This window comes from Elephas maximus, chromosome 2 (assembly GCF_024166365.1).
Source record: "Elephas maximus indicus isolate mEleMax1 chromosome 2, mEleMax1 primary haplotype, whole genome shotgun sequence".
Taxonomy (NCBI): Eukaryota; Metazoa; Chordata; class Mammalia; order Proboscidea; family Elephantidae; genus Elephas; species Elephas maximus.
The window spans coordinates 146,738,725-146,882,903 of record NC_064820.1 but is presented as its reverse complement, the minus strand read 5'-3'; the positions used below and the strand labels follow the sequence as shown (position 1 = coordinate 146,882,903).

The window sequence follows — 144,179 nt, the reverse complement described above, 5'->3', positions numbered from 1 at the left end:
GGGCTGTCTCACTGGGGGGGAGAGCAACTGGGAGTGTGTAGCAACGTGTATGTAAGTTTTTGTGTGAGAGACCGACTTGATTTGTAAACTTTCACTTAAAGCACTCAAAACAACAACAACAACAACAACAAAAAACCTTCCGGCCAGCTGACGGCTCATCTTCTGCTTGGCCAGGCCTCCACTGCCCAATCCCCACCCCCACCCCACCCAGCTTGAGTCAGCACCCAGCTGACTGCTCAAGCTCTATCTCTAAGAGGTCTCTGGGCAAATTTGCAGCTCAGTTTTAAACACTTCTGCATTTGGTCTCTTTGATTCATTGATCAGGAATCATGATTTTTTTAAAAACACAGCTGGTAGAGATGTCCATCTGTGCTTCTGCATAGGGATCAGTAAATCAGGCTGCCTGAAATTTATGTAAACCTGCAGGTCTGGGTGCAGAATGAGGCTGCCCTCACATTGCCTCCTGGGATGATATTCTCATTTTCCGGACCATCTTAATTCTTGGGACCACCCTTGGCTAGGCTTCTAGGGCTGGGTCTGTTTTTTATGCTCATTTGTCTCCTGAACTCCTCTAAGGACTACTTTCTCTTTAAACTGAGATTCACTAATTACAGGGCAAAGCTCTAATCTGCACTCCCCCCTGCCCACACACACAATCATTTTCCAGACAAGATGGGTCATAAGTACTTAGCCAGGTCAGTAACCCAAGGTAGTGATGCTCTCTATGCCTCCTTCCCCCTACCCCTCGCCCAGTGTAACATTCACAAGAACACTGCTGATGTGGCAGAGACTGCCAACTGCCCTCCAGGATCTGGTCTAGTTGAGCATATGGCCCTTAGAATAAATACTAAATTTTCTAGTCTCCCTTGAAGCTATGTGGCCAAGTTCTGACCAATGAGAGATAAGTAAAATGATATGTCTGACTTCTGGAAAGCATCCTTAAAGGAAAAAGGCATGCCCTAATTCCTTTCTTCCTTCTTCTTGCTAGCTGGAATGCATCCTCAGTGATGTGATAGCTGGAGTTGGAGCAGCTATTTTGGAACATGAGGATGAAGTCACGCTTTGAGGATGGCAGATGTGGTAGCCAGTTTCCAAGATGGCCCCCAGTGATTCTCACCTTCTGGTATTATGTCTTTGTGTAGTTCTCTTCCACACTAGATAGAGCTGACCTATGTAACCAATAGGATATTGCAGAAATGAGTGTGACTTCTGAGGCTAGGTTATAAAAGATGTTGTAGCCTCCACTTTACTCTGTCTTGGATCACTTGCTCTAGGCTAAGGGAAGCCAGCTGCCATGTTGTCAGCATACTCAAGTAGCCCTATGGAAAATTATAGGTGGTGAGGAATTGAGGTGTGCTGCCAGTAGCCAGAATCAACTTGCCAACACTGCTGCAGTCCCAGTGAAGCCTTTAGATGACCACAGATGCATATGACATCCTGACTGCAACCTCATGAGAGAGCTTAAGGCAGAACCAGTTAGCTAAGCCACTCAAATTCTTGACCTACAAAAACTATTTATTGTTGTTTTAAGCCACTGAGTTTTTAAGTAACTTGTTATGCAGCAATAGAGCAGAGCAACAAAATTGAAGGAGCTTTGGCCCTCTGAAACTGTGGAGGGTCAGAGCAACCCTTGACTCACTCTTCCCTTCCTTCCTTTTTCCCTCCCTCCTTCCTTTTCTTCCTTCCTTTCTTTCGTTTGTAAAAAAGAAATAAACTTCTCTTATTTTCACAACTATTATTTTGAGTTTTCTGTCACTCACAGCCAAACCTATTCCTGTTTTGGCACCACTTATTCAGGCAGGACCTCTTCTATGAATTGTTAGCTGGAAGTGCCTTTTGGAGACCATCTTAGTCATCCCTAATGCCAATGGCACATTGAAGCCCAAAACCTCCTAAGGTGATGGACAGCTTATGTCTAAAAATGTCTGCAAAAAAAATTTTTTTTTTTTATAAATGAGACTAAATGGGCACACCAGCCCAGAGGCAAGGAAGAGAAGTAGGAGGGGACAGGAAAGCTGGTAATGGGGAACCCAAGGTCAAGAAGGGGAGACTGTTGACATGTCATGGGGTTGGAAACCAATGTTACAAAACAATGTGTATATTAATTGTTTAATGAGAAACTTGTTTGCTGTGTAAACCTTAATCTAAAGAACAATAATTTTTTTTTTTTATAATGAGAACCACAAGCCAAAGATCAGGAGACCCTGACTCCACACCCTCCTATGGGATCACACTCCATTTTTGTGACCTGACTTGTCACAGGAAGATACTACCTGCTTATGGGGCTTTCTGGGATGTCCACGAGGCCCAAACAGATTTGTAATTATGTGCTTTGGAAAGTGCCAAGTCCTTCTACTAACCAAAATATGACTCCTAGTATGAGTCTGGCTATTTCTGGGTGGAGCTGGTTTACCTCAGCATTTGCAAGTGTCCCTTTCATGGACCAGCTTTCAGGTGTGCATCTCATATGGCCTACTGAGCAAATCCTTAGCAATGATGAGATGGCCGGCTCCGATTCATTCAGCCATGGCAGCTGACAGGACTCTGTGATGGCAGTCTTGTTAGTCTATTCTTTTTACTAAAATGCTCCTTCAGGATACTCTGGTTGTAGGAAAATGGCCAGCCTCTCTGAGGTTTTCTGTCTTCTTCCTCCCATGCCGAGTCCTGCTTTCTCAGAGACTACAACATCCCTGTGACCTGACAAACACAATTCCTGGATCTGCTTATGTCCCTCACTGTCTTCCACCTGGTTCTTGTCACATCCTGGAATAGCTTCTCTCTGAAATCGTAGCCTCCTGAAAGCCTCTTAGACCGTCTATCTCTCTAGATTTTTCCAGTACCTCCTCTCCTCCTGGACTTGAACCTTAATAAAATCTTCAGTCCTTAGAGACCTCAACTGTTTCCCCATCCTAGCCCAACTGAATCATCTGAACAACCATTAGTCCTCTCTAACTCTGTATTAGTTAGGATAATGCTAACTGCTGTAACAAATAAATCTCAAAATATATACTGACTCTGACAATATAGTTTATTTCTTGCTCGCATAAAACCCCAACTGGCCCTAGTTTCATGAGCAGCATCTGGGGTCTTAAAAACTTGAGAGTGGCCATCTAAGATACAATTATTGGTCTCTACTTGTACGGAGCAAAAGAGAATGAAGGAAACCAAAGACTCAAAAAACAAAAATAAAAAAAAAAAACTAGTCCTTAGGGCTAATAGCCCACATGAACCACAGTCTCTTCTAACCTGAGACCAGAAGAACTAAATGGTGCCCAGCTATCACTACTGACCACTCTGATCTGGGACACAATAGAAGGCCCCGGATAGAATGAGAGAAAAATATAGAACAAAACTCAAATTCCTAAAAAAAGGCCAGATCTGTTGGACCGATAGAGACTAGAGGAACCCCTGAGATTGTCATCCTAAGTTACCCTTGGAACTTGGCACTGAAGTTATTCCTGGAGATCACCTTTCAGCCAAATAATAGATTGGCTTATAAAATAAAAAATATCACCCTTGAGTTATGTGTTCCCTTAAACAATTAACTATATGAGACTAAAGTGTCAACATTTACCCAAAAGCAAAGATGAGAAGGCAAGAATGGGAAGGAAAGCTAGATCCATGGAACAGAACAAACAGAATGGAAATAATGAGAATGCTGATACATTGTGAAAATTATAACCAATGTCACAGAACAATTTGTATAAAAATTATTAAATGGGAACCTTACTTGCTGTGTAAGCTTTTACCTAAAACACAATAAAATATTTAAAAACAAAGAAACAAAATCCAAATGAGTGTTACTTATCAGTGGGTATCTCTCATCCAAGTGACAATTAAGGGACCTAGGCTCCTTCTATCCAGTGGTTCTATAATCTCCATCATGTTTCCAAGGAGCATCAAAATAGAAGAAGGGGAAATGAAAGGTGAAGAAGATGCATCTGCTTCTTAACCATCTTAGGCTAGAAATGACAACATTCCATTGGCAATAATGTGTCACTTCGCTCCTCTCAGATGTAAAACATAGGACACTGGGAAACGTAGTCTCTGATGGGGAAGCCCTTTTGTAGCTTCAATTCTATTCTGTGAAAGTGGGGGGCTCTCTGAGCTCCATACCCTTCACTTCCTTCTGCCACACCCTCCTAGCTGACCCCAAGCCTGGCACTACAGGCCAACCTGCCATCCTGGCTTCTATATCCTAGAGAAAATCCAAGGTGGGGGAGGGGGCAGACTAGTTCCAATGCAGATTCACGACCTCCAAAGCTACTAGGCCCCTATATTACTAGGCCTGTGTCAGCTCCTCTCTTATTTCCCATTACAAATGTTCCAAACGTTCCCTCCTTGTCCCTAGGCTTCCCTCATCCTCATTCTCAGCAAGTGAGAACTGTAGGGCCAAAACTCATGATGCCCCTCCACTTCTTCCCCTGCTCCTCCCTCCCACCACACTCATAGAAAATTGTCCTTGCCCACATTCACTCTTAGTTTTTTTTTTTTTTTTTTTACATTCACTCCAGCCTCCTCTCTGCAGCCTCATAGCCCAAATTTCTCATTAAGTTTCAGACCTGTGCATCCACCTGCCCCCTGAAGGCTTCCACCTGGACGCCCACAGGCCCTTCATACTCACCGTGTCTCAAACTAAACTCATCACCAATCAGCCCATCCCTCCAAACCTGCTTCTTCTGTGGTTTCTTTCTCATATGTTGGTGACAACTTTACCACACCTTTGTCTCAACTAGAAGCTGAGGGTCATCATTTTCTTGTTTCTCAGGTTAAATTCTGGCCAAAACATTTCTTAAATCAGTTCCTTCTATGCCCTTCTCCAGTTCAGGTCATTACTTCTTGCTTGAATGACAAAAATAAAAAAAACCCAAAACAAACCCGTTGCCACTGAGTCGATTTCAACTCATAACCACCCTAAAAGATAGAGTAGAACTGCCCCATAGGGTTTCCAAGGAACAGCTGGTGGATTCGAACTACCAACCTTTTGGTTAAGAGCCGAGCTCTTAACTACTGCACCACCATGCTCCTGAACGACTATAGCTGCCTCCTAATGGGTCTTTATGCCTCCAGTCTGTTGTCCTTTCAACCTGTTCTTTACAGGCAACTGGAGTGATTGTTCTGAACTACAAATCTGACTACAGCACTCACTTTCTTGAACTCCATAATCTGTAAACGAAGCACAAGACTCTCTCGAGCCCCCAAGGGCCCATGTGATTTGGCCCCATTGACCCCTTCAGTCTGTTCCTCACCATGCTCTTCTTCCCTCGACAACTCCAGCAACACCAGACTTTCCTCTATACTTGCCCTGTTGGTCCTTGATGCCCATTGGGGTGGGAACTAGGGTGGGTACTCCTAGAATATCCTTTGGTTTTCTCTGTCTCTGCTTATCATAGTACTTAATAAAGCTCTTTTTGTATGTCTGCCTCCTAACTCCTCAAAGGCAGGAGCTGAAAGTCTTCATCTCAGTATCTCAGTACTTGGTACAGTACTTATCACACAGTAGGTGCTCAATAAATGCTCATTGAATGACTGAAGATGTTGAGACGGTACCAGTTTAAGAGATGGAAAACCTTGATTTAGATAGAGCTCTTTTTATTTTGTCTTACGCTGAATGAACATCTCTTTTTTTTAGGAGAACTGAGTGATATATATATGTGTGTGTGTGTGTGTGTGTGTGTGTGTGTATACACATATATGGAAACTCTGGTGACATAGTGCTTAAGAGCTATGGCTACTAACCAAAAGGTCAGCAGTTCAAATCCATCAGATGCTCCTCGGAAACCCTGCGAGGCAGTTCTACTGTCCTATAGAGTAGCTATGAGTCAGAATCGACTCAATGGCAATGGGATATATATATATATATCTGAAATTGGATTCTTTGCTTGAGAGCCTCCCCATCAATTAATCATGACTGGCCATTTGCACAAAACCTCTTCTCCCAAGCATTTTGCATAGAAGGGCTATTTTGCACAGCTTTCCTGCCCATGCCTCTCACTGGATCCCTATAGAGGCCCTTGGAGACAAGCCAGAAAGGAGCACTGCTCCCATTCTTAAGATAAGATTTCAGTTCACAGGAGATGAGATGATTGTCCAAGGGTATAGAGAGAGTCAAGTATTTATTATTTTCCATTTTATCATAGACCACCTTACCCCCTGTCCTCTGAGGCTGACACAAGGCCCCATCATGCCAACACACTGGCCATGGGCTCTGTGGGAAACTGCCTCATTACTGGTGAGGACTGATGGGCATCCCAGCCCCTTAGGTCCTAATACATCTTGCATGTCAGCTGTTCTCTTAGGTAGGGAATTATTGGAAGAGACACCTGCCCAAGCTGACCCACGCATAAAGGGAGATTCTCACAGAATCCAAATGCAGGAAGTCATCCCAGGGTCCAGAAGATCATTAGACAGGTAGTTTGTCTTTCTCCCAGAGCAACAGGCCTTTTCTCTCTGAGTCTCTCTTCTCTTCCCCTTTTCTCATCTCTTACAAAGTCCAACATAATCTCCAGCCCTGAGTCTGCCTGATGTACCATGCCAGTGCCCACCCCCCACCATAGAAGCAGAGTGTCAAAGCCTTGGGAGCACTTGGTTGACTCAGCCAAGGGAATAGGTTGGTTCTCTCAGGTTAGGCTTTCGTCCCTAGCCCATCATCCACAGTATGGGAGGGGAGGGTTGGGTCAGATGGTATGAACAGGGCAGCAGGGGTTGTGGGGAGGAAGAATTCTAGGAGGGATGTATGTAGGGTAGCCAATGACAAGTGTAAGGAAAAATTGTGAAAGACTTTGAAATTCAGTGAGTGTCCTGAGTAACTTACCCATCCAGGTTATCTCTGCTTTTCATTGTCTTTGACAAGGCTATTTCTCAACTTCCTAAAGATCGAAGTTCAGCTGCAAAAATTTGATAGTAATGCAAATAATTCTTGCCCACAGAAATGAATATTGTGTCTGGTGGAATGCAACTAATTTTTTATTGACTGGTAGATATTGACCAGTTTTGCATCCTTTTCTAAAATTATTTCAGCATGCCTTATCTGACTCAAAGTGTGATACTTTGAGTTATCCTTTGAGCTCCTTATAATATTTTACTAGTTCCCTCATTAATTAATGAGCTAAATTAAATATATGACACATGTTAATTTTTTTAAATAATATTTTGTTTTAGGTAAAAGTTTACACAGCAAGTTAGGTTCTCATTTAACAATTTTTATACAAATTGTTCTGTGACATTGGTTATAATTTTCACAATGTGTCAGCATTCTCACTATTTCCATTCTGTTTGTTCTGTTTCCATGGATCTAGCTTCCCTTTCCCTCCTTGCCTTCTCACCTTTGCTTTTGGGTAAATGTTGACACTTTGGTCTCATATAGTTAATTGTTTAAGGGAACACATAACTCATGGGTGATTTTTTTATTTTATAAGCCAATCTATTATTTGGCTGAAAGGTGATCTCCAGGAATAACTTCAGTGCCAAGTTCAAAGGATAACTTAGGGTGATAGTCTCAAGGGTTCCTCTAGTCTCAGTCCAGTAGGTCTGGCCTTTTTTTAGGAATTTGAGTTTTGTTCTATATTTTTCTCCCATTCTATCTGGGGCCTTCTATTGTGTCCCAGATCAGAATGGTTGGTAGTGATAGCTGGGCACCATCTAGTTCTTCTGGTCTCAGGTTGGAAGAGGCTGTGGTTCATGTGGGCTATTAATCTGGTGGACTAGTTTCTTCTTTGAGTCTTTGGTTTCCTTCATTCTCTTTTGCTTCATGAAGTAGAGACCAACAATCGTATCTTAGATGGCTGCTCTCAAGCTTTTAAGACTCTAGACGCAACTCACCAAACTAGGATGTAGAACATTAACTTTGTGAAACATATTCTGCCTATTGATTAAATTGTCCCCCTCGAGACTATGGTCAAGCCTTTTAACCCAGTAAACCAGTCCCTTGAGTTGTTTGTTTTATGTCTAGGAAGGCTCCTCAACTGTGCCCCCATGTGGTTTGTTATATATGTAGACATATATGCAGCACACACAAACGTGTATAAACATATGCCTACAGATGCATGCATGTACGCTTACTCACATATGCTTTCTTATATGCTTATACGCATCTATATCTACCTATGTAACCACACACATACTTTTTGGTTGTTTTTACTGTTACAAAATCATATATGTTATAGCATTTACCAAAATTGTCCCTTTTTCTTGTGTACTTCTTAGTGTCTTTATTTACCTTGGTCAAGTTGTGCTGACTTCATCCATATTTGGGATTGCCTTTCCCATCACCAAAAGTAACAAGTGTCTACTATTTAGAAAGTGATTCCCCCTGCCTCTCTCCCCCATCCCTGGTAACTATCAAAGAACTTTGCTTTCCGTGTAAATATCTATTCTTGACTTTTTATAATAGTGGGACCATACAATAGTAGTCTTTGTGATTGACTTATTTCACTCAGTACAGTGTCCTCCAGATTCATCCATGTTGTAAGACGTCTCATGGATTCCTCATTATTCTTTATAGTTACATAGTATTCCATTGTGTGCATGTACCACAACTTGTTTATCCATTCTTCCATTGATGGGCACTTAGGTTGTTTCCGTCTTTTTGCTATTGTGAATAATGCTGCAATGAACATAGGTGTGCATATGTCTATTTGTGACACATGTTAATTTTATGTCCTAGGAGAGTCATGATTACATCTTCTTTTAAAATTTATTGTTTAATTTAGACAAAACCTGTATAATCATATAATTCATTTAAGAAACATTACTGATGCAGAGAAAAAAAACTTGAAGGATACACGAGAAACTGTTAGTGGTTACCTCTGGGAAAGAATGAGGGAGTATGTATTTACTTTTCATTTTATATATTTTTGTATTATTTTAATTTTTAATTATGTGCAGGTTTATTTATTTTAAAAGAATTTCAGTGGAGTTGTCTAGGCAAAGTGTTTATGTGTCATTTTGTTTTCTTTTTAAAATACTTTGCTATATAAAAATAACAGCATTCACTTTCTAATTGGTTATTAAGCTGTATGTATTATTATTATTATTTTTAATGTATGGTTGTTTGGACTTTTTTGACTCTACGTTATATTTTACAGTGAAAGTTTTTTTTAAAGCCTGACACGTATTATTGTTAAATTTTGTAAATTTTAAAGGAAAAAGCAAACCAAATAGACAAAACTACACCTTGGTATATTGCCCCAAGCCAGCTATGAGCAGCCAGAGGTGGTCACAACCAGCTGCCTGCCCTCAGGGGAGAGAATAAGGTTTGGGCTCCACCCGTAGGCCAAAGGGTTGCAAGTACTCACTACACTCACCTTGTGTCAGGAGCTGCTCAAGTGAGGATACTCTTTCTCATTCTTCGACCCCTTCCCGCTTCCCAGGCCCTGGCAGTTCAGCTCAGAGAACACTTGATGGAGGAACTGGCTTGAGTGGGAACATTGTTCCACCTGTCCCTCCTCCCCGGACAACTTGAGAGGCATCCTGCCCTCCCTGGCTTGAAGCTTGCAGCTGAAAGGGGAGAATCACTGCCAAACCACTTCTTGCACAATAATGCATTTCTGAGAAAGGCACACAAAAATTTTGTCAATGGAATTCTGTCTTCCTCCTGACTTACATGATGGTCTAGATATGCTCTGGCTTCTGTGTTCATGGGTGGATCATCCACATAATGGTTCCATTAACCAACATATATCGTTATTAATTGCAGTTGAGTTGATTCCAACTCATGGTGACCCCATGTGCGCAGAGTAGAACTTCTTCATAGGGTTTTCAAGACTATGACCTTTTGGAAGCAGATTGCCAGGCCTCTCTCCTGAGGAGCCTTTGGGTGGGTTTGAACCCACCCAGGGACTCCAACCAACCTATAAACCAGTACACCCATTCCTCATTTATTAACAAGGTTAGGTTCCAAAGACCAGGTTGTTATACAAAAATTTGTAATGTGCAAAAAGGGAGGATGATCACATCAGATCACAAAATGGAGAGTGACTACATCATAACTACCAAATTACATCATAACGTAACTGACAAATTACATCATTACATAACTGCCAAACTACTGAGAATCATGGCCGAGCCAAGTTGACACATAACCTTAACCATCACAGCCAGCATTACTCTCACCTTGTACCTCGGCGTTAGTTCCTGCCAAACATATGTCGTTAATGTGCAAAATAGTTGGGTAGTAGATTTTTCACTATTGTTGTAAATGTGAAATGTCAAATAACGAGACAGTTGATATGTGAGGAGTAGGTGTATTTTTTTAAGTACATGAGGATAGACCCTTTCCTCTAGAGAGCCCTCCATCAACAAACCTTGGATATTTGTCTTTGCTGTTTTCTTAATTAGGAGGGAACCACTTACAAGCAATAGATCCACCTCTCAGCCCCAGGGCTTTCCCCCACCCCCTGCCCCTGCCTCCTACTTTTGGCACAAGTATGTACAGTCCCTTGCATTTGGCACATCTGCACACAGGTGCTTCATTAATGAACCCATGGCCAAGGTATACTGAAGAAGAAGGAAGGCATGAGACTCATGCCTCCCCTAATTCCTTGTACGCTCTCAACTGGCCTGCCCAAGGCTAGCTCTTCCCATACTTAACACTCATAGCACAGAGCCATGTTTGCCCTCTGGGGCTGGTGCTCCACAGGGGCAAGAGGACCTTCCCAAGCATCAAGCCACTTTTCATTGACTGCTGTGGGGAGCAAGAGCCTTACCCTTAGGGTCATTTCCTGGGACTATCTGAGCCCAGTGCCCATCCCGCCCCCATGTCATCTGACCACATCACTCTCTCCCTTAAATCCTTCAGTGGCTCTCCATTGCCTGCAGGATTAAGTCCAAGCTCCATAGCCCAGTCTTCAAGTCCCTTGCTTCCTAATCTGGACCCAGCTATATCTCTGGCACCATCTCCCTACACTGTAACCCACTGCCTAATCACTCATTCACTCATGCACACTGGAGTCTGACTTGTTCATAAATCTAAAGGCTGTTTTCCAAGCCTGTATAGCTGCCAAAGATGCCTCATTTCAATGGCAGCCCCTCTCTTATTAATTGATGTCATCCAAATCGCACTGCTCTAGATTCAGAGGCAGGTATTGCCAGTGCACACTCTTTGGAGAGCCTTACTTGGTGCTCCAAACACTTTGGGGTCTGCACCTGGGTGAACATCAGGCAGATCACTTTCCAGAGTGGCTCTCTCCAAGGGAGCAGCTGCAGATCCCTCCCGCCTCCCAAAAGCTCTCTGCTATGGAGCAGAGACAGTTGTATTAGGACACATCACAGCACCTTGCTGCCAAAGTGACAGCTACCATTACGTTTTGGCCGACAGCTTGAGATGAGAGAATGTGCAAATAGCTAAGGCCTCAGAAGTCTCTGTGAATCAGCAGTTTGTGCTGCATGTCCAGCTGGTGGGTGGGGTGGCCCATCCTGCCAGTGGCTCAGGTCCCCTCTTAGTGGGCAGCCTGTTGGTTACAGACCTCAAGTTAGCACCAGGGACCCTTAGGTGAAGACTTCCACTGAATGGTGATCGTTAATGCCCCCAAGGACCACCCCAGGGCCCAAAGGAGCAGACCAGTCAGGGTGACCAAGCCCAGGAAAGGCCCAACCCCAATGTCTGATTGTTAGGCAAAAGTTAGGGCAGCCTAGTGCAAGGTGTGCTCTTGATGGGCAGAGGGTCTTTATCAAGGGCCTAGGGCACCACCTCCACAAGGAGTGTCACTACCATAGGATGTGTGCAAAGGAGTGGTGTCAGTTATGGATGCCAAAGTGCAATAATAAAAACAACCCCCACAGCAGCAGAAGCTGCCGTTTATTGAGCCCTTCCTTCCCTGTGCCAGGCACTGTGCAGACTGCTCTACAACCATTCCATCTTTTAATCTTCACCACAACCCAGTAATGTGGGCCCTGTTACTGTCCCCATTTTACCAACGAGGAAACTGAGTCTCAGAGAGTAATGTGACTTAGGCCACACATGGCTGGTAAGTGTGGAGAGAGAATTTGAGCTAAGACAATCTGGTTGCAGAGCTTGATTGGTTCGTGTCTGGTTTTCCTGGTTTGGCCCTTTAAGTCCAGGAAACTAAGAGGCCTCCAGTGTATTGCTCAAATACAGTGAGTGGAATTGGGGCCTCCGAGTAGACTTTAGCCTGGAAACCAAGATTTTACCAAGGAAAATAAACAACAGCTATTTCAGGTGACAGGTGCTGGCCCGTGGAATTAAAAAGCCAAAAGGAATTCTTCATTGTACGTTTTTGCATGTTCAGCAGAATGAGTGTCATCAGGAAGCTGCTCCGTGGTCAGCATCTCCTCCGGAGACAGAGGGCAGGAGCAGGAACTGTCCCTTTCCCTCTGACTCGCAGGCCCTTTCAGGGTCCTAGCACCCCAAGATAGCCTCTCATGCGTGGGGCTTGCCCAGGTGCCAGGCAAGGCCTCTGGGAGGGGTGGGCTGCTGTTCTCAGGGCTCTCCGAGGAATGCTGCAGCCCTCCTGAGGTCCCTTGTAGGAGCAGAACCTGCCTGTCCTCACCTCCTGCCCAAATGCATACAGACGAGGAGGCAGCAGACTAGCAACTCTGCTCGACATGCTTCCAAAGTGGAAGGCCGGTGGGGCTGCGGGTGTGGGAGCATTTGTATTTCAAGTGGCTGCTGCCCATGAATCACCAATTTCATTTTGTGCTCACAGCTCTGCGAAGGCATCATTTCCACCCAGCCTCACACGGAGCTGGCGGCCAGAGCCTCTGAGCGGGCTATAAATAGCAGATCATCAACTCACCTCTTCTGAGCTCATCACAGGCTCCTTGGCTTACCGTGTGTCTTCCCGCTGCCTGCACATCACTGTCACTCAGATTTCCCAGGTGGGGCCTGGCTGAGAGGCCCAGTGCACACGCTGGGGGGCTGCAGGATTTCCGTTCCTGGAGCTGCTCAGGGTGACAGCAAGGGCAATAGCAGACATTTGAAGATCTTGACATTTAAGGCGTCATAATTATAATCTCGGGTCTCTGTGCTCCTCTCCAATTAAATGCAGCAGCAAGGGACTGTCATTTCTCTACAAGTCCTAGAAAAAGAAGGCAAAGGAGTCACCAAACACACTCAGAGAAAGCCACACGGAGGATTACGTGGGTAGCAACAAATGAAAGGTTTCATGCTTTCTTGTGGACTTGTCTCCTATCTGAATGAAGCATTTTAGGCCTTTCTGGCTCTGAAAGTGAGATTGCATTTTTTAGTATTATTACTCTTATAAAAAACTCTACCATTTATGGCACGCTCCCTGTGTGCCAGGCCCTGTGCCCAGCCTTCACACACACTGTCTTAAGGCATTGCAACAGCCATAATGAGTTTATTGTTGTTATCATTCATTTTCTATAGGTGAGGAGGCTGCAGCTTGTACAGGACAGGGGACTCCTCCAGAGTCACACAGACAGGATTGCAGTCTGGGGCTGCTAGGTTCCAGAGCCCCATCTCTGAGCCACCAGACTTTCTGCCTCCTCCAGAGGATGACTCTAGGTGTGTGTCTCCATGTGTGTATGTCCATGTGTGATCTGCAGGGTCTAAATTGTTGTCTCACTTCCCCATCTCCATGTACTCCATGACTGTATGTAGAAAGAAGCTAGATGCCCACAGATTCATGGTCTCCCAAGTCCCATGACTCTCTGGAACCTTGACTATCCCATTTCACCATCTTCTAGGTTTTTCTGCAGAGAGGACACAAGCCTCCATGAAACTCCCCAGGTCCAACTCGATGGTCTTCCTCATACCTCCCTACCCTTGAGCCCCAGAAACAGGCAGAGACCAGTTGGGGCTCCCTCCCAAGGAGGCATTCCTCCAATTTGTTTCCATCTCTATCTCCCCAGAGTCACAGCCCCATGTTGGGGTCTAGTCCCATTTAGCCTGCCTGCCACAACAGCCTTCCAGTTCACAGCTGCACCTGGAGAATGTTTTGAGAACACAGATTCCTCATTCCCTTTCCAGACCACCTGAAACAAAATCTCAAAGGGTAAAGGCCAGGGTCTGGATTCTAAAAAAGCTTCCCCAGTGACCTATCTAGCCAGGGTTAAGAATTACTTGTCCAACTGGCCTCCTAGACTCCAGCCCCTGCCTGCCCTGAACCCTCCGGCCCACAGCTATCAGTTTAATTTTCTTAAAGCACCCTTTATCTCATGTCACACTCCTGGTCAAAATCTTTGGATTGCTCTCTATTGCCTGTAGACCAAAAACCAAACCTGTTGCCATTGAATCAATTCCAACTCATAGTGACCCTGTGAGACAGAGTTGAACTGCCCCCATAGAGTTTCCAAGGCTGTAATCTTTATGGAAGCAGACTGCCACATCTTTTTTTCTCATGGAGCAGCTGATGAGTTCAAACTGTCAACCTTTTGGTTAGCAGCTGAGCACTTAACCACTGTGCCACCAGAGTTCCTTCCATTGCCTGCAGTAAAGTCCAAAGTCATGTGTGAGACATTCCAGGCCTATACGTCCTGGTCCATTCACTCTCCTGCTCCCCCCTTGTGCCCCATCCCAAAGAGCCACCTTTCCCTCTAACAGGCTCCTGCCCCTGCTTTCCCTCCTTAGTCTGTTTAGACCTTAAATGTCAGCTTGGCACAGCTGGGTACTTCAAACAGCAGTGTTCCCTTCCCTAAGACTTTGAGCCCTTCTTTAAGAGGAATGATAGGAGCCCTGCTAACATAGTGGTTAAGTGTTCCACTGCTAACAGAAAGGTTGGTGCTTCGAACCCATCAGCTGCTCTGAGGGAGAAAGGTGTGGCAGTCTGCTTTCGTGAAGACGACAAACTTGGAAACCTTATGGGGCAGCTCTACTCTGTCCTACAGGGTTGCTGCGAGTCAGAACTGACTTGACAGCAATGTGTTTGGTTTTGGTTTATAAGAGGAACGACAAATTTTTGCTAAAATGCCCCTCAAAGCTCAAGAGCCACATGCAGCTCTTTAAATGAAGGGGGTTTTTTGTGGCCTGCGATGAAAGGCAATCCGTCAGCAGATACAAAGATACAACACAATAGCAGTAATGTGTAAACACAGGATAGCAGGAGAGGTGGGGCTCATGATTAATTCAAAGGAGGTATTTCGGCATTCTCCTTGCTTTTATTCATTCAAGCACAGAAGACAGAGAGGGTCCTGTAAGCATTGGCGCAAGAGCCATATTTCAAAGTGCTGCTCATGCTTTTCTATCCTCTGTTCCCAGGCAAAAAAGCAGAGAAACACGCTGGTGTCTTGTTGTTGTTGTTCAAAAGGTGAAGAGTGTTTTACTGATATTATTAAACAGTGTGTGTTTGGACTTTGCTCCATTTCCCAAAAGAAACACCTACCCCACAATGAAATAAAAAGTGTGTTAACTGAAAGCAAGAGTTATTTCAGAATTGGGCCTGGAAATTGTTACCATCAAGTGCTCCCATGTGAAAACTGACACCAGAGAACTTCTGGCTAAACATGGTAGAAGAGTCTCTCATAAATCTCTCTCTGTTCCCTCCCAAAACCCTACAGAAAACAACTATAAAAAAGTTAAAAATATATATATATAAACCCACAATGTCTATGAGAATAGGAGAGGAGATGGCAGTAGACGAAAGATGTCAACACGTTTTGGAAGATGGGAAGCTGAGGAAGGAGTGGTGAGTCATACAGCAGTGTGGAGGAAGCTGAAGCCCTGATACCTTCTGGGGGGGTTCTGGGTAAGAAACAGCAAGTTTGCTGTGGAAAAAGAAGGCATAGCTGTAAATGGGAGCAGAGTCCTAGGTGGGCAATGGGGTCACTACACCTTGTCTGCTCCTGCAGGAAACCTGAGGTTTACACCCTGGGTTACTTGGATGGACAGTTTAGATTCTATGGAAGGTGGGTATGAAGTACAGAGCTGAAAACATGGGCAATAAACAGAAGTCTAGTTACTGAAAAATAAACATTTCCCTAGCCCCTTTTCCTCACCTAGCTTCTAGAAACTCTAGCAGCCAGGCATACCTCCCACCACCAGGCAGGAGACTAAAGAATCCTTTTCTGTAGAAACTGAGCAGATCTAAGGAAAAGACCTACAGATACAGCATTTGGGGACCCCAACAGAAAGGCCAGCTTACCACCATTCAGCCTGTCCAGGATAGTTCACCATTAGACAAGCTCCACCCAAGCACAAAGAACACCCAATCATCTCTTTAGCACATAATTCTTAAATACGGTTGAAGAGCCAAAGATCACGCAGACATTTAAGGAAAGTCTCAGAAATAAGAGACACGTTGGGGGCAGTGGAGGAAGAAAGCAGAAGTTCAGCAAGGAGAAGAAAAATGCTATAAATAATATCCCTGAGGTAGGAAAATAAGGTTTGCAACTCAAGGGCCATTATCATGAAATGTCAGAACACCAGGAACAAAGAAAGGACCCTAAAAGGATTCAGAAGGAAAAAAACAGGCCAATTCAAAGGATCAGGAATCAGAATGACATGGGATTTCTTCTCTACAACACTGGAAGCTGGAAGATAATGGAGCAACACCTTCAGAATTCTGAGTGAGGATCATATACAGCTGAGAATCTAAACCCAAATCATCAATCTGGAGAAATGGTAGACTAAACGATATTTTTAGGCATGGAAGATCTCAAATAATTTACATCTAATGCTCCCTTTCTAAGGAAGCACTCTACTCAAACAATGGGTGAAAAAGACATGCTCAGAACTGGGTAGAGGAAGGGACGCCCAGGCTGATAGTAAAGGAGACCTAGGATGACAGCACCAAGCGTAGGGATGAGCGCCCTTTCTGAGCCAGAGAAAAGAGGACTTCAGGAATAAGATGGGCTGGATGAATTACCCGATAGGCGTGACTAGATAGAAAAATACGTTAAGAAGCTATGGAGGGCTGTGGACATTAGTATCATTAAGTTTATTTAAAAAAAAAAAAAAAGTAAATAAGAAATATGAGGCAGTTACTAACTACAAAAAGAAACCCATTGTAAAAACGGCTTGGGGGCGGTGTCTGACCTTCTCCAACCCCACAAGGGGGAAAGAGAACCAGGATCAACAACCCAAGGCTGATTCCTATGAGGCGGGGCCAGGCAAGCCTCCTTTCTCCAACATCTTTACTAAGTCTGACACGAACTGCCCCTCCCACAGCACTCTCTACTGGGTTCAATATTTCGTTGCATGGCCACACAGAACTCACAGACAATTCTCACAATTATGAGGTTTATTAGGGAAGTAACAGTTACAATTCAGGCTCGAGAACACTAAGGATACAGTTCTTCCATCAGGACAGTCCCTTCCCAGTTGTGCTCACAGGCATGCCTTTCTCTGCCCAAAGGCATTCGGTTTTCTCTGTCAGGGGGCTGGGAAGCCCACTGTGCTATCTCCTGCCTCTGGGTCTCTGCTCCCGGGTCTCTCCTGCCACTGCTTCGCACCATCTTCAGGGTTCTCTCCCTCTCTCCATTCCTGGCTGTTCTTCCTTCGTTGTAGTACGATCCTCCTCTCTGCTCTGGAATTGGCTCTCTTTTAAGGCAAAACTGACAAATCCCCTTTGTAGGCCACAATTACCTATCGCACAGTCCCACTCAATCACCTGGGTGGGAGTTACAAGACCATGGCTAGAAAGGCCACACACTAATCAATCTATTGCACCAACACACACAAATTATAAAAGAAAACAAATATAACAGCAAAAAAGTATTTACCTAGACATAATAATGTAAACACAGAACATCGATTTAACCAAAGACTTAATAAACGATGTTGGTAGATGAGGGAGGGAAAGAAGGATGCAGGTGGTGGTAGGAAAAAGAAACAAATCCTTATCTCCCATACTTGCAAGCAAATGGATAACCTTTAAAACTGACAAATCAACGAAATAGCAGCATAAGTGTATTATTTAGAAATACTCGGGAGGGGGTTAAAACTGGGAGAAACAGCTTCAAGAGTTTAAGTGGGAACCTCTGGAGATCAGACTAGGGGGTGGTGTTCAGTGGGACCGGGGACAGCTATATCTCAGCATATGCCTTTGAGTACTACTTGATTTTTTTTAATTTTTCTGCATGTATACATTATTTTCACAAAGATTAAGAGGAATTTTTGAAAGAATAATAAATAGAAAATATTTAAATTAAGAAATACAAAATTACAGATCGTTAGAAATTCATTAACTACATGTCTGTGAGTTGTTTCTGTCCTGCTTACCTCCCACCTCCTTTTTTTTTTTTTTCCAGAGGCTTAAATCTTAACTGGAAGATGTGGCAGGGTTGTCAAATAAAATACAGGTGGGATATACTCACACTGAAAAATTATTTGTTGTTTATCTGAAATTCAATTTTAACTGGGCATCCTGTATTTTTATTTGGTAAATCTGGCAATCCTTAATATAGGCTCTCCTTTTACTAGCCCGTTAGGCCTGTGGCTAAAGAGATAATGGAACCAGAAAGTTCTTCCTCAGTTAATGGTCACAGTGTGGGAGATGTGTATAGAAACTGACAAATGTACTGGTCAGTTACTGAGCTGTAATTTGGTATCTAGGCAAGGTGTGTGTGGCACAGTGCCAACCATTCCCTGGCCAGTCTATGTGAGCCCAGAATTGTATTTGAGAGATTGCAGGACCCACTTGAGGGCCCAAAGCCTGGCCCTCTTCCCTCCATCTGTCCCTCAGGGCTCAAGACCTGTTCCCCAGTCTTCTGTGGGGTCTCATATCCCTGGGTAGCACTCCTTCTCCCAAGAGCGGGGAAGGCAGGATGTGAAGTGACCTCTATTTAGCTAAATTAAGGAGTAGGGTGTCAGCATCACCACCTCTTGCTTTTTTATTCAAAAACTATCTCTTTAAGCAAATATCTTACACCGATACCTAATCTTGTCTGCAAGGTGGGCACTTAAGAGTTTTGCTCTCAGAGGGGCTTTTATTCTTGAATTGTAGGGAGATCCTCCATCACCACTGACTAAAGGCAGGAATGTAATCACTTTCTCCCTTTTGTGATTGGGAAACTGTTCTTTGGAATTAATAGAATTAAGGCTAATGAGACAAGTACTCTTGAAAGTGAAAACCATCTCTGGAAAATATACATATATATTCTGGAAATACATAAATATGAATTTATATGGAGAAAGAGAAACAGCTAAAATCTGGATAATTGAAAATGTGAAAGGACAAGAATATAAAGCATTTTTGTTGTTTTGCTATTATTATTCCATATGCGAATAGATGTCAACAGCAGCTCAAGTCCATTGTTGGGGTCACTGTGTATTTTGAGTGCCTTCTAACATAGGGGACTCATCTTCTAGCACTATATTGGACAATATCCTGTTGCGATCTATAGGATTTTTTTCCTAGACTGTTTCAGTCTGGAAGCTCTGACGAAACTTGCCTATCATGGGTGAGCCTGCTGGTATTTGAAATACTGGTGGCATAGCTTATAGCATCATATTGCTATTGTTGGGTGCTGTTGAGTTGATTCTGACTCATGACAACCCATGTGACAGAGAAGAACTATCCCATAAAGTTTTCTTGGCTATAATCTTTACGGCAGTGGATCACCAGGTCTTTCTCCCACAGAGCCTTTGGGTGGGTTAAAACTTCCTTTCTGTTAGCAGTTAAGTACTTAACTGTTTGTGCCACCTTCCAGCATTATGGCAACACACAAGCCATCATAGTATGGCAAACTGATAGATGGGTAGTGGTCTACAACACCAGTGGCTGGAACAACAAAAGGTTTTTGCTCTGCTTAAATATCCCTTCAAATTTTCTAAGAACAAATGGCTTATCAATGGATGAATGGATAAACTAATTGTGGTATATACATATAATGAAGTATTATGCAACAATAAAGAATAATGATGAGTCTGAGAAAAATAACATGGATGAATCTGGAGGACATTATGCAGAGTTAAATAAATCAAACACAAAAGAATAAATATTGTATGATACCACTTTTATAAAAAGTCAAGAATAGGTATACATGCAGAAAGCAAAGTTCTTTGGTGATTACCAGGGACTGGAAGGGGAGTGAAGGGAAATCACTTACTAGATAGTAGACATGTGATAATTCTGGTGATGGGAAAGGCAATACACAATATGGGGGAGGTCAGCACAAATTGACCAAGGTAAATGAAGACACTGAGAGGTACAAGAATAAAGGATAACTATGGTAAATGTTATAGCATATACAATCTTGCAACAACAGTAATTACAAGCAAAAAATATGTGAGTGGTTATATAGGTACATATGTATGCTACATGGGTATGGGAAGGCATATGGGAGTACATGCATGTGCATATATAGGTATATTTGTGGGCATATGCGTATATATATGTTTGTATGTGCTGTGTATATATTCATATATGCAATAAAGCACATAGTGGGCAAAGTTAGGGATACTTCCTAGACATATCCAAATACCTAGTGGGATTGATTTACTGGGTCTGAATGCTCAGGACTATAGTCTCGTGGGACAACTAGGTCAATTGGCATAACTTGGTTCATAAAGATAATATTCTGCATCCTAGTTTGGTGAGTAGCATCTGGGGTCTTAAAAGCTTGTGAGTGGCCATCTAAGATACAACTATTGGTCTCTTCCTGTCTGGAGCAAAGAAGAGTGAAGGAAACCAAAAGCTCAAGGAAGAAATTAGTCCACAGGACTAATGGCCCATGTGAACCACAGTCTCTTCTAGCCTGAGACCAGAAGAACCAGATGGTGCCTGGCTATCATTACAGACAGTTCTGACCAGGGACATAATAGAAGGTCCCAGTTAGAACTGAAGAAAAATGTAGAACAAAACTCAAATTCCTCAAAAAGACTGGACTTAGAGACTAGAGGAACTCCCAAGACTATTGCCCTAAGATACCCTTTTAACCTGGAACTGAAGCCACTCCCGGAGGTCACCTTTCAGCCAAATAACAGACTGGCTTATAAAATGAACAATGACATCCTTAACGAACGTGCTCCTTTAAACAATCAACTATATGAGACTTATATGAGACCAAGTGGTTAACAGTTACCCAAAAGCGAAGATGAGAAGGCAAAGAGGGTGTCTTAGTCATCTAGTGCTGCTATAACAGAGATACCACAAGTGGATGGCTTTAACAAAGAAAAGCTTATTTTCTCACAGTCCAGTAGGCTAGAAGTCTGAATTCAGGGTGCTGGCTCCAGGGGAAGGCTTTTTCTCTCCATCGGCTCTAGAGGAAGGTCCTTGTCATCAGTCTTCTCTTGGTCTTGGAGCATCTCAGCACAGGAATCTCGGGTCCAAAGTACGCGCTTTGCTCCCAGCACTGCTTTCTTGGTAGTATGAGGTCCCCATGTCTCTCTGCTTATTTCTCTCTTTTATATCTCAAAAGAGGCTGGCTTAAGACACTCCCTAATCTTGTGGACCTCATCAATATAACTGCTGCTAATCCATCTTATTACATCATAGTGATAGAATCTACAACATATAGAGAATTCACATAAAATGGTGGACAATCACACAATAATGAGAATCAGGGCCCAGCTAAGTTGACAGATATTTTGGGGGGACACAATTCAATCCACAACATTCTACCCTTTAAAACCAAACCCATTGTCGTAGAGTCGACTCCGACTCATAGTGACCCTATAGGACAGAGTAGAACTGCCTCATACGGTTTCCAAGGAGCACCTGGTGGATTCGAACTGCTGACCTTTTTTGGTTAGCAGCCGTAGCTCTCAACCACTATGCTACCAGGCTTTCCACTTGGCCCCCAAGAATTCATGTACTTGCCACATGTAAAACATATTCACCCCATTGTATAGCAAAAGTCTTAAATCAACTCCAAGTCCAAAGTCCAGAAATTCTTCCTCATCTGTGAAATCTAGAATACAAGTTATCTGCTTCCAAAGGTACATTGGCAGAACAGGCACAAGCTAGACATATCCATTACAAATGGGAGAAACTGGAGGGAAAGAAGGAATAATAGGCACCAAGCAAGTCAGCAGAACACCGTTACATTTACCCTCAAGGCTTTGAAAATAATCCTCTGTTCTCTGAGACCATTTACACAATAGCCCCGCTCTTCAGACTCTAGGTATTGGCCACATTCTCCAGATTCTGAGTGGAGGCCTCTTGCCCCGGGCTTCAGCTCCGCCTTCCAGGCCCACTGGAACAGCAACTCTGCTCCATCGGCTTTAGGCGCACAATTCTCCTACTCCATCTGAGCAGCAACTCCACCCTTAGAAACACCAGAGGCCATGGCTCCACCTTTTGAAACCCCAGACATCCTGCCATACCTTTTGAGACTGAGGCAGCTTGGCTTCTTGTGTTCCTTGTCTCTTCAACTTCTGCTTCCTGGTTTCTTGGCCTCTCAGCTCCTTGGGCCTTACGCCTGCATCTGCCCTGCTGGGGCAAGTGTTCCAAAACTCAGTAGCTTTACCAAATAAGTGCCTGGAGGCACCCCACTCCGCCAGGAAGCCTCCTGAGCTCAGGCACTCAGCTCTCTCACTCCATGAGTTGGCTCCAGCGCTGTCTCACTCTGGTCTCCTGGTTCTGCTGCTGCTTGTTCTCTGCCACTGCTCGTTCTCTTCCACTTCTCTGTCATTCATGGTTTCAAAACTGCTTCCACATTTTAGGTGTCTGTTAGAGCAGCATCCCAGTACCAAATTCTGTCTTAGTCATCTAGTGTTGCTATAGTAGAGATACCACAAGTGGATGGCTTTAACAAAGAGAAGTTTATTGTCTCACAGTCCGAATTCAGGGCACTGGCTCCAGGGGAAAGCTTTCTCGACAGCTCTGGAGGAAGGTCCTTGTCATCAGTCTTCCCTTGGTCTGGGAGCATCTCAGCACAGGAACCGCAGGTCCAAAGGACGCACTCTGCTCCCAGCACTGCTTTCTTGGTCGTATGAGGTCTCCATGTCTCTCTGCTCATTTCTCTCTTTTATATCTCAAAAGAGGCTGGCTTAAGACACTACCTAATCTTATAGACCTCACCAATACAACTGTTGCTAATCCATCTTATTACATCATAGTGATAGGATTTACAACATACAGGAAAATCACATAAAATGGTGGACAATCACACAATAATGAGAATCATGGCCCAGCAAAGTTGACAGATATTTTTGGCAGACACAGTTCAATCCATGACAGAGGGGTAGGGAAACTGGATGCATAGAAACAGGGCTGGCGGGGTGGAAATGGTGAAACTGCTGACACATTGCGGGGATTGTAACCAATGTCACTGAACGATTTGTGTATGAATTGTTGAATGGAAATCTAATTTGCCGTGTAAGCTTTCACCTAAAACACAATATTTTTTTAAATGTCTGTGGTCCTATATTTAAAAAATAATTGTGAAAGATTTCATTATATATCTAGTTCAATCATGAGTTTATTGTAGACTGGTGAGATGACCAATTGAATTCTCCCAACGATGGGGAACTCATTTCTACCCAAGAAAGTCTTTTGGAACCTTGATTGTGCAGTGGTTAAAGCACTCATCTGCTAACCGAAAGGTCTGCGGTTTTAAACTACAAGCTGCTCTGCAGGAGAAAGATGTGGCAGTCTGCTTCTGTAAAGATCACAGCCTCGGGAAACCCTGTGGGGCAGTTCTGCTCTGCCCTATAGGGTTGCTGAGTCATGATGTTGTCTTTTTCAGACAGGTCTAATTGTTTAAACTTCTATCATTTAAATATGAAATCTGCATTTATATAGCTCTCACTCTTTGGTCCCATGCCTATCTTGAAAGCAATGAAGAATGAGCTGTCTCCTACAAACAGCCCTTCAAAGATCTGAAGACAAGTACAGGGCCTCTCCAACAGTGTCCTTTGCTTCTCATATAACCTGGTTTCTGTTTCTCCTTCTTCTTGCCCTTCCCTGGGCGCACTTTAGTTCATCAGTGCTATGCTTAAAATAAGGCACACAGACTGAAGAGTTAGTTCTCCTGGTATGGCCCGAGGCATGCAGAAGAGCAGAGAACTATAACTTTCTGTGATCTGAACACTGAACATCCATTCAGTAAAGTAAAAGCAGCCACTAGACTGGTCTTATAAATAAGAGCACCAATTTTAAGGGTTCTGGCAGAGAGAAGGCTCATTTAATTCAATAGGAAAAAAAAAAGTAAGCTTACATTTACAACAGGTTAAAACATTCATGCATTTTGATATAGAAATGGCATTTTATATGAATATAAATAATGGATTAACAGAGACTTCTGTAAGATAGATGCTAACCTGATTTTAATCTTTACTACCTTTGCAGTAAATAGCAGGGTAACTTCCTGCAGTAGGAAGCCTTTGGGGAACTTAATTTCTATCGCCTTGTGATGTTAACTGAGCAATTATCATAAGTAAGACCAAAAAAGTTTTGCATATTATTTGTCCTTGTGGGAGCTGTATGCTGTTGGAGAGTCAGGATGCCCCGAGAAGCCCTGGGAGGGGAATATTCAGCATTCAGAAATACTTCGTTTAATAGCGGCGGATTCCAAGGTTTCAAAGCTTTTAATGGCTAACACATCCCCTTTGGTTGGCAAAACCTTCCTTTGCAGAAGCTGGGAAGCAAGGTTGAAGAGCTCCAACGCTGAAACCTAAGAGCCCACTTCACTTAATATTTTCAATGCACCTGCATTTTCTGCTTTCCCAAGTCAGATTGACCAAGGATAAAACTGCTTCTGCAGTTCACTTGGCTATTTTAGATCAGTTTTATCATGTATGGAGGAAAAGTAGGTGTTTTTTTTTTCTTGGGTACTTCTAAGACCTCCATGAATTTAGGTTACTTGCTGAGCTTTCCATGGTGGGAAGGAAAAAAAAAAGAACAACCCTAGGTTCCGTGTTTCAGCACTCTCATATGACTGTCTACTAGAAGGCCTCTTCTAAGGCATTTCCAGAAGGTTTCCACCTGTTGGACTGACATTCCTTTTTAGGGCTCAAAATCTGAACGGAAGAGCTGGAGGTGCTGAAGGGTAAATAAGGACTAACGGAGTTCACAGCCCCATGGTGCCAGGGCCAGGGACTTCTACAGATTCAGCAGCCACAAAGTGGTGGCTGCACAAATAGAAGTGCTCAAGAGAGTCTGGAAATCCAAGAATACAGGAGAGTAGTGATTGCAGTAACTATCCACAGGCTTTAAAGCGTAATCCTTCAGCTGGTAGGAATGGAAACTTAAATACAAATTTTCTGGAGGGTAATTTGGCAAGACGTAGTAAAAGCTTTAAAAGTAGGCATGCTCTTCTGAATCTGGAATTCCACTTCTAGGAAATTATAAGATGGTAAAAACCATGGCTATCAACAGAAATTTAGTTGAAAGATGTCAGAGAGGCATTGATTATATTTTTTTATAATTTAAAAATAGGGCCATGTTCCATTTCTGAAGGAACACCGCAACAGTTTAGTTCTGAATCTTTCCACACTCCAACAATGACAATAACAACAATAAACCTGCAAACTACTTACTACATGAAACCAGCAGAAAACTGCAACCTTTGAATTGTTAAGAGCTGTTAAAGGTGGAGCAGAATGGGCAACCTTGTGAAGAACCATGAGTGAGAATGGGGATGTAGTGCCTCGCAAAGTTCAAAAGCTCCAGCAATTATTCCCTTCCAGAAGGGGTGGACACCATTCTGAGAGGGAAATGCTGAGAGCAGGGCTTAAATTTAACGAAGCAGGTTTGCTGGGGACAATGAAGTCTTGGAAAGCGCTGGAAAAAGTAAAACTCTTATTAGCCGGTACATCCTCTTAGAAAACAAGAGCTGGGAAGAAACCCAGAAAACACACAGCTGGACAGAGAAGCTCTCCTCAACCAGGCTGGGTTCTGAAATCCAGAGAAGTACCTCCTCACAGGGGCCATGTTTGAGGCCCTTCACTGTGGCAACCAAGAGAGTTACCCTAGCCCCACCTCTCTACCATTTCTCCAGGGCAACAAATACTACCATAAACAGTTGGGCAACAACCACAAGACACTCAAAGGAAGAAACAGATGGGCTAAGGATTCTATCCAGCCAAAGTGATCTTCAAGTATAAAGTCTATTGTTAAAAATAAAAATTTCACAATATTAAATTTGTATATGAACTCATTAGCTTTATTTTTCAGTTCATGAACCGGGAAACATTTGGTCTGAAAGTCAGACAAGAGTTCTGAAGCGCATACAGGCAGAAAGGCTTTTGTAAAAGCAGACAAACAGAAAACAAGGAAGATATACTGGGTAATTTTTGGATTGGTTGGGAGGCATTTTCTCTCCTTATCTGAGGATCAAGGAGAAATTTTGAACCAGGTTAAACTGATCAATCAAGTCCTGATTAGCTAGCTTAGGTTTCCATTTCTGGGAGAATCAACTGATTGACTTGGATTTCAACTCCTTGGAAAGTTAGGTATTTACATGAAATAGAAACTTAGGTTTCAGTTTGCTGACTTGAGGCTCAGCATCAGTGACTCCATTTTGGACCTAGTTAGTTTATCACTATAGACTAAGATTTTAATATCTGTAAAAAAAATGAGGGTATATTATCCTCCTAAGCCCTTTCAAAGAACCTACTAGAACCATGGACCAGCAGCATCCGTATCACCTGGAAGCTTGCTGGAAATGCAGATTCTCATGCGTCATCTCAGACCTACTGAATCAAAAATCTGCATTTTAACAAGATCCTCAGGTGATCTGTATACACATTAAAGTTTAAGAAGCACTGTACAGGGGACAAGCTTTAGCCAACCAAGAGATGACTGAGGAAATCAGGGTAAAGTCACTTTTCTTGAGCAGTGAATACATTTAACTGTAGAACTAAGATTAAAACAAATGTAGAGCTTTTTTTTTTTTTTTAAAAAAAAAGAGATTAGGGTGACAGATCAGAATGCAAATACTATATGCTCCAATATTGTAGAAATGACTTGGAGCCAATAAAAGTGGAAGAAAGGAAAGAAAAGGTAGCAATAAGAATGAGCTCACTCTCAAGTGGATACTTGAGTCTATGTGGGCAACTCCTGTCTGATGGCAAGATGAGAAAGAAGAGGGGGACAGGAGTCGGTTGAATGGACACGGGGAATACAGGTTTGAGAGGAGGAATGCGCTGTCTCATTAGGAGGAGAGCAGGTAGGAGTACATGGCAAGGTGTGCATAACTTTTTGTATGAGAGACTGACTTGATTTATAAACTTTCACCTAAAGCACATTTAGAAAAAAAAAAAAAAAGAATGAGCTCACCGATTGCCACAAATTGATTGACTCAAAGGATAGTATTTAAGGCTTCCACATAAAGTAGAAGTTTAAACATATCTAACATAAACACTAAGACTGATAATTCTAGAGGGAACAATAATTCTGGAGGAAGGAGAGAGGATAAGACTACAAGCTAATTTTATTGTTGTTTATAGTAGGGAATCAAAAGATACTGTCCCAAAAGAGTATTTTACAAAGGTAACTCTTGGAATAAAAATGCAAACCTTCCTAAATATCAAAACTGCATTAAAAAAAAAAAAGAGCAAATATATAACAAAATTACAAAAAACATAACATGAAATAATATGACAGAATTAAGACCAAGCATATCTCTCATATCAATAAATAAAAATGAGTTTAATTCATCTATTTTAAAAAAGGTTTTCAAAATCGATCACAAAGTAGGCTGTATGCATTTAAGACAAAATGATTCAGAAAGGTTAATAATGATCGGATGGATAAAGAAAGGCATACCAGGAAAATACAAACATTAAAAATTTTAATATTCGACAACAAAGAATTCAGGACGAAAAACTTTGGACATGATAAAGGCTATAATTCACCATAAGAAATGAACAGTTAAGAATATCTATCCATGAAATAACACAGCAGCAATACACTAATGAAAGATGACTTTGATTCACCTTTCAAGTCCCCTGGAATACACACACACACACACACACACGCACATGCCCGCACACACACATACACAATGGACTACAAACCAAACCTCAATAAATTCCCTAAGTAAAAATAACATAGGTAGTGTTATAGATTGAATTGTGTCTCCCAAAAATATGTGTTGTAAATTCTAATCCCTATACCTGTGGTGGAAACCCTGGTGATGTAGTGGCTAAGAGCTACAGCTGCTAACCAAAAGGTCAGCAGTTCGAATCTACCAGGCGCTCCTTGGAAACCATGGGTGGCAGTTCTACTCTGTCCTATAGGATCACTATGAGTTGGCAAAGGGTTTAGGCTTTTTGGTTATACCTGTGGTTATAATCCCATTTGGGAATGGGTTTTCTTTGTTAAGAGGTCATATCAGTGTAGGTGCGTTTTAAGCCAATCGCCTTTGAGATATTAAAAAAACAGATTAGACACAGAGAAGCACGCAGAGATGGGGGAAAGGAGATGCCACGTGAAGATCATCAAAGAGCTAAGGAACAGAAGCTGAAAAGAGACAAGGACCTTCCCTGAGAGCCAACAGAGAGAGAAAGCCTTCCCCTAGAGCTGGCACCGCGAATTTGGACTTCTAGCCTCCTAAACCGTGAGAAAATAAAAATGTTTATTAAAGCCACCCGCTTGTGTCATTTCTGTTACAGTAACACTAGATAACTGAGACAGGCAATATTCTCTAATAATACAATAAGCATTGAAATGCATAGCACATTCAGAAAACATGCTCCTCCATTTTGACAGTAATGGGTTTGGTTTGGTATTGGTACGTGCAGGGTGTGTGTGTGTGTGTGTGGTCTATATTAAATAATTCCAAGACCAAAGAAAAAATACAAATTGAAAGTGCAGGATTTCTAGAAAACAGTAATAATGAAAACTCCATATAGAAGAATCTATGTTATAGAGCTAAAGCAGTGGTCAAAGGAAATTTACAGCCTTAAATAACTATATCAACATGAATAATAAAAAAAAGAAGAGCTAACTTAAAAAGCTAGAAAAAGAATTAAATAAACCTACAGAAATTAATCAGTTTAAAAAATATATAGTACAACCTATAAATAAGCTTGTTTTTAGGATTTACTGAATAAGGTAAGCCACAAGCTAAGTTAAACATAAAAAAAAAAAAAAAGACAGGAAATGCACAAATAACCTTAAAGTAGAAATTATAAAGGGGAAATAATCACACAAAGGAAAGTTCAAACAAAACAAAGCAAAACCAAGAACTCATAAAGAATACTTTACACAATTCATGCAAATAAATTTGAAAACTTATATGAAATATACAATTTTTCTAGACAACTTAAGTTACCAAAACTGACCCAGGAAAGACAGAAAACCAAAACAGACCAATTTATACAAAAGAAATAGATTTGAAAAATACCAAACCTCTCAAAAAAAAAAAAAAAAAAAGCCAACAAACACCATGCCCATGGTTTCACAGGGGAATTCTACAATTCTACTAACCTTTAAAGAACAGATGATCCCAATGACTTTTAAAATATCTAATAATATAGAAAAGATGAAAACCTTTTATTGATACCAAAATATGATAAGGATTGCAAGAAAACAGAAAAAAAAAAACCAATCTTATTTATAACCATAAATGAAAAAATCCTAAATAAAATTTTAGCAAACAGAATTCAAAAGCACACTGAAAAAATATATCATGACCAAATAGTTTATTTAGAAATGGAAATAAGGTAACTAGAGCAGAGATTGTGGGGGAGAGTAGTAGGAGTTGAGGTATTAGGTAGGGTGGGGGTCCCAGATTGTGCAGGGCCCTGTGAGCCACTGTAAGTACTTTGGCTTTTACTCTGAATTAGATGGGAATATTTTAGAGGTTGTGATATGATCTGACACTTTTAACAGGATCACTCTGACTGTTGTATTGAGAATAGACAGGGGACTATGACGTTCCTATTAACTTTACCCAAAGACTTTGGTGTTTGTCCTCTGTTCCTGAGAGATAAAAAAAAAAAAAAGAAAATCCTTGGAATTTTAGAATCTTTGATAAAGACTCTAGACCACACCTAACAAGTTAGGTGAGGTGATAAAGCACTCCAGTGGGGCTGGCCGGGTCAGAAAGACCCACCTCACGATCACCTTGTGATATCCACTGACCTCAGCAAAGAGGGGCTGGAGTTTGAATTACATAATGAGGCCCCAATAAAACCTCTGAACACTGAAGTTCTATGGGCTTCCTGGTTGGTGAAAGATATCCATACACATAGGATAGCAAAAAAAAAAAAGGAATAATATGTTCCTTTTTGGGACATGGAAACTTCACATTGAGAATCTTGCCAGGTCTTGCCCTATGCATCTCTTCATTTTTATTACAATAAAACTGTAATTCCTAAGTACAGTGCTTCTGTGAGTTCTAGTGAATTATCAAACCCAAGGGAGAAGTGGGAGTCAGCAGGTCAGAAGTGAGAGGGGCTTAGGGACTCCCAAGTTTGCAGCTGGTATCCTAAGGGGGTAGAGGGAACCCCTGAATTTATAGCCAGCAGGTCAGAAATGAGGGGAGCTCCTGGGGGCCCTCAAGCTTGTGGCTGGCATCCTGAAAGGTAGTGGGAAAACCAGCAGGTCAGAAGCATGAGTGTCATGGGGACACCCAAATTTGTGGCTAGCATCTGAAACTGTGGACCTACTTGGAGTCTACAGGGCTGTGTCCTTTAACTTGTGGGCTCTGACCTAGCTATGGGTGGTTAGAGTCAAAGGATGAACTGCTGCATGGGCAGTTGGTGTCAGAATTGAACAGAGAAGTGAAAAAGTGAGGATTTGATTGTTATTCTTATAGGGGTCAAAGAGAAAAGGGAGACCTCTTCGAAAGCAATGGAGTAATCCAGAAAAGAAATGACAGTAGCTTGGACCAGGGTAGTAAAGATGGTAACAACATCAGATGTTGGATGTATTTGTAAAATGGAACTGATAGGACTTAACTGCCGTGGGGCATGGCAAGTTAAGGGTGAAGCTTTAAGGTTTTGGGCCTTTATAAATGGAAGCACAGAGTTGCCATTAATGAGAAGGAGAAGACTGGGGGAGGATGTGCTTGGGAAATGCCAACCAGGAGTGCAGTTGTGGACGAATTAATTTGTGAAGCCTATAGGGTCACTGTGAGTAGGAATTGACTCAAAGGTAACAGGTTGTTTTGGTTTAGAAACCCTGATGCAGTAGTGGTTAAGAGCTACAGCTGCTAACCACAAGGTCAGCAGTTCAAATCCACCAGGTGCTCTTTGGAAACTCTATAGGGCAGTTCTACTCTGTCCTATAGGGTCACTATGAGTTGGAATAGACTCAATGGCAGCTGTTTTTTTTTTTAAGACATCTAAGTGAAGATGCCAAGTAGGCAGTCAGATATACACCTCTGTAGTTCACATAAGTGCCATGGGTTGGACATGCAAATTTAGGAGTTAGCAGTTTACAGATGGCAAATCCAAAGAACTATATTTAAACTTCTGTTTATGTGCTACGATGTCCACTATTATTGCTGTTAGGTTCTGTGATCATTAAGGTTGTGTGTCAACTTGGCTGGGCCATGATTCTCAATGGTTTGGCAGTTATGATGTAGTTTGGCAGTCGTATGATGATGTGATCTCTTTTATGATGAGTTTGATATAATGCGATCACCTCCATGATGGGATCTGCTATGAGTAGCCAATCAGTTGAAAGAAAGTTTCCTTGGGGGCAGGTGTGTGTGTACGTGTGGTCTGCATCAAATATAAGTGGTTTTTTTTCTGGCAAGGCTCACGTGCTTTTGCTCACTCTGGATCCTGCAGTTGGCTCCTGTTCATCTGACTTACGGTTCCTGGGACTTGAGCTAGTAGCTTACCTGCTGTCTTGCCTGTTGATCTTGGGATTCGCTGATCTTCGCAGCCTGCGAGCCAAGAGCCCAGTTGTCTGACCTGCTGATCTTGGGTTCACCAGCCCTTGCAGCAATGTGAATCAGAACCCTCTATCCTGCCCCACAGACTTAGGACATTCCAGCCTCTACAATCTCACAAGCCATTTCCCTGATATAAATTTCTCTGTATATATTTATACACTTTACGGGTTTTGGTTCTCTAGAGAACCCAGCCTAAGACAGGTGCCATCGAGTCAATTCCAACACATAGCAACCCTATATACAACAGAACGAAATGCTGTCCAGTTCTGTGCCATCCTCACAACAGTTGCTATGTTTGAGCCCATTGTCGCACCCACTGTGTCAATCCATCTTGTTGACAGTCTTCCTCTTTTTTGCTGATTCTCTACTTTACCAAGTATGATGTTCTTTTCCAGGCACTGGTTCCTACTGATAACATGCCCAAAGTAAGTGAGACAAAGTCCCACTATCCTCACTTCTAAGGAGTATTTGACTGTACTTCTTCCAAGACAGATTAGTTCATTCTTCTAGCATGGTGTCAAAATCTCTTACTCCTCTTCATCTCCACTGGTGGTGGGATGAAATGTTAGAAGGATAAGGGCAAAGGGAATAATCAAAAATCAAACCAAACCCGTTGCCCCAGAGTCTATTCTGACCCATACAAGTGACCCTAAAGGATAGAGTAGAACTGCCCCATAGGATTTCCAAGGAGTAGCTGGTGGATTTGAATCACTGGTTAGCAGCCGAGCCCTTAACCATTGTCCCACCAGGGCTCCATTTAGGGTATAGTATAGAGGAAAACTGAGTCAATTCTGAGCTCCAAAACTTTACTTCACAAAGGACAATGATTCTAGCCTTCTCAAAACCCGAAAAGTCCTGCTGGACCTTTTTCCTTCCTTAAACACATAAGCCTTGGTTTATGAGCTACTGCACACAGGGGAGTTCCTGGCACTTGTTTTGAAGGACACAGCCTTGGAGAGCAATTATGAGTTATGATCCAGCCCTCTTCCTTGAGAGTTTGACTTGTATCCAGTCACTTAATTATGATGAACCATTTTCCTCACCTTAAATGAATAATAAAAGTGCCTGTGATCTGCCCATTTCACATGAGCATTTTGCCATCCATACATTAAAAAAGAAAGAGACAGAGATGAAGGTGCTTGTTTCAGCAGCACATATACAAAAACTGGAATGATAAACAAAAGATTAGCATAGCCCCTGTGCAAGGATGACAGGCAGATTCATGAAACATTCCGTGTTCTTTTAAATAGAATAAATGACAAATCCCACATGATCATCCCACAAGACACAGAAAATGCATTTGACAAAATCCAACACCCTTTCATCATAAACTCACTCAACAAACTAGGAATAGGAGGGGAACTTCCTCAATCTGCTGAAAACATCAATGAAAAATGCACAGTTAACATCATACTTCATGATGAAACATTGAATGCTTTCTCCTTAATATCAGCAACAGACAAGGATGTTTCTCTTAACACTTCCATTCATTCTTATAATGGCATCTCTAGCCAAGGCAATTAGGCGATAAAAGTAAACAAAAGGCATCCAGATTATAAAGTAAAACTATCTCTATTTGCAGATGAAATTATCTTGTATATAGAAATTTTAAGGAATCCACTAAACAAACTATTAGAACTAAGAGTTCAACAAGGTTGCAGGATAGAAGATCAGTGTATACAAATCAATTGTATTTCTACACACTAGCAATGAATAAGAAAATGAAATTAAGAAAACATCCATTTACAATAGCATCAAAAAGAATAAAATACTTAGGAATAAATTTAAAAAAAGAAGTGGAAGACTTACAAGCTGAAGACTACAAGGAATTGCTGAAAGAAATTAAAGACCTAAATAAAGCGGTTGCAGCAATACATCAACAGGGAAATGCCAGAGTTCAAGCTGGATTCAGAAGAGGATGTGGAACGAGGGATATCATTGCTGATGTCAGATGGATCTTGACTGACACCAAAGAATACCAGAAAGACGTTTACCTGCGTTTTATTGAAATAGTCAAATGCAAAGGCATTTGACTGTGTGGATCATAACAAATTATGGATAACATTGAGAAGAATGGGAATTCCAGGACACTTAACTGTGCTCCTGAGGAAGCTGCACACAGATCGAGAGGCAGTCATTCAAACAGAACAAGGGGATACCGCATGGTTTAAAGTCAGAAAAGGTGTGTGTCAGGGTTGTGTCCTTTCACCATACTTATTCAAACTGTACGCCAAGCAAATAATCTGAGAAACTGACTATGTGAAGAATGCGGCATCAGGATTGGAGGAAGATGTGTGAACAACCTGGGATATGCAGATAACACAACCTCGGTTGCTGAAAGTGAAGAGGACTTGAAGCATTTACTGATGAAGATCAAAGACCACAACCTTCAGTATAAATTACACCTCAAACATAAAGAAAACAAAAATCCTCACAACTGAACCAATAAGCAACATAATAAATGGAGGAAATAGTGAAGTTGTCAAGGTTTTCATTTTACCTGGATCCATAGTCAACGTCCATGGAAGCAGCAGTCAAGAAATCAGACGACATATTGCATTAGGTTAATCTGCTGCAACAGAACTCTTTAAAGTGTTGAAAAGCAAGGATGTCACTTTGAGGACTAAGGTGTGCCTGACCCAAGCTATGATATTTTCAATCGCCTCATATACATGCGAACGGTGGACAATGAATAAGGAAGACTGAAGAAGGATTGATGCCTTCGAATTACGGTGCTGGTGAAGAATACCGAATATACCGTGGACTGCCAGAAAAATGAACAGATCTGTCTGGGAAGAAGTACAGCCAGAATGCGCCTTAGAAGCAAGGATCAAGGGACTTCATCTCACCTACTTTGGACATGTTACCAGAAGGGACTAGTCCCTGGAGAAGGACATCATGCTTGGTAAAGTGGAGGGTCAGTGAAAAGAGGAAGACCCTCAACGAGATGGACTGACACAGTGGCTGCAACAATGGGCTTAAGCATAGCAAAGATTGTGAGGATGGCACAGGACTGGGCAGTGTTCTGTTGTACATAGGTTTGCAATGAGTCAGAACCGACACAACGGCGCCTAACGACAACAACAAATAAATGGAAAGACATCCCACGATCATGAACCAGAAGACTTAATGGTGGTGTTGAGATGGCAATACTCCCCAAACTGCAATCCCCCCTTCACAGTGCCAGCTGGTCTCCTTCCAGGAATTAGCAAGCTGATCCTAAAATTCATAAATGCAAGGAACTCAGCACAGATCAATCTTGAAAAAGAAAAAAAAGGTTTGTAGGGCTTATACTTCCCAATTTCTAACCTTACTACAAAGCAACAGTAATCAAGACTGGTACCAGCATAAGGATAGAGATATAGATCAATGGAATAGAACTGAAAGCCCAGGAATAAACCCATACATTATTGGTCAACTGATTTTCAACAAGGGTGCCAAGATCACTTAGTGGGGAAAGAACAGTCTTTTCAACAAACGATGCTACGACAACTGAACACCTAAAGAATGAAGGTAGACCCCTACCTTCACACCACTGACAAAAATTAATTCAAAATGAATCAAACACATAAATGTAAGAGTTAAAAATACAAAACTCTTAGAAGAAAACATAAGTATAAATCTTCCTGACTTTGGACTAGTCAATGGTTTCTTAGATATGATACAAAAAGCACAAGCAACCAAAGGAAACACAGATACACCAGGCTTCATCAAAATTAAAAACGTTTGTACTTCGAAGAATACTATAAAGAAAGTGAAAAGACAACCCATAGGATAAGAGAAAATATTTATAAATCACATATTTGAAAAGAGTCTAAGGTCCAGAATATGTACAGAATTCTTAGAACTCAACAATAAAAAGACAAATAACTCAATATCTGAATAGACATTTCTCCAAAGAAGACATAAAACGGCCAATAAGCATATGAAAAGACGCTCATGTCATTAGCCATTAGGAAAATACAAATCGAAGTCACAATGATACGTGACTTCAAATCCACTAGGATAGTTGTAATTGAAAAAAAAGGAAAATAACATGTGTTGGAGAGGATGTAGAGAAACTGGAAACCTTACACATTGCTGGAGGGAATTTAGAATGGTGTAGGCACTGTGGAAAACAGACTGTCAGTTCCTCAAAAGGTTAAACATGGACCATTTCCACTCCTATATATATAGCCAAGAGAATTGAAAACATATGTCTACACAAAAACTTGTACACGAATGTTCATAGTAGCATTATTCATAATAGTCAAAAAGAAAACCACTTCCTTCAACTGGTGAATCCAAACCAAAACCAAAGCCACTGCCATTGAGTTGATTCTGACTCATAGCAACCCTATAGGACAGAGTAGAACTCCCCATAAGGTTTCCAAGGAGCACGTGGTGGATTTGAACTACCGACCTTTGGGCTAGTAGCTGAGTTCTTAACCACTGCACCACCAGGGATCCAACTGGCAAATGGATAAACAAAATATGGCACATGCATACAGTGAGACATTATTCAGCCATAAAAAGAAATGAAGTACTGATTCCTGCTATGACAGAGATGAACCTTGAAAACAAGCTAAGTGAAAGAAGTCCGACAGGAACGGCCACATATGGTATGGATTCCATTTTTATGCAGTGTCCAGAATAGGAATTCCATAAAGATAGAAAGTAGGTAAGTGGTTGCCATGGCCTGAAGGAAATAAAGAGCGACTGCTAATGGTGAATGGGGTTTCTTTTTGGAACGATGAAAATGTTTTAAACTTAATTTGTGTTGATGTTTGGACAAATCTGTGCATATACTAACACCACTGAGTTATACACTTAAACGGGTGAATTTTATGGTATGTGAATTATATTTCAATAACGATACTAAAAAAATGAGTTAGAAAAACTGGTCTTTTCTATATTAGTAAGTACTCCACTCTAAGAAAATCTGAACCATTTTAAACAACAATTTAGAAATAATAAAGTGGGCAGCAACAATTGGACTTGTTGCAGGGTCCTGCCAAGTGTTGATATTAACTAAAGTTTTAGACCGCTTTCAATTTTGAAAGTACAATGTTAACAGTTTCACATCATAAAAAAGGCTACCTGTTTGCGGACTTTTGGGTTCTTATAACCTTTATGCGTGCCTGAATATTTTTAAGTATGGACATATATGCATATACCCCATCATAGCCAAAAGGGATGCTAAATAGGGTAATTGCTGGATGACCCTGAGCTTTTTCACATCCCAATGTGGACTTGGCTGTGTCACTGCAGGTGTTGTTCACAGAGCCCAGGTTCCTATTTCTGGCCCAGCCTCCGCACTGTGCAATCAGGTGATCAAAAATTTGGCTCAGAAAACCCTCAGGAACGTTGAGTGTTTTTCAAAGTTGGACTTGGAATCAGAATTACTTGGAGTCTTGACTCTGAGCATCCAGTGGTGGTGCCTGAGTATCTGCTGTTTTTTGTGCATGTGTGGTAAATACACTTGTAACAAAACATTTTTCATTTCAGCATTCTACACGTGTACAGTTCAGTGACATTAACTTACATTCATCATGTTGTTTAACCATCACCCTCACCCGTTCCCAAATTTTTCCATTACTCTTGACAGAAGCTCAGTGTCTCCTAAGCACTGAGTCCTCCTTTCTCCCTCCCTCCCTCCTGCCACTGGTAGCCACTAATAAACTTTGGTCTCTATACACTTGCCTATTCTAGATACTTTGCACAATGGGATCACATAGTTGGTCCTTTTGTGACTCACTTATTTCATTATCATAATCTTTTTAAGGTCCATCCATGTGGAATCTGCTATTTTAACAAGCACCTCAGGAGATGTGATCTGTGTTCAATTTTGGGAATCCCAGCTCTGGACCCCTATTTCTGATTGCCAGGAGAAGCTGGGTCTGTCCTTGGTTTCACAGACCCTGCTCTACGCTCTCTGGCCACTTGGGTGTGAATAGCACACCACCCTACTGTTAACCACAAAGGAGTGTCCCTGAGCCTGGGGATGGGTCTTTAGGCACAGTCTACTGCTCAGAATGCCTGGTATTTCCATGCTGTATCTGGCTTCTGTCTGTTGGGGGTCCTGATACCCTAACAGAAGCTGCAGAAGCAGTAGACAGCACATGGTCAGATCCTCCTCTGGGCCCCACTCACTACGTAGGACCTGCACTATAGTCCTAGATCCTGGATTCTAGGCCCAGCTCTGTACTCCAACCCTACATTTGATGTTGGACCATGGGGAAAGCCTATTAAGACTGACAGAGAGTCAAACGATTTCCTAGTTATGGTACTTGAATGCTTCTGGCGATGGGGAACTCACCACTTACAAGGAGGCCCTTCTGTCTCTCAGGGGGTCTACTACTTGACCCCAGAACAGGCAGCAGAGTCATGCCAGTTAAATAAACACCCTCAGGCCTATCTGCTCATCTCCTCTGGACACATCCATTCCAGCTCCTTCCAATACCTTTTGGAAACGCAGATGTCATTTGTCGTTGTTTGTTGGTTGGTGCTGTCGAGTCAGTTCTGACTCACAGCAATCCTGTGTGCAACAGAACGAAACACTGCGTGGTCCTGCACCATCCTCACAATTGTTGCTATGCTTGAGTCCATTGTTGCAGCCACCGTGTCAATCCATCTCGTTGAGGGTTTTCCTCTTTTTCAATGACCTTCTGCTTTACCAAGCATGATGTCATTCTTCTATAGGGCAGTTCTACTCTGTCCTATAGGGTTGCTATGAGTTGGAATCAACTTGACGACAATGGGTTTGGTTTTTTGGGTTTATGTCCTTCTCCAGGGACTGATCTCTCCTGATAACATGTCTAAAGTATGTGAGCTATGGTATCGCCACTCTTACTTCTAAAGAGCATTCTGGCTGTACTTCTTCCAAGACAGGTTTATTCGTTCTTTTGGCAGTTGGTGTTATGTTCAATATTCTTCACCAACACCACAATTCAAAGTCATCAACCCTTTTTCGGTCTTCCTTATTCATTCTCCAGCATTCAAATGCATAGGAGGTGACTGAAAACACCATGACTTGGGTCAGGCGCACCTTAGTCTTTAAGGTGACATCTTTGCTTTTTAACACTTTAAAGAGGTCTTTTGCATTAAAATCCTTCATTGGTTCTCCGTTTGTCTTTGGATCTGGATCACAATCCCTATTGGTGGTCTATTGACTGACTTCTGCAGTCTCATCTCTTCTACTCTTCTGGGATCTCTAGGAGCCAGTCACACAGATCTTGCTGCTCTCTTGCCAGGTCAGACTCTCTTGCTATGGCCTGCTCTCCTTTACCGAGTTAACTCCTACACATCCCTCAGTTCTCCAGCATTGCTTCCTTGGAGAAGCCTTCCCTGGCCCCAAGTCTGGATCAGGTCCTCTATTTATTCATTGTCATAGCAGTCGTATTAATACTTGTCAAGAGTTGGAATTTTCCATTTACTTGAGCAATTATTTCACTAATGTGTGCTTCCCTCACTAGACAGGAAATTTCATTAGAGCAAGACTCTGACTTTTCTCTCATTGTATATACCCAGCACCTAGCAAATTGCCTGGCAGGAATTTATTGGTTAGATGAATGGAATGGACTTGCTCCAGAAAGGCGCGCCCACAAGCTAGATGGGGTGTCGAGACCATTGAGAATCGATCAAAGATGAACCCCAGACAGTCACATGCATGACCCCAGTACTGACAGGTCTGAGTCCAGGACCCCTGACGTCGCTCAGGATGAGGCGGTGCCTGAGGATCCCCCCAGGGCATGAAGGACACAGTGTAGTTCCGGCTGTCAGGTGGCTGCCCAACTGGAAGGGGGACGCCCTGATTCTGTGCGTGGAGGCCTCAGTTACCGTCTCGTTCCTCGCTGGGTGGTCAGCAAACAGTCCTTGCAGTGTCTGGGTAGACTGGCGTTAGGCGCCGCGAGCTGCGGAGGTTTGAGGGGCCGGGCTCAGCCGGCAGGTCCTCCCCCTCAGGACCGCCAGTCCCCGCGAGGGCGCTCCAGGCCGGTCCTCCAGAGCAGTCGTGTGCCGCTGGGGCTCTTCTAGCCGCCGTGCAGTGGCGCGGTGCGCGTCGGGAAGGCGGTGGGCCGGTACGGCGCTTGGCGGCGGCGGGAGCCATGGTGGGTGGCGAGGCGGCTGCTGCGGTGGAGGAACTGGTTTCGGGGGTGAGGCAGGCGGCCGACTTCGCGGAGCAGTTCCGCTCCTATTCCGAGAGCGAGAAGCAATGGAAAGCCCGGATGGAGTTCATCCTGCGCCACCTGCCCGACTACCGCGACCCGCCCGACGGCGGCGGCCGCCTGGACCAGCTGCTGTCCCTCTCCATGGTCTGGGCTAACCACCTCTTCTTGGGCTGCAGGTGCGGTCCCCTGCCCTCCGATCCACAGCCCTCATCCATGGCTTTGTCCTGAATCGATTCTTTGCCCCAGGCTGAACCCGCCCCCGACCTTCAACCGCCTTGGTCCGGCCTGCGGCTGATTCCCACCCTGGTAGTCCCTTGGAAAGATAACTTTTCTGAGTCGCAGTTTCCTCATTTGGAAAAGGCGTTGTTGTGATGATTACTGTACTACAAGGTGAAAAGCACTTAGCACAGGGCTGTCATCCATCAAGGGCTCAATACATGGTAGGACCTGAAGTTGCCATTGTTATTTTTATTATTACAATAATTAGCTCAAACCATAACTTTTACTGAGTGCGTTTTAAGTCTGTTAGCTCCTTTAACCCCCATGATAACCGTGCGGAGACAGACACCAAGACCCCCATTTTACAGATGAAGAAGCTGAGGGAGGGGAAGGGATAGACCTAAGGGTTATGCAGCTTCTGGCAGGACGGGTGGATTTTACCACTTCTGGCAGGATGTAATCTCTGTCCATTGACTATTACTCCCCAGTCACCGGCCTGCTGGGCTGTGAGCAGGTGCCAGGGTTGCCTGCCTGCCGTCCCTCTTATGAAAAATAACAGAAGCCTTTTTGTCAGGGTCGGAAGCCCACTGCATCCTGGCTACTGCAGCAAGAGGGCAAGGGCTTGCTTTTGGAGTGCCTGTTAAGGCACCCCTTATAGGTTCGCTCTGAGTTGGAATCAACTCCACAGCAATGGGTTTGGTTTTTTGGTTTGGTATACCCACCAAGGAGCCCAGTGGTGGCACAGTGGTTAAGTACTCGGCTGCTAACGCAAAGGTCGGTGGTTAGAACCCACCAGCTGCTCTGCAGGAGAAAGACATGGCAGCTTGTTTCTGTAAAGATTTACAGCCTTGGAAGCCCTATGGAGCAGTTCTGCTCTGTCCTATAGGACTCTATGAGTCAGAATTGACTTAACAGTAGTGGATTTTTTTGCTTTTATACCCCACCACGGAGCTCTGCTGGTGCAGTGGTTAAGAGTGCAGCTGCTAACTGAAAAGTCGGCAGTTCAAACACATCAGCTGCTCTGTGGGAGAAAGATGTGGCAATCTGCTTCCATAAAGATTTCAGCCTTGGAAACCCCGTAGGGCAATTGTACTCTGTCCAATAGAGTCACTATGAGTCGGAATCAACTTGATGGCAACGAGTTCGGTTTTTGGTTTCGTAACCCACCACGAGGAAGGTGGCAAATCTGGGTACTCCCCACACTCTTTTATTTTAGAATTTCCTGAAATTGTGTTAGGATAACAGGATGACTTATGACTATACCTGGATGGCTGCCTGCCTCTGGTCACGTGGCCTCTCCAGGCCTAAGCCACTAAGTTTGGTTTTCAGACATTGAGGGTCATTAGAATAGGATTTGGGGAAGCAGTGTTAGATGCATCTATTCCTTCTCTCTGCCTTCTTTTTTAACAGGATCTATCCAAGTTTTTTTTTTTTTATCCAAGTTTAGGCAAATGGCAGAGAATTGGGCTACTGAGCAAATAATGTCATTTTTATTAGACTAACATTCCACGTGTGTTTAAAAATTTATTTATTTTTTGGCCTTCATACGATATCCAAGAATATGTACTAACAGATGTATGGTGCCTTTATTTTTATAAATATAAAAACATCTGCTCTCTTGGTATTCCTAAAGCCCACTTCTGTATCCATAAGCAGGAAGAACTGTTGCCTAACCTGCTGCTGAACATGTTAATAGGTTTCTCTTGCAATATCAAATCAGTTCTTTGAGAGTTGAGTTTAAAGCCCAGCAACCAGCAATTTCATATTAACCTACAGTGACAAATAATTTTTCCAAGGCTTTTCCCTTACTACTTTTTATTGTGCAGTTACAACAAAGACCTTTTAGACAAGGTGATGGAAATGGCGGATGGGATTGAGGTGGAAGACCTGCCACAGTTTACAACCAGAAGTGAATTAATGAAAAAGGTAAACAGGATTTCCAAGTGCATTTAATAAAATAGTGTAGTTAACAGCCCCTGCCTTTAAGATATGTGTAGAGTGTATCGCTTTTTGAATGTTCTTGTTTAGTCCAAAAGGTCTAAGCCCTTTCATTTTTTAAAAAAATTTTATTGTGGAAGTTTACCCAGGAAATTGGTTCTCATTTAAGGATTTCTGTACATATTGTTTAGTGATATATTGATTATATTCTTCACAGTATCATCAGCATTCTCATTACTTCCATTTCAGTTATTCTGTTTCCATTAATCTGTCTTCCCTGTCCCCCTTGCTTTCTCATCCTTGGCCTATGGTAAATGTTAACCATTTGGTCTCATCTAGACAGTTATTTTGAGGAGCACAGTACTCACAGCTGATATTTATTTTATGATCCAGTCTGTCATTTGGCTGAAAGGTGACCTCTGGGAGTGGTTTGAGTTCAAAGTTTAGAGAGTATCTCAGAGCAATAGTCTTGGGGTTCATTTTTCTCAGTAAGTCTGGCCTTTTTTTTAGGAGTTTGAGTTTTTTTCTACATTTTTCTCCCTTTCTATCTGAGACTGTCTAAAGAGCCGCTGGTTGGAAGGGTTGATAGTGGTAACAGGGCACCATCTAGTTCTTCTGTTTTCAAAGTAGGTGATGTCATTGTTTGTGTAGACTATTGGTTCTGTAGCCTAGTTTCTTCGAGTCTTTGGTTTCCTTCTGTTTCTTTTGCTCTGGACGAGTAGAGACCAATAGTTGTATCTTAGATTAAGCCTTCATTCTTATTTCCCCGTAATTGCTATAAACTTTTTCATAATTAGATAACAACACAGTATGATAAATTCTGCATTGTGAGTGGAGTAACACATAAACTTGACCCCTTCCATTTTCCTGGGTACATCCTGTTTTGAGCTTTTTCCTTGATTTTTTAAGTAAATGTTGGCCAGAATGCTAAAGTTTCCCACTTCTTAAAAAATCTTATTGGTAACAGTAACTCTTCCTCACCCCAGCTGATGAGAGCCAGACCAGACTTGTTTGGCCACTCCAACTTGCTAATGAGAATGTAGCAGGAGTAATGTCCAGACACCATAGCTCTTCCCTGTTCTTCAAGGCCTAGTCTGGTCTGTGGCTATGGACTTTTTACACAGTGAGCTGTTGCCTAGATCCTTCTATTAGGACTTTGGGGCATGCGACAGAAGGAACCTTAGTGGATAGGGCTGTTCATCGCAGCTGCTTTCCAGAATCACTCCCAGACATTCTTTTTCTGACTTGCCTCTGTCTCTTCAGGCAGCAGAATTGTTCCCTTATATCCCAAAGTTCCTTTGGCACTTTATGCAGGCCTCTTCTAGAGCATAATTTGTGACTTATAGTTATTTGTGTGCCTCTTTTGCCCCCAGATTGTGACCTTTTTGAGGAAAGAAATGGCACATAAAGTTTGGTGCTTATAACTCTAAAACCTAGTGTAGGCTTACCCCAGAGAAGGTGCTCAGAAAAGTGCATATTAAATTGACCAAAAGCAACGGAGTAAAAGTCTGTTACCCCGTTTTAGTTCTGCCCTCAGAAACGTAGGTCAGCCCTTGCTTCACCCCAATTTGGTCTGGTTTTGGGAGGCAAGGCCCTTAAGGTGGTCTCCATCTAGGTGGGTGTTAGGTAACTAATCAAATCCTCAGCTGTCCAGAAAGTATGCCAGGCCCAAACAGCACTTCCCACTTAATTTCAGATGATTTTCCTAAAAATCCTCCTTTTAGTTTTTAATCTGAACCTGGAACCAAAAGCTTCAGGGAGCCATGTGAATTGGGCTTTATGGATCCCCTTATGTGATACTTGTAAACATTCCTTGACAGTCCTGGTTGGGTATCTCAGAGGGATGAAGTTCCTGGGACCCTGCCAAGGAGGGGCTAGACAGCTGCTGAGAGCCCTCCATTGGGTGGGACGGGAAGGGAATGGGCTGAGCCTTCACCTCTTCACTGCTTATGGCAGACTCCCTCCTTGCTTTTTGTTCTCGAGAGGTATTCTACCTTCCCTCAGATCTATTTTTTTTTCCATCAGTTCTACATTATTACTTCTCTGTCTTGTATGGCTTCTGAAAGGTAGTTTTATTCTTTCCAGTATGCTAGGCTAGAGATCAGACCACTTTATGATATTGGACTGCAGACCCTGGAGGAGACTAAGGAGGTTTTTTTTTTTTTGAACATTTTATCGTGGTTTCGGTGAAAGTTTACAGAGCAAATTAGTTTCCCATTCAACGATTTATACACATTTTGTTTTGTGACCTTAGTTGCAGTCCCGTCAATGTGATAGCACTCTATCCACTTCCTTCCTGGGTTTCCCGTTTCCATTCGCCCATCTTTACTGTCTTCTGAACTTTGTTTTTGGGCAAGTGCTGCCCTTTTAGTCTCATGTGGTTGATTGTTCTGAGGAACGCATTCCTCATGGGTATTATTATTCACTTTATAGGCCTGTCTATTGTTTGGCTGAAAGGTGATCCCTGGGAGACTACGGAGGTTTTTTTCATTGGTAGGCATGTCCCAAACATTATTCGTAGACCATTGTGAAAAAGTGGGTGTGTTGCGTGTGAAGAGGTGGTCTGTTTAACTTAAAAATTGAAAAATGGTCTTGAACCTCACAATTATAGAGAGCCTCTGCCCTGGGCTGTGCATTCTTGGTTGTGACTGTACAGTGTGCCTCTCCAGAGAAGTGTCCTCAGGCATGAACCTGGCATCCGTAAACACCACTGCTGTCATTATACCAATCATTAGCACTTAACTACCTGGACGAAGCCAGAAGGAAGGCTATAATTCCATCATAACATCTTTGGATTATGTGTGTTTCAATTTCCTTCAAATTAAACTTACGTTTTCTTAGTAACCAAGTTTAATTTTAAACTGTTAATGCCACTGAAAACGAAATTTAGCTGATTCTGAAAACTGAGATACTTAGAGGGCACATAGAGTTTTGCCCATCCTAGAGAAGCCCATCCTGAGAACAGGTCACCTGGTCTAGGTGCCACAACAGACTTGTGTTTTGTTGAAGGCATCCCTCTCCATTGAAGACCGCCTAGGGAGCCCAATGGAAAGAGGCCACAGAGACCCAAGGACTTCCCAGCAGTAGTTTTGTCGCTTCCCTGAGGTTTTGCATGTAATAGAGGAAGCTGGCAAACATTAGGCAACATTGTCAGCTCAGAGACAAAAAACCTGGTGTCAAGCCACGCACCTGAAAACGTCTGTTGTTCTTCTGCCCAGAATTGATCCTTAGCTCTAAAATTAAAGAGTTTAGTTGGATTTTAAAGCCAGCTAGCAAGCAGAAGTGAATTGCCTGGCATTGTTGGTATCTTAAGACCCAGACAGTGAAGATAGCTTAGACACGTCGCTCATTAAAGTAAGATTTTAAAAATACTTTATGGCTATTAGGCAGCTTTGAGGCAAGTAATCTCTGTGGTCTGTCCAGCTGGATTTTTGTTCTGGTATTTTGGTCTGAGAAAAGAAATGTGTGTCGGCCTCTGACAGGTGTGATTTGTCAAGCAGTTGCAGTGTATGGTTTTTCTTTTGAAAGAGATTCAAACACGAATATATTCGGAAAATAATCTCAATTTTCTAACAGCCATTCCTAGACACCTACTATCAGCCTTTGGTTGATCAGCTTAGCCATTAATGAGTGATAATTAACAAAGAGCAGCAGCTGACTGAGGAAGGGTGTTATTACCATGACTGTCAGAGTTAATTTTTCCAAGGTATTGTCTTAATCAAGGAGAAGGGGGAGTGATTCACGAGGAATAAGAAGCTATCATTATTGGCTCAAAGAAAGAAGTTGTCAGTGTAATTACTTGTCCATTTTCCCTGAGAGCATTTTTATCCCAAGAGGGAAAATGACATTGTGGAAAATGACTGTATATGAAATATGAAAGAAAAGTTAGGAGAACAAGTTTGCCTACATTTCTTTTGAGCATCGGAGCCCTGGTGGTGCAGTCGTTCAGTGCTCGGCTGCTAACCAAAAGGTCCGTAGTTTGAACCTACCAGTTGTTCCTCAGGAGAAAGATGTGGCAGTCTGCTTCTTTAGAGATTACAGCCTTGGAGATCCTCTGGGGTGTCACTACTCTGTCCTGTAGGGTTGCTATTAGATGGAATTGACCTGAAGGCGTCGAGGTAGGTTTTGGTTTTCTTTTGAGCATTATGTCCAGTCTTGGCAAGCTCTGAGGTATGGAGCGGCCACTCCATTGGTGTGGAAAGAGCTGGGATTCTAAGGAAGCAAGTATTGGTGAGTATTTAAAAAAAAAAAAATTCAACCTGTCAGATTGGTTAAATCAGGGGAGGTCTTGTATCACAAGATACACGCTCCGTGGAGTTACCTGTGCTTTTCCGTTATCCACTGGAAATTGAAGCAGCCAGGAAGGCTGTGTCTGACACCACAGGCTAGTCTCGCTGTGCGGTGGACTCAGTAATACCAGAGTCAGGATGACTGGATTAGCTGCCAATACCTTTTGGAAAGATGTTGTCCATACGTGCAGTGGCCATAGTCAGCGGCAGCTGTTGTGCTGCTGTAGTCTTGGTCTGTTCTATCAGAAATTCAGGAGATGGCCTGGGGGGTTCTTTGTCACTTTGGACTAAAGATGGTTTCTTTGGGTAATAACTGCGTTCTCCTAAAAGGAGAAAGGCTTGTTTTTTGCTTTTGCTGAGGAATTTAGCTTGTTTTTATCTCTCTCAAAGACTGGAGTCTTAGCTAGAAAATAGGTCATACCTTGAAAACTCTGATTACTAAAAAGACTCTCAGATTGATTCACTCTCACTGCTAAATGTTAAGGAAATCCGTTCAAATCCAGGTGACAGCCAAAGTGATTTCTTCACGCCCTGCTTAAAAGTTGTCTATAGCCAAGTTTAAATTTACCAAAGGTGCTAGAGAGTACTCAAAAAGAATCTATCTGCTTCAACTTGTCACTATTTGCAGACATGCTTTTACAGTTTGTAACAGTGTGAAACCCAGAAATACATAAACTTCCCATCTCTTAAAACCCTGACTCAATGTGAAATGTTGTGAATTACTACCTGAATTCTGCTGCTTTTCATTTAGAACAATAAGTGTTTGTGTGATTTTGTTTTTAGATCTCTTCATTGCAGAGCATGCCAGGAAAAAGTTGTATTTTAAGTATTTCCGTTATCACTTTAAGTTGGGTATGCTTACAGATCACAAGGAGCCCTGGTGGTGCAGTGGTTAAGTGCTTGGCTGCTAACCAAAAGGTCAGCACTTTGAACCCACTGGCTGTTCTGCGGGAGAAAGATGTGGCAGCCTGCTTCCGTAAAGATTACAGCCTTGGAAACCCTATGGGTAGTTCTACTCTGTCCTTTAGGGTTGCTATGAGTTGGAATTGACTAAATGACAACTTTTTTTTTTTTTTAAATAACAGGTGAGAAGTCAAGAAAACTAGGTTTAGGCTTCCAAATGGATGTTGGGGTCAATGTTTTGTGGAATTTTCTGTATGTAGTAAAATAATTTCTAAGACTGCATGCCATCTGTGTAGTACATAAATATTGCATCACTGTTAGATTTTAATTTATGAAGGTGAATTTGATTCACTGGGCTACATGGCCATATAACCTTTTCTTTTTCTCCCCCCTTATCTCCTCCCCAGCATCAAAGCTAAGGTAGAAGATTTATCACACTTTCATCATCAGCTACAGGCTCAGCAAAGAGGCTGGGATAAATGTGACATTGACCCCAGCATCTCTTTCAAGACTCCTGGTATTACCAACAGAAAGAAGAGAGGCAGTTGGAATGAAATGGTATTACCAACAGAAAGAAGAGAGGCAGTTGGAATGAAATGGAATCTGTGTGGATTGGCTTTTTAGAAGTTCTTACGCTTCCGGAAACTATCATTGTAAAAGTATACACGGACACTTTATGTATTTATAAATCATGCACTCTAAGAGTTCATTAACATTGGGAAGGCCCTCTTCTGTTTTTAAATATCAAAGTTTTTATTAAAAATGCCTTTTTTTAATGTTAATAATGTCAGGTAATGAATTTTACAATTTAGATTTTTTAACAATGTTCCTTTTTAAGTATGAGTGTTTTATGCCCCTCTCTCCACCCCACCCCATCCCACCCCACCCAGGCAAAACAATCTTTATTTCCTTATTTCTACCTCAAATTGATGCCATATATATACCCCCCTTCCCACACACACTTATCTGTTTTTTTTATGGTGAGAATAAAATCATAGGTCTTAGAGGGTCTCTCAGAGGTACCCACTGTCTTTGGGGAAGAGGCAGCCTAACTAAAGTATCTGGGTTTATTTTAAAGCTCCTTGACATGAGATTCCACAGCTTTGCCAGGCAGCCAATCAATTTGTAGATTCTCTAGAAGGTCTCCCAAGTTGCTGAGCTAAGGCTTACATTGTTTTTTTCTGGAGGGAGCCTGAGGCTTCAGTCTTAAAGACTTGAGGAACTGCTTTGGATGTAGCCCCTCAGGAAATACTTGTTTATTGGAGTCCTGCTTGTCTCTGAAATTTTTATATTAATTTGCCCCTTTTTAGTTAGGTATCTTTTCTGTACCCTTCCCTGTTCCTGATTCCTCTTTTAGTATCCACTATTAATTTAGAACAATAAGTGGAAATCTCCAGGCATAAATACTGGGAGAGGGGCTTCCTTTAGAGAGCAACAGTCTGCATCAGCAGGATTCATTCAGTGCCAGGTACTGTGCTTGGTACTGAGGATAGTGGAGAATAAAGACAGTGGACCCTGCCGTAGTGTAATCTACTGGTGAATATAGGTAGTTTAACAGATGTGTTGAAGAGGAGAGCCTGCTGGGGAAGCATGGAGTCTTGGGCCAGAAAAATGGGACAAGACTCACCCACGGCTTGAGGCTAAGGCTGGGCAGCTCCCCTTTGTGGGCCACATTCTTGCCACTTCCAACTACTAGGATGGACTGAGTGAAGAGACCAAGGAGGCAGTCTATCTCTGATCTGTAACTGAATAAGCCATTTCTCTCCTCTGAACCTTAGTTGGAGAATGGAGATCAAAGAAATAACCTCTCACAAGGAGGTATGGCAAGGATTAATTAAGATAGTAAATGTTAGGGAGCCATAGTGCTCACTGAGCCTTAACCTATTTTTGTCTTCAAATGTAGTCCAGCCTCTTTACATTTTGATTTATCTTTACAAATTTGTGAGGCTTAAAAAAACAAATTACAAAGTGGAAAAATCTGATTATTCACTGTGTGTGTGTAAATATTTTAATTCATCAAATTATAACTATGCCTTAAATTGAGACTTCTAGGTCAGAAACAATGGCTGAGTCCCTTGCTCCAATGAAATTGATTTTTTCAGAAATGTACTAGAGTTTAATAGCAAATAAAGGACATCTGGGAGGAAACAGAAAGGATTATTCACTTTTAAGATGCATTTTTTATTAGAATTCTCATCATGCGTGCCCTTTTCTTTTTGAGAGATAATGCCAAAATATAACGATAGCCATTTAGGAATGCATCCTTTGCATAAAGCAAGTTTAAATTGTGGAATAATATTGTGTGCTGTCCAGTGGATTCCAACCAATAGCAACTCTATATGACAGAGTAGAACTGCCCCATGAGGATTCCTAGGCTGAAATCTTTACGGGAGCAGATTGCCAGGTCTTTCCCCCTGCAGAGCAGCTGGTGGGTTCGAACCACTGACCTTTTGGTTAGCAGCTAAGTGTTTTAACAAATGGTTAACATTGTGCCACCAGGGCTCTCTTCTGGAATAACATCTCCCTGTCCATACCAATTTCCTTTAGGCTTTGTGTGTGTGAAAAAAAATTTAAGACCAAATTGAAAAAATTACATTCTTCAAAAAGATCCAGTATTCAGTATTAGAGACAGATATAGCTAATTATTTGATCAAGACATGTGAATATGTACCAGGAATAGACTGCTTATATTTTTAAATGTTCAGATGATTGATTTAAATAAAGGCTTTTTATTTTTATCATTCAGAAGTTCTTTTTGAAGACTTCTCTAGTTAATCAAAATCAAATTTTCAGATCCTGTTTTCCCTGTTTTTTTCATCTTTACAACCTCTGCGGCTGTCTCACCTATAAAATTAACCACTCTTTTAGAATTTCATCCTTTGTTTTTCTGAAAGAGAAAGCGGCATAGAAATCTGCATTTTTGCATTGCAGCACTCGTGTATAGTAAAAGGCCCACTGTCAGCCTTGGAACAGTTCACATCAGATACAAGCGGCAAGATTCTGGCCTCTTCATATGTACAATCCTGCCCACGAGTTGGGGTGAAGGATTATAAGAAGGGACTTGGTAAAGTATCACTTTCCAAATGGAAGTTAATGACGAGAAAGGATCTTTTTTGTTTGTCTCAGACCTTGTGAGAAGCAATTACTAACATCCAGTGTAGTTCATTTAGGGTGTTCAGTTACCTTAACAATGATGCTCTTTGATGTTATCCAAGCCACACCCAGAAAATTGCTCTTTGAAACACTCTTGTCTCTGGCCCACCTGACCAATCCTCTATGTTAGCAGAGGGAAGGATTCAGGATCCATTCAGACCTGTAGCTCACGTATAAACTATCACTGCCCATTCTCTGATGCGTTGCTAATCTCTAGTAAATAGCAGTGAAAATGCATCTGAAATGAGGTTTATGTTACCCTAAATGTCAGCTGGGTGTTTCCCAACTGTCCAGCTCTAAAGAGTGCTGGGTGCCTTATGTCTGGAGGAAGACAATCAACTTCTGTTGGTGTCTAAGGCTGTGTGCGCCATAACATCTAGTCATGGCTCTTGTCCTTGACTAGATAGTTTTGGGACGACTTTGTTCCGTAGGAATAAAAGTCAGCATGAATCCTCCAAGGCAAGACAGTCTTAGTACTTAAACAATTTTTGGACATACGGAAATTGCTTCACTAAAATATTTTGCACACTTTGTGCCAGGTGCTTTTCTAGGTACTGAGCATGCGGCTGTGAATAAAACGGGAGAAAAATTTTGCCCACATGGAGTCTATATTCTTTTTAATAAAAATAAGCCAGGTGAGATTGTTTCTTTCCCCGAATTTCACTATGCTCCTAAAGTTGAATCCTGGGGGGTAGGTGATTACCGTGGTGGCTGCCCTTCTCATTTTGGTTTGAAAGGTTTTCTCTCAATGCCAGCATTACGGGTAGAGTTCTTTGCATGAGCTGTCAGTGATGGAAATGGGCTTGAAGCCTTGCCCGTGATGCCCACACACTGAGAGCCAACTGGGCCACTATTTGTAAGCACTAACCCAGTTAATATTTTTTTTGGCCGTTAACCATTTAGCCCTTCATTGAACTAATGCGACATTATGTTGACTGAGTCCCTCCGAGTCTAATCATGCAAGTCACTTCTAGTGACTTTAACCTACTATTAGAAGATGCCCCAAATGGTAGAAGATATGCCGTCTTTCACCAAGGAGGTGAAGCAAAGAGATTCCATCAATTGTTGACAAAAATTAAACTGTTTCCCGTGAACACAGATTTTCTTGGAAATTATAGAGAACAGAAATTGATATTAAAGTCCCATTAGATTTGATCTATCATTGTAGACCTGGGCATGTTGGCCAGAGCTGCTTCCTTGACTGTGCTGTCAGACGACTATGCCTGCCTCTTTAGAGCTTCAGCTGGGGGCCCCATCCCTCTTTCCCAGCCCAGAAATGGGCTAATGAACAACAACAACAAAAAGAATTCCTTCAATATAGTCCTCCCTTCCACCTTCCTTGCCTGGGAGAATGTTGCTGGTTGGGGCCTGAGGCAGGTCTTGGTCCTCCACTGATTGATAGTGAAAGGACAATCAAGGCTAGCCTTGAGCTGTGTGGGTCTAGTGGTTAAAGTCCACGTTGTAAAAGCCAGCAGCAAATTCTCATCTTGTTAGGACTGCATTTTCTTTTCCCTCTGACATTTTGTTATATTAAGAAGACTGTTTCTAGTAGGTGTGAGCTGGTATTTTCTTCCTCCTGAGTTACCTCTCAGGGTGGGCATCTTCAAAGTGGTGATAAGGATTCCTACTTCAATCTTTATTGGAGGATTCAGTGGAAAAACAAAGTACCGGCACTTGGTGGGCTCTCATAACCGCTTCCTCATTCCTGCCCTAGTTTCCCTTTGAGGCCAAGCAGGGAAAATATGAAAACTCTCCAACTAAGTTAGATTTACACAAAAGGAAAGGGAATGCCCACAATTACCCCACCCAACCAGGCTCCATCCTCAGGGCTGCAAAGGTGGACCTTTTAAGTGCAAGTTGCAGAGCAAGGCCTAAAAGAAACTTGTCATCCATTAGGTACCCAGCACATGTGTTGACTGAATGAATGGTAGCAGGCACTGAACAATGCAGCATCAACCAAATGGCAGACTGCTCTGGAGGGCAGGGGGAAACAGAACTTCCAGAGGGCTGCCATGAAGAAATGACCAACCTTGGCCAGAGCTTACGTGGCTTGCACAACCCTCTCCCATAGTAGGTGCTTCAGAGCCTCTGTACCACCTGGGTATACAGCCTGTGGGTATACTTGTTTTTGCCATAGGCATGGCCTTTGCTATATAGCATTGGTACAGAGGGCAGTGCCTCTGGCACCTAGCCAGGGAAAGGGCTCCTGCACGCTGGGCGACAAAGCTCGGCCCAGGGTTTTGTCTTATAAACTGACTCGATTGCTCATCACTGAGTGTAATTGCGGGCCCCAGCTGGACCATCACCTATGGTTGCCACTTCTTAAGCCAGCTATTCTAAACCTCCCAGGTGGTCAGACTATGACCCATTTCTTTCTACCTCTCTGTATTTTTTTTTTCTCTCTTTACCAAATTATCTTTCATGACTATGTTCTACTTTTATAACAAAAAAGAAAACTTGTATTAAAGTGTCCCCAAAGGATTAGGAGCTTGGAGCCAGGAGGAGGCCCTTTGCTGTCTCTTAGAGGCCTGGTCCACTGCCCAGGTCTGAGCAGACACAGCCAAAGTTTGTCTGGAAAATGGTTCTCAGTCCTGGGCTTTAAGTCTCCATTTTTGATGCTTAGATTATCTCTTACAGCTTGATCCTTCAGACTTGGTCTTGAGGGGGTATCACAGTGATTGTGGTCTGGTCTCAAGCTGTTCTGTACAAAAGGTGACCCAGTCCCTATCAAAGAGCCAATGTGTAAAGACTAACAAAAGCCAGAAGGGTAACTTTCTCCCACAGATAGGTTCAAACTCACTATTGTCAGGCCTTGATACTACCCTGCTGATCTTCCTGGCTTACAGATCCTTTGTACCCACCCCTGGGATGGACCTTGTTTTCACTCTGAAGGTAAGCTCTTGATGTTCCTGGGAGTCTTCACTTGGAACCATAGCCTATGTGCCCATACAAGAACAGTCCTGTAACCAAAACCCACTGCGACAAAGTAAGGTTACCAATTAAGATTTTCTTTGGAGATAATGTTCCAAGCCTTTAGCCAACTCTGGTGATATGGGTTCTGGATTCCTTCCTATTCTTGGCCCAGCACGGTTTTTAAGCCAAGCAGAAACACAGTGTTCTACTGGAAGAAGGTATCCCTCAGGTTTGGAAATGATACAGCAGGTAAGCAGCTTCCTGTTTGTCTTTGCACCAGCACCACCAAGCAAAGAACAAAACTTCCCAACTTAGTTTTGTAAAATAACTTTACACAGAGCCCAGCTAAAGAGCAGCAAGTTTCTCTGCAGTTGACATTCTCCTGTTGAGCCCAGCTAGTCCAGTTCAGCTGGTGGGCTGTGGTATTCTTGGCAAAAGGACTTGTTTGTAAAGGAGGAGGGGAAAAGGGCAACTGTATCCTTTGGGCTTCAGACAGGAAGCAGCAAAACCAACCTTTTGCTCTCCAGAGGTCTGCATTAAGTGCTCTTATGTTTGCATTTTGGCAGCCTTAAGAACGCCACAGTACTCCTCCCTCACTCCCAGAAGAATGATAGGCAGCTTCAGGATGGGAAAGGATGGCTCAGGTTGATGGGGAGTCTCAGAGGATCCTTTCAGTGACAGGCTCTGCTCCCCTCTCCACAAGCTCACACCTAATGGCACTTCATGAATCCTAATCTTCCAGGTCAGACTTCAGGTAGGCTAACCTTCCCAAGGGACTACAGAAGCATCACACTTGTAACCAAGAATATCACCATGTAAAGACCTCTCTAATGAGCTAAATGATTATTTGCTTCCTCTCAAAAGAATTTGTTCTTTTTATTAGGGTCTTCTCAAACATGGTATTGCAGAAGTCACTGATAAAAGCCTAAGGTGGCCAAGCTTTAGCTCTGACGAAACGCCAGAGTTCTGAGAGTCAGTTCATGCACTCTTCTTAGCCAAGTATGAATCTTCCATGTACCAAAAAGGAAGCTTGGAGCCAGTCCTTCCTGCTTCTTGAGTTCAACTCTCAAGGAGCTAATGCTGCTGAGTTGAGGGAGAGCCACACATTCAACAAGGTTTGTAAAGGACATGGCTCATTCATCTTTTTGGCCAACTTAAAAAAAAAAAAAAAAGCCCTAGCCCAGTTATAAATAGAGAAAACTTTATAAAAAGTCACTCTTTTTAACAATAAAATTTAGTTTCTAATATCTCTGCTGTATGCCGCATACCAGAATAACTTTAGAAAACCACTGGGAACTGAAGTCACTACCATTTTGGCACAAGGCCCTGTTCATTTATCTACAATAGCTTTTCACCTACTGATTTTTCTATTATTTACATATATAATTCCCACATAACTGAGATGTCTTTGAGACTCTGCATTGCTGAATGCAATACAAAGGAATTGTAATAAACACTATCAGGACCCCAAAATTTGTCAGATACGACCCTATCTCCCAGAACTTGGGAGATATAACTCTAAATTGTGTTCGAGTCCCAGGGTTAAAGCATTAAATAAAACTAAGTAGTTAGGCACCTTGTTTACTGAACAAAAAGCAGACTGTTGCTAAATACAGCACCTTTAATAGCTTCCTTCCCTACTACCTTCCACCTACGTAAGTCTTTTTAGATCAGTTCTGAAGTTATTTATAGTCATGGAATTTTTTTTTTTTTGGCTAGTTTGGGAGGGTGGGTTTCCACATACTCAAGAATATTTGCAAAAAGGGGAAAAAAATAAGTCACGGTCCTATATATCAAAGACCAAAGGGCTCCTATATACAAACTTTGTTTACATTTTTAAAACGAGGTGGAAAATGGTGCTCCAACCTTTTCATTGGATAGACCCAAGTCTGTATGTGACTCTAAATCAACTAAAGAATTTTCACAAATTGGGATGAATATTTATTAAGGTTCAGTAGCATTTCCCAAACTAAACTCAATCCTTTAATATCTCTTAAAGGACAGTACAGTTACTGGTTATGTGGTGTGATAAATAGTGTATATAGCCTTTTTCATCACGTTCTTGTTAATGCCTACCAAATGATTACGTGGAATTATGCAAATAAAGTGCTTGTGGCCCACCAAGGGGATTGGACAGCTTGCTAGTAACGCAAATAAGGTGCATGGCGCCCTTGTGGGGGTGGGGCCATGTAAACAAGGTATATGGAAGCCCACTGAAGAGACTGATCGGTTTTGCCACCCCACTAGCCTTAAAACGAGCCATTCCAGAGGTGGAAAGGGGGGACCTTACTATCACCAAGAGCCAGGAGTAGACTGCATCCTTTGGACTCGGGGTCCCTATGCTGAGAACTTCCTGGAACCTGAAGGCAGAGCTAAAGAGCTGTAACACTGGAGATCGCGAGAAGAGTCAGCAGAGAAATGACGGCACCAGAGTGAGGAGACGAGCATGAGACCGTGGACTTTCTGGCTCACGGAGCTAGGAGGCTACAGTGGGTGTGCTGACCCAGAGTGAGAGGTTGAGCACCTTCCGGCAGGAGGCTTCCTGACAGAGTACGGTGCCTCTGGGCACTTACTGGCAGCCCTAAAGAGCTTTGTAATACTTGCCCAAGCAGGGTAGAAGTGAGGCCAAGGGCCAGAGGGAGGCCTGCCTGCCGGCACGGCTGACAATCCATCCCAACCAAAGAACTACATCCTGAGTCATTCTTGATTGTGAACTGTATGTAACCTGTTACTTCCCTAATAAGCCCCATAATTGTATTATCTATGAGTTCTGTGCAGCCACTGCAACAAATTATTGAACTCAGCAGAGAAGTACAGAGTGCATATGCCTGACCTCCACCTCACAGGAAATCAGCCATGAGCTGATGCTGATCTTGATCTCCTCCCTCACAAAGTTTGAGGAGATGGGACATCTGCGTTGCTATTTTTACAGGTTAAAAGACCAGACCACCTGGATTCAGACCCCAGCTCTATCACTTAGCTGGCTGACCTTGGGCAAGTAAGTTAATAACTTTGTACCTAGTTTTCTCACAAATGAAATATAACAGTACCTGTATCTCATAGGGTTATTGAGGTTGAAATAATACATATTATGTGCTTAGAACGTGCCTGGGACAGAGTGCTGTCTGTTGGAGCTATTAGAGGAATTACATCACACATGCATTTAAACTTGAACAAATTGAACAATACAACCTCATACCAAAAATAAATATCTGTTTTAGCCTCTTGCCACATCACACGTTAACTTGGTGTTTAAAGGTAGGTATTTTTCGTATGACGTAATCTTAGGAATTGAAGGTTTTTATCAGGTACTCAACCAAAGAAATGGGAATCTGTTCCAAGGCTGAAGAAAAAACTGGAATTTTTGAGAGATGGAACAATCCTAAGGATTTTTTCCATGGGAAACATGAAGTAGGTATGACTGTTGCTACATATGTTAGTCGCTGACCTTTCCACAAAGCAAAATGTAATTCCCTTCTAGTTATCTATCAATACCTGACACGTTCCAGTTTTAAATATGGAAATGAAAAATAGGTTAAGGATAAAAATGGATTTTGAAGCAGTATCCAAATGGCATTTAATGAAATAAGAGGAGAGTCCTCACAGATACTGCATATTTAATCTAAGAGTCAGTCACTGGGGTAAATGTCTATAGAAACTAATTTGTTGTAGAGCTGAACTATAAAAGCATCACACATTTAATATAGCCAAAAAGTACCTTTAAACAAAACATCTTTTTTTTCCCCCATGATTCCAGTCAGTAAACTACCCTTTGAATGAAAGATCAGCACTTATCCATTTTAGTATTACACTTGGCTTAATGAATAGAAGTTGCAGACATTACCATCCTGTAACCCAGTACTCCAATAGAGAAAAAGCTGCTAGCTTACTCCCCTTCTGTGAGCTACTACTGATAAGACAAGAAAGTCTTGGGGTTTTAATATTTAAAAAAGCTGTTTTAACTAGCAGAAAGACTACACGAGTGGCTCAACAAAAATTACTAGCATATTTTCCATTTTCTATACTTTTTGAACACATAAGACAGCTTCGTCTCAGCTTTCTACAATACTGTGTTTTAAATTTATCCAATAAACTAAGTTCAGTACAACTTTTATACAATTTAGGAGATTAAAACAAAAAAAATCTCCACAAGAGAAAGCAACTCAGCAGGCCGTGGTGGTAAACATTCCCCAGAATAAACAGATATGCAACTGTATTAAAAGGCAGTTTTTAAATGTTTAAATTATACCAAGATTCCTTGCAAACACCTGCCTTGCTCCAACTAATGCAATCAATTCTTATTCATTGTTAATTGTGGGGCATGAATTTTTGGAAAATGTTTATAGACTTTCTTCATCAATCAAAAACCTTTTAAAGATGCTTTCAAGTAGCAGAATAAGTTGCATCAGCTCTCCGTTCATGGTAGAGGTGCTAACTGCAAAAGGTACAGTAACATAAGTAGTGCATGAAGAAACCGTAACAAGTGGCCTAAATACAGAACTAGACAGAATCAAGCCAGTTATGCAATTAAAACTAATATAGGTACATTCAAAATAAAATATGAAATTATAATTGGTGTTTAGAATCAAATTTGAAGAATTTCTTGATAAAATATAAATCTGTTCTCTTGAACTTGGAAATGAAACTATCAATTGTGGAGAGCTAGAGACTTATTAACCCATCCTACACAGATAAGGAAATAAGTGACAAAGTCTCTTGCACTGAAGTTATGTATTTTAACAGCTTTACATGTAATATTCATATATAAAAAACTTTAAGTGCTTTTCTCCAATTTAAAAATCTAAAGAATTCAAAAATAAGGCATTCAATATTTGAAAAAAGTACAGATTTACAAAATGTGTATATTCTGTCATGAAAACTCCACACCAACATTATACACTTGGAAAAAAATACAAACAGGATATATTACAAATTTATGTAGCAATAACTTAGTTCACACCATGCAATAAAAAGTACATTAATCAAGATACACAAGCTTTTGTAGGTTCTAAACTGAAGGACTTTTTTTTTTTTTTTTGCAGAATCCTTAAAACCTGTGGCACTTAAAATTTGTTAGCCTTTCTACTGAGAGGTAAATTATACACAACAATGATGAAAAAGATTAACAGACCAGTTGTCTATTATGAATCATTCCAGCTTTGTTCAACAATTGCCGAAACTCTTTTCTCATATTCTCGTTTGTTTTCCTGATAAAGCTGTGCTGCCTGGCTGTTGGCTGGACTGTTTGGATTTGGTTCATCCAGGAGAGACTAGAGGGAAAGATAGGGCAGAAAAAATTTAGATTTATTCTTCATACCAGCAAGGGGTGAGATGTGGAGCACAGAAAAGTTACACGAAATGACAAATTATTCAATAGCAGAGATTAGCATTTCTTATGTAATTTTTAGGTTTAAACACTTTCAGAAATGACCTGATACAATGCTACAGTAAGAGGGCTCCTACTGATAAGACAACTTAAGCTTCCAAAACAAATAGCTCTTAGTTACTTCTTGTTGTTAGGTGCCGTCGAATTGGTTCTGACTCATAGCGAACTTAGGTACAACAGAATGAAACACTGCCTAGTCCTGTGCCATCCTCATAATCATTGCTGTGTTTCAGCCCATTGTTGCAGCCACTGTGCAATCCATCTTGTTGAGGGTCCTCCTCTTTTTTGCTGAAGGCTTTACCAAGCATGATGTTCTTCTCCAGGGACTGATCCCTCCTGATAACATGGTCCAAAGTACATGAGACAAAGTCTCGCCATTCTCCTAAGAAGCACTGTGGTCGTACATCTTCCAAAGACGGGTTTGTTTTTCTTCTGGCAGTCCATGGTATCTTAGGCTGGGTTCACTACAGAAGCAAAACCAGTGAAGTATATAGATATGTAAAAAGAGAGAGAGAAACTTATCTCAAGAAAATGGCTCTCATGGTTGTAGAGGCTGGCAGGTCCTAAGTCTGTGGGTCAGGCGTCAGGCTGGAGGCTTCTCCTGAGTCATGTAGGGGCAGGGGCAGAAAACACCCAAGACTGGCAGGTCAGATGACAGGCTACTGGCTAATGGGCGCAGAAGCTGATGAATCCCAGAATTGACAGGCAATATGGCAAACCGCTGGCTTAAGTCCCAAGAATTTGAGGTCAGATGATGACAAGCCAGATGCAGTATCCAGAGTGATCAAAAGCCAGGGAGCTTTGCCATAAAGTCCATATATGCTGGATGCAAGCCATACCCCGAGGGAAAATCCCCTGGCTAAATTTTTTTTTTTAATCAGAGTAGAGCTCATCATGGAGGTGATTACATCATTACATAACTGCCAAACCACTGAGAATCACGGCCCAGCCAAAGCTGACACACAACATTAACCATCACACATAGTATATCCAATAGTCTTCAACAACACTGTAATTCAAAGGAACCAATTCTTCAGTCTGCTTTATTCACTGTGCAGCTTTTGCATGCATATGAGGTGACTGAAGTACCATGGCTTGGGTCAAGCCGCACCTCAGTGATCAAAGTGACATCTTTCTTTTTAACACTTTAATGGGGTCTTTTGCTGCAGATTTGGCCAATGCAATACATCGTTTGATTCCTTGACTGCTGCTTCCATGGGCACTGATTGTGGATCTAAGTAAAATGAATACTGACAACTTCAGTATTTCCTCCATTTATCATAGTTGTGATGATTTTTGAGTTATGTTGAGGTGTAATCCGTACTCAGTCTTTGATCTTCATCAGTAAGTGCTTCAACTTCTCTTGATTTTCAGCAAGGCTGTGTCATCTGCATATCACAGGTTGTTAATGGCTCTTCCTCCAATCCTGATGCCACATTCTTTATCATGCAGTCCAGTTTTTTGGATTATTTGCTCAGCATACAGATTAAGTGTAAAGCATACAACCCTGGCGCACACCTTTCCTGACTTTAAATCACGCAACATTCCCTTGTTCTGTTCTGATGACTATCTCTTGGTTTATGTACAGGTTCTGCATGAGCACAATTAAGTGTTCTGGAATTCCCACTCTTCGCAATGTTATCCTTAATTGTTATGATCCACACAGCAGGATGCCTCTGCATAGTCAACAAAACACAGGTCAACATCTTTCTAGTATTCTCAGCTTTCAGCCAAGATCCATATGATATCAGTAATGATAGCCCTTGTTCCACATCCTCTTCTGAATCTGGCTTGAATTTCTGGCAGTTCCCTGTTGATGTACTACCTGTGACCATTTCAAAATTACCGTCAACATAATTTTACTTGAGTGTGATATTCATGATATTCTTCAATAATTTCTTCATTCTCTTGGATCACCTTTCTTTGGGATGGGCGCAAATATGGATCTCTTCCAGTCGGATGGCCAGGTAGCTGTCCTCCGAAGCTCTTGGCATAGACTGAATGCTTCCAGCATTGCATGTGTCCGCCGAAACATCTCGACTGGTATTCTGCCAATACTTGGAGCCTTGTGTTTCGCTAATGCCTTCAGTGCACTTGGACTTCTTCCTCAATACCATCGGGTTCTTAATCATCTGCTACCTCCTGAAATGGCTGAACACTGACCAAATCTTTTTGCTACTGTGACTCTGTGTATTCCTTCCCTCTTCTTCTGATGCTTCCTCATCGTTCAATATTTTGCCAATTACCTTAAACACCTCTAATTTCAAAGATATCAGAACAGTATTTTTCAGCATACTGATACCTTCTCTTTACCCAGGAGATGAACAGCTTGATTTGGTTAAAATAGCAACTAACACTTTCCAAGGTTAGACCCTATTACTGTGATTACTTCGCAAATGTCTGACATTACATTTGGTGATGAATCTTATTTCCTTTAGTCAACAAAATATATACGCATAGGTAGTACCAAAGAACAAAGAGAGAAGCTGAAAATCAGACCAGTTAGCTGAAAATCATGGATTCTTGTCTGAGCTCTGCCATTGGTTACCTGGATGGTGGGGAAGTTACCTTGCTCACTTAGTCTTTAGATTGCTCTTAAAGGATTGTATCCCACAGAATCCTAACACAAACTTACCTGAATTGATGTTAAGATAGAAGATACATCATATGTTGGACTCCATCGGTTCTGAAGGATATCTAAACATATGCTACCATCAGCATACACTGCAAAGACAGTATCAGAATTGTTTACATATTAACTTTGTCATATTTAACGGTTATCAGAAATCTCTACCACAAACAGAATGCTTGGTCCAGTCAGAAGTTCTGAACCATATGCAATAACTAAAGTATCTCAGCTTTCTGTCTTTTAGGAGAACCAATCTTAACGCTAACATCTGTTTCATACATTGTCAATTTTTTCAACACACACCATATAGCAAATCCATTTAAATTCCACATTTCTAAGTATTCTTAAATAAAGCTCTTAAAAAACTGCTTGTTTTTTTGACATAGAAATTCTATCCCTAGAAATTATTCTAAGGAAATAATCATGGACATGCACAAAAATTTATCTACAGGAGGTTCACTATAATACTATTTATGAGAGTGAAAAACTGGAAACTACCTTGTGTTCCATAAAGAGGGGACTACTTAAATAAATGGTACATTCATATAACCAACACCAATGTAGCCACCAAAAATGACATGTATCTACCTATATTTATTGATACCCATAATACATTATCTTAAAAAAAAGTTTCCAATTATGTAGTCTACTTTTTGGTAAAAACTTGGTATGTAAATATTTTCATTTAAAGGAGATATGGTCATAAAAACATTTGTAAGACTAAATGCTAAAATGCAAGTAGTGGTTATCTGTAGATAGTAGAATTATAAATGATCTTATTTTCTTTACCTTTTCTTGTGTTTTATAATTTGTTTTTGCACGGTTTTCAAAATCATTTTTTAAAAAGTCTCAAATATTCGGGAGGCTCTTTTCCTCCCTTGGACTGATTATGTGAAAATTCAAACAACAAACATAATATTTTACCCACTTATGAGACTATTTGTCTGTCGAATAAATTTCTAGGTGCAGAATTACTGTGTTAACAAAGGGTAAATCCATTTAAATTTTATTTGTTATTGTCAGTTGCTGCTGAGTCAATTCCAACTCATGGCAACCCCACGTGTGCAGAACAGAACTGTGCTCCATAGGGTTTTCAAGGCTGTGACCTTCAGAAGCAGACTGCCAGGTCTTTCTTCTAAGGTGCCTCTGGCTGGGTTTAAGCCACCAACTTTTCTGATAGCAGTGGAGTGCTTATTAACCATTTGCACCACCCAGGGAGTCCTTTAAATTTTGTAACTCTTGTTGCTGTTGAGTTGATTCTAACTCATAGTGACCCCACAAGACAGGGCAGAACTGCCCCATAGGAGTGGTTGATGGATTTGAACTGCCGACCTTTTGGTTAGCGGCCAAGTGCTTAACCACTGCACCACCAGGATTCAACTTAAATTTATAAACACTTCTAAATTGTGGAAAGCTTCATGAAACAAGACATGCCACCCCACATAAAAACAGGAATTAGTGCGGCTTTTTTTGGAGGAGGAGAAAATCACACTTAAACACTGTCATTCCTCAGGGCTCTACCCTAGGCCCTCTTCCCCCTTTATACACCCCTCTGGGCCATCTTACTCCCATGGCCTCAGTTACTATCCATGTATTCAGTACTTCTATTAACTTTAACCTAGGTCTCTCATTTTCAAAGTAGTATAGCCAACCACTTACTGTCTATCTCACAGGAACATCAAACTTAGTATATCTAAAGAAAAAAATCATCATCTGTGTAAAACCCATAAAAGTATAAAATGCTTGAAAAGTTCTGAACTCAAAATGTTAATAAGAAGTAATCCAAAAGTAAACTAGAACCCAAATGTCCATCAACTCATGAAGAGATAAACAAAATGTGGTATAGTCAGACAATGGAATATTATTTGGCAATATTAAATGAAACACTGATTCATCCAACAACACAGATGAATCTCTGAAACATTTATGCTAAGTTAGAGAAGCTAATCACAAAGGATCACATATTGTATAATTTCATTTACATGAACTATCCAGAATAGGCAGACAGAATATAGACGTGGGGGGAGGGAGGTTAGGGGAGAAGTAGTTGGGAAGAAATGGCGAGCAACTGCTAATTGGCATGGGGTTTTTGAAGGATGATGAAAATGCTCTAAAATTATTTGTGGTGATGGCTGCACAACTTTGAATATACTAAAAACCACTGAATTGTAAAAATTAAGTGGGTGAATAGTGTGGTATGTGAACTAAATTCTAATAAAGACATCTACCCTGATTTAAAGAACTCCCTTACTATTTGAGTAGATTCAATACCAAGACTAAGCCAAAAAAAGCTACAGTGGAGTAACTGGAAAGTTGAGAATTCCCCAAAACAGAAAATAAAATAAAAACTACCTTAAAATAAATAAATAAATAAAGGTAGCTGGAAGTAAAAAGCAACTTCACAACAATGAAGCACCAGAGACTAAATCTATTATTAGGAAATTACCTTGATTCCAGACACAGACAAACACACGTCTCCTCTGGGTAGTTAGCTCTGCCTGGTAATCAACCCATCAAATCTGTAGTACTAGAGACATAGGCAAAAGGACCCCTGAAAATGTTCTCCCTGAAAGTTAGCTGACGGGGAAAGACCACATTCAAATGAACCAAGTTTACTAGGAGCCAGGACTCGAGGGCAACAGGTTTGGTTTGGTTTTTCGCATGGTAATTTATAACCTAGGAACATAAATGTAATAAAAGCAAACAAGAAGTCAAGGGAGACCAAATTTAATTACAAAAGAGTCTCTCAGCAACCATTTATTTAGTAATAAACTTTTCAAAGTGAAAAACGGGACCAATCTTTTGAAAGGAGAAATGGAAAATTATATTAAAAGCCTTAGAAATATACAATGCTTTGACCCAGTAATTCTAAAAATTTCCCCTAAGGAAATAATGATGGGTATTTGAAGATTTACTTTCAGGTATATTAAAAGTGCTTGTTAAAATGATAAACACTGAAAAAACCAACAAGTGGACACTGATTAAATTACAGTAAACCTGTAATAGAACATTTTGGAGCCATTAAAAATTATAAAACTATCTAAAAAAATGTTTATAGTATATTAAAATATATATACATATACACATGATCCCAATTTTGTATAAACATTTATGTGTTTTTAAAAAACTATGAGTAGTGAATTCTTTTTTATATCTTTCACATTTTCTATAAATAAATACGTATTACTTTAAAATCAGGATTACTAAAACAAAACAACTTTACGTCAAATTTGGAACGCTGGTAAGATTCCCACTATGAAAATGTGGCGAATATCCACACGGAAGCAACATCTAGAAGTGGGCTAACAGTGAGACGTAAGGAGCAAGACCTAGACTTACAAAGTCTAATAAACTGCTACTTACCATTTGGATGAAACATTTTGGATAAAAACCTAACAGTTGGTGGTTTATTTGGATATTCTTCAGAAAATTCTATTACTAGTTTAAAAGTACCTAGGTAGGAAACAAACCAAAATGATTATGGTAACGTCAAGCATAACCTCTCAATCTCTTTTATCAATGAATTCGCAACCCCATACTGGTTTTTGTACAACCACACAAAATTAACTTCTATTTTGGTTTAGTACATACAACATATTAAATATACTTCTATGAAGACATAACACACAGCACTGACAAGCACTTTCATGTGCTATTGGTGGGAATGTTAACTGTCGTATTTTTGGAAGACAATTTGGCCCTAGCAACCAAGATTTAAAATGTACATTTGGGGGGAAAAAACAAACAAACCCACTGCTGTCCTTACACGACAGAGTAGAACTTGCCCCATAGGGTTTTCAAGGAGCCAACCTTTTGGTTGGCAGCCCAGCTCTTAACCACTGTGCCACTGGGGCTTTTGTGCAACTACAAACAGTTTATCATAAAAGTATGGGGTGTGAAAGGATTTTGGGGGTGGGGTGGGGCTGACTAACACATGACAAAGGACCCAAACTGGAGGTATAACCAAGCAAAACCAAACCCACTGCTGTGGAGTCAATTCCAACTCATAGTGACCCTAAAGGACAGAGTAGAACTGCCCCATACGGTTTCCCAGGAGGGCCTAGGGGATTCAAACTGCAGACCTTCTGGTTAGCAGCTGCAGCTCTTAACCACTACGCCACCAGGGTTTCCAAGATTGGAAGAATGGGGCCTAACATAGTACCTTCACTGATAATATATTTGGTATACAACCTCTACCTGTTTATTGTATTTTTTTGTTGCTGGGAATTTGGGACTAGAGAGGTCAAAGACACAATCAAAATCAAAAGTAATTTCTATTTCATATATTGGTATATTAATATAATAGAGATGATCTGAAATGTTAATAAAGATGGTCTTGTGCCTAATTACATATTTTTAATGTATTTTAAAATTTTGTTATAAAATAGTTGTACATTGTAAAAATTTTTGGCAAACCACAAATAGAGAGCAGCTATTCTAAAGCTTTTTGGTCTTAGATCCCTTTACACTCCTACACCATGGCTAGGCTGAATGCGAAATTGGGAGAGAGAGGCATGCAACAACAATAGTATATACCGTTTTATGGTACTTCTACCAGACATACAATAGAGAATAGCCTCAAGAGCACCATAAATAATAGTAAAATATAAAATAATTAGAAAGTGATGAGGTTTATTTATTATCTTTGTTTTTTATGTAATTTAATATCTTAATAGCTGTTTAAAAACCAGCTGGCAAAAAATGCTGGAATTTTAACAATCAGCTCCAGCGAATTAGTACAAGCTGCCTCTAGCATGCCACTGGTTATACCTATTGATATTTGCTGCACAGGACCGAACAACATTTTGTTCCGTTATACATAGGCTTTTTATGAGTCAGAATTGACTTGACTGCACCTAACAACACAATAACCACCTAAAAAAATTATGACTAAGAAAAATCTTAAACTATTAATTCATTAAAAAAATTGCAAACCCATTATACATTAACATAAGGAAAATTTTCAATGAAAAATATATTTCCTCAAAAAAAAGTTACTGAGAAGTATAGCATTGTTCTACATTCTTGCAAGTCTCTTAAGTATCTGGCTTAATAGAAGACAGCTAGATTCTCATATCTGCTTCTGCACGCAATCTGTTGGAACACGTTGTTTTGGTTGAAGTATATGAAGAAAATCTGGCCTCACACAAATTTGTAATTGAAAAAGGGGTTGTATCTTAATAACAGAGCTTCTGGGTAGTACAAATGGTTAACACACTCGACTGGTAACTGAAAGGCTGGAGGGTTCCAGTCCACCCAGAGGAGTCTTAGAAGGCCTGGTGATCTAGTTCCAAAAAATGAGCCACGGAAAAACCCTATGGAGCACAGTTCTACTGGTCCACACACAGGGCCGCCATGAGTTGGAGTCTATTTAATACCAACTGGTTTGGGGTTACTTTAACAGCCCTTTCAGATTATTATGGATATCCTTTTCTGACATTACACCAAACAAGAAGAGGTAGTTTTTAAGGGTCAGCTGCAATGTAGAATCTGAAACCCTATCAATAAACTTATTTTGACTGATACATTAAAACCTATTGCACTTCAAATCTGAGTAATCATAGTTTGTCATTCTTTCAAATAAAAACAAAGGTCCATGAAAAATATCGTTGGTTCAACAATTCAAGTAATTGCAGAGGTGCTTTTCCTCCAGACAACCACCATTCTTCAATATGCAGCAGAAGTCTGAGTACAGAATATTAAAAAAGGCATATACTCAAGGGTTGGAATTTAATAATATTAAGTTTTACTGTTCCATCAAGTGATTTTTAAGTGAAACCAGTATCTCTTAAACTTTAAAGAATATAAGAGAGTTTGGTGTCACTGTCTTCATTTGTGGTAAGATGCTAAACTGCTTAGGTGCAGCTTTAGCTATCATTAGTTTTGTACCATTAATGAGTATCAATACAGTGAAAAAGGCAAATAATGTCTTCATATTATTATGAACAAAGTTTTGATCACATGGACCCCAGGGGTTTATGGACCACACTTGAGACCCCTGGTATGGAGTAAAAAGCTGAAATCTTTTTTTTTTTTAATTTTTATTGTGCTTTAAGTGTAAATTTACAAATCAAGTCAGTCTCTCACACAAAAACTTATATACACCTTGCTACATACTCCGAATTGCTTTCCGCCCAATGAGACAAACCACTCCCTCCCTCCACTCTTTCTTTTCGTGTCCATTTCGCCAGCTTCTAAACCCCTCTGCTCTCTCATCTCCCGCCCAGGTGGGAGATACCAACATAGTCTCATGTGTCCACCTAATCCAAGAAGCTCACTCCTCACCAGCATCCCTCTCCAACCCATTGTCCAGTCCAAACCCTGTCTGAAGTGTTGGCTTTGGGAATGGTTCCTGTCCTGGGCCAACAGAAGGTCTAGGGGCCATGACCATTGGGGTCCTTCTAGTCTCAGTCAGACCATTAAGTCTGGTCTTTTTACGAGAATTTGGGGTCTGCATCCCACTGCTCTCCTGCTCCCTCAGGGGTTTTCTGTTAAAAAGCTGAAATATTGAAGTCCTTTTTTGAATTCCTTACCCACACCTTGAGGTAGTAACTGGAACCAGTGTGATATGTCACCCTTTAATATACCCACGCACTTGCATGTATACATTTAATAAAAATGATACACTATTTCATATATTACAATATACATTACTCTGCAACTTTTTTTTTTATTCAGACCTATGTCCAGTCTTCCTTGTTCTTTAACTAGTACATAATGTTCTAGAGCCTGAATACATCGTAATTTGCTTAACCATTTCCCCTATTGGACATTCAAATTATCTCCTTATGGACAGTGCTGCAATCAATATTCCTGTACAAACATCCTTGATGAATTAATTCTAAAGCCATTTTGACAATTAAAACAAAGTTGTTTAACAATTAAAAAAAAAATCCACGCTGTAAGTAGTGAAAATCTAAGTGCTTTGTTAAATTTGCTAAGTTCAATAATAAATACACATTAGAACTAATTTCCCACTTTCCTGGCTCCTGGTGAAGATACCTAACCTGAGATGCAAAAGATTATGCAGAACATGAACCATTATGAGTTAGATATTAGTTGCATGTGAAGCTACTGGCAGTTATGTTTAAGAACAATTTCAGCTCAACTCACTATGAATATAACCCAGTGCTGTCGAGTCCATTCCGACTCATAGCAACCCTATAGGACAGAGTAGAAGTGCCCCACAGAGTTTCCAAGGAGCGCCTGGTGGATTCGAACTGCCGACCCTTTGGCTAGCAGCTGTAGCACTTAACCACTACGCCACCAGGTAACAAAATAAAAAAAGGCAAGATTATCCTCCTGGTATTTACCACAGGGACATCTTTAGCATGCTACAGGCCACCTAAATACAGTCACGTGTTGCTTAATGTCCACAATATGTTCTGTGAAAGAGAACATTATGTGATTTGGATGTTGTGTGAACACCATATATTTCAGACAGTCCCCAGGTTACAAACATCAGACTTACAGATGACTCGTACTTGAGAATGGACTGTCATAAAGCATATGAAAAATTTGTTAAATACAATGGTTCATAATAATGAATGCACACACTACTTTGTAATGCTCATGAAAACTCCGCAGAGTTTGCGAATGTTTCTTTTAAGTGTTTCATATGCATAAACCAAAAACCACACCACACCCAATGCCACTGAATCAAACTCTGACTTATAGTGACCCTATAGGACAGAGCAGAACTGCCCTATACGGTTTCCAAGACTGTAAATCTTTATGGAAGCAGACTGCTGCATCTTTCTCCCGCAGAGTGGCTGATGGGTTTGAATTGCTGACCTTTCAGTTAGTAGTCGAGTGCTTCACCACTGCACCACCAGGAAGGGGTAAAATATATACTATATGCTAAAACAAACATCTGACTGATCCTAAATAAGAACTGTACGTACCTGTTCCAACTTACCTACAAATGTGATTTAGACAGGCTTAGGAATGGATCTAAGTACATACAGGAACTCTGTATATACTTAGCAAAGCTATACGGGACACTGTAGTACACCTGTATTGACTAGCCAAGATACTATATGAAGTGCTGTATTTCAGGAATCTGGCAAAGTAATATATAGATGAGATACATGTGTTGTGTGCAGGAAGCTGTTGTGTTTGCTACATTTTGTTACTTCTTAACTCTATTATAACCTCAAGGGACCACAAACATATATGTGGTTGGATGTTGCTCTAACGGACACTATGGAGCACATGCCCGTATAAACTATTCTCAACCTCAATCTTGCTATCTATGCTTACGGTTCTGCAGCCAAATAATCAAAGTAAAAGAGGAAACTGGCAAATGAGGTGATCGAGCTGATGTGGGAAAAAAGCCCTTTGTGAACTATGAATTCTCAGCAGCTTTATTTAGTTTTAATCTAGCTGTTAAGAGAAAATGGTTTTAAGTAGATACACTGGTGCTACAATTTCCTACTTAAAAGCACCCTCTTACTACTATAGAAAACATACTGAGAATAACTTACCATCTTCAAAAGGTGTCCCTTCTGGTCTGAAAACAAGAAGATTTCTGATTAAAATCATGTTCTTCCTTCTGCTTTTTCCTGATCTTCAAAAGTGGGAAGGATTAGCTCCAACAGGGAAGGAAGGGCTTATTCTTTATTCTGATCATTTGTGGAATTTTTAGGATTTTGTTAAAAACCATCTTAACTCTAGATTTTCACAGATACGTGCATAAAGGATAACTTCCATTTTCTAAGTATCCTGTTTAGGATGGCTTTATAAAAAAAAAAAAAACTTGTCATAATTTTAGCACCAAAGAATTTAATTTATAAATGCTGACCAGTCATTTTATAAATCTGTGTATTCTTAGGAGAAAAAGTCATCTTTTTTCCAATTTATTTCAATAAAAGGGAAATTGATAGTTTAAGATAATTATGACATCAAACCACAGTGATTTACTTTCCAACAGTTAGTAGTTCCCCAAAATCACTCTTGTTCAAATTGGCTAGGTATAGCTGATGTTACCAAGAAAGTCATTTTCTTTTGCTCTTTTTCTCTTGCCTCCATGTCCCAATTTCACCTTTCCTAAGCAGCAGCACAAAGTTTATTATTTGCAAGGCACATTCAGAATTAAAAAAAAACAGTTAACAGTCTGAATGTAATGGATGGTCACTTTAAAACAGTGTTTTGCTTCTTTAATTTTTTCTTTCTAGTCTTTTTTTTTTTTTTTAACGTATACTCTTGTAACTGATTCTGTGGCAACTGAGAATTTCTTTTACCAACGCATTCCTTCAAAACAAATCTGAATTTCAAATTTTAGTCCAAAACCCTAGTTTAAAAAAAATGAAAGAAAAAAAGGATCAAGTCCAGGGGCAAAAAAAAAAGGCATTAAGGAAAATTTAAATTAAAAGGCATATATGTAAAACATATCATTTGTAAGAAGGCTGTTTATCAAATGGATCCATTCAGTTATTTTACACTGGGCTGTGAAACATTTTCATTTACATTCTCGCCATAGAGAAAGTTCACAATGTTTTTGGTTCCAAGCCTTTTTACAGTCGCAATAAAATGTGAGCAGAATACTTACCTGGTACATTTTGTACAAAAGAATTTATCTTTTCTCCTTTATTATTCAATTTAGTTTCAAATGGTATTTTTCATTAAGTAAAACCAAAATGACTATAAAATCAATATGTAATGCTAAAGCGCAAATATATTCTATGTAAGTGCCAAAATTCTTAACCAAAAAATTTTTTCTAATTTATCTTGCAGTTTCAGTCCTTCAGGTCCCTGATTCCACCTCAGTCTTTTTTCTAGACATTTGTTACATATTAACTTTTCTCAAGAATCACCACACCTATTGTTACCTTTCAACTCACCCAAATATAACAGCGTTCCACTGCATGATGTTGTTTTCAGATGGTGCGCCACTAACACCCACAGGTGGGTCCTCTTGCAACCTAGGAATCCATAGTAGTAACTTTAAAAATCAAACACTAAGGACTCCAAGGAGGCCAAACGAAACACCGACGTTCTCTGTATCATCTACTTTGGCGACACAAACTAATTTCCTTAGCTTATGTTGAGCTGGAATGAACTATACCTGACTTAAAAAAAAAAAGGTATATATACTTATTAAATATCTCTGCAAATTTTCTATAAGTCCCAAGGGCTTGGGATTCATCCTTTTCAAGTATTTTCAAGGTTAAGATATGATCTCTTGAAAAACTGATGCATACAGACTGTCCTCCTGAACAACAAAAAAAACCAAAAGCAAAACACACAAACTCAAGTGCAAAAATATTTTTACAGAACAGGATCTGCTGCTCTAAACAAAGATTGAAACTCCTAACCACAGCTACGTGTGCAACACACACACACAACCTAAGTGTAAATGCTAAAGGACTGCAAGTGCTTATTTATTTTTTGCTCATATTCTTTTAATTAGGAAATCAGTTTTAGGAAGGAGAGCACCTTTATCACATTTGCTTCAGTTAGCGATGGCATTTATAGTAATCTGAAGCTTCAGTTTGGTCTATTTTAGGGCTCTATACTAAAAACCAAATCATACCCGGCAAACCAGGAGATCCAATACAAATTCTCATAACCCCTGGAAAACTACCAAGGGGGCCATGTGTTCAATCCAGAATTAAGCAGAGAAAAACAGTAAGCAAGTAGGGGAACAACGGACAGGCTCTGCAAGCTTTAGTATTTGAATTCCAATCATAAGAGTTAATCTGAAATCTACAAATTTCAAACTTTAGAAAGACTTTTGGACTAAACAAAGTATATTCTTTTAAAGACTGTCATCTAAATAAAAGCTCTATCATCTATCAATTATTATCATATGTGGCATGATACTTTCCCCTTTAGTCCACATAAAAATGGTTTTTACTCCACCTCAAGGATATTAAGCCACGAAGAATAAGACCCTTAGAGAAACTACACATTGCTTGACGCTCATCAGAGGTGAACAGCTAAGAGAAGCTCTGAGTGATTTCAGCTAAGTTGGGCAAAGCCCGAAACAATAGTTTCCAAATGCCTCAACTACGGCTTTATAATGGGAAAGTTGGGAGGTTACTTTAACCTTTTACACTCCCCCAGAAAACTGTGGCTTGTGCAGAGAATTGCGGTACTAAATCCTCTCACCCCTTATTTTTATTTTTCTCAACCTCCAGGTATTCAGTAAGAGGTAAACAACTGAAAAAATCATTTCCTCCTCAGTAACCGTAACACCTCCTAACAAAGCCCTACTTTACAAAAAGAGGCCCAGGGAGTATCAGGTTAGCGCCCGTTTGACAGAAGGCATGTTTCCAGAAGGATTTGGAGATTATAGATAGGGCTTTATACACCAGAAGGCACTGGCACCGGAGCTGGCAGCCCGGGGCCCAGGCCTCCCGGCCAGTTCTCAAGGTCCTTTCAGGCAGGCGGGGGCAGAGTCGGGTTTCGCGGGATGGGTTAGCAACCTCCGGGCCTCTCACTTCAGACCCCACCCTCAATGCTGAAAGAAAAGGAATGACGAGGCGGGGGGAGGGGGACCTTTACCCCAACCTCTGGCCCTCAAAGGAGAACGTGGAGCTGTTGAACAAAGCTGACGAGTTCAGCAGACAGGGAACAAGCTTCTGCATCAGAGCTCACTTTGGGGAGGCAGAGAAAGGGCGCAGTAGGGTGCAGGGGCGGGAGGATAAGGTTTGAGCGCTTGGACAAGACGTCGGGAAGCTGGCAGAAGTGGGCAGCAGGGAACCTTAGGCCGGCGACAGCCACCTTTTTTGTTTACTTTTTTTGGCTAAGATTGAGAGGGGGAGGATATCGAGATTTCTAACGCCGCTAAGGAACAGCAAGAGGGAGTGGGTGCGAAGACTACCACTGGGTTCCCGTCGATCCCGCTAGGGCCCACAGCCAGTCCCCTTAGGGTCGTGAGGGGAACGTGTCCGAGGTCCCCGCCCTGCAGCTCCATAGCTTTGAGAAGGAGCCGTCGGCCAGGTGAAGGTGAAGGCCCTTACCGCTTGAAATCCCGCATGAGCCTCCTTCGGGCCGGGGTAGACATGCTCCAAGCTGCCCCGCGGTCAGTCTGAAAGAAAAGAGTTCCGCACAGCCCCCCCCACCCCCCGGCGCGGCGGCCGAGTCACTGTGGGTCACCGCCGCCGCGCTGCACAAACAACCCTGCAATGACGTCTCCCTCCGCCGCCTCCAGATCCCTCCGCCCTCCGCCAGTACCACAGAGGGAGGGGAGGGGGACAAGGTGAGCGAGGGCGGGATGTAGGAGAGCACGTTCCGGGAGCCTCTCAGCAAGGACCGCTCTCATTTTGGCTTCCTGAACTCCTCGACAAGTTGGTATTCTTTATGCTTAGACCCATTGGATTAAAAGCCATCGTGACCGAAACACCACCCTGTTTCCCCCCTTCACTGACTTAGGCTCGGCTGGGTGGGGAGAGACGGACGCATCCGGGTCCAGGGACTTCAGGGAAAGGAGGTGGAATGACGTCAGGTCACGTGACACCGGCGGCGTTGTCAACAATCCACCCCTGACGGGGAGGGGTGAGGTAGCTAGAACCACGCGTCCCTATGACGCGATTAGAATGGATCACGTGGGACCGCCGCCTGAATCAGTCTCAGCCAGCTCTATGATGCGGGTACCCAAGTTTATGGGTATTAGGGTGGGGTACACCTGTATCAGTCTGTCTCACGTACAGGGACTACATTATCGATGAGGTCATGCCGGAAGCAGGTTTGTCTTTCTAAATCTTTAAAATGGAGCCCAAAATAATTTGGACATAAAATTCCCTCTCGTTGTTTCAGTGGTTAATCAGTCTGGCTCTTAAGGCAAAGTAGTAGTGTAGGGACTTTCTCGATCTTTTAATAAGCGCAGCATTAAATGCTGAGGCCCACACGAAACAAAATCCCCCGAAATTCTTCCTTAGGTCATCAAATAGCCTCTTTCTTTTGCAGTGGAGTTTTCAGGATTGGAAATTCTGGGCAAAGATTAAAAAACGGTGTACAGATTGTCCACGGCTTTTTTGTTGTTGTTGTTTAAAATAAGCACGGAATTAAAAGTTTTGTTTTTCCTGTATGGTTCTCTCATTTGAGGACTTGTGTTAAGAATCCATGGGTTGGGCTACGGTAGGGAATCGTATTTGTCAAGAACTGCGAGGGTGCGACAGGTGATCTGTTGTTAAAGAAACCTACAAATACGATTCAGATCTGCGGGAGATGTGCTGACATGGGTGGGACTTATTTATATATCTAGCCTGAGAGAACTCATTTCTGGTTTTCTACACTAGCCAAGCAAGGCCCAAATGAGCAAGAAGTGTCCATCCTGTGCCATTTTCTCTTCACTGAGTTTCCTCCAGCTATAGTCTTTAACTGACTCCAGGTCTTTGTTGCTCAGGATGACTCTCAGCAATTTTTCATATTTACTTGACAAATTCTTCAGCTCAAGGCAGGGAAATTTCTTTGCATTGTATCAGTCTTTCTTCAGCTTGCCTGTATTTCCAAGAAACCAGGAAGGGTTAGCTTTACTGGTACCTCCCTTTTTTCAAATCCTGAATTCTATCGTTAGCTTTTAGTAACAGCCTTGGTGATCAAGCTAGCTAGGCCTAACTCTTGATAGGTCCTGCTATTCAATCACAAATGTGATTCTCTAAGTCAAAAGCTGATTTTTTTTGCCTTCCTACCATATTCTCCACAGCTAGGGAGTAAAACAGACGGTATAGGGTACCACGCAGTGAAATGCTAAAGAAAAAAGGTTAAAGAGTTACTTTTTAAAAACCCTGTGATGTAATTTATCTAGCAATTTTAATTGTACATGGTTTTCCAAAATGAAGTAACATTTTTGACAAATTCTGTCAAGGATCTTCATAGTCTTAGAGCGATGTATAAGGAAGAATCATTGGCTGTTCAGGTCTCCAAGCCTGCCACAGCCTATTTGTAAAATGAATAATTTCAAGCTAAAACTGTATAAAACCCATTGCCATCGAGTCATTCCAACTCATAGTGACCATATAGGGCAGAGTAGAACTGCCCTGTAGGGTTTCCAAGGAGTGCCTCGTGGTTTCGAACTGCCGACCTCTTGGTTGGCAGCTGTAGTACTTAACCATTACTGCTGCCAGGGTTTCTGAAATTGTATAGTCTTATCAATTCTGTGGAAACCCTGGCAGGAGTAGTGGTTAAGAGCTACAGCTGCTAACCAAAAAGGTCGGCAGTATGGAATTGACTCGACGGCAATGGTTTTGGTTTTTTTGTTTTGAACAATTCTGTGGCTCTAGATTGTGAGCTCACTGAGGGCAGAGACCAGTCTGATTCATGTTCTGTTCTTTACAAATATTTAACCCACAATAAATGTTAAATAAATATGCTTACAGCAAGTCTGGGCAAAGATTAACTTTGACACTCATAGATTACAAGGATTTTTAAACATTGTTGAGTAACTTTTCAAAAGGAAAGACGACTCTGAATATTTTGCTAATGAAAAGGAAAACCAGGATCATTCCTCCTCACTCTCCCCACTCAGAAGCTCTAAACCGTAGCAGCATATTAGAAACACTTGGAGGAACTTTTAAAATACCAATTCCTTTACCCCAAACCCAGTGCCGTCGAGTCGATTCCGACTCATAGCGACCCTATAGGACAGAGTAGAACTGCCCCATAGAGTTTCCAAGGAGCGCCTGGTGGATTTGAACTAGGGTCTCTTTGGTTAGCAGCCATAGCACCTAACCACTGCACCACCAGGGTTTTCTCCTTTACCCCATCCCAAGTGAATCAGAATTTCTGGGAGTGAGGACTTCTTAAAAGCTATCCAGGTGTGATTTTAATGTCCATGTTGGGGTGGGAAGCACTGGGCTAGATTTATTAGATAACAATATTAGATAATAATTTATTTAGAGGAAGCATGGTGGGATTTGACCTTATACACTTATCTCATTTTACAGAAGAAACTAAAACCCCGAGAAAGGCAGTACTTCCTAGGTACTTGTTCGGCATTACTCTAGTTATTCATTTTTAAGCTGTCACTACAGTTGAACCCTATGTCCAGTCCTTAAGCAATTAAACACTGGCCCCTTTTTCTCTGTGCTATTGCATGTCACTCCCTGTGTGTGGTAAAATCCTTTGAATTACTTTCTTCAGGGTCTTTTCCCCAAGGGGCTATTTTAACATGTAGTGAGGGACTTTTTTAAAAAGGATTACTAGGAGTTGGAAGAAATTTTAAAGAGAGGTGTTCACGAAATATTCTTGATGATATACCCGTTTAAGGATGAATGTCAACACCTGAGGTCAAACTCAGGTCCATGGAATAGTATTGTACTAAGTAACTTAAAAAACAAAAACCACACAAGACTTTCTTGGAAGTCTCGCTTTACAAACTATCACAGCTTAATGACAACAGCCATTCTTTTAGCGGCGGGTGTTCTCCAGCCTGGTGGCGTCCGCGACGCATGCCACACACTCATGCTGCTGTCAAAATGTGGATGCTTCCCATCCCGCTCAAAACTAACCTTGTGAGGAGGCCCCGAGTTTGAGCGAAGCCAAACCCACCAAGACCCCAACGGATCCCCAAGCAAGCTTCCATTTTAGCGCGCTCCAGGAGCCCTTTCCGCTTTTTCTCACTTTCCTTCCGGGTCGGACCCGGCCGATAATCCGGTCTTGCGCACTAGGGGCAGAGTGTTGTCGCTGCGTTGCCATGGTAGCGGGCGGCTGCGAGCTGGCGGGGTTGGCTGGCAGAGGCGGGTCCGTGTCCCGTTGCCCGGCTGGGACTGCGCGGAGCTAGGCTGACAGGACTGCAGAATGGGCTGAGGCGGCGGTGGCTGCCCGGACTAACTCGACAGCGGGGTGAGGGGCGCGACTCCGGTCCAGGACCTTAGACGTCGGATTTGAGGAGCGGGCGGGACTTATGCTTTCCTCAGTCCCGGGCCTGATGTGTGGGAGCTGCAGTGGTGCGGGGACCTAATATTTGACGAAGGAATGACAGGAAGTGTTGGGACTACACACTTCATAGATGGGTGACACGTAGTAAGGGAACCTCAGTGTTAATGGGAATAACCGAGGCAGCCGAGCCATAAGTTCTGGTAAGGGCAGGAGCCCCATAGGAACACTTCATTGGCGGGCTGGCGGAGTGCTCAAAGACAGATTCTGTGGAAAAGATTCGTGATTTTTTCTATGTTTCTGTATTTGAAAGTATGGGTTTATTTTGGAAATGCATTATCCAGCTTGAATAAATAAAACTATAAACGTTTAACATTTTTTTTTCCTTTATTTCTCTGAGGAAGTAGAAGCCAGACTTTAAAATGGAGATGTATGAAACCCTTGGAAAAGTGGGAGAGGGAAGTTATGGAACAGTCATGAAGTGTAAACATAAGGTTACTGGGCAGATAGTGGCCATTAAGATATTTTATGAGAAACCAGAAAAATCTGTCAACAAAATCGCAACGAGAGAAATAAAGTTTCTAAAGGTTTGCTTCTTTTGCTTAATTGTTCTATAAATCATAAGAGAAATTGTTAGAAAATAAAAAAAATTGTTTACAAGAATATTTCAGTTAACACATGTGCTAAGACATTAACTGAAAAACAAGTGTGATACTCCGTTTATTATCTAACATTTTGTAATTTTATAGTGATAAAAGATGCATGTGCTTGTGTATAACTTAACAAAAGCTATGCCAAGTGTTGTGAAATAATTACTCAGAAATATTCTAGTATAATGAATATTGAATAAAAATGACTGCTTTGTGCAAGGCATTGTGCTAGATTCTGGGACTATAAAGATGTAAGAGATAGTCCCTGCCCTCAAGAGAACTCTGTGCACCATAAGTGAAAATGTAATTAGAAGACCTTTTCCCAGAGACTATCTCTAGTTCTTTCTTTAACTCTATTGCACTTCAGTTGATTATTTTTCTCTACTTAATCATTTTGTAAAAATAACCAATATGTGGTAAAAACACAGAGATGAAAATGCAATTTACTATTACAGTGAAACCTGTGAGAGCTGGAACTCCACGGGACTGCCTTGTTTTTTCAGGTCTCCCAAGTTTCCTGCCTCTGACAGGGTGCAATCACCACTGTTCTGTTGTTCCCTGTTCAATGGAAAATATTTGTTTTCTTTCTCTGACAGGTTTCTACCTTACATAGGTTCTGGCTTTCACAGGTTCTACTGTATAACTATTATGTAAAATTATTTTGAGACAACTTAACTGTTTTCATTGCCTTAATGTAGAATTTTTAATTTTGGCATGTTCTAACTCCACTAGAGAGATTTCTTGGACTAGTTAACATTCTTAATCTAGAAAGATCTCCATAATGACTTAGTTTGTGTTAAGTTTTTATCTCTGTTAAAATTTTATTAAATAAATTATAGTTAGAGTAACTAGTGAAAATATCTGTAAAAAAGTTATCCGGTAATGGAGAAAAACAAAATTAAACAACTTTAAAAGGAGTAGTGGAGCATTTCCAGGGCTTTCCTTGTTTGTCTGAGAAAGTACCTGCCTTCTCATCCCTGAGTAATCTCCCCTAGTTTATGAACTCATATTAACCCTTCTCCGCTTTGTCTTTGCCTTTAAAAATAAAGACCAGATAGGTAACCAGTAATTTTCCTTAGATGAAGGATTAATATTATAGTGTCCAAAGGTAGGCAGTTCTTTTTCCTGCTGTCAGCATGTTGTCACTGCAGTACTCTGGCATCTTGCCAACCTAGGAAATTGAGATCAAATGAAGGAAAGAAATCTGGCATTGTATTTTGGCATGTTTTTTTGTTAGTCATCTTAAGAAGTTTAGTGTCTATATTAGTACAGAGAATTGGGAAAGCTGACATTGTGCCATTGGAATAAAGGCAAGTTTTTTTTTTTAAATAAAAATACAGTTTTCTATGAAACCAACATTATGTATACCCCTTACTTTTTAGCCAAATGAATAAATATTTTTGATAATTTGAAAAAATACTTAAGAATTAATTATAATTGTCAGTATATTGAAAAACAAAATAAACCAAAAACCAACCATTGCCATCAAGTTGATTCCAACTCATAGTGACCCTACCAGACAGAGTAAAACTACCCCATAGGGTTTCCAAGGAGTGGCTGGTGGATTCAAACCGCCGACCTTTTCGTTAGCAGCTGAGCTCTTAACCACTCTGCCACCAGGAAAAATAGAATAAGCATCATAAAATATTAAACTTCATTTGTTTTCTAAGCTGACACATGGCTATTTTTGACATCTCGAAGTTATGTCAATTTCAATGATTGCCACCATTCTAAAAAAGTGTTGTTTGTTAGAATAGTACAGACAATGAGTAGAATTTTACCCACAGATAAATGTATATTTATGTAAAATTACTGTGACTACAAATTGGTCTTTCACACATCTGAAGAGATATCAAGAGTTTCTAGCCGTTTTAATACTCTTCTGTTTCAGTTTGATAAGTTTATGATGTCCACCTAAAACTTGTGGTTTACTCTCTAGAGTTTGGGGCCAAAATCAAAATAATTGCTTTCTATAAATTCAAGTCAAATACTCAGTGCTGTTGAAATCCATGTTCACTTGAAAACATAAGGACCTTTTAAATTTCAGGTGTTAAATTTAATCACAAACAAGTTAAAGGATAGCAGTATATCTCTTAGCAGCATACCAGGTTGCATTACAGTACTCTAAAGTATTTAGATAAACAATTTAATATTAAGTATTAATATAAGTATTTTCGTAAGCAATCAAATGCCAATTTGAGGTAAGGCAGTGCATCTCACTTTGTTCTATAAATACTGATCATGAAATGGATTAAAATTTCCATGAAATAGGAATGTAAGCAAATCATCTGAGAAATTTTGGTTGAAATGCATGAAGGAAAAGAAGCTGAGGGTATTCTAAAAATTATGTAGGTGTGGTATGTTCAAATTATTGTGCATGAAATAATTTATTAAAAATGTGTTTCTTTCATTAATAGCAATTTCGTCATGAAAACTTGGTCAATCTGATTGAAGTTTTTAAACAGAAAAAGAAAATTCATTTGGTATTTGAATTTATTGACCACACAGTATTAGATGAGTTGCAACATTATTGTCACGGACTAGAGAGTAGAAGACTTAGAAAATACCTCTTCCAGATTCTTCGAGCAATCGAATATCTTCACAGTAATAATGTAAGTGCTTCAAAGTAAGCCAAAATGTAGGATGACTATGAATTGTGTCATTTAAACAATGTTCTGTTTTTATGAGGGTTGTTGAAATTATTTTTCTGTGTAATATTAATTGACATTTTAAAATGGAGGTGGGACGTAAGATACAAATATATGAAAGTGGTCTTCCCATTTGCGATCTTACAATTTAGTTACATAGTCAAAGAGCATTTATTGAACACACAAAAATTGTAATTGTAGGGCAGACCAAGTATGGGATGCCGGATGGAGGTATCAGTAGTTAGGACTAGAGGAATCAACAGCCAATTGGGCAGCTTTTACTAGAAAAAGTACGCGAAGATGTTGAAAGGGCCATGATTTGATGGAGACTTGATCAAATGAAGGAAATTTTGGAGGTAGGAACTAGAAACTAGGCCATGGGAATGACAAGTAGCTGTGGATACCTTAGGGGAAGAAAGGAAAAATAAAGTGACTGAAATATGTAGGACCTTATAGCTTTACCTGTGAAAAACCAAAAAAAAAGAAAATAGCAACTATTCTGATTTTTAGTGTTGCCTTTAGCATTGCCTAGTGTTTAGCTCAGCAGGATATTATAGAGCTATGCCTTTTTTAAATTATTATTATAGCTTTTTTTTGTTTTTAAGGAGCTCTGCTTTCTGGAATATTAAATATATATTCAGGAAATAGCTCAATAGTAAAAGCCTAAAAGCCTCTAAAATAATTTTACTAGTAAGTGATATAGACATCACCATCACTGACTGCCGTGGAGTTAATTCTGATTCATGGCGACCCCATGTGTTGCAGAGTAGAACTGCTCTCCATAGGGTTTTTAAGGCTGTGACCTTGCGGAAGCAGATCACCAGGCCTTTCTTCCCAGATGCCTCTGGGTGAGTTCATACTGCCTAATTTGTGGTTAGTAGTTGTCATGGATTGACTTGTGTCCCCCCAAAATACCTGTAGTATTGTGTGATTGTCTACCATTTTGTGATTTTCCTTTGTGTTGTAAATCCCGTCACTATGATGTTAATGAGATGGATTAGCGGCAGTTAATGTTGATGAGATCTACAAGATTGGGTTGTGTCTTAAGCCAATCTCTTTTGAGATATAAAAGAGAGAGGCCAGCGAAGACACAGGGGGATCTCATACCACCAAGAAAGCAGTGTGGGGAGCAGAGTCTGTCCTTTGGACCTGAGGTTCCTGCGCAGAGAGGCTCCTAGACCAAGGGAAGATTGATGACATGGAACTTCCCCTAGAGTTGGCAGAGAAAGCCTTCCCCTGGAGCTGACGCTCTGAATTTAAACTTGTAGCCTACTGGACTGTGAGAGAATAAATTTCTCTTTGTTAAAGCCATTCACTTGTGGTATTTCTGTTACAGCAGCACTAGATGACTAAGACAGTAGTTAAGTGCTTAACCATTTGTGTCACCCTGGGATCCTTGGAAACTCTATGGGGCAGTTCTACTCTGTCCTATAGGGTCACTATGAGTTGGAATCGACTCGATGGCGCTGGTTTTGGGGACACTAAAATAGGCACAAGCCCATCAAGCTTGTTGCTGTTGAGTCAGTTCCAACTCATAGCGACCCTATGGGGCAGTAGAACTGCCCCATAGGGTTTCCAAAGAGCAGCTGGTGGATTCAAACTGCTGACCTTTTGGTTAGCAGCTGTAGCACTTAACTACTACGCCACCAGGGTTTCCAACGTAGGCATAGCAAATATATATTCCAGACTTTTCAGAAAGCTTAATGTTTAACCTTCTGTCTTTGTAGCAGTGTGTCTCATTTTGTGGCCTTGAAAAATATGATTGTGATAACAACTGGAATTCAGATTGTAATCTACCTGCCAGCCGAATCCATGGGAAGACAGTATAATGTGGTAATTAGAATCAGACTGTCTGGAGTTTCCACCACCAGAGATGTTATGGATGACCACACAACTTGTGCAGTATACAACTTGTGCAGTATACAACTTGCACAGCCAAAGGCAGCAGCCCTGTTATTCTGTGACCTTTGGAAAATTATCTAACCTCTCTGAGCCTCATTTTCCTTTTGTGCAAAATGAGCATAATATACTACCTCAGATTTGTTGTAAAGATCCATTAGGTGCTAGGTATAAAGTGCTTAGCACTGTGTCAGACACATTTTAAGTGCTCAATAAGTAGTGCTGGAAAGGAGTTAGGAATATTTGTATTTGTATCCCTCCAGAACCTTGTCTGTAGTAGACTAAAATGATGCTCGACTTAGCCAGACTATTAGAAGACTTCAAGTAAGAGGTAAAACTAAAGTTAGTAGAATCTTGAAATGTAGCCAGAATTTTATTAGAATAAAAGAGGAAATGCATTCAGATTGGGTGCCTCTGTGAAAATAGAGGTAGATCTGAGCAGAGCTCTTTGGAGAGTGGTGATGATCAACTTAACAGAGATCAGGTGGCACAGGTGCCCTGGGGATAGATTTTCCAGAGCCTTAAATTCATCCTGAGGAGTTAGAACTTTATGGTGAGGATGCTGAGGAACCATTGAAGGCTTTTGAGTTTGACAGTAACAGGATAAAAACAAAACCTAAACTTACTTTAACAAGATTAGAGAATAGATGTGGATAGAGACCCAGAGAGATTAGGTGAGAAACTGTTGTAATAGTCCAGATATGAGGTGGCAAGGGCTTGAACTTGGATAGTGGCAATGGGAAGGAGAGGAAGGATGGCAGGGGGAGAAGATAGAGATTTCAACAAAACGAGAAATGACAGGATTGGGGAATTAGATGTGAGAGGGATGGGGAAAAAAGGGGAAGAAATCAAAGGTAACTACAGGATTTTTAATTTGAGAGCAGGAGAATTGTGCTATTGGCAGAAACTGATTTTAGGAGAGAGAATTGTTTTTAGATATATTAATATACTTTAAGAGATAGTAGGGAAATCTAAGTAAAAATAGTGATTAACCAATTATGTAATTTGACCTTAGGAAATTGGTGGAACTAGATATACAGATTAGGGGATTTTCTTCTCAGAGTCTGTGGTTGAAGAGGTAAGGCTAGATCACTCTTCAAGGAATAGAGGGAAAAGTAAAAAGTGGTACTCATCACCAAGTGTGGAAGAGTATCTGTGTGTGGGAGAGGTGAGAGCAGCAGAGAAGGAGGCCTAGATAGAAACAGTCATAGTCTTTTATTCTCTTGGTCTTGTTTAGCACCTGGAGCAAAATTATCCCTCTCTCTCCACTAACCTTACAGAGTATTTTAGTTACCTTGGAGAATTAAGACAGCCATGAATGTTGTGGTTCATTAAATATTATTATACTTATTACCTGGACATCTGGGTTGGGGCTTTAATAATTTAAGATTATTTTCATGTTGCCAAAATATTAAGAAAATAAACTGCTTCATCCTAATAGCTCCAAATTTCAAGCAGATGATTGATATTTAACTATGAAACATCTGAGATATTGTCTGACATGATATCTCACATCCTTTTTAATAAAAATTTGTGAAGTAAAGTACTATTCAGTACCAGAAGAAGCTTTGTCTGTTATCTAGTGCTGCCATAAAAAACAGAAATTTATTCTGTCACAGTTTAGGAGGCTAGAAGTCCTAATTCAGGGTGCCAGCTTTAGGGGAAGGCTTTCTGTCTCTGTCTATTCTGGGGGAAGGTCCTTGTCATCAATCTTACCTTGGGTCTAGAAGCATCTCAGTGCAGGAACCCTGGGTCCAAAGGACGTGCCCTGCTCCCAGAGCTGCTTTCTTGGTGGCATGAGGCTCCCTGTTTCTCTGCTTGCATCTCTCTTATATATCTAAAAAGAGATTGACTCAAGAGACAACCTAATCTTGTGATTGAGTTCTGCCTTATTACCATAACCGCCTCTAATCTTGTCTCATTAATATCACAGAGGTAGGATTTACAACGCATAGGAAAATCACATCAGATGACAAAATGGTGGACTGTCATGCAATACTGGGAATCATGGCCTATCCTGTTGACACACATTTTTGGGGGACACAATTCAATCCATAACAGCCACTAACAACAACAACACACTTTCCACTTGATTGTTAGGGTTATCTTTTCATATAGTGCATTAGCATCTAATTTTATAACATCAGATTGGAAAATTGAGCAAATTGAAGCTCTCAGTGATTTAGAACCCAGCCTGTTTGGGCTGTTGGAGGTTGTGGAGATTTGAACTCTCTTATTTCATGGGTATTTAAATCCAAGCACATTGGGCTGTTGTGGAATTAACTTTACCCAAAGAATTCCCTTGGTCCCTGAGAGAGAACCCCTAAAGCCTTAGACTTTCTCCAATGATCGAAGTGTCTTTGGTGAGGACTCATGTTGAAGCTGTCAACGATTTCACTTTACTTGGGTTCTCAATCAACACCCATGGAAGCAGCAGTCAAGAAATCAAAAAACACATTGGATTGGGTAAATCTACTGCAAAAGACCTTTTTAAAGTGTTGAAAAGCAAAGATGTCACGTTGAAGACTAAGGTACGCCTGACCCAAACCATGGTGTTTTCAATTGCCTCCTATGCATGTGAAAGCTGGGCAATGAATATAGAAGACCAAAGAATTGACGCCTTTAAATTGGGGTGTTGGAGAAGAATATTGAACATACTATGTACTGCAAAAAGAACAAAAAAATCTGTTCCGGAAGAAGTATAACCAAAATGCTCCTTAGAAGCAAAGATGGCGAGACTACGTCTTATATAGTTCAGACATTTTGTTAGGAGGCATCAATCCTTGGAGAAAGACATGCTTGGTAAAGCAGAGGGTCATCGAAAAAGAGGAAGACCCTCAATGAGATGGATTGACACAGTGGCTGCAACAATGGGCTTAAGCATAACAATGATTGTGAGCATGGCACAGGACTGGGCTGTGTTTTGTTTTGTTGTACATAGGGTTGCTATGAGTTGAAGCCAACTCGATGGCACTTAGCAGCAAGAACAACAACATGTTGGGTAGGCACTGACTATGCCAGAAAGACCCACCACATAATACCAACCTTATGAAATGGACTGACGGGGTGGGAGGGGTGAGAAAGATCCTGGAGTTTCAATTACATGAGGCCCCCCCTCCCCAATAAACGCTCTGGACATTGAAGCTCCTTGGGCTGCCTGGTTGGTGATAGACATTGGTGCACATGGGAGGGTAGCATGTCTTTGGGGCATGGAAATTCTGTGTTGGGAATCCTCCCAGATCTCACCCTATATGTCTCTTCATTGTATCCTCTTGCTGTAATAAAACTGTAATCATAAATGTAGTGTTTTCCATGAGTTCTGTGAGTTCTAGCCAATTATCGAACCTGAGGAGTAGTGGGAGTCAGCAGGTCAGAAGTGGGGGTAGGCTGGAGACCCCTGAGCTTATCGCTTTCATCCTGAAAGGGAGTGGGAAAACCCTGAATTGGTAACCAGCAGGCCAGAAGTGAGGGTATCATGGATACTCTCAAGCTTGTGGCTGGTGTCTGAGGTCTTGGGCAGACTTGACAATCTGGAGGACTGTGCCTTTTAAGAGATCTGACCTAGCTCCAAATGGTTAGGGTCAGAGGAAGAAGTGCTGTATGAGCAGCTGGTATCAGAACAGAAGTGGAACAGTGGGGAACAGAATTGATAATAAATTGATTTGGATTGATCAACACATTTGGAGTCAGAGAATTTTCCAAATAGCTAAGTATATTATAAATCAGATTGTAATATAGAGGTTTATATAGCTCTGCAGCATTCTACTGCACAATAAAGGAGAATCAAACTCATCGGTTGAATGCAAAGTCTGATTGTTTATACAGCATACAAAAATTAAGTCAAAATGTCTCAAAGACCTAAATGGAGGAGCTAAAACTATAAAACTCTTAGTAGGAAACATAGGTGACCTTGGATTAGGTGATGATTTTTTAGATATGACATTAAAAGCATAAGCAATCAAACAAAAAATAGATAATTTGGACTTCATCAGAGTTAAAAACATTCGTGTGTCAAAGGACACTATAAAGAAAGTGAAAAGGCATCCCACAGAATGGGAGAAAATATTTGCAAATCATATGCCTGGTAATGATCTAGCATCCAGAATATATAAAGAATTCTTAAAACTAACAATAAAAAGACAATGCAATTAAAAAGGGGCAGCAGATCTGAATAGATGTTTCTCCAAAGAAGATACGCAAATGGCTGGTAAGCACATGAAATGATGCTCAAAAATACCAGCCATCAGAGAAATGCAAATCAAACCCACAATGAGATACCATTTCACACCCCATACATGTTGTTAGGGGCCGTTGAGTTGGTTCCGACTCATAGCCACCCTGTGCACAACAGAATGAAACACTGCATGGTCCTGAGCCATCCTTACAATTGTTATGCTTGAGCTTATTGTTGCAGCCACTGTGTCAGTCCACCTCATTGAGGGTCTTCCTCTTTTCCGCTGACCATGTACTCTGCCAAGCGTGATGTCCTTCTCCAGGGACTGATCCCTCCTGACAACATGTCCAAAGTATGTAAGATGCAGCCTCGCCATCTTTGCTTATAAGGAGCATTCTAGATGTACTTCTTCCAAGACAGATTTTATCATTCTTTTGGCAGTCCATGGTATATTCAATATTCTTCAACAATGCCACAATTCAGAGGCATCAATTCTTCTTCGGTCTTCCTTATTCACTGTCCAGCTTTCACATGCATATGATCCGATTGAAAATACTATGGCTTGGGTCAGGCGCACCTTAGTCTTCGAGGTGACATCTTTGCTCTTCAACACTTTAAAGAGGTCCTTTGCACCAGATTTACCCAATGCAATGCATCTTTTGATTTCTTGACTGCTGCTTCCATGGCTGTTGATTGTGGATCCAAGTAAAATGAAATCCTTGACAACTTCAGTCTTTTCTCTGTTTATCGTGATGGTGCTCATTGGTCCAGTTGTGAGAATTTTTGTTTTCTTTATGTTGAGGTGCAATCCATACTGAAGGCTGTGGTCTTTGATCTTCATTAGTAAGTGTTCCAAGCCCTCTTCAGTTCCAGCAAGCAAGGTTGTGTCATCTGCGTAAAGCAGGTTGTTAATGAGTCTTCCTCCAATCCTGATGCTCTGTTCTTCTTCATATAGTCCAGTTTCTTGTATTTCACCCCTGCCCACATGTCTGTCAGTTTGTCGTACTGTGGGGCTTGCGTGTTGCTGTGATGCTGGAAGCTATGCGACCAGTATTCAGATACCAGCAGGGTTACCCATGGAGGACAGGTTTCAGCTGAGCTTCCAGACTAAGACAGACTAGGAAGAAGGAGCCAGCAGTCTATTTCTGAAAAGCATTAGCCAGTGAAAACCTTATGAATAGCAGCAGAACATTGTCTGATATCGTGCTGGAAGATGAGCCCCTGGTTGGAAGGCACTCAAAAGATGACTGGGGAAGAGCTGCCTCTTCAAAGTAGAGTCGACCTTAATGACGTTGATGGAGTAAAGCTTTCAGGACCTTCATTCTCTGATGTGGCATGACTAAAAATGAGAAGAAACAACTGCAAACATCCGTTAATAATCAGAACCTGGGATGTACGAAGTATGAATCTAGGAAACCTGGAAATCATCAAAATGAAATGGAATGCATAAACATCGATATTCTAGGCATTAGTGAGCTGAAATGGACTGGTATTGGCCATTTTGAATGGGACAATCATTTAGTCTACTATGCTGGGAATGACAACTTGAAGAGGAATGGTGTTGCGTTCATCATCAAAAAGAATGTTTCAAGATCTATCCTGAAGTACAACGCTTTCAGTGATAGGAGAGTATCCATACCCCTACAAGGAAGACCAGTTAATACGACTATTATTCAAATTTATGGACCAACCGCTAGGGCCAAAGATGATGAAATAGAAGATTTTTGTCAGCTGCTGCAGTCTGAAATTGATGGAACGTGCACTCAAGATGCATTGATAATTACTGGCGATTGGAATGCGAAAGTTGGAAACAAGAAGATCAGTAGTTGGAAAATATGGCGTTGGTGGTAGAAACAATGCTGGAGATTGAATGATAGAATTTTGCAAGACCGACAACTTCTTCATTGCAAATACCTTCTTTAACCAACATAAACAGCGACTATACACATGGACCTTGCCAGATGGAACATGCAGAAATCAAATTGACTACATCTGTGGAAAGAAAGACCCAATATGTAGATATAATAAAAATAATGAAGAGGTGTTGGTGAGGAAGTGGAGAAATTGGAACACTCATCCATTGCTGGTAGAAGTGTAAAATGGAAAACAATCTGCATGACACAGGTTGTTAATGAGTCTTCCTCCAATACTGTTGCCACATTCTTCATGATATAGTCCAGTTTTTCGGGTTACTTGCTCAGTGTACAGATTGAATAAGTATAAAAGGTACAACCCTGATGCACACCTTTCCTGACTTTAAACCACGCAGTATCTTCGCATTCCAACGACTGCCTCTTGGTCTATGTATAGATTCCTCATGAGCACAATTAAGTGTTTTGGAATTCCTTTTCTTCACAGTGCTATCCATTAATTTGTTATGATCCACACAGTCTAATGCCTTAGTATGGTCAATAAAACAAAGGTGAACATCTTTCTGGTATTCTTTGCTTTCAGCCAGAGTCCATCTGACAGCAGCAGCGATATGCCTCATTCCACATCCTCTTCTGAATCCGGGTTGAATTTCTGGCAGTTCCCTGTCAATGTACTGCTCCAGCTGCTTTTGAATGATCTTCAGCAAAATTTCACTTGTGTGTGACGTTAATGATATTGTTCAATAATTTCCACATTTGGTTGGATCACCTTTCTTAGGAATAGGCATAAATTTGGATCTTTTCCAGTCAGTTGGCCAGGTAGCTGTCTTCCAAATTTCTTGGCATAAACGAGTGAGCACTTCCAGCACTGCATCCGTTTGTCGAATCATCTCAGTTGGTATTCCATCAATTCCTGGAGCCTTGTTTTTCATCAATGCCATCGGTGCAGCTTGGACCTCTTCCCTCAGTACCATTGGTTCCTGATCACATGCCGCCTCCTGAAATGGTTGAACATCAACCAATTCTTTTTGTAATAGTGACTTTCATCTTCTTTTTATGCTTCCTTTGTTGTTTAATATTTTCCCTGAGAATCCTTCAGTATTGCAACTTGAGGCTTAAATTTTTTCTCCAGTTATTTTAACTTGAGAAATGCTGAGCATGTTCTTCTCTTTTGGTTTTCTAATTCTGGGTTTTAGCACATGTCATTATAATACTTTGTCTTCTTGAGCCACCCTTTGAAGTGTTCTGTTCAGCTCTTCTACTTCATCATTTCTTCCATTCGCTTTGGCTACTCGATGTTCAAGAGCAAGTTTCAGAGTGTCTTTTGACATCCATTTTGGCCTTTTCTTTCTTTCCTGTCTTTTTACTGACCTCTTGCTTTCTTCATGTATGATGTCCTCGATGTCATTCCGCACCTCCTCTGGTCTGTGGTCATTAGTGTTCAACATGTCATATCTATTCTTGAGATGGTCTCTAAATTCAGGTGGGATATACTTAAAGTTGTACTTTGGCTCTCCTAGACTTGTTCTAATTTTCTTCACCATCAACTTGAACTTGCATATGAGCAATAGATGATCTGTTCTACAGTTGGCCCCTGGCCTCATTCTGCCTGATGATATTGAACTTTTCCATTGTCTCTTTCCACAGATACAGTCAGTTTGATTCCTGTGTATTCTTTCTGGTGAGATCCACGTGTATAGTTGCTGTTTATGTTGTTGAAAAAAGGTATTTACAATGAAGAAGTCATTGGTGTTGCAAAATTCTATCATGTGATTGCCAGTGTAGTTTCTAACACCAAGGCCATGTTTTCCAACTACGGATCCTTCTTCTTTGTTTCCAGCTTTCACATTCCAGTCACCAGCAATTATCAATGCATCCTGATTGCATGTTTGATCAATTTCAGACTGCAGAAATTGGTAAAAATCTTCAATTTCTTCATCTTTGGCCTTAGTGGTTGGTGTGTAAATTTGAATAGTAGTCATTAATTGGTCATCCTTGTAGGCATATGGGTATTATCCTATCACTGAGAGGACAGATCTTGAAATGTTCTTTTCGACGATGAATGCAATGCCATTCCTCCTCAAGTTGTCATTCGTGGCATAGTAGATCATATGGTGGTCCATACCAGTCCTTTTCAGCTCACTAATGCCTGGGATATTTACGTTTATGTGTTCCATTTAATTTTTGATGACTTCCAGTTTTCCTAGATTCATACTTCATGCAGTCCAAGTTCTGATTACTAATGGATGTTTGCAACTGTTTCTTCTCATTTTGAGTCCTGCCGTGTCAGCAAATGAAGGTCCCAAAGGCTTGACTCCATCCATGTCATTAAGGTTGACTCTACTTTGAGGAGACAGCTTTTCTCCTGTCTTATTTCAAGTGCCTCCCAACCTGAGGGTCTCATTTTCCGGCTCTATGTCAGACAGTATTCTGCTGCTGTTCATAAAGTTTTCGTTGGCTAATTCTTTTCAGAAATAGACCACCAGGCCCTTCTTCCTAGTCTGTGTTAGTCTGGAAGTTCAGCTGATATCTCTCTGCCATGGGTGACCCTGCTGGAATTTGAATACTGAGGGCATAGCTTCTAGCATCACAGCAACATGCAAGCCCCCATAGTGTGACAAACTTGACAGCTTGCTTAGTGGTCAGCTAATGATTGCACAGAGATTTCTGTAAGTCTTTATGAAACCAATAAATCTCCCACCATTTGCTGAGTAGCTCTTTGTGTGTGTTGGGGTGTGCTTTCCACACTCAGGGTGGCAGCTTATAACTTTTCCTTAACCTTTACTTCCTGCTTGTGCAGAGTCTTAAGGTCATGCAGAGGTGTAAGCTTAGGACTAACTCACATCTTTCCTCAGCGTGCACACATCTCCGCACATACACATGGCTGTCTTGATTCCCAGGTATATGTTAAAGCTTTTCAAAGTTCATATGGAGACCTCACTCCCTAGCTTTTCTTTTTAAGCTTTTTGGTCAGTCACTCATTTGCCCAATTATTGCTGCCTCAAGCAGATGCAGTGTCAACAATTGCTGCTAATTGTTTTATAAAGTGACCCCTTCACCCACTCCAGCTCCGTTTTCCCTCCTCCCAAAGGCTTTGAGTGGGATTTTTCAGAGGACTTCAGGTTAAGTAATGACAGTTACCTGAGAATGGGACTTTGGAGGCCCTCCATCCCTATTCTGCTCCCTCCAGTGCCTCCTAGATTGCTGGTTTTAACTGATTGTAGGATTGCTGGTTTTCAAGGCTATCGGGGGTAGGGGAATTGGCATAGAGGAAATTAAAACATGAGAGAGCTCACTGTTCTTCCTGAGATACAGCCTTTTTTTTTAAAATACTTACTGAATTGTTGCAAGTCTTTGGTCAGTTTCTAGAGTTATGAAAAAGTTGACTTTTGGCAAATTTTCTTAGTGTTTTTGTGGCTTTTATGGAGGAGAATATTTTGGGAGTTCCTTATTCCACCATTCCTGCTGACTTCACCCCTTTCAGTCTGTATCGCATTGCCTTCACAGTCTGTAATTCTTTTGTTTGTGTATTTGTTCATTTTGCTTATTTTCTGCCTTCCTTATCAGACTGTAAGCTCCATGAGGGCTGGGATTTTGCTTTATTCATTGCCCGAGGTAGTACTTTTGATAGAATAGGCTGTCAGTAAATATTTATTGAAAGAAGGAATTGAATTAATAGCTCATAACAAGTCAGGGATGTTATTGAGTGCCTACCACATATAGATACTTTTATAGAGAAAAAACATCACATTGTCAGTTCGTTACATTTCCTTAAAACAGTAATCAAAGAGTTTGGATAGACTCACTATATACTAAATAATATTGGGGATACAGAATAAGTAGAAAACAGTTTTTACCTTCAAAGTTTTTGTATAGTTGAGAGAATAGATGACATAATTGAGAGTAAAAGTGTAGAAGATAAAGTGCCAGGTTTTGTGGCACAAACACTCAGTGTAGTAGTACAGCATAGGATGTGGGCAAGAAACTTATCAAGACAAGCTCTGACTACAAACTCTGAGATGTGAGATTCCCAAGGATGGCCTGCCATTGTCTTCATCCACAAGGAGCTAAGCACTTTTGATGTGAATGAAAAACTGACCATTTCATTGTGAGAAGAGAGTTTGTTTTTTCACAATAACCAGAAAAAAAAAGGAAACACATTTAGATTAATAAATAAATATTGCAATTGCCATACAACTAATTAGTGTTGGAGGGGGTACTAGAAGCTCTTCATGGTCCATTCTCTTTTCTTTCTATTATGCTGCCTCCCATAGCAGCTTAGTTTACCTCAAAGGCTATCACATGGGGTTGCTGTGAGTTGGAATGGACTCAGTGGCAACTAACAACAAAATCATTAGGACAGGCTCCTTTCAGAAGAGGAGAATGATGAAGAAAGATTTCCAAAACTTCGGTTGCTATTGGCAAAAGGGAAACTCAAACCAATAACTATTTTGCCTTTTATCTCAGAATTCCAATATATCTGATCAACAAATTCTGCACCTTAATTACCATGCTCTAAAAAATTTCTTTTTATTTTTTCTTCTACCGCAGGACTTTTGCGCATGGTGAGCCCACTTCCTGAATTGGTCTTTCCTCCCCTCTTCCTCTAGTTTGCCTCTACTCATCCCTCAGATCTCAGTGTAAATGGAATTTCCCCTAGGTATTCCCTTCCTAATCTCTGTGACTGGGTCAGGTCTGCATTTTAGGTTCTCATAACGCCATGTTCCTTTCTTTTTTAGCACTTGGGACAGTCTATTTTTAACAACTTTATTGAGGTATAATTTACATACCATAAAATTCACCTGTTTTAAGTACACAGTTAATTGATTTTGATCAGAGAAACTCATTTTAATATATTGTATCTTCTGTTTGTTTTTTAGATCATTCATCGAGATATAAAACCTGAGAATATTTTAGTATCCCAGTCAGGAATTACTAAGCTCTGTGATTTTGGTTTTGCACGAACACTAGCAGCTCCTGGAGACATTTATACGGACTATGTGGCCACACGCTGGTATAGAGCTCCAGAATTAGTATTAAAAGATACCACTTATGGAAAGTACGTGTGTTTCGGATTTCTGCCTAGCCTTTCCTGGACATCTTTTTCCCTTGGTGTATCTGTCATCCCTATTACTGATACCTTCTGCCTTCTGTGCATCGGTTGGGGCTGAGAAGAGAGACACCTCCAGTAGTATTGTAAGAGAAAGGCCCAGCAGGCGGTCGTGGCACTGGCTACCACTGCTGCCATGCTTGCCCCCTGGGACTCAATGGCCATAGCCCCAGTAAACCAATGCAGAAATTTCTCAGGGCCTATCCAGACTTGCTTTAAGCTGTGTCCCCACCCTTGGCAGAGTTGCCTCCTCCATATGTCTTTAGCCTGTGCATTCTGCAGAGATTTGTAAATCATTTATCTCACTCTGCCAGTGTTGCAATAGGAAGTGCCAAGTTTCCTATTTTCTGGAAAATGGCACCCTCACTGCAGAGGATGACAATTTTTAAACTGTACTCTTCTAGGTGCCTCAAAAAGTAGCATGGTTTCAGCCTAATATGAAACAGCAATGTCATATAAAAACAGTGAGTCCTATAGAACATAAAGTAACCAAGGTGTATAACTGAATTCAAGAAATGAGGAAAAAAAACCCAATTCTGACATGCTGCAATGAACATTGGTGAACCGGCATCTCTTTGAATCCCTGCTTTCAGTTCTTTTGAGCAAATACCTATGAATGGAATTGCTGGGTCATATGGCTGTTCTTTTTTTAACTTTTTGAGGAACCACTATACTGTTCTCCACAGTGGCTGTACCATTTTGCATTTCTACCAGTACTAGACGAGGGCTTCAGTTTCTCCACAATGGATGAAAATTTCAATTTCTCTATATCCTCGTTAATGTCTTTTTTATTTTAACAAGTTTCTTCCTTTTCACCTTACATTATCTGTTATATTTACTAGTTCAGTCTTCATTTCCGAAATGATTTTTTTATCTCTAATTTGTTATTGAGTTTTGTCAACTAATTTATGAATTTCTCTAATTCTGATTTATATTGTTCTTTCAGGTCTTGTAACATTTTCTTAATGTCTGTTAGCTCCTTTTGAAATAGGGCATTACAATTTTGTCCTATTTCATGGGTATGGCTTTCTGGTGGGCTTTTGTTGTCTGTAGGGATGTTATTCTACTTCTTTTTCTCTTATAATTTTTTAAGTGCTGGGATTTAACTTCAGTACTTGAATGTTACCCATTTTTACGTGAAATTAGTTTTTCTGAACTTTTAGACCAAAAAAACCCATTGCCATGGAGTCAATTCCAACTCATAGTGACCCTATAGGACAGAGTAGAACTGTCCCATAGGGTTTCCAAGGAGCGGCTGGTGAATTCGAACTGACAAGCTTTTGGTTAACAGCCTGAGCTCTTAACCACTGCACTACCAGGGCTCTGAACCTTTAGAAGGAGGCATATTTCAGGATAGCTTTTCTAACTTCACAGAACTCCTGCTTCTACTTCTGTGTAGTGTTAAAAAAAAAAAAAAAAGGTAGCTTGTTTTCTGAGGTATCCTGGCTCTGTTCCCCTCATGCACTTTTATCTGGGTCGTCTCATCATTTAGGAGCCCTGGTGGCACAATGGGTAAAGCACTTGCCTGCTAGCCAAAAAGTTGTTGATTTGAACCCACCAGCCGCTCCACAGGAGAAAAATGTGACAGTCTGCTTCTATAAAGATTTACAGCCTTGGAAACCCTATGGGACAGTTCTACTCTGTCCTCTTGGGTCACTCTGAGTCAGAATAGACTTGACAGCAGTGGGTTTGGTTTGATTTTTTTCCGTCTGTTCTTTATTGCCATTATCCTGCCTAGTTTGATTCCTTTCTTAGCGGTTTCTCCTTAGTCCTTGTCCTAGAAAGAAGCCCTGGCTGGTAAATTTCCAGAGTTAATAAGAGGCATACACTGCTCCAGCCCATTTGTATCTTACCAGAGACCCCTTAGCTGACCTGCTACTGGCAAAACCTCCCAACTCAGCAGCTGTTCTTAAATTGACCTACTGTTTTTTCCAATGACTACCTGTTGGCTATTTTGGGGCTCTCCTGTTCTCAGGTCAATAAGATACCTTGTTGCTTCCCTTTGCATAGACACTGATATTATGCAAGTCTTGTGACTGTCAGTGTTTTGTCCTCATCCACTTGTATTTTGTGGGGATATCTTGTCACTTACTTTTGTTTTAAATATTGCCCATGTATTTTTGGTTTTGGCATCCAATTACTCTGCTTTTGTGTGGGGATTTGGGGAGATTCAAAACGCATGCTGCCATCTACCCAGAATCTAGAGACTGTTGTTAGTTGCCTTTGTGTCAGCTTTGACTTATAGCTACCCCTTGTACAGCAGAACAAAATGTCCAGTCCTGCATCATCTTTGTGATCCTTAGTATGCTTGAGTACATTGTTGCAGCCACTGTGTTCTTTGAGTGCCTTCCAACCTAGGAGGTTCATCCTCCAGCACTATATCAGACAGTATTCTGTTGTAATCCATAGGGTTTTCATTGGCTAATTTTCAGAAATAGATCAACAGGCCTCTCAGTCCATCTTAGCCTGGAAGCTCTGCTGAAACCTGTCCACCAGGGAGGTGACCCTGCTGATTTTTGAAATACCAGTGGCATAGTTTCCAGCATCATAGCAACATGCAAGCCAATGCAGTATGACAAACTGACAGACAGATGGTGGACGGGAGTTATCAAATCTTAAAATCTTTATCAGTCGGATCAATGAAAAACAGATATCATTGTATGATTTGTACATTATATTGTATACAATTTATGCTTATTCTAAATATGAGGTTAGGTATCTATTTTATTTTAAAAAATTATTTTTGTCATTTTTGAGAATATACACAGCAAAATACACATCAATTCAACTGTTTCTACATGTACAATTCAGTGACATTGATTACATTCTTCAACTTGTGCAACCATTCTCACCCTTCCTTTCTGAGTTGTTCTTCCCTCATTAACATAAACTCACTGCCCCCTATGGTTTCTATTTAATCTTTCAAGGTCCTGTTGTCACTTTGATCCCGTATAGATAGATCTTAAAGAGGTTCGCTATCTTCATTTATTCAAAAGACCCAGTGATATAAACTATCTTTTTTTTAATATATATGTAAACTGTCTCTTAAAAAACAGATTACCTGAACAAAATTTGGATTATGACTGACTCACAATGGATTAAGATAAATAAAGGAAAGTAGCTGATAAAATATTTGGGATTTTTATTTATTATTTTTTAAATGCAAGATGATTTTAGTATTTAATTATTCTAATTCATAACTCACTTATACTGTCTTTATATAAGTATCTGTAATAATTTTAGAATTACAGTGACTTTATCTGTACTGCTACAGGGCTTCTCATGCAATTTAAGTAAAAGTTACTGAATTTTACTAATAAAATGTGATAATATTTAATGTAGATTCTTTAATAGGATGTGATGTTTCAGTGAAAATTTATAAACAATACCACTTAAATGAGGAGCCCTGGTGGCACAGTGGTTAAGCACTTGGCTGCTAACCAAAAAGTGGGTGGTTTGAACCCACTAGCTGCTCCACAGGAGAAAGATGTGGCAGTCTGCTTCTGTAAAGATTACAACATTGGAAACCCTGTGAGACAGCAATGGGTAACCACTTAAACATTTTTGTTTCTTAGGCCTTGATCTTATTTTAAAAGTTTTTAAAAGATGTTTTACATAGGCTTTGCATGAAAAAAACTAACTTATTCTTATTCATTCCAGACCTGTAGATATCTGGGCTTTGGGCTGCATGATCATTGAGATGGCCACTGGAAATCCCTATCTTCCTAGCAGCTCTGATTTGGATTTACTGCATAAAATCGTTTTAAAAGTAGGTAGGTATTACTGAAATATTCTGTTACATGCCTAAAAGAAATACTGCCAGATCAATTCTGCATGATTTTCAAATTTAGCTTTTTCTTCATAAGAACAGGGAAGCACATTGTTGGGTAGATGGCAGCAGATGGATGCCTTAAGCTGATAAAGAAGGCAGAAAACTCTGTTTTTACAAATTAAAAAAAAAAAAATACGGGTTTTGTAATATTTTCTTTGCCTGAGTACAAAGAGCTATGCCATATGTTAGTGGTTGATGGTCAAAAAAATAGTACGATAAGAACCTACTTCAATTTGCCTGAAAGTTGTTTTTAAATTTGGCTTCTATAAATCTTTGCATCTCTAAATGAGGCTTTTAAAATAATAGAGATGAGTCAGATGCTTTTTTTTTTAAGACCCTGGGAGATATAAAATCTGTTATTCACTCAGAAATTAAAAAAATAATTTTTTTTTTAACCACACTGGGTAGCCAGATAACTAAGTATTTCAATAACACCTACCTACTTTTAAAACGATTTTATACAGTAAATCCAAATCAGAGCTGCTAGAAAGATAGGGATTTGGGGATGTATTTGATGAGAGCTTAATTATCTGATTATCTGCTTTGTGACCCAAACATTGTGATGGTTAGCCATACTCATGGCATGTCAATGATTTATTTTCCTTATATTTCTGAATGAGGGCCTTAAGGAGCCCTTTGTGTGGTGGGGAAGCTATACATCAACATGTAAGTATAGAATCATTAAGAAGGACTGTGACATTTCTGTGAACAACTATAAAAATTGTGAAATCTGGATAAATATTGATTTAAGATGCTGTTCAGAGCTGTAAAGTATTATAGTTTTTTTGTGTGTAATCTTTAAAGTTCTGGTTATGAGGTTAATGCTAGAAGGAACTTTAGAGATTTTGGCATCAGTTCTCTCATTTTACAGATGAAGAAACCCAGGCACAGAAAGGGAAGAGATTTGCCCAGCTTTATAGAACTGATGATGGCAAAACTGGTGCTAGAACTTAGACTGTCCACTTGTATAGTTTTTTTTATTTTACTACTAATCTCTAGCCTTGTTTCTTCTTTGCAATACTTCGATTGCTAAGCAGTTTTAATAGTCTAGTTTTTTTTGAGTGAAACTTGCTGATGAGCACCTGCTACCCAAACCATTTAAATACATGGAAATGTGTAAAATTTGAATGTGCTCTTCCTAATAGCATTATATGTTATGTTTTATAGTTTGGGAAAAGAAAATGAATTTGGTGGTTTTACATTCTCTGTTAGGTGTATGCTAGAACAGATTAATGGCAAAATCTCAATTTTTTTTAATGACATATTCAGTTAGTTCCTTGTTCAGCTTTAAAAATTTAGGTTCGTAATTGTTATTCTTACCTCAGTTTCTAATAATTTAATGTAGGTCACATAGCAATTTGATTATTTTGACTATAGACTAAGTTCCCTGTTTTTTGTGTGTGTGTGTTTTTTGTCTTTTCAGGCAACTTGACACCTCACTTGCAGAATATTTTTTCCAAGAGCCCCATTTTTGCTGGGGTGGTCCTTCCTCAAGTTCAACACCCCAAAAATGCAAGAAAAAAATACCCAAAGCTAAATGGATTGTTGGCAGATATAGTTCATGTATGTTAAGAGATTAAAGAGTTATTTCTGGAAAATTTACATAAATTATAATATAGTTTTAAAATATTACTGTAATGAAATACCAAAAGAATTAGTGATGTTATCTATTAAAAGTTACTATACTCCTTTTTAAAATTTACTACCAGTTCCAGTAATTGTGGTGTCAGTTCTGACTGATGGTGACCTCATATATGTCAGAGTAGAACTGTGCTCCATAGGGTTTTCAGAGGCTGATTTTTTGGCAGTAGATTGCTAGGCCTTTTTTCTGAGGTACCTCTGGTTGGACTTGAACCTCCAATCTTTCAGTTAGTAGCTGAGTGCATTAACGGTTTGTACTACCCAGAGACTCCCAAAATTTACTATAGGGAAATTAAAATTCAGAGACTGTTAGAACTAAAAGCACTTTAAGATAATCATGTCCATTATTTTTTAGTTTATCTCAATTTTAATGATAATTAGGGATAATCTGGAAAATTTTTAAGGTCTTATGCTTATCACCGTATTTCATTAGCATTCAGTCTACCTGGGCCAGGAATCTGTTCTTTGTACTGTGGTGCCCTAAAGTATCCACAAGGCATTCAAAAAAAAACCCAGTATTAGCAGCTGTAATTTTAATGTTCTTCAAAGCTACAGTACCAAGATTCACCTTGAGTTGGAGCAAAATAAAAACACCGTATAACCCTTTTTTATTATTTTAAAATTTAAATTTCAGTTTTAAACTAGATAATAAATATATCATACAAATAAAAAAAAGAAAAAAAATTTTTTTTATATCGTACAGCTAGTATTAAATTCAAAAGGTAAAAGGCTTACTGTGAAAAGTAAACTGCTTCTATTTCTATTCTCTAATCAGCCAATTTCTCTTCCCCAGTGTAAGCAAGATAGCTCATTTCTAATGTACAGCCCTTAAAAAAATGGTTATAATCCTGATCAGAAGGGGGAAATGCAGAACAGGATTTCATTCTCATGGAATCCAGACTTTCTGGAGCCATGGAGGCTGGATGAACCTCTGAAACTATTGCCCTGAGATAATCTTTAAATCTTAAACCAAAAATATCCCCTAAAGTCTTCTTAAAACCAAACAATAGTTTAGCTTGATGGGTAAAAAATGTCTTCCTTGAGCATTGTGCTCTTTTAAGATCTATCTGTATGGGATGAGATTGACAACAGCAATTTGAAAGATTAGATAGGAAACTTAGGGGGCAGTGAACTTATGTTAATGGGGGAGGAACAGCTCAGAAAAGGAGGGTGAAAATGGCTGCGCAACTCAAAGAATGTAGTCAGTGTCACTGAATTGTACATATAGAAATTGTTGAATTGGTGTATGTTCTGTGTATATTCTCAACAACAGCAACAAAAATAAAATAAGTTATTAAAAAATGGTTATCTAAATTTCAAAGTAAGTGTAATATTTAAAACAAAGAGCTCTGGAATCATATAGCCTGCATTTAAAATGCAGCTCTGCTACTAATTAGCTCTGTACCCTGGGAAAAGTTACTTAACCTCTGTGCCTTTGGTTTCCTCAGCTATAAAATGACAATTATAGTACTTCTGGGTTTGGAAGATAAAATGAGGTATTGGTAGAAATGTGTTTAGCAAGGGGCCTTGAATGAGCGGCCAACAAATGTTAATGTTAACTGTTGTTGCTGTCATTTAGGTAAACCTAGACATATTAACACATATTTCTAAAGAATAAATTATTCTTGAAAGAAAAAAAATACTTCATTGTTACTTGGAAAGAACTAGATCAGATTTATTTACTACATTTTATTTACTATATTTTCAGTTTAATTTTTTGTTGTTGCTGCCATGGAGGCCACTCCAACTCAGGGCAACCCCATGCATAATGAGATCAGACCATTGTGTTCCACGGGATTTTCATTGGCTGATTTTTTGGAAATAGGTTGCCTTTTTTCCTAGTGTGTTACGCTGGAAGCAATGGTAATTGAGTGGTAGAATTCTCCCTGTCCATGTGGGAGAACCAGGTTCGATTCCAGGCCAGTGTACCTTATATGCAGCTGCTACCTGTCTGTCAGTGGAGTCTTGTGTGTTGTTAAGATGCTGAACAGGTTTCAGCAGAACTTCTAGATTAAGACAGACTTTTTTTTTTTTTTTAATTTAGATGAAGGTTTACAGAACAAACTAGCTTCTCATTAAACAATTAGTATTATCTTGGTCGTCTAGTGCTCCTATGACAGAAATACCACAAGTGGATGGTTTTAACAAAGAGAAGTTTATTCCCTCAAATGAAGTAGGCTGGAAGTCCGAATTCAGGGTGCTGGCTCCAGGGGAACGCTTTCTTTCTCTATCAGCTCTGGAGGAAGGTCCTTGTTATCAGTCTTCCCTTGATCTGGGAGCATCTCAGCACAGGAACCTCAGGTCCAAAGGACACACTCTGCCCCTGGCAATGCTTTCTTGGTGGTATGAGGTCCCCATGTCTCTCTGCTCAGTTCTCTCTTTTATATCTCAAAAGAAATTGGCTCAAGACACTAATCCTGTAGATCTCATTAATATAACTGCCACTAATCCATCTCGTTACATCGTAGTGATAGTATTTACAACACATAGGGAAATCACTTCAGATGACAAAATGGTAGACAGTCATACAACACTGGGAATCATGACCTAACCAAGTTGACAGATATTTTTGGGGGGCACAATTCAACAAGTACACATACTATTTTGTGATGTTGGTTGCCAACCCCATGACATGTCAACACTCTCCCCTTCTTGACCTTGGATTCCCTATTACCAGCTTTCCTGTCCCCTCCTGCCTTCTTGCCCTTGCCCCTGGGCTGATGTGCCCATTTAGTCTCACTTTGTTTTATGGACCTGTCTAATCTTTGGTGAAGGGTAAACCTCAGGAGTGACTTCATTACTGAGCTAAAAGGGTGTCTGGGGGCCACACTCTTGGGGTTTCTTCAGTCTCTGTCAGACCAGTAAATCTGGTCTTTTTTTTTTTCTTTTTGGTGAGTTAGAATTTTGTTCTACATTTTTCTCCAGCTCTGTCTGGGAGCCTCTATTGTGATCCCTGTCACAGCAATAGTAAATGGTAGCTGGGCACTATCTAGTTGTGCTGGACTCAGTCTGGTGGAGGCTGTAGCACTTAAGGTCCATTAGCCCTTTGAACTAATCTTCATTCTCCCTTACTCCAGACGGGGTGAGACCAGTGGAATATCTTAGGTGGCTGCTCACAAGCTTTTAAGACTCCAGATGCTACTCACCAAAGCAGAATGTAGAATGTTTTCTTTATAAACAATGTTATGCCAATTGAGCTAGATGTTCCCTGAGACCATGGTCCCCACAGCCCTCAGCCCAGTAATTACGTCCCTCAGGGAGTTTGGATGTGCCTATGCAGCTTCCATGACCTTGCCTTGGACAAGTTGTGCTGGCTTCCCCAGTATTGTGTACTATCTTACCCTTCACCAAAGTTACTACTTATCTATTGTCTAGTGTTTTTCCATCCCCACTGTTCCCCTCCCTCATAACCATCAAAGACTGTTTCTTTTTGTGGGTAAACCTTTTCATGAGTTTTTATAGTAGTGGTCTCATACAATATTTGTCCTTTGGTGATTGACTTATTTCACTCAGCATAATGCCCTCCAGATTCATCCATGTTATGAGATGCTTCACAGATTCATTGTTGTTATTTATTGTTGCATAATACTCCATTGTGTGTATGTACCGCAGTTCGTTTTTCCATTCACCTGTTGATGGGCATCTAGGTTGTTTCCATCTTTTTGCTATTGCGAACAATGCTTTAATGAACATGGGTGTGCATATGTCTGTCCGTGTGCCTATTCTAATTTCTCTAGGATATATTCCTAGGAGTGGGATTACTGGATCATATGGTATTTCTATTTCTAGCCCTTTAAGGAAGCTTCATATCATTTTCCAAAATAGTTGTACTATTTTGGATTCCCATCAGCAGTGCATAAGAGTTCCGGTCTCCATGCAGCCTCTCCAACATTTATTTTCTGTTTTTTTTTATTTGTGCCAGTAATGTTGGGGTGAGATGGTATCTCATTGTGGTTTTGGTTTGTGCTTCTCTAATGGCTAGTGTATGCTGAGCAAATAATCTGAGAAGCTGGACTATATGAAGAAGAACAGGGCATCAGGATTGGAGGAAGACTCATTAACAACCTGCTTTATGCAGATGACTCAACCTTGCTTGCTGAAAGTGAAGAGAACTTGAAGCACTTACTGGTAAAGATCAAAGACCACAGCCTTCAGTATGGATTACACCTCAACATAAAGAAAACAAAAACCCTCACAACTGGACCAGGAAGCCACATCATGAAAAATGGAGAAAAGATTGAAGTTGTCAAGGATATCATTTTATTTGGATCCACAATCAACATCCATGGAAGCAGCAGTCAAGAAATCAAAAGATGCAGTGCATAGGGTAAATCTGCTGCAAAAGACCCCTTTAAAGTGTTGAAAAGCAAAAATGTCACCTTGAGGACTAAGGTGCACCTGACCCAAGCCATGGTTGTTTCAGTTTTCTCATGTGTATGTGAAAGCTGGACAAAGAATAAGGAAGACCAAAGAAGAATTAACGCCTTTGGATTGTGGTGTTGGCGAAGAATATTGAATGTACCACGGACTGCCAAAAGAACGAACAAATCTGTCTTGGAAGAAGTACAGCCAGAATGCTCCTTAGAAACAAGGATGGCGAGACAATGTCTCACATAGTTTGCACATGTTATCAGGAGGGATCAATCCCTGGAGAAGGACAACATGCTTGGTAAAGTAGAGGGTCAGCAAAAAAGAAACGAATCTCAACGAGATGCATTGACACAGTGGCCAGCTACATCAGTAGACTCAAGCATAGGAACAATTTTGAGTATGGCGCAGGCCCAGGCAGTGTTTTGTTCTGTTTTGCCCAGGGTCACTATCAATCAAAACCGACTGAATGGCACCTAACAACAACAGCAGCTAGTGATCTTGAGCATTTCCTCATGTATCTGTTAGCTGCTTGAATGTCTTTGGTGAAGTATCTGTTCATGTCCTTTGCCCATTTTTTAATTGGATTATTCATCTTTTTGTTGTAGAGGTGTTAGATTTTCCTACAGATTTTAGAGATTAGACCTTTGTGGGATTTCTCATAGCCAAAATTTTTTTCCCAGTCTGTAGGTTCTCTTTTTACTCTTTTGGTGAATTCTTTTGATGAGCAAAAGCGTTTAATTTCTAGAAGATTCCAGTTATCTGGCTTATCTTCTGGAGTTTGTGTGCTGTAAGTTATGGTTTGTATTCTGTTAATGCTGTGCATAGGGCTTGTACTGTTGATCCTATTTTTTCTTCTATGATCTTTATAGGTTTTGATTTTATATTAAGGTCTTCGATTCATTTTGAATTAGTTTTTGTGTATGGTATGAGGTATGGGTCCTGTTTCATTTTTTTGCAGATGCCAGCCCCATTCGTTAAAAAGACTGTCTTTTCTCCATTTGATGGACTTTGGGACTTTGTCGAAGATCAGGTGACTGTAGGTGGATGGATTTACATCTGGGTTCTCAATTCTGTTCTGATGGTCAATGTATCTGTCATTGTACTAATATCAGGCTATTCTGACTACCGTGGCTGTATAGTAGGTTCTGAGGTCAGATAGTGCCAGTTCTACTATATTCTTCTTTAATAGTGCTTTACTTATCTAGGGCCTCTTCCCTTTCCATATAAAGTTAATAATTAATTTTTCCAGTTCTTTAAGGAATGCTGTTGGTATTTGGATCAGGATTGCATTGTATTTGTAGATTGCTTTAGGCAGAATTGACATCTTCACAATGTTGAGTGTACCTATCCATGAGCATAGTATGTTTTTCCATTTATGTATATCTCTTCTGGTTACTTGCAGTAGTGTTTTGTAGTTTTCTTTGTGTAGCTCTTTTACATTCCTGGTTAGATTTATTCCTAAGTATTTGATTTTTTTAAGGGGCTATTGTAAATGGCATTGTTTTCCTGATTTCCTTTTTGTAGTTCTCTTTTTTGGTGTATCGGAATCCAACTGATTTTTGTATATTTATCTTGTATCCTGCAACTCTGCTGAAGCTTTCTGTTAGTTTCAGTAGTTTTCTCATGGAGTCTTCTGGGTTTTCTATGTATCAAATTATATCATCTGCAAATAGGGACAGTTTTACTTCTTCCTTACCAATTTGGATGCCTTTTATTTCTTTTTCTTGCCTTATTGCTCTAGCTAGGACTTCCAGTACAGTGTGAAATAGGAGTGGTGATAAAGGGCATCCTTGTCTTGTTCCTGTTTTCAAGGGGGATGTTTTCAGCCTCTCTCCATTAAGAATGATGTTGGCTGTTGGTTTTGTATAGATGACCTTTATTATGATGAGGAATTTCCCTTTTATACCTACTTTATTGAGAGTTTTTATCAGGAATGTGTGTTGGATTTTGTTGAAAGCCTTTTCTGCATCAATTGAGATGATCAGGTGATTCTTTAATTTTATGTATGTGGTGGATTACCTTGATTGATTTTCTAATGTTGAACCATCCTTGCATACCTGGTATGAATTCCACTTGGTCATGGTATATTATTTATTTTGATATGATGCTGAATTCTACTGGCTAGAATTTTGTTGAGAATTTTTGCATCTATAGTCATGAGAGATACTGGTCTGTAATTTTCTTTTTTTGTGGTGTCTTTGCCTGGTTTTGGTATCAGGGTTATGCTGGCTTCATAGTGTGAATTTGAAAGTATCACTCTCATTTCTGTGTTCTGAAATAGTTTGAGTAGTACTGGTTTATGCTCTTCTTTGAATGTTTGGTAAAATTCAGTGAAGCCATCTTTTTTGAAAAAAAGCCAGGGCTTTACAAAAAAAATTTTTTTTTATTACCTTTTCAATCTCTTCTCTTGTTATGGGTCTGTTCAGATTTTCAACTTCAGTTTGTGTAGGTAGCGTGTTTCTAGAAATTTGTCCATTTCCTCTTGCTATTCAAATTCTTTGTAGTATTGTTTTTCATAGCACTCTGTTATGATCCTTTTTATTTCACTTGGGTCTCTTGTAATGTCCCCCATTTCATTTCTTATTTGGGTTAGTTGCATCTTCTCCTGTTTTTCTTTTGTCAATTTGGCCAGTGGTTTGTCAGTCCTTTCAAAGAACCAACTTTTGGTTTCATTGATTCTTTCTATTGTTTTTCTATTCTCTATTTTTTATTTCATCTATTTCTTCACTGATCTTTATTATTTCCTTTCTTCTGATTGCTTTTCTCTTTCTATTTGTTCGAGTTGTATAGCTAATTGTCACGGATTGAATTATGTCCCCCCCCAAATGTGTGTATGAACTTCGTTAGGCCATGATTCCCAGTATTGTGTGGTTGTCCTCCATTTTGTGATTGTAATTTTATGTTGAGAGGATGAGGGTGGGATTGTAACTCCACCCCTACTCAGGACACCTCCCCGATCCAAAGTAAAGGAATTTTCCCTGGGGTATGGCCTGCACCACCTTTTATCTCTCAAGATCCAGCAGAGAAAGAGAAAGCCTTCCCCTGGAGCTGATGCCCTGAATTTGGACTTGTAACCTACTAGACTGTGAGAAAATAAATTTCCCTTTTGTTAAAGCCATCCGCTTGTGGTATTTCTGTTATTGTAGCTCTAGATGATTAAGACACTAATGTTTTGATTTTGTACCTTCTTTTTTTGATGTGTGCATCTATTGCTATAAATTAACCTCTGAGCACTGCTTTTGCTGTTTCCCAGAGGTTTTTGTATGGTGTATTTTCATTCTCGTTTGATTTTAGGAATTTTTCAATTACATCTTTCATTTCTTCTGTTACCCAGTGGTTTTTAAGCAGGCTGTTATTCAGTTTCTATGTATTTGATTTTTTTTTTTCCTTGCTCTCCCTGTTGTTAATTTCCACTTCGATGGTATTGTGATCAGAGTAGATACTTTGAATTATCTCAGTGTTCTGGATTTTGTTGAGGGTTCCTTTGTGGCCTAAGATGTAGTCTGTTCTGGAGAATGTTCCATGTGTATCGGAAAAGAATGTATGCTTTGCATCTGTTGGGTGGAGTGTTCTATACATGTCGAGTTTGTTGAGTGTGGTCTTTAGATCTTCTGTGTCTTTGTTCAGTAGTTTTCTTTACAGTGAATGGTGTGTTGAAGCCTCCTACTATTATTGTGGAACTGTCAATTTCTCTTTTCAGTGCCGTTAGAGTTTGTTTTATGTATTTTGGAGCCCTGTCATTGGGTGCATAGATATTTATTGTGATTATGCCTTCATGATGGATTGTCCCTTTAATCATTATATAATGCCCTTCTTTGTCTTTTATGGTGGATGTTGTTTCAACATGTATTTTATCTGAGATTATTATTGCCACTTATAGTCTTTTTTGGTAGTTGTTTGGTTGATGTATTTTTTCTATGCTTTGATTTTTGATAAGTTTATGTTTTTGTTTCTAAGGTGTGTCTTTTGTAGACAGCATATGGATAGGTCCTGTTTTTTTTATCCACTCTGTCACTTTCTGTCTCTTTATGGGTGCATTTAGGCCGTTTACATTCAGTGTAATTATTGATAGGTGTGAGTTTATTGCTGTCATTTCGCAGTGGTTTCTTTTGTGGTGATGACATTTTCTTTGTTCCTCTTACTCTCCTGTTATGCATTCCTTTTGTTTGTGGATTTTTTTTCATTTCTTTCATTTTTGTGTTTACTAAGACTTTATGTTTTTCTTTATTTTGATGAGTAGGTTTGTTAACTTTCTTTGTTAACTATCTATCTTCCTCAGTTTGAACCAGTCTTTTATTACTTTGTATCACTGACTTCCTTTCTATTAGAAAGTTCTTTACCTACCTCATTTATTCCCTCTTTTATTGTTTTGACGTTGTTGTCATTTACAGATTAACCTCTCTGATTCCCTGTTGTAAATCTTTTAGTTTTGTTTTATCCTGGAGAGTTCATTACCTAGGTTGGTATCTGGCTGATGGAATCTTGCATCCTAGATTCAGGCTGTTGTCTGATGTCGTTGGTTCTCTAACTGAATGACTCCCTTTAATCTTGTACCTTTGGGTCTGGTTTTTACATATTCCTTTAATTTCTGTTTATCTGGAAATGTCCTAATGTCACCATCATATTTGAGTGAGATTTTTGCAGGATATATTATTCTTGGTTGGCAGTTTTTTTCTTTCAAGATTTTATATATGTCATCCCATTGCCTTCTTGCCTGCATGGTTTCTGCTGAGTAATCAGAGCTTAGTCTTATTGTTTCCCCTCTGTATGTGACTTTTTGTTTTCCTTGAGCTGCTCTCAGGATTCTTTTTTTGTGTTTGGTTTTATTGAGTGTGATTATGATACGCCTTGGATTTTCTTTTGGAGTCTAGCCTATTTGGGGTTCATTGAGCTTCTTGATATCCTTCATGATATTAGAGAAATTTTCTGTCAGCAGTTCTTCAGTGATCCTCTCTGTGTTTTCTGTTTTCTCCTCCTCTCCTGGAGCTCCAATCACTTGTAGATTTTTGGTTTTGATTTTATTCCACATCGTTCTCAGGGTTTCTTCATTTTTTTTTCGTTCTTTTCTCTGATTTTTCCTCAAACAAGGTGGCATCCAAGGATTTGTCTTCAGTTTCACTGATCCTGTCTTCCATTGTTTCAAACCTATTCCTCAAATCTTCTATGACACTGTCCATTTCTGAAATCTAGTTATCTTTTGCATTTCTAATTGCTGTTTTTGTATAATTTCTAGTTGTTTATTTATTTTGAAAATTTTTTCCTGTATTATTTTGCCGATTTCTTCCATGGTTTTGTCTTTTCCATGATTTTGTCTATTTTTCCCTTATTTTTTCTCCTTTTTTTTCATCACTTGGATAGCCCTGAATATTAGAGATTTGAATTCCATATCAGGTAGTTCCAGTGCCTTTTTTTCCTATTGGAAGTTCATCTGGTGTTTTATTTTGGATGCCTACTAGAACCATCCAAGACAGACTTTTTTAGTTTTACATAATTTTAATTATACCTATATGATGACTATAGAAAAAGTAAAAATACAGATAAAAAGAAAAGGTTAAGATTTTCCCACTCACAATTCAGAAAAAATTACTGTTTAACATTTTGATGAATATACTTACTTCTGTAGTCTTTTCGCAACCAAACATATTCATAGAAATTTATAATTTTAAAAAGGTGTTGTACTTTATATACTGCTTTGTAACCTTGGCAGTATATTGTAAATATACTACCATGTGAATGAATATGGAATTACCTCATAATTTCAGTGGTTACATTGTATTTATGAATGTGCCATAGTTTAACTGATCTTGCATTTTTGGACATTTAAGTTGTTTCCAGTTTTTCCTTGGTGGTACAGTTAAGAGCTCAGCTGCTAACGAAACGGTTGGCAGTTCGAGTCCACCAGTTGCTCCTCGGAAACCCTGTGGGGCTGTTCTACTCTGTGCTATAGGGTAACTGTGAGTCAGAATTGACTCAATGGCAGTGGTTTATTTTTTTTTACTGGAAAGGATGCTACAGTGAGCATCTCTTACATATGTCTTTATGTATCTGTTTTATTACTTCCTTAGCATAAATTCTTAGAAGTGGGATTAGTGGATCAAAGTGTTTATACTTATTTGAGTTTTTAAAGATATATTTTGCTATTTTTTTCTCCAGAAAGATTTCACTGATTTATATCCAATGCTATTGCGAGTACTAATTTTCCTATGCTCAGTTCAACATTGGGTATCATAAATTCTTAAATCGTTGCCAATTTAATAAGCTAGAAATGGTATCTTTTTTTATTACACTTAGATGATTACAGGGGAACTTGAACATTTTGTTAATATTCATTGGCCATTTGTATTTCTTTTTTAAAGAATCCTTAACCTGTTTGTTAATTGGAATATTTGTCTTTTTCATATTGATTTGTAAGATAATAAGCATATTAATCCTTTGTTATATATGTTGCAAATACTTTTTTCCAGCTTGAATAATGCAGTGATTTGGAATTACACATTTATCAAGGGCAAAGTGCTTATAATGCTAGATCTAGTAATATTCCATTGATTTCTCTCGTTTTAGTGGTATTAGTACCATTTGGATTGATTTTGTAACTTTAAAATACATTTTAGTATCTGGTGTAGTGCATAGGATTTTTTTCTTAGATTTAAACTTCCTAACATTGCTATTGAAGTGTAATTTATGTACAATAAACTATACATATTTAAAATGTACAATTTGGTGAGTTTTAATAAATGCATATACCCATGAAATGACCACTGCAATCAAGTTACCAAACATTCCCATCACCTCCCAAAATTTCCTTATGTCACCTTGCAATCCATCTCTTCTCTGTTCCTGTCCCCAGTCACTGATTTACTTTCTGTCACTATAGATTAGTTTGCATTTTTGTATTATATAAGTGGATTATATATATATCTATGTAAGTGGAATCATGTAGCATGTGCTTTTTTATGTCTGGCTTCTTTCACATGGTATAGTGATTTAGAGATGCATTCATGTTTTTGTGTGTTATCACTAGTTTGTTCCTTTTTATTGCCAAGTAGTATTCCATTGTATGGAAATACCACAAGTAGCTTATCTATTCCCCTGTTGATAGCCGTTTGGATTGTTTACAGTTTTTGGCTGTTACTAATAAAGTTGCTATGAATATTTGTTTACAAGTTTTTGTGTGGACATATATTTTCATTTCTATTGGGCAAATATCTAGGAGGGAATGGCTGGGTCACAAGGTAAGTGTATGGTTAATTTTTTAAAAAAGCTATCTGTTTTCCAAAGCTTAACATTTTACATTTCCCCACCTGGAGCATGTCTTTAAATTTCCTGAGTTATATTATTCACAGAATGACTAATTTGTCTGTCTCTGATAGGCTGTGATTTGGGCAGAACTTTTAGGATGTTTCTGTTGAGTTTTATTGATGTTCTAAAATAAGCACATATTTTTAGCTAGTTTCAGAGTTTTAAGGATGTAGGTATTCCGCATCATAGAGTAGGTTATGGACTCAAAGAATTTCACTTTGTGAATCAATTAAAACTTCTACATTTTGAAATAAACAAAAGTATAATATTATATGTGATTACCTTGGTTTTTTTGTATTTTAATTCTGGCTTCTTACTAGTTATCTTGGACAAATTATTTAACCTCTCTGGGCCTCAGTTTCCTTAACTGTACAATGGGGATAATAATAATAACTATCTTGTAGGATTCTTGTTAGGATATTACTAACCAATTTGCTATGAACGTTTGTGTACAAGTTTTTGTGTGGATGGGAGAAGGCTAGAGTATAGTAAGCATCAATACAATTTACCTATTATTATTATGCTTTGCCTTCTTTAAGAGGAAAAATGAAAATTATAAAGCAGGAGGCTATTTTGGTTAAAGAAATTTGTTCTATTATAATTATAGTTATTTAATTGTACTTAGGTCCATTATGTGCAAGTATTATCCAAAACCCTTTCTTTCATTGTCTGTTTTTGCTTTTTTTTTGGTTGTTTCCCTATTCAGTTGAAATACTCCCAAGGTAGAAAACAGAAAACAGCTATTCCAAAATCTTCCCAGGAGATTTTGGGGCTTGAGTATTTGTGAAATTGTGTTATGCCATAGAAGGAGCGCCAAATTAGGAGTCAGAAAACATGGATAAAAATTCTAGCGTGACAAATCCTTAATCATGCTTCCAGATCTATATAAAATAGAAATGAATATCCGTGAAGTTTCTACCTCCAGGGCTGATAAGAGGATTGAAAATTCCTGCTAATTCTAGTAGAAATAGGCCGACCTCTGTTTTGACTAGAGTCATAGGACATTTAACCTGTAATAATGCTTTGCAACTGCAAATTTCTTAGGGAAATAAGAGGTCAGAATTTACTGTCAGAAATGCCTGAGGTTTAATTCCATCTTTTTGAGAATGCTTTTAACTCTGTAATTAATTCTTCATTTGTCAAATAAGTTTAATTTTTATAGTACTTGAGCCCTGACAAGAGCTCACTTAACATTAGACTCTTTCCTTTTTTAGGCGTGTTTGCAAATTGATCCTGCTGAGAGGATATCTTCTACTGATCTTTTGCATCACGAGTATTTCACTAGGGATGGATTTATTGAAAAGTAAGGATTTTGAGTTCATACAGACTTTTTAGTGTTTGTATTAGAAAATTTTCCTAACGTGAGAATTGCTGCATAGATTGATGCTACCCATTGCCGTTTCATCAATGCTACACAACAGAAAAATTCATTTTGACAAAAACTTACTGAGTTATTGTATCAGATGTTGACTAGGCACATGGTATACCTACAAGGGACATGTATAAAGATTATAATAATAAAAATAATTGCATGCAGCATTTATTACACAGTTACTACGTCCTGGGCAATATGCTAAACTCTTTACATATGTTTTCAATGGTCATCATAAACCAGATATGAGAACATAAACAATCAGTACTTTTTGGGCTTTATTCCCGTTTGGACATCTGACTCAGAATAGTCTGATTTTCCTCTTCCTATTTTTTTTATGGATTCTCTAGGGAGCCCTGGCGCTGCAGTGGTTAAAGCGCCTGGCTGCTAAACGAAAGATGTTGAACCCACCAACCGTTCTTCCTCAGGAAAAAGATGTGGCAGTCTGCTTCCACACAAAGATTTACAGCCTTGGAAACCCTATGGGGCAGTTCTGCTCTGTCCTACTGGTCACTAGGAGTCAGAATCAACTTGATGGCAGTGGGGTTTTTTTGGTTTATAGATTCTCTGATCTAGAGACTATCATATTCAATTTCCAAATGCTTGTTTTCTCTGCTTTATTTATTCTCTGTTGTAGTGCCTGGTATCCTCCTCATCAATTTGAAAGTTCCCTGAAGAGGGGACCATGCCTCTTACAGCCCTTCTGTGTCACACTGTCTATGACATACTCAGCATATAGTATACACTGATAATCTAGATTCACTAATCAGTCATGTTTCTCAAAAACATCATTTCTTATTTGAACTTTGAAAGAAACAGGAAGTTTTAAATTAATTGCAAAATCATTCAGTTGGCCTTCAGACATGGTTAGAGAGATGGACATGAATTTAAAATGTGATGACGTTAAGGTCAGGTATGGAAAAGTCCAGGAACTACCACTGGAGATAGAATAAGATAAGAAAAAAGTCAAAGAAAAGAGAAGTCTGGAGAGTAACTAGAATGTCAGGTATTTCACTCTAAAGAAAAGATGAGAAACTATATTGAAAGTGTTGATGAAAAGTGTCAGTTATTAAATAAATAAGTTGTTGCTTTGTATCAATTCTACATAGATTAAGTTTACTTTTCTTGGGTATTTAGATATTGGGATTTGACTATTATGGGGCAAAAGTATCTTGAGTTCAAGTTATAGGACCATAGAAACTATTTGGAGAGAGAACTTTTCCTTTGATAAGAGGCCTCTTCCTTTTATGGACCTCCTGCAATGCAAGAGAACTTTAACAGAAGTGTTTTACTTGTTTCATTCAGGCAGCTAGCTAGTCATACTGGTTCTTTCCCTGTACAATACTGGGAAGAGGTGCTTTTTTAATTGTGAGCCATGTGAATGTATTTTTCTATTGAGAAAGAAGGAAAACCAAACTAAAACTAAAACAAAAAACCTCCCTTCAATATTGACGTATTCTGTTACATTTTGTATGAAAATATTTCTGTAGAGTAAGAATTCAGAAACTTAGTAGTTCATTTTTTAAGTCTTGTTACTTTAAAGAAGCACAAAAAGGGCAAAGTGATCTGAGTCTTGAGAAGGATGGTGTATTTACCAAAATTAAAAGTGATAACTTATTGAGTAAAGTTCACATTACAAAAGGAATCTAATCCATATACATCTATTTTGTATAAGTTTTATATAATAAATTCCCACGGTAAAATTTTTGAAAGGTATATCTTTACCAAGAAGCAATTTGGATTAGGTAAATATTGTGACATCTGTTGGCATGTATTATGTGGTGATTTCTTTATGCTGTAACTAAAATTAATTTACATCGATCAAATGGTTCATTACAGATAAATTATATAAATAAAAGGGTTATTTGTTGATGATTTTTATTTTATCAGATTCATACCAGAACTGAGAGCTAAATTATTACAAGAAGCAAAAGTCAATTCATTTATAAAGCCAAAAGAGAATTCTAAAGAAAATGAACTTAAGAAAGATGAAAGAAAACCAATTTATAGCAATATGCTGCTAAATAGTTCAGTTTTAGGAAAGGTAAGAATTTTAGTTTTCTTTTCAGTCAATATAACTGTATTTATAATTAGCATTTTAGTAACAAAAATAACTGTTTTCATCACTCAGATTTTGGATGTATCTATTCTAGGAAATAGAAAAAAAGCCCAAGGAGATTAAAGTCAGAATTATTAAAGTCAAAGGAGGAAAAGGAGATAATGCAGAATCAAAAAAGATAGACTATGAAGGCGGACATTGTCAACAGAATGCAATTGAAAATGCTCATGCTGTGTCTCAAGATAAGAAACCTGTAATCATTGAACCTCCAAACCCTGTCAACCCCAGCATTAGTTCTAATGGCATGAAAGAAGAATCACATGCTGGGGGTTGTATGACAATGCCACCCATCAATCTAACTAGCAATAATTTGATGGCTGCAAATCCTAATTCAAATCTCACCCACTCCAATCCAAGGTGAGCTGTAACAGGAAGAAGAGGCAATATGAAATGGACCTAAGTAATGAAAAGTTCCTGTATAATGGTATTTCAAAGGATCAAGTTCATAAACTGAACTTGAAGGTATATTGAAAGTATAATTATAAAAAGGGCCATTTACTGGATGGTTCTTATGTGTGCTATTGAAGAAACCAACTTTTCTTGCCTATATACATGTTTAATTTTTGCTAATGCTTATTGGAAAAACCTCTTTTTTTTTAAGATCCTCAGAAAAGTTTCTTCCCTTTTGAAGAAGAAAAAGTTGGTATGACCTAAGTTCTGTTATTGATGTGCCTTGGTATAACAAAATAAGCTTTACTTCTGTATCACAGACAATTCTTTAAATGGAGAAAGGGTAGTTGAAAATAATCTTTTGTAGTCAAATAACCTTTCAAGGTCAAATATTTTGGGAGAAAAACAGCATATTGGTCAAGTTTTAAATTTAGCTGCTAATATAGATTGAGAGATGGTACCATGAATCTGGTTAATCACCGGCAGTCTAATGAACAGTGAGGGTCTGTCTAGGTAGTCTTCAGGACCTGTTCTAAATTTAGGGAGACTACTATAAATCTGTTCCTGGGTGGTCCAGAGGATAAGGCACTTGGCTGCTAACCAAAAGGTTGGTGGTTTGAGTCCACCCAGAGGTGCCTCAGAAGAAAGGCATGGCCATCTACTTCTAAAAAAATCAGTCGCTGATGTGTGGGGTGTTAAAAGCTAGTGAGTGGCCATTTAAGATGCATCAATTGGTTCCAACCCACCTAGAGGAAAGGAGAATGAAAAACACCAAAGACACAAGGAAAATATTAGCACAAGAGACAAAAAGGGCCACATAAACCAGAGACTGCGTCAGCCTGAAATCAGAAGAACTAGATGGTGCCCATCTACCACCAATGACCACCCTGACAGGGAATACAACAGAGAATCCCTGATGGAGTAGGAGAAAAGTGGGGTGCGGAATGCAAATTCATGTAAAAAGACAGTCTGACTGAGACTACAGGAACCCCAGAAGACACAGGCCCCAGACTCTCTGTTAACCCAGAACTAAAGCCATTCCCAAAGCCAACTCTTCAGACAAAGATTAGACTGGACTATAAGACATAAAATGATACTTGTGAAGAGTGTGCTCATTAGTTCAAGCAGATACACGAGCCTAAATGGGCAGCTCCTGTCTGGAGGCAAGATGAGAAGGCAGAAAGGGATAGGAGCTGGTTGAATGGACATGGGAAATCTGGGGTGGAAAGGGGTAGTGTGCTGTCATATTACAGGGATAGCAACTAGGGTCACATAACAATGTGTGTATACATTTTTGTAAAAGAAACTAACTTGAGGTGTAAACTTTGACCTAAAGTACAGTATTAAAAAAAAAGGGGGCAAAAAGAAAAAACCAGCACCAACAAAAAATCAGCTACTGAAAACCCTATAGACCACAGTTCTACTCCGACACATTAGGGGTCACCATGAGTCTTTATCAACTTGATGGTAACTGTTTTTTGTTGTCATTTGTTTATTTATTGTGAATCTGCTTTGGTGATTCAGTGGTAGAATTCTCACTTTCCATTTGGGATACCTGGGTTCAGCTCCTAGTTCATCTCATGTGCAGCCACCACCTGTCTTTCATTCGAAGCTTGAGTATTGCTATGATGTTGAACAGCTTCTAGTAAAGCTTCCAGACTCTGACAGACCAGGAAGAAAGGGCTAGAGATCTGCTTCTGGAAATCAGCCAGTGAAAACCTTATGGGTTATAATTGTCCAGTCTATAACCAATCGTGGGGCTGGTACAAGACCAGGCAAATTTTTGTTCAGTTGTGTATGGGGCTGCTCAATGTAGCTATCAATGTCTAGGCGATGGATGTAGACTTTAGGTTCATTAGTCCAAGCAGATCCCAGCAGACTGGTTTGGGCTATATGTTATAAAGCTTAGTGGACTGCAGAGGTGGGCAAATGGATATGTGTGTGTCAGTCCAAAGGTACAGCAGACTACAGACAGCAAAAAGTCCAGTTGTTCTTGAGGTGACCCTAACACCGTGGTTCCAGTAATGGTGGTTGTAAGCTAGCCTTGGACAGCAAGCTCAGAAATTCAGAAACCTATAGAGGGGACCAAGTAACCCAACAGACCCCAGAGCATGGTTGCCACCACTGATGTTAGCTGTAAGTTAACTGCTCTCTGCCCTCTTATCACCTCTCTGGTCAGAGCAATTGGTGCTTGAGGACTGATGATTGCATTTTGGTAGTCAGTATTCAAACAGTAAATTTCCGTGATGGAAGCTGAAACAAAGTACTTCTGAGGAATTCTAATGCTTTCCCATTTGTTTTAAAATAATAGGTTAACTGAAAAAGCAAAAAAGAGACGGACTTCTTCACAGTCTACTGGACACATTATGTCTAATAGCAGGCAAGAGGATACAGGTCCCACTCAAGTAAGGCAAGAAGCTAGGCATTAAAATACAGCTTCTTTCAATGTTATCCCTGCCCCCTTTTTCCTTTTCTCTATCTTTGGGGCTCTAACCCTTTAAAAAATCTGCTTTTAGTTTCTTTTTTTTTTCTTCCTGAGATGGAACTAGTTCTTTATTTCCTTAGTGCTTCCACAAGTGTAGTTAATTTTCTATACACAAGAATATAGTGCTTGTGTATTTAATATCTGATGTGGGCAGAGTAAGATTTCCACCTTGAAAAGTGGTTTTTTACTTCCTAAAAATATTTTTACTATCTTTCTTTATACATTAAAAGCAATTGCTCAATAGACACAACTTACCTATTTTTCACTAGAAAAAAAGATAAGTATAGTTCATCCCCCATTTTTTTAACATAAGAAATTGTTTTTTCAAAATTGAAATGATTAGTATAGTATAATTTATAATAATACAATATTGAAGAAGACACAAACTCATTTATAGCAGGTGACTGATTAAGTACATTAGAGTACACCCATTCAGTGGGATACTATACATTACATTCTGGAAGAGTGTTTATTGACCTAGGAGAGTTTATAATCTGTTGCCAAATGAGCAAAAACAGGGTAATACAAGAGATTATTCAGAATGCTGAGTTCACCAGTGTCTTAGTCATCTAGTGCTGCCATAACAGGTGGATGGCTTTAACGAAGACAAATTTATTTTCTCACAGTCTAGGAGGTTACAAGTCTGAATTCAGGGTGTCAGCTCCAGGGGAAGGCTTTCTCTCTCTGTTGGCTCTGGAGGAAGGTCCTTGTCATCAGTCTTCCCCTGGTCAAGGAGCTTCTCAGGCGCAGGGACCCTGTGTCCAAAGGATGCGCTCTGATCCTGGTGCTGCTTTCTTGGTAGTATGAGGTCCTCAACTCTGCTTGCTTTCCTTTTCTCTTGAGAGATACCAGGGAAACTCTATTTACTTTGGATCAGGGAGGTGACCTGAGTAAGGGTGGTGTTACAACCCCACCCTAATCCTCTCAACATGAAATTACAATCACAGAATGGAGGATAACCACACAATACTGGGAATCATGGCCTAACCAACTTGACACACACATTTTTGGGGGTACATAATATAATTCAATCCATGACAAGTAGTTTTTTTCCCTGGTGTTTTCCCAGTGTCCTTCATTGAGCACATTATTTAGTAATTAGAGATATAAGTTATAAATAAAACTAACTGAAGTAATTTGTCCAAAGTCAAAATGCAGTAGATAGTATTAAAAATAAAAGTTTAGATTGTGGTTCTCATGATCAAGACTATTATTCTCAGAACATTAAATATGCTAAAAAGTTTGGTTTATTAAACTTCTTGGAGTTGAATCTGTTTATGTATATGTTTAATGGTATTCTATTCTACTTCTTAATTATTAAAATAGCCTTGTGAGATAGGCATTTTTGTGCCTCTCTTATACTATCTAAACAGCTAGAAAGTCTGGACTTACTATTCTATAAATAGTTATACCTATTACTTCAAACTAACTCTTTTTGTTTGTTTGTTTAGAGTCAAACAGAGAAGGGTGTATTTAATGAGCGAACAGGTCAAAGTGACCAAATGGCAAATGGGAACAAAAGGAAGCTGAGTTTTCCCAGATCAGACAGGAAAGAATTCCACTTCCCAGAATTGCCTTTCACAATACAGCCAAAGGAGATGAAAGGAGTGGAAGGTACACATTTGTTGCATGGCTTTGCATATCTCCAGATGGCACCATTACCAGAGCTTTTTTGTACTATAACTTATATTTTATAGTATGATTTAGGTAAAAAATAGTCAGTTGCTGAGACAGGCATTTTCTGTAAATTGCTGTTGAGATTCTTTCCCCCATCCCAATACTTCAGGAAGGGATAAAATTTAAAAGAAAAAATTTTAAAGAGTGGTTAAGAAAGCTTTAGTTGGTAAACTTTTCATTAGCTCAGTGTTGTTGAGATGTTAGAACAGCATTTGAGGAAGTGGGTTTGGTTCAGTATGTGACCTGGAACTTCCTATGTTTCTCCATGCTTATGTGCCCCGATAGTGGCAGGAACGTTATATGTGCTTCAGGCATCCAAGGATTTAGTAGATTAAGATTTGTAACAGGCACTGAGTTCTTAAAATCAAACTCCTGTTTTTGCATGGAGTAACAGTTCTTGTTTCTTTGAAGAACAGTGACACCTTGTGAAAAGTGAATATAATAGCAAGATCAAGAGGGCTAATCTGATACTGAGAATGAAAAAAATTTAAATGTTTTCTGTTAATACTTGGTAGACTGTAAACGTTTCATCATTAGTACTCATGATTTGTTCAATTTCTTTGTAATAAATCAAGAAACTGACTTTTGTGGATATCAGAATTTCTATTTGAAACTAAAAGGAAAATAAAATTTCAAGGTAGGAATAACAAGTTGCCATTGTTCTATATATTTTTGCAAAAGTTAAACAAGTAAAAGTGCAGAAGAGGGAGCCAAAGAAAACAGATTCATCTAAAATACCAACTTTACTTAACGTGGATCAAAATCAAGAAAAACAAGAGGTAAAACGTTTTTTGTTGTGGTTTATTGCCTTTACTAAGGAATTCTGTTTAGAGCCCTTGACTATGAATTTAGCTATTACTATTTGAAAGTTATATATAAAAAAAAAATTTCTATAATCTTTGAACTCTAGAAATAGATCTATAGTTTCCTAGAATTACCAATTACTAAAACTTTTTTTGTATAATGAATACCAGCCCTTATTTGAATGTTGCATGATTAGAATACACAGTACCCAGGGAAAGTATAATCTGTGTTGTGTGTATTGCCAAGCATTGGAACGTTAAACATGTTAGATGAAGTGAATAATGATATAAACATATAATTATACTGGTCATGAGCATGCATATATATGTGCTCTTCCTTAACTTTTTCTTTTCAATATATTCCCCAGCTCTGCTATCCACCTACAGTCCTATTTTTACAGATTTGCTCCCAGCTAGTTACCAGGTAATCTTGTTGAAGTGTCCCCAGCCCCCACTCACTAGAGTGGTTCTTGAATTCTCTATGGAAGCCTTGAAACCATCAATATTCAAATGAATACTCTCTGAAGGTACTATTTTAAGGGAAGAAGATTGTACTGAGCATCCACTGAGTTAAATCATGTACATAGCCCCCTATTCTGCATTCTTGTGAGGTCATCTCTATATGTGATTTATCAGCTTTATTATCTCAGTGTCTTTTTTTAAAAAATTGATTATGTATTCTATTCAAGATAAAATTAGCACATACCTAAAGGAAATTTGAAGAAATTAGAAAAACAGTTATAACTTTTATCTGAAACTATGTAGGAAGGCATTTTACCTAAGGCTATTCAATCTTTGGAAACGCTGGTAGCATAGTGATTAAGTGCTATGGCTGCTAACTAAAAGGTCGGCAGTTCGAATCTGCCAGGCGCTCCTCGGAAACTCTAAGGGGCAGTTCTACTCTGTCCTATAGGGTTGCTATGAGTCGGAATCGACTTCATGGCAGTGGGTTTGGTTTTTTTTTTTGGTATTCAGTCTTTACAACGTTCAGATAAAAGGGTTGTCAGACACTGTTAGATGTATTCCCACTGGGACATTTAGGGCAATGACTTAGTCTCAGCATGGAACTTGTTAACTTCACAATCCAATATGCAGAAAAATTTTATTGTAGAACAAGAAAGCCATTCTTGGTTATCTTCTACTTCATTATAAAAAGTAATAAGGTTGTTTTAAATTTTTAAACTTGGAAAACTGGTGGTGCAGTGGTTAAGAGCTACGGCTACTAACCGTTGGCAGTTCAAATCCACCAGGTGCTCTTTGGAAACCCTATGGGGCAGTTCTACTGTGTCCTATAGGGTCGCTATGAGTTCAAACTTAGGTGAGTTATTTGTGTCACTGCATGTTGTGTAGCACGCCATTTGCTCACTTCTGAATGACTGGGTGAGTGAGGGCTCCTGAGTTTGGGCAGACTAGTAGTGTGCTGCCTGTGTTTATATCCCTCTGTCCTATGAGAGCAACGGGCAACTCAAATTATCTTCCAACGCAGGAAAAAAGGAAATCATACAACGGTTCTGCCATTTTTAGGGTAATAAATAGTATGGGAAAGCTGCTTTTTGCTCATATGATGTAGAACTCCAGAAAAGATGACCTTTTTAAAAATGACCTCGGAACAAGTCATAGTTGTTACGAATAACTAGAAGTCATTGATAAGTGATAATTGGTTGTAGTTTATTTGTACTTCTCATTCCAGTGCAGTTCCTGACAAGTGACTAAAATTGTATATAAGGCTAGACCAAGCACTTTTAATAAATTATTGTCAGAATTAAGAAAATTTCCTAAATTTTGAGTCTGTTATTTTAGATCACAAGAGAATATGACGTATTTTTAAACCATAAGATAGGGAATGGTAACTTATTTGTTCTATTCTTGGCTTTGCCGTTGACTTGTTTTTTGAATTAACCAGATCCAGGCACTTCCAATTGTGCATTAAACCCTTTCAGGCAACGTAAATGTGTATTAAAACAGTGCACACATGCATTGAATAGGCTCCATGACCAAGAGAAACCCTAAATTACTGTCAGTGAGTGACTTAGGCAAGAGAGAAAAGAGCCCATACTAATTGCCACCTTCAGTTCTGTTTGATGATGATAATAAAGAGGAATACTTTGCTAAACAGTCTCCATGTAGCTTATGAAATAACCACCAGGTGCAAAGTACAAGTACTTATCTGTGGCTGTATTTCCTTAGCCAGAGACTCACCATTTCCTCAATTAAGGTCCTGTTTCTATTTACTTTTTAGAATACAGGAAATGCACAAACTGAAAGGAAGAAGAACCTGCCAGATGTAGAGTAGAAAATGCAGCAGCCGAAAATTCAGGGAATCCCAGAATCACTGTATGGTTAAAAAAAAAATCCTTTTTTTATTGATGTTACATACACAAAAATGCTGACTAGAGAATTCTACAGATACACCGTAAATCCTTGTAGTCATGTGCATATTGACCTAAATTTATTTTTAAATTTATTAACCTTTATTCATATTTTCTTAATTTGAGCATAAATTTATAAAAACTGCCTGACTGGTGCATCCTAATAAAACTTCAGCTTACACTAAGTCATGTAATTTTATTTTCTGATCTATTCGCTCAGTCATGTTTGATTAGTAGTCATTCTTAGCTTTGGTTCAGAACCTTATTATTAGAGAAAGAAAAGTTTCTAAATGTGTAATTAAATGAGACCCCAGGATCTGGGAGCCCCAGACATTGCTGAGCAAACAAATACAGTTGATTAGCATGAAACGTGGATCTGGTTCCACCTGTGAACATTCTGGAACAGCATTTGAACATATCATGAAGATTTTTTAAGGGATGGGAATTGAGCAAAGCATTGAAGCAAATCTTTTGACTTGAGCATGTTTGTCATTTAGTTGTTTACGTATGATTTAACATTAATACAATCAAGGTTTTGACAGCATATGTTTTTGTCCTCATCCCTGGGTCTTACTAGCTTGATTTCTAATTTTAGGGTGGAGATGGCCATTGTGAGGGGAAGAATTTGAAGAGGAACAGATTTTTTTTCTGGTAGAGTCTTTTCTTTTAAATAATCTTAAAAAAAAAAAAAAACAAATTGGCAACTCTTCCGTTTTTATTTTACATAGAAATGTAACGTGAGCTGTTAAGACAGCCGTCCATCTGTATTAGCATCATCCAGCTTTTTGTTTTGTTATTAGCAAAACATTCATGTTTTCTTTTTTCATTTTTCCATCTAAGAACTCTGTTGATGTGATGTTTGATTTGGAATTAAAAAATCATCTCCTCTCTGTCTGCTTCTTTACTTGCCATGATGGTGACATATTCTGTCACATGACACAAACCGAACTCGCACTGATTTCTGTCCTCTGATAGACACATAAAGGTCCCTGGGTGGTGCAAACAATTTGCTCTAGGCTACTAACCGAAAGGCTGGTGGTTCGAATCTACCCAGCAGCACTGCAGAAGAGGGGTCTGGCAATCTGCTTCAAAAAGATTAAGAGCTGAGAAAACCCTGGGGAGCACAGTTCTACTCTAAAGCACATGGGGTTGTCATGAGTCAGAACTGACTTGATGGCAATGGATTCCGCTTTTTTTTTTTTTTTTTTTGGTTAACAGACACATAACCACAAGAGTTAGTTCTCTCCTAGGATGCGTAGGATTCCTGAAGTGAGTCGTTAATGAAATTTCTGACCTGTTATTTTCAAAGCTGTTCATTACCATTACATGGTTGAAAATATATTCTGTTGGTCAGCAACAAAAGCATTTTATAATAAGTATAAAACATCTGAAATTGATGTATTTTTCAAATCTTAAATTCTTTCATTGTTTTAAATAATTGCTGACATTCTTTCAGTTTCATAGTCCCTTTTTTGTGTACAGGCTTTTTCTTTTTCATAAAATAAATTATGTACAACCCAGAAGAGGTATACTACCAAAATAATGGTTTGTCCCATTTCTAAAAAAAATATAAATTTTGATTACTCCCCCCCACCCCCAGTGCCATCAAGTCGATTCTGACTCATAGCAACCCTATAGGACAGAGTAGAACTGCCCCCGAGCAATAAATTTTGATTATTTGGTATTTTACTAGGACTCTCGTAGGATTTTGTGTTCACTAAATAGACTTGGAAAACAATTCGTTTAGCACAATTTTAGGACCTCTTTTCGTCTCAGAAAAAGGTTTATTAGAATTAATAATAGCTGAGATTATTGTACATAATATTCTTTCTAACAGACTGTTAGTGTTAGCAACTAATCTGAAAACTTTTTGAGGGATAGCTCCTCCAGGGAAACCAAGAGTTGTTCCCTGTGGTAGTAGGTTCAATAGGTATAAATCTTCCCATTGCCTGTTCCAGTTATCTCTTTGTCTGTCTTTACACCAATACCGAAGGATTGTCAATTTTGGGGGTCAATTTAAAAAAAAAACACCTGCTGGTATTTTGATTGAGATCGTTAAATATATACATCAATTTGAAAAGAATGGATATCTTAACACTGTTGAGTCTTCCAATCTACGAGCATGGTGTAAATTCTCCATTTATTTAGGTATTCTTTATTTCTGTCAGCAATACTTTATAGTTTTCAATGTAGCTGTTTTATACATCATTTGCTAAATTTATCTCTCTATGAATGGTAGTTTTAAAATTTCATCTTCCAGTTCATTGCTATATATAGAAGTACAGTTTGTTTTTCTGAATTGATCTTGTGTTCTGAGACCTTGCTAAATTCACTTACTTAGTCCTAATAGGGTGTATGTGTGTGTGTGTAGATTTTTGTTGTTGTTAGCTGCTACTGAGTCAACCCCTAACTCATTATGACCCCATGCACAATGGAACAAAACTCTATCCCTATGATCACTTGCTGATTTGATTTTTGTGATCCATAGGGTTTTCACTGGTTTTATTTTTTTTTTAATAATCAGAGGTAGATTGCCAAGCCAGGCCTTTCTACTTAGTCTGTCTTAGTCTGGAAGCTGTTTGCTGGGAATCAAACCTGGGTCTTCCGCGTGGAAGATGCAAATTCTACTATGAACCACCAATGCTCCCTTGATAGATTCCTGAGGATTTTATTAGGATTTCTTATATAGGCAATCATGATATTTACAAATAAAGACAGTTTTACTTCTTCCTTTCAGATTTTTATGCCTTTTATTTCTTTTCTTTGCCTTATTGCACTGGCAAGGACCTCTAATACAATATTGAATTGAAGTAATGAGAGTAGACATGCTTGCCCTTTTTTCTAGAGCAGAGGGAAAGCATTTGTTTTTTTCCCATTAAGTATGATGTTAACTTTAGGCTTTTTGTAGATAACATTTATCAGATTGAGGAAGGTTCTTCTAGTTTCCTGAGAGTCTTTATCATGAATGTGTGTTGAAATTTACCAAAGGCTTTTTTTTTTTGTGTCTTGTCTTAGCCATCTAGTGCTGCCATAACAGAAATACCACAAGTGAATGGCTTTAACAAAGAGAAATTTATTCTCTCACAGTCTAGTAGGCAACAAGTCCAAATTCAGGATGTCAGCTCCAGGAGAAGGCTTTCTCTGTCGGCTCTTCCCTTGGCCTAGGAGCTTCTCCATGCAGGAACCCAAGGTCCAAAGGACACGCCCTGCTCCAGGCACTGCTTTCTTGGTGGTATGAGGTCCCCCTGTCTCTCTGCTTGCTTCTCTCTTTTATATCTCAAAAGAGATTTGCTTAAGACACTATCTAATCTTGTAGGTCTCATCAATATAACTGCCACTTATCTATCTCATTAACATCATAGTGATAAGATTTACAACACATAGGGAAATCACATCAGATGACAAAATGGTAGACAGTCACACAATACTGGGAGTCATGACCTAGCCAAGTTGACAGACATTTTTGGGGGGACACAGTTCAATCCGTGACACATCTACTAAGATGTTCTTATGATTTTCCTCTTTTATTCTGTTAATGTGAATTGCATTAATTGATTTTTTAATGTTAAGCCAACCCTGCATTCCTGGGATAAACCCTACTTGATCCTTTTTATGTATTGTTGGATTTAATTGTCTAATATTTTGTTAAAGATTTTTGCATCTGCATTAAAGGGGGATTTTAGTTCATATTTTTTTCTTGTATTGTCCTTGCTTGGTTTTAGCATCAGCATTATGCTTGCTTCATATAATGAGTTGGGAAGTGTTTCCCTCTCCTGTATTTCCTGAAAGTTTCTGTGGGATTGATTTAATTTTTTCCTTAAATATTTGTTAGAAATCACCAGTGAGGCCAACAGAGCCTGGATTTTACTTTGTGGAAAGGTTATTATTATTATTATTGTGCTTTAGGTGAGAGTTTACAAGTTAATTTCTCATTCAAAAATTTATACACATATTGTTTTGTGACAATCCCCACAATGTGACAGCACAGTCCTCTTTTCTACCCTGGGTTCCCTGTGTCCAGTTGACCAGCTCTTGTCTCTTCCTGCCTTCTCGTCCTGCTTTTGGACAGGAGCTGCCCATTTAGTTTCATATATTTGATTGAACTAAGAAGTATATTCCTCATGTGTATTATTTTTTGTTGAAGACATTATGCTGAGTGAAATAAATCAATCACAAAGGAACAAATATTGTATGACCTCACTTATATAAAAAGAGAAGAACAGGCAAATGTATAGAGACCAAAGTTTATTAGTGGTTACCAGGATAGGAGGGAGGAAGAAAGGAGGGGGGTTATTGCTTATGGAGTATTGAGTTCAATTTACAGTGATAGAAAAATCACATTGATTAAGGGTAGGGTTGCACGGCCAATTAATGTAAGTTAAAAAGTTGAACTGGCAAAAGTGTGGTAGATACCTTTATGAAAAAAAAAAAAGAAGTAGCTGCTGCTGAGGCTGCTTATGCACAACTAACACCTTTTGGGTTAGGGTCTTTGGTTTGGGGGCTCAGGGTCATAGTTTCATATGACATCTCAGTTAATTGGCCTAATAATGTGTTTAGTGCTTCTATTCTATTTCCTAGTTTGTTGCGTAGTGCCTAGGGTCTTTAAAGTTTGCAAGCAGCCATCCAAGGCACAACATTTGGTCCCTATTCACCTGGAGCAACAGAGGAAGGAAGATAGTCAGAAATAGGAGGAGGAAACGGAATGTGTGGCTAATTGCCTCCACGAACAACTGTCTCCTTTGCCAAGAGACCAGAGGAACTAGATGATGCACGGTTACCATTACTGAACATTTTGATCACAGATTCTATAGAAGAATCTGTGATCAAAAGGGGGTAAATTCAGAACAGAATTTAAAATTTTCATGTACTCCAGACTTTCTGGAACCATGGAGGCCGGATAAACCCCAGAAACTATTGCCCCGATATAATCTTTAAAACTTAACCAAAAATATTCCCTAAAATCGTCTTAAAACCAAGCAATAGTTTAGCTTAACTAGTAAAAAATGTCTTTTTTGAGCATTGTGTGCTTTTAAGATCTATCTACATGAAAACAAACTGACAACAGCAACTTGACAGATTAGTAGGAACCTTAGGGGGCAGTGATTATGTTAATGGAGGAGGAACAACTCAGAAAAGAAGGGAGAGAATGGTTGCACAACTCAAAGAATGTAATCAATGTCAATGAATTGTACATGTAGAAACTGTTGAATTGGTGTATGTTCTGCTGTGTGTGTTCTCAACAACAAAATAAAATAAATTATAAAAAAATTTATAGCTCTGTTTCAAATAAATTGCTCCTGATTGACTTTCTGCCGTTTTAGTTTAAGACGTCCCAAGTATGGATATGTGGACAGGAATTCATCCCCTTATTATTTAAGTAGGGGCTTGCGCATCTATCTTTGGTCCTTTAGACAAGCATTGTAATGATCATTTTTTCCTGTGAACAGTATAATGGGACTTCAGCAATGGTCATAGTTGGTAGGATGGAAATTTTATTGGCTCATAATAATTACCACAGGTATTAGGCAAGTATGTTTGAGTTGTACTTCGGGTGTGTTTACATTTTCTACCTATGACTGTGTCTTACAAATATTTGTTATATTGGTACAAAGCACTTCTATTCTGAGCAAATTGTTGAAGTACTAAGCTACTTACATAAAAAATGGCTAGAGCATGAAGATATTAGAATGGGAATCAGAGAGTCTTTGGAAGAAGATATAGTCCTGATTTCTGTGTTTAATTTATTTCTATTCTATTCTTGCAGCCCCCTTCATCAACTTTGTGAAGGGGTTGGATTTCTAGGGCCTGAGTATCAACAGTTTACAGTGTAGTTTCAGTGTCTACTGACTAAGTCCACAAATGTGATAGAGTGCTACTGCAGAGTCAACATTTTCATCAAATTCAAGGTCAAGAAAGGCATACCTTTTTAAAACACAGTTCTGAAAACATAGGAACAAACTATGCCAGTAAGAGGACAAGTTGGTTAAATTCAGAATTGTACCGCTACCAAAAATATAAATTCAGTGCCCCAAGTGGTTAAGAGCTGTCGATGCTAACCAAAATGTTGGTAGTTCAAATCCACCAGCTGCTCCTTGAAAACACTATGGGGCAGTTCTGTTCTGTCCTAGAGGGTCACTATGAATCAGAATCAACTTGATGGCAACAAGTTTGGTTTAGCTAAGTGGATATTGGGCCAGGTCACTAAAAAAAGAGCAGAATTACATACAGAAGCAATCAAGAAAAATTTTTTTTTCTTTTTATTATAGTTTAGATGAAGGTTTACAGGACAAACTAGTTTCTCATTAAACAATTAATACACATATTGTTTTGTGACATTTGTTGCCAACCCCACGACATGTCAACACTCTTCCCTTTCGACCTTGGGTCCTGCATTACCAACTTTCCTGTCCCCTCCTGCCTTCTTGTCCTTGCCCCAGGTCTGTGTGCCCATTTAGCTTCATTATGTTTTATGGGCCTGTGTAATCTTTGGCTGAAGGGTAAACCTTAGGAGTGACTTCATCACTGAGCTATGACTGTCCAGGGGCCATACTCTTGGGGTTTCTCCAGTTTCTGTCAAATCCAGTAAGTCTGGTCTCTCTTTTTTTTTTTTTTGGTGAGTTGGAATTTTGTTCTACATTTTTCTCCAGCTCTGTCCAGGACCCTCTGTTGTGATCACTGTCAGAGCAGTAGTAGATGGTAGCCAGGCACCATTTTAGTTGTGCTGGACTCAGTCTGGCGGAGGCTGTAGTACTTGTGGTCCATTAGTCCTTTGAACTAATCTTCATTCTCCCTTGCTCCAGACAGGGTGAGACCAGTGGAATATCTTAGATGGCTGCTCACAAGGTCTTAAGACTCCAGATGCTACTCACCAAAGCAGAATGTAGAACGTTTTCTTTATAAACTATGTTATGCCACTTGAGCTAGATGTTCCCCGAGACCATGGTCCCCACAGCCCTCAGCCCAGTAATTTGGTCCCTCATGGAGTTTGGATTAGTCTATGGAGCTCCCATGACCTTGCTGTGGACAAGTTGTGCTGGCTTCCCCAGTATTGTGTACTGTCTTACCCTTCACCAAAGTTACCAGGTATCTATTGTCTATTTTAGTGTTTTTCCATCTCCACCCCACCCCTCCCTCATAACCGTCAAAGATTATTTCTTTTTGTGGGTAAACCTTATCATGAGTTTTTATAGTAGTGGTCTCACACAATATTTGTCCTTCTGTGATTGACTTATTTCACTCAGTATAATGCCCTCCAAATTCATTCATGTTGTGAGATGCTTCACAGATTCATCATTGTTCTTTATCGTTGAGTAGTATTCCATCGTGGGTATGTACCATAGTTTTTTTATCCATTCATCTATTGATGGGCACCTAGGTTGTTTCCATGTTTTTGCTGCAATGAACATAGGTGTACATATGTCTATTCTTGTGATGGCTCTTATTTCTCTAGGATATATTCCTAGGAGTGGAATTGCTGGATCACATGGTATTTCTATCTCTGGCTTTTAAAAGAAAGTGCCATATCATTTTCCAAAATGGTTGTACCATTTTGCCACCAGCAGTGCATAAGAGTTCCAATCTTCACACAGCCTCTCCAACATTTGTTATTTTCCTTCTTTTTTTTTTTTTTAATTCGTAGCAATAATGTTGGGGTGAGATGGTATCTCATTGTAGTTCTGATTTGCATTCCTGTAATGGCTAGTGATGGTGAACATTCCTAATGTATCTGCTACCTGCTTGAATGTCTTCTTTGGTGAAGTGTCTGTTCATGTCCTTAGCCCACATTTTAACAGGATGATATGTCTTTTTGTTGTAGAGGTGTTGGGTTTTCCTGTAGATTTTAGAGATTAGACCTTTGTCAGATTTTTCATAGCCAAATTTTTTTTCCCAGTCTCTAGGCTCTCTTTTTACTCTTTTGGTGAAGTCTTTTGATGAGCATAAGTGTTTAATTTTTACAAGATCCTAGTTATCTAGCTTATCTTCTGGTGTTTGTGTATTGTTAGTTATGGTTTGTATCCTGTTAATGCCGTGTATTAGGGCCTCTAGAGTTGAACCTATTTTTCTCTTCTATGATCTTTATAGTTTTTGGTTTTACATTTATGTCTTTGATCCATTTTGAGTTAGTTTTTGTGTGTGGTATGAGTTATGGATCCTGTTTCATTTTTTTGCAGATGGACATCCAGTTTTGCCAGGACCATGTTTTAAAAGGGGCCCCGGTGGCACAGCGGTTAAGAACTGTGGCTGCTAACCAAAAGGTCAGCAGTTCAAATCTACCACCCACTCCTTGGAAGCCATATGGAGTAGTTCTACTCTGTTCTATAGGGTCTCTATGAGTCAGAATTGATGGCAATGGGTTTTTTTTTTTTTTTTCCAAAAAGACTGTCTTTTCCCTATTCGATGGACTTTAGGCCTTTGTTGAAGATCAGGCGACCATAGGTGGTTGGATTTACTTCTGGGTTCTCAATTCTGTTCCATTGGTCAATGTGTCTGTCATTGTACCAATACCAGGTTGTTTTGACTGCTGTAGCTGTATAGTAGGTTCTGAGGTCAGGTAGTGTGAGTCCTCCTACTTTATTCTTCTTCAGTAGTGCTTTACTTATCTGGGGCTTCTTCCCTTTCCATATAAACTTAATGATTAATTTTTCCATCTCTTTAAAGAATGCTATTGGTATTTGGATTGGGATTGTATTGTATTCGTAGATAGTTTTGAGTAGAATTGACTTTTTCACAATGTTAAGTCTGTCTATCCATGAGCATGGTATGTTTTTCCATTTATGTAGGTCTCTTTTGGTTTCTCGCAGTAGTGTTTTGTAGTTTTCTTTGTATAGGTCTTGTACATCCCTGGTTAGATTTATTCCTAAGTATTTAGTTTTTTAAGGGGCTGTTATAAATGATATTGTTTTCGTGATTTCCTTTTCATAGTTCTCTTTATTGGTGTGTAGGAATCCAACTGATTTTTTTGTATGTTTATCTTGTATCGGGTTGCTCTGCTGAACCTTTCTATTAGTTCCAGTAGTTTTCTCATGGAGTCTTTGGGGTTTTCTGTGTATAAGATTATATCATCTGCAAATAGGGACAGTTTTACTTCTTCCTTACCAATTTGGATGCCCTTTATTTCTTTTTCTTGCCTTATTGCTCTAGCTAGGACTTCCAGCGCAATGTGAAATAGGAGTGGTGATAAAGAGCATCCTTGTCTTATTACTGTTCTCAAGGGGAATGTTTTCTGCCTCTGCCCGTTAAGAATGATGTTGGCTGTTGGTTTTGTGTAGATGCTCCCTTACTCATCTAGTGCTGCTGTAACAGAAATACCACAGGTGGGTGGCTTTAACAAAGAGAAATTTAATTCCTCAAGTAAAGTAGGGTAAAAGTCTAAATTCAGGGCATCAGCTCCAGGGGAAGTCTTTCTCTTTCTGTCGGCCTTCTCATCTATCTTCCCCTGGACTAGGAGCTTCTTTACATAGGGAGCCAGGGTCCAAAAGGCGTGCTCTGCTCCTGGCACTGCTTTCTTGGTGGTATGAGCTCCCCCACTCTCTGCTTGCCTTTCTTTCCTTTTTATCTCTTGAGAGATAAAAGGTGGTGCAGGCCACACCCCAGGGAAGCTCCCTTTACATTGGATCAGGGATGTGATCTTAGTAAGGGTGTTACAATCCCACCCTAATCCTCTTAAACATAAAATTACAATCACAAAATGGAGGACAACCACACAACACTGGGAATCATGGCCCAGCCAAATTGATACACACATTTTTGGTGCGGACATAATTCAATCCATGACAGGTGCCTTTTATTATGTTGAGGAATTTCCCTTCTATGGCTATTTTACTGAGAGTTTTTATCAGGAATGTGTGTTGGACTTTGTTGAATGCCTTTTCTGCATCAATTGAAATGATCATGTGATTTCTTAATTTTATTTATGTGCTGGATTATGCTGAGGATTTTTTAATGTTGAACCATCCTTGCATACCTGGTATGAATCCCACTTGGTCCTGGTGTATTATTTTTTTGATATGATGCTGAATTCTATTTAGAATTTTGTTGACAATACTTGCATCTATATTCAAGAGAGATATTGGTCTATAGTTTTCTTTTTTTGTGCTGTCTTTGCCTGATTTTGGCATCAGGGTTATGCTGGCTTTGTAATGAATTTGGAAGCATCCCTTCTAGTTCTACGTTCTGAAATAGTTTGAGTATACTAGTGTAAGCTCTTCTCTGAATGTTTGGTGGAATTCTCTGGTGAAGCCACTTGGGCCAGGGCTTTTGCGGGGGGGAGTTTTTTTTTTTTAAGTTACCTTTTCAATCTCTTCTCTTGTTGTGGGTCTGTTCAGATTTTCAATTTCAGTTAGTGTTAGTTTAGGTTTGTAGCATGTTTCTAGAAATTTATCAATTTCCTCTAGGTATTATTTGTTGGAGTATAGTTTTTCGTGGTACTCTGTTATGATCTTTTTTATTTCAGTTGAGTGTGTTGTAATGTCCCCTATTTCATTTCTTATTTGGGTTATTTGCATCCTCTCCTGTTTTTCTTTTGTCAATTTGGCCAGTGGTTTGTCAATTTAGTTGATCTTTTCAAAGAACCAACTTTTGGTTTTGTTGATTCTTAATATTGTTTTTCTATTCTCTATTTCATTTATTTCTGCACTGATCTTTGTTATTTCCTTTCTTCTGGTGGCTGTGGGCTTCTTTTGCTGTTCTCTTTCTATTTTGCATAGGTAATGTTTTGATTTTGTTCCTTTGTTCTTTTTTTGATGTGTGCATTTATTGCTATAAATTTTCTTTACTGAGACTTTGTTTTTCTTTATTTTGATACATAGGTTTGTTAACTTTCTTTGTGGTTTCCTTGAAATTTACCCCTATCTTCCTAAATTTAGACCAGTCTTTTATTAAAAAAAAAAAAAAAAAAAATGCTTTCACTTTGTCTCCATTTAAAATTCAATACCCACACTATTTATTCCCTCTTTTATTCCTCTGATGTTGTCATTTACAGATTGACATCTCTGTTTCCCTGTTGTAAATTTTTTAGTTTTGTTTTATCCTTGAGAGTTCATTATCTAAGTTGGTATCTGGCCGATGTTATCTTATATGCTAGATTCAGGTTGTTGTCTGATGTTGGTTCTCTAACTGAAAGACTGTCTTTAATAATTCTTGTAAGCTTGGTTTGGTTTTTACATATTCCCTTAATTTCTGTTTATCTGGAAATGTCCTAATTTAGCCATCATATTTAAGTGAGAGTTTTGCAGGTTATATTATTCTTGGTTGGTGGTTTTTCTTTCAAGATTTTATGTATGTCATCCCATTGCCTTCTTGCCTGCATGGATTCTGCTGAGTAATCAGAGCTTAGTCTTATTGTTGCCCCTTCGTATGTGACTTTTCATTTTTTTCAAACTGCTCTCAGGATTCTTTCTTTGTCTTTGATTTTAGTGAGTGTGATTATGTGGTGGTGTTTTTCTTTTAGAGTCAATCCTATATGGGGTTCATTGGGCTTCTTGGATAGCTGCCTTTTTGTCTTTCATGATATTAGAGAAGTTTTCTGTCAGCAGATCTTCAATGATCCTCTCTGTGTTTTCTGTTTTCTCTCGCTGTTGTGGAAATCTGATCGCATGCAAATTTTTGCTTTTGATTTTTTCCCACATCATCCTTGGAGTTTCTTCATGTTTCTTTGTTCTTTTCTCTGATTTTTCCTCAAAGTTATTTCCAAGGATTTGTCTTCAATTTCACTGGTCCTGTCTTTATTGTTTCAAACCTGCTCCTAAAACCTTCTATTCCACTTTCCATTTCTGAAATCTTGCTGTTTATCTTTGGATTTCTAATTGCTGTTTTTGTATGATTTCTAGTTGTTTATTTATTTGACATTTTGTTCCTGTGTTATTTTTCTGATTTCTTCCATTGTTTTGTCTGTCTTTTCCATGATTTTGTCTATTTTTTCCTTATTTTTGGCTGCATTTTCCCTCATCTGTTGGAGAACCCTGAATATTAGTGTTCTGAATTCCCTATCAGGTAGTTCCATTGCCTTTTCTTCTAGCAGAAGGTCATCTGTTGATTTATTTTGGTCACTTTCTGGAGCCATCCTCTCCAGCTTTTTCATGTTTTGATATTTTCTACTGTCTCTTTTTTTTTTTTCTGGGACATTCAGGAATTATTTTCATTTATTGATTGTAGTTTTGATTGTTTTGTCCTGCTTTTTTGTTTGGTTATATCTAGGCAGCCAGGCTGGGTGTGTTTTGTTGCTTGCTTGCCTGTGGGTACAGTACTTCTCACCACTTTGTCCAAGTGGGCGGGGCAGTCACTTAGTTATGGTGCAGCAGGTTGGGCCCAGCAGCGGTGGAGGGGCAGGGATGGGTAGTTTGTGGCACAAACTGGGAGTGACAGCACAGGGCTGAGAGGTAGTGCAGGGTGGGGCCTGGGGGACCACATAGGTACTGCCTGGGGGTGTGGCATTCAGTGCCTGGTGCAGATAGGCAGGAGGGGAAGGAGAAGATGTGATGTGCAGAGCTAAGTGAGTGGGTGAAAGAAGAGAAAGAAGGGAGAGAAACAAAGGCAAAAGAAATTTTAAAATGGGAGAAAAAGCAAAAAATGAGGTAAAAAACTAAATAAAGTGGTGGTGCAGTAGGATTTGCTGGGTGGAGGTGGGGTAAACCTGGCGAGGCTGTGTTCTGGTGGCTTTCTAGCCCAGTGGCGTGGCTTAGCCAGTTGAGAAGTGGCATTGGTGGTCCATGGGGCTAGGTGGCCAAAAGAAAGGAAAAGGGGAAAGACAGAAGAACCAGCAATCAAACAAATAAATTTAAAAAATAGAAATAAAAACAACAACAACAAAAATGTGGTGGGGGTGGCAGCCATCGGGAGTGGGGCTTTATTGGGGTGGTGGTGAGCTGATGTCTCTCTTGCCAGGTGGCATGGCACAGTTCACCAGGAAGGAACAGAGGCAGCACAGGGCGTAGGTGGGAGGAAGAAGGAAAAGGAGAAGGGGAAAAATAGAGAAAAATAAAAAACGTGGAACTAAGGGAGCTGGCATGTGGTGGCGGCACAGACCTGTGGAGGCCGCATGCTAGAGGGCCTCCAGCTGAGTGGTGCAACACAGCCCACCAAGAAGTTGGGTTGGTGCATGGGGCTAGGTGGATGGGAGAAAGCAAAGAAGGGAAAAAGAGAAGAAATATCAACAACAACAACAAAAACCCCAAATAAAAATACAATAAATAAATAAATAAAATGGCTATGAAGGAGCCAGTCAGTGATGGCAGCACAGACCTTAGGAGGCCACATGCAATGACTTTTCAACCGAGCTGTGTAACATGGCCCCTCCAGAACAAGTGGGGGTGGTGCAGGGGACTGGGTGGGCAGGAGAAAGGAAAGGAAGGGAGAGATAGAGAATCAACAAAAACTGCCAAAAATAATATAAAAAAACAAACAAAGCAAATGAACCAAAAAAAATCACAGCCTGTTAAAAAGTGGAAGGGATGGCCGACGGGGCTAGCTGGGCGGGAGAAAGAAAAGGAAGGAAGGTAGAGAGAGAGAAAAGCAACAACAAAAAAATCCCCCCCCCCCAAAAGTATTAAAAAACAGAAAAGAACGAAGCAGACAAACTGAAAAATCACAGCCTGTCAAGAAGGGGAGGGGATGGCACACAAGGTTAGCTGGGTGGGAGAAAGGAAAGGAAGGAAGGGAGAGAAAGAGGCACAACAACAACAACAAAAGCCAAAAAATAAAAATACAAACCAAAACAAACAAAAAATTACTCTGAAGGGGCTGGATGGGGAGGGTATGGCAAACCCTGGCGGCAGTGAGCTAGTGTCTCTCTGGCTGAGCAACCATGGCCCTTTGGCAAGCAGTGGAGACTATGTAGAGAGAAGAAGGAAGAGGGGTGGGAAAGCATGTATCCCTGGTTACTAGGTGGATGCTCTGTCTCCTGCTGGGAGCTCTGTGGAGCTGCCTTCCCATACTCCCTGTCTGAGCTCTTGGTGGCTGTAGCCAAAAATAGTGAATCTGGCCACATTAGTTGGTATGGGCCCTATCCCTGTAGCTCTCCTCATTCTCTGTTCTCTGTCAGTTTCTTATTCCACTTGGTGCTTGATAAAAAAAAAAAAAACTAGAGCTCTTTATTCCTTCATTTGGTATTTAAGGTTACAACATTGATGTTTGTATTCGTTTTACTTAGTTTTTTGGGTCCGTGCTGCATAGGGACTGCATGGTGCTTCTGTCTATAGTGCCATGTTGACTCTGCCTCCCCGCGATGAAGAAATTTTAAGTGATGTGGAAGCCACAGTTATAAGATGATGAAAGACAGCAAGAAAGCATTCTTTGATTTTGATAAAAAGCAAAGGGATAGAAGCAAATAAAATTTCCTACTATGTTCCTAACCTTCCTAACTGTCTGCTTTCTCCTCCCGCAAAGGCAGGGAGCTGATAATTAATGACTCTGTAAAGACAGATTATAACAATTCTTTTTTTCTATTCTAAAAATGGGGCTAGCTTATTTAGAAGTATGTACTTACAGTGGTTGGGATGAAGGCCAAGCTAAGAGAGAAGACAACAAATCTCATTAAAGTGTTTTTAATGTTGTGGTCTATTCATACTTGTCCAGTATACTGTCATTCATCCTAAGTTTGCTAAGAAATAGCTGTTATTGACTAGCTTTGAATTCTGAAACCTCTCAGAAGGCAGATAAAGGTAGAGATTTAGTCTTTTGTTTGTGGCTGTGTTCACCATGCACACAACGGTGTTTACATATATTGATACTCAGTAGCATTTGTTTAGAGGAGCCCTGGTGGCACAGTTAAGCACTAGCTGCTAACCCAAAAGTTGGCCCACCAGCGGCTCCAAGGGAGAAGGATGTGGCAGTCTGCTTCTGTAAAGATTACAGCCTTGGAAACCCTACAGGGCATTTCTACTCTGTGTTGTAGAGTGGCTATGAGTCAGAATCGAGTCAACAACAATAGGTTTGGTTTTGGTTTTAACATGTGCTTTGTAAATGAATGAGTGAATGGATTTTTAAGCACCCAACATAATAAGTCAATTGAGAAAAAAAGAAAAATAGAATATGGGATATTTTTATTGGTGGGATAGAATGCGCTCTTTGTAGCATTTATTGTTGAAATGACTGAACAATGATGAGTAGGTGTGATTCAGCATGGAGTTTAAAGGTGAGGGAGATCAGGTGAATTTATAGCTTGTTATTCAGTAATGAATAACAAATGAATAAATGAAGTAATTGAAACATAATTACATTTATAGATAACACAGAAAGATGCACATTAGGAACTGGAATCTTGGCTAAGTTGGTAAAATTGTTTCTCAAATATTGGAAAGAGGAAGGTGACAAGGAAATTAGGATAAGGTAAGTGAAAGGACCACACCTTATCCTAATTTCCATGTCACCTTCCTCTTTCCAATTTTTGAGAAAAAATTTTACCAACTTAACTGAGATTTCTGTCAAAAGTGGATGCAGCAGTTCATTGACAGGAAACTACCAGAAATTCCAGCTGGATTCAGAAGAGGTTGTGGAACCAGAGATATCATTGCTGATGTCAGATGGATCTTAGCCGAAAGCAGAGAATACCAGAAAGATGTTTACCTGTGTTTTGTTTACTATGCAAAGGCATTCGACTGTGTGGATTATAACAAATTATGGATAACATTATGAAGAGTGAGAATTCCAGAACACTTAATTGTGCTCATGCAGAACCTGTACATAGGTCAAAAGGCAGTGGTTCGAAGCAAACGAGGCATTAATGCATGTTTAAAATCAGAAAAAGTGTGTGTCGGTGTTGTAGATTTTCACCATTCTTAGTCTGTATGCTGAACAAATAATCCAAGAAGGTGGACTGACTATATGAAGAAGAACTCTGCATCAGGATTGGAGGAAGACTCATTAGCAACCTGATATATGCAGATGGCACGACTTTGCCTGCTGAAACTGAAGAGGGCTTGAAGTACTTACTGATGAAGATCAAAGACTGCAGCCTTTCAGTATGGGTTACTCCTCAACATAAAGAAAACAAAAATCCTTACAACTGGACCAATTAGCAACATCATGATAAAAGGAGAAAATATTGAAGTTATCAAGGATTTCATTTTACTTGGATTTACAAACAGTGCCCAAGGAAGCAGCATTCAAGAAATCAAACGATGCATTGCCTTGGGCAAATCTGATACAAAAGAACTCTTTAAAGTGTTAAAAAGCAAGGATGTCACTTTGAGGATTAAGGTGTGCTTTTTGACCCAAGCCATCATATTTTCAGTTGCTTCATACGCATGCGAAAGCTGGACAGTGAATGAGGAAGAAAGAAGGATTTATGTATTTGGAGTATGGTGTTAGCGAAGAATATAGAATATACCATGAACTACCAAAAGAACGAACAAACCTGTCTTGGAAGAAGTACAGCCAGAATGCTCCTTAGAAGTGAGGATGGTGAGACTTTGCTTACTGTGGACATGTGATCGGGGGGACTAGTCCCTGGCGAAGGACATCATGCTTTTTAAAGCACAGGGTCAGTGAAAAAGAGGAAGACCCTCAACAAGGTGGATTAACACAGTGCTGCAACAATGGGGTCAAATGTGACAATGATTGCGCAGGACCTGGCAGCATTTTCTTCTGTTGTGCATAGGGTCACTATGAGTTGGAACCAATTCAACAGTACCTAACAACAACAACAAGTGAAAGAACAACAAACAAACAAATGCTCTGCAAAGGGTGTTAAAATATATGGGTCAGATTATCAGATTCTCCAACCTATGTCATTTTAGTTTCTTTAGCCACTGTGTCTCAGAACAGGGAAGTACTAAATTAGTGCTTGCTGTAGAATGAAGGGTAACCTGGTGGTGCAGCAGATAAGAGCCCTGCTGCTAACCAAAAGGTCGGCAGTTTGAATCCACCAGCTACTCTTTGGAAATCCTTGGGGCAGTTCTACTCTATCTTACGGGATCACTACAAATCAGAATCAACTTGATGGCAGTGGGTTTGGTTTTGGTACAGAGTGAAAAATTGTATAATTATTTTCTCAATGTTATACAGGTCTCTCAGCTCTCTTGGCTTAGAGTAAGTGAAAAGATTTATATTTGCTGAATTGGATGCATACATATGGTATTAAAGGGATAAAGGATCCTGTGAAATGTGTAACTCAAAAAGGTAAATAAAATACGATCTGCCTCAGATTGACTTTGGGTTAGTGTTCTTGCTCTTCACACTTAGCTTTATTTTCTGGATAGCATTTTATAGATTATAGGTTGGTATCCCGAGGCTGTTATGGTGCCCTGGTGGCGCAGTGGTTAAGAGTCACAGCTCCTAACTAAAAAAGGTCAGCAGTTCTAATCCACCAACTGCACCTTGGAAGCCCTATGGGGCAGTTCTACTGTGTCCTATAGTGTCCTTACAAGTTGGAATTGACTCGGCAGTGGGTTTCGGTTTTTTTTTTTTTTTTGGAGTGTGTGGCTACTATATGGTACATATCACCCTTTGTCCCAAGAGTAAAGATGATTCTGAAGTTCTTTTCTAAGTCAGATAGTCCTCGCCTCCTCCAGAGGGAGCCCAGGGTCCAGAATTTTCAGAACTTTTTTTTTTTTTTTTAGCGCCAGTCTGGCCTGGTCTGAGAAGACAAGCCATTTATTTATCCCACTGTGGGACTGAGCTAGTGTATGGAGATGGGGAACTAGTACATCAATGTTTTTGCTCTAAATCCCCTGGATGAGAGATGTAATAAAGATGCAAGCTAGGAACTGGGTTTCCTTAGGTGAATGACCACAGTCTTAGGACATTTTACAACCAAGCCCTAGATTATATGTACACGTTTCTAGGCAGCATTTACTCTTGGGCGTTTCCTTTGAGTAATCTCTTTATGGCTTCTAATTATTACACTGAACAGTGTTATTACAATGTTAAAGGCATCTGATGCCTCATGAAAAACTTTTAAAACAAGATTTATCATGGAATAATTCTGCAATCCTTAGATTGTTGCCTGATAGACTTGAATTTGGGAAATTGGTTCTTTTAATCTCTCTCTATCCTGTAAACAGAACATCTGGTGGTATCAGAATATTTTATTAAAACTATACTTAAAAATTCCTGGGGATTCAAAACCATCTAGTATAATAGTCCTGGTGGCTCGGTGGTTAAGAGCATGGCTGCTAACCAAAAGGTCTGCAGTTCAAATTCCCCAACAGCTCGTTAGAAACCCTATGGGGCAGTTCTACTCTGTCCTGTAGGGTTTGTATGAGTCCGAATCAACTCTATGGCAATGCGTAGTATAATAGTCAGAGTTCAGATTAGCATTAGATGGCCTGAGTTAGAATTATGACTTCTACTTCTTCTTTGCTAGGGAGTGTTTGTGTGTGGTACTTTGTTGCCTCAGCTTTGCCAGTTGGAAATGGGGACAAGTGTATCATATCTCTTAGAGATATTGTGAGGACTCTGAGAGAAGGTTTAACACATGCAAAACATGTTGATGTTGTTAGGTGCCATTAAGTTGGTTCAGACTCATAGTGACCCTATGTACCACAGAACAAAACACTGCCTGATCCTGTGCCATCCTTAAAATTGTTGTTATGCTGAGCCAATCGTTGCAGCCTCTGTGTCAATCCATCTTGTTGAGGGTCTTCCTCTTTTCTGCTGACCCTCTACTTTACCAAGCATGGTGTCCTTCTCTGGGAACTGATCCCTCCTGATGACATTTCCAAAGTATGTAAGATGTAGTCTTGCCATCCTTGCTTTTAAGGAGCCTTCTGGTTGTACTTCTTCCAAGACAGATTTTTTCCTTCTTTTGACAGTCCATAGTATACTCAATATTCTTCGCCAGCTACCACAATTCAAAAGTGTCCTCCTTATTCATTGTCCAGCTTTCACATGCATATGATGCGATTGAAAATACCATGGCTTGGGTCAGGCACACCTCAGTCTTCAGGGTGACGTCTTTGCTTTTCAACACTTTAAAGAGGTCCTTTGAGGCAGGTTTGCCCAATATCATGTGTTTTTTGATATCTTGACTGCTGCTTCCATGGCTGTTGATTGTGGATCCAAGTAAAATGAAATCCTTGGCAACTTCAATCTTTTCTCTGTTTATCATGATGTGGCTTATTGGTCCAGCTGTGAGGATTTTTGTTTCCTTTATGTTGAGGTGTAATCCATACTGAAGGCTGTGGTCTTTGATTTTCATTAGTAAGTGCTTCCGGTCCTCTTCACTTTCAGCAAGCAAAATTGTGTCATCTGTATATCACAGATTGTTAATGAGTCTTTCTCCAATCCTGATGGCCCGTTCTTCTTCATACAGTCCAGTTTCTTGGATTATTTGCTTAGCATACAAGTTGAATAGATATGGTGAAAGGATACAACCCTGATGCACACCTTTCCTTACTTTAAACCACTCACTATCCTTTTTTTCTGTCCAAGCAACTGCCTCTTGATCTATGTAAAGTTTCTTCATGAGCACAGTTAAGTGTTCTGGAATTTCCATTCTTCGTAATCTTATCCATAATTTGTTATGATCCACACAGTTGAATGCCTTTGGATAGTCAATAAAACACAGGTAAACACCCTTCTGGTATTCTCTGCTTTCAGCCAGTATCTGTCTGAGATCAGCAATGATATCCCTGGTTCCATGTCCTCTTCTGAATCTGGCCTGAATTTCTGGCAGTTCCCTGTCGATATACTGCTGCAGCTGCTTTTGAATGATCTTCAGCAAAATTTTGCTTGTGTGTGATATTAATGACATTGTTCGATAATTTTCGCATTTGGTTTGATCATCTTTCTTGAGAATAGGCATAAATATGGATCTCTTCCAGTCAGTTGACCAGGTAGCTCTCTTCCAAATTTCTTGGCATAGACGAGTAAGCACTTCCAGCTCTGCATCTGTTTGTTGAAACATCTCAATTGATATTCCGTCAATTCCTGGAGCCTTGTTTTTCACCAGTGCCTTCAGTGCAGCTTGGACTTCCTTCAGTACCACTGGCTCCTGATCATATACCACCTTTTGAAATGGTTGAATGTTGACTGATTCTTTTTGGTATAATGACTCTGTGTATTCCTTCCATCTTCTTTTGGTGCTCCCTGTGTAATTTAATATTTTCCCAAAAGAGTTCGTTCACTATTGAAACTCAAGGCTTTAATTTTTTCTTCAGTTCTTTCAGCTTGAGAAACACCAAGCGTGTCCCTCCCTTTTGGTTTTCTATCTCCAGCTCTTTGCACATGTCGTTATAATACTTTGTCTTCTCGAGCCGCCCTTTGAAATCTTCAGTTCTTTTACTTCATCATTTTTTCCTCTTGCTTTAGCTGCTCAGTGTTCGAGAGCAAGTTTCAGAATCTCCTCTGACATCCATCTTGGTCCTTTCTTTCTTTCCTGTCTTTTCAATGACCTCTTGCTTTCTTCATGTATGACGTCCTTGATGTCATTCCACAACTTGTTTGGTCTGTGGTCATTAGTGCTCAACATGTCAAATCTATTCTTGAGATGGTCTCTAAATTCGGGTGGGATATACTCAAGGTCGTATTTTGGCTCTTGTGGACTAGCTCTAATTTTCTTCAGTTTCAACCTGAACTTGCATATGAGCAATTGATGGTCTGTTCCACAGTCGGCCCCTGGCCTTGTTCTGACTGATGATATTCAGCTTTTCCAGTGTTTCTTCCCACACATGTAGTCGATTTGATTCCTGTGTATTCCATCTGGTGAGGTCCATGTGTATAGTCACTGTTTATGTTGGTGAAAACAGGTTTTTGCAGTGAAGAAGTCCTGGTCTTGCAAAATTCTATCATTCAGTCTCCAGCATTGTTTCTGTTACCAAGGCCATATTTTCCAACTACCGATTCTTCTTTGTTTTCAACTTTCACATTCCAATCACCAGTAATTATGAACCCATCCTGATTGCGTGTTTGATCAATTTCAGACTGCAGCAGCTGATAAAAATCTTTAATTTCTTCATCTTTGGCCTTAGTGGTTGGTGTGTACATTTGAATAATAGTTGTATTAACTGGTCTTCCTGGTATCCATATGGATATTATCCTATCACTGACAGCATTGTACTTCACGATAGATCTTGAAATGTGCTTTTTGACAGTGAAGGCAACGCCATTCCTCTTCAAGTTGTCGTTCCCGGCGTAGTAGACCATATGATTGTCTGATTCAAAATGGCCAATACCAGTCCATTTCAGCTCACTAATGCCTAGGATATTGGTGTTTATACATTCCATTTCATTTTTGATGATTTCCAATTTTCCTAGATTCATACTTTGTACATTCTAGGTTTCGATTATTAATGGATGTTTGCAGCTGTTTCTTCTCATTTTGAGTCGGCCACGTCAGCAAATGAAGACCCCAAAAGCTTTACTCCATCCACGTCATTAAGGTCAACTCTACCTTGAGGAGGCAGCTCTCCCTCAGCCGTCTTTTGAGTGCCTTCCAACCTGGGGGACTCATCTTCCAGCACTATATCAGACAATGTTCACTGCTATTCTTAAGGTTTTCGCCAGCTAATTCTTTTCAGAAGTAGACTGCCAGGTCCTTCTTCCTAGTCTGTCTTAGTCTGGAAGCTCAGCTGAAACCTGTCCTCCCTGGGTGACCCTTGCTGGTTTCTGAATACCAGTGGCATAGCTTCCAGCATCACAGATACATGCAAGCCCCCACAGTATAACAAGCTGACAGACATGTGGGGGATGCAAGACAAAGTGGGCTTATATTGATGATATTTAATTCCTTGCAGAACTTTTGGCATCTCCTTTAAGGATGCAGAATTGTGGTTTTTATTTTAGTTCCATTGTCCCAATTGTCTGAGTGTATCATGACATCATTCATTCCCTTTGGGAAGAAAGTAGATATAGAGGTGCCGCCTGCTGTTGTTGCCTACTGCCTGTAAAATTTTGAGGTTATATGTGCCTTGGTCTCCATTTATTTAGATATGAAGTTGGTGTGGGTGACAAATATAGCAATTATCTGTTCTGCATTTATAATGTTTCATTAAATACAAGAGTAAACACAACATTTAGAGTTTCAAGAGAAAACTGTATTATGTGTCCTCTGTCGTGCTTGGGAAGAGAATTAATCTCTGGAGACCCAGCAGCACTTTTTAGTGTCATGCCATGTCAAAGGAGAGATACTAGTATGTAGTTCTGTTCCATTCTGGGAAAACCAATTCTAGAGCAGAAGTTACCAACCTTTATATTTTGAGGCTACGTTGGATTTTCTCTGAATCTTCTGTGCATTAGTGGGGCAGGTAAGGTGATGTTACAAACATGTCTATGTTATGGCTTTGAGAGGATAAGTTGCTGTTTAATATAGGCAGATTCAGGTTTTAGGAAGTCTGAAGCTTCTAAAATCAAGGACCCTTTTTGAGAGAAAGAATTAAAATTGCAAATACAAAATTGCTAGGGCTGTTCCCACAGACTTGGAAGGAGCCTGAGAAAGGGAGGGACCCTGAAGGTGAAGCTACATCAGCTTCTCAGCAGA

General features: G+C 39.8%; 3 protein-coding genes and 1 non-coding gene across 9 annotated transcripts; 3 read left to right on the top strand and 1 right to left on the bottom strand.

Moving 5' to 3' along the window:
• The first annotated feature begins 32,791 nt into the window (after positions 1-32,791).
• On the top strand, positions 32,792-32,898 carry LOC126070806 (U6 spliceosomal RNA). Its single transcript, XR_007516321.1, has one exon. It is a non-coding gene; the product is annotated as a U6 spliceosomal RNA (small nuclear RNA).
• Positions 32,899-39,685: 6,787 nt separating this feature from the next.
• CDKN2AIPNL (CDKN2A interacting protein N-terminal like) lies at positions 39,686-48,048 on the top strand. Of its 2 annotated transcripts, XM_049873662.1 has the most exons (3): positions 39,686-39,979; positions 41,849-41,948; positions 47,560-47,665. In XM_049873662.1, exons 1-3 carry the CDS (start codon positions 39,741-39,743, stop codon positions 47,569-47,571), a joined length of 351 nt encoding a protein of 116 aa, XP_049729619.1. In that variant the 5' UTR covers positions 39,686-39,740; the 3' UTR covers positions 47,572-47,665. The 2 variants fall into 2 exon arrangements, with proteins under 2 accessions (XP_049729619.1, XP_049729618.1); XM_049873661.1 differs by lacking the exon at positions 41,849-41,948 and having other exon boundaries at positions 47,560-48,048.
• Positions 48,049-49,859: 1,811 nt separating this feature from the next.
• Positions 49,860-73,354, bottom strand: UBE2B (ubiquitin conjugating enzyme E2 B). The gene is made up of 6 exons (XM_049873660.1): positions 73,200-73,354; positions 71,076-71,156; positions 69,720-69,745; positions 64,597-64,686; positions 61,240-61,328; positions 49,860-58,488 (listed from the first exon to the last, which is right to left on the bottom strand). The coding sequence occupies exons 1-6, from the start codon at positions 73,241-73,243 to the stop codon at positions 58,360-58,362; spliced, it is 459 nt and encodes a 152-aa protein (XP_049729617.1). The 5' UTR covers positions 73,244-73,354; the 3' UTR covers positions 49,860-58,359.
• A 377-nt stretch (positions 73,355-73,731) lies between these two features.
• Positions 73,732-122,470, top strand: CDKL3 (cyclin dependent kinase like 3). 5 transcript variants are annotated; one of them, XM_049873654.1, is made up of 13 exons: positions 73,732-73,924; positions 77,456-77,642; positions 80,123-80,317; positions 93,178-93,356; positions 97,068-97,180; positions 98,663-98,802; positions 111,765-111,853; positions 113,813-113,966; positions 114,076-114,398; positions 116,743-116,836; positions 118,368-118,530; positions 119,275-119,372; positions 122,361-122,470. In XM_049873654.1, exons 2-13 carry the CDS (start codon positions 77,478-77,480, stop codon positions 122,418-122,420), a joined length of 1,773 nt encoding a protein of 590 aa, XP_049729611.1. In that variant the 5' UTR covers positions 73,732-73,924; positions 77,456-77,477; the 3' UTR covers positions 122,421-122,470. The 5 variants fall into 5 exon arrangements, with proteins under 5 accessions (XP_049729611.1, XP_049729616.1, XP_049729615.1 ...); XM_049873659.1 differs by lacking the exon at positions 122,361-122,470 and adding an exon at positions 121,636-122,004 and having other exon boundaries at positions 77,463-77,642; XM_049873658.1 differs by lacking the exon at positions 73,732-73,924 and adding an exon at positions 76,245-77,022 and having other exon boundaries at positions 77,463-77,642.
• The last annotated feature ends 21,709 nt before the right edge of the window (positions 122,471-144,179 follow it).

Bases quoted from the DNA above. Each gene is read 5' to 3' on its own strand.
- CDKN2AIPNL (XM_049873661.1), top strand. From the start codon at position 39,741: ATGGTGGGTGGCGAGGCGGCTGCTGCGGTGGAGGAACTGGTTTCGGGG. The intron at 39,980-47,559 runs GTGCGGTCCCCT...TCTCCTCCCCAG, and splicing joins CACCTCTTCTTGGGCTGCAG to CATCAAAGCTAAGGTAGAAG.
- UBE2B (XM_049873660.1), bottom strand. From the start codon at position 73,243: ATGTCTACCCCGGCCCGAAGGAGGCTCATGCGGGATTTCAAGCG. The intron at 71,157-73,199 runs GTAAGGGCCTTC...ATGGATTCCTAG, and splicing joins CTCATGCGGGATTTCAAGCG to GTTGCAAGAGGACCCACCTG. The intron at 69,746-71,075 runs GTGAGTTGAAAG...TCTTGTTTTCAG, and splicing joins TGGAACGCTGTTATATTTGG to ACCAGAAGGGACACCTTTTG.
- CDKL3 (XM_049873659.1), top strand. From the start codon at position 73,904: ATGAGGTCATGCCGGAAGCAG. The intron at 73,925-77,462 runs GTTTGTCTTTCT...CTGAGGAAGTAG, and splicing joins TGAGGTCATGCCGGAAGCAG to AAGCCAGACTTTAAAATGGA. The intron at 113,967-114,075 runs GTAAGAATTTTA...TATCTATTCTAG, and splicing joins ATAGTTCAGTTTTAGGAAAG to GAAATAGAAAAAAAGCCCAA.